This window comes from Erinaceus europaeus, chromosome 3, assembly GCF_950295315.1.
Source record: "Erinaceus europaeus chromosome 3, mEriEur2.1, whole genome shotgun sequence".
NCBI classification, from domain to species: Eukaryota; Metazoa; Chordata; class Mammalia; order Eulipotyphla; family Erinaceidae; genus Erinaceus; species Erinaceus europaeus.
In genome coordinates this window covers 64,867,706-64,999,030 of record NC_080164.1, presented here as the reverse complement: position 1 = coordinate 64,999,030, position 131,325 = coordinate 64,867,706, and the positions used below count along the sequence as shown (strand labels likewise).

The 131,325-nt window shown below is 42.6% G+C and overlaps 3 protein-coding genes across 4 annotated transcripts; all 3 read left to right on the top strand.

Moving 5' to 3' along the window:
- Positions 1–19,086: 19,086 nt before the first annotated feature.
- On the top strand, positions 19,087–57,925 carry TTL (tubulin tyrosine ligase). The gene is made up of 7 exons (XM_007538347.3): positions 19,087–19,441; positions 22,891–22,969; positions 32,957–33,189; positions 41,534–41,669; positions 43,557–43,826; positions 52,504–52,647; positions 54,127–57,925. The coding sequence occupies exons 1-7, from the start codon at positions 19,285–19,287 to the stop codon at positions 54,239–54,241; spliced, it is 1,134 nt and encodes a 377-aa protein (XP_007538409.1). The 5' UTR covers positions 19,087–19,284; the 3' UTR covers positions 54,242–57,925.
- A 12,053-nt stretch (positions 57,926–69,978) lies between these two features.
- Positions 69,979–98,792, top strand: POLR1B (RNA polymerase I subunit B). 2 transcript variants are annotated; one of them, XM_007538348.3, is made up of 15 exons: positions 69,979–70,203; positions 74,424–74,591; positions 75,838–75,984; positions 76,575–76,707; positions 78,691–78,827; positions 80,437–80,660; positions 84,641–84,812; positions 84,970–85,141; positions 87,162–87,443; positions 88,097–88,230; positions 90,647–90,817; positions 93,016–93,172; positions 93,886–94,082; positions 94,508–94,761; positions 96,479–98,792. In XM_007538348.3, the coding sequence occupies exons 1-15, from the start codon at positions 70,027–70,029 to the stop codon at positions 97,359–97,361; spliced, it is 3,408 nt and encodes a 1,135-aa protein (XP_007538410.1). In that variant the 5' UTR covers positions 69,979–70,026; the 3' UTR covers positions 97,362–98,792. The 2 variants fall into 2 exon arrangements, with proteins under 2 accessions (XP_007538410.1, XP_060043317.1); XM_060187334.1 differs by lacking the exon at positions 90,647–90,817.
- An 8,283-nt stretch (positions 98,793–107,075) lies between these two features.
- Positions 107,076–114,885, top strand: CHCHD5 (coiled-coil-helix-coiled-coil-helix domain containing 5). The gene is made up of 3 exons (XM_007538353.3): positions 107,076–107,242; positions 107,324–107,486; positions 114,705–114,885. Exons 1-3 carry the CDS (start codon positions 107,091–107,093, stop codon positions 114,726–114,728), a joined length of 339 nt encoding a protein of 112 aa, XP_007538415.2. The 5' UTR covers positions 107,076–107,090; the 3' UTR covers positions 114,729–114,885.
- Positions 114,886–131,325: the final 16,440 nt, after the last annotated feature.

The following is a 131,325-nucleotide window of genomic DNA, read 5'->3' as shown; positions in this document are numbered from 1 at the left end:
CTCATGTCCATGAATTCAGCTCTCTGTCCACTACACTGCCCCCAGGCCACAGTGATTCAATTTTCAAGCTTTAGAGAGTTTATTTTGTAATCTTTTGATAGTCTAATTCTCTTTCTTTTTTCCTAATTCACTTATCCTTAGAACAGGAATATTTTCCAACTTTCTTCTTCTTCTAGCGTTTGCCCTTCTTCCGTAGCCAGTCAACAGCATCAGGTTGAGCCTGATGTAAAGTTTCAAGACCTCCTTTGAATCTGGAGAGGTGGCAGTCTTGACTATGAGGGTCATAGTCAACAATATTTCCAACAATATTTTATAACATTTTAGATGATTTATAACTTCAAAAATTTTGTAAAAACAATACAATAAACTTCAATATATCCTTCTATGAAATTAATCAATTGTTTTCATATGGCCACAAATGCAATGTCATTCTCTCTTTTTTTAAAAAAAATATTATTATCTTTATTTATTGGATAGAGACAGCCAGAAATCCAACAAGTAGGGGAGATAGAGAGGGAGAGATTAAGAGAGACACCTGCAGACCTGCTTCACCACTTGTGAAGCTTTCCCCCTGCAGGTGGGGACTGGGGGCTCGAACCTGGATCCTTGAGCACTGTTAACATGTGCGCTCAACTAGGTGCGCTGTCACCTGGCCCCTTCATTCTCTCTCTTTATGTGTGTATAAAAAGATTTGGATATGGAGTTGATGAGTTCTTTGAAATTATTACCTCTTGGCCACTTTCACAAATTCCTCATTAGCTTGAGCCAGTTCCTCTGCTATTTTCTCTAAGGAGGCAAAGACTTCGTTCTTCGTGTCTCTTCTCTCCACTGAGATGACCAGATGACAAAGTTGAATGGTCATTGGTGAGATGATTCTCTCAATGTCCTCATTCTGTATCATGGATCCAATGTCATTGAAGAGGAAAGACTCCATCTCTCTGTAAACAAAAGTATGACATGGTCATATCCCATCCTGACTGACATGTCAGAAGATTTTTCTTTGACTTGACTTTTCTCAAACTTTATTTCTTCTTTTTTACTTTTTTTCCAGCAAGGTTATCTCTGGGGCTCAGTGCCTACACCATGAATTCACTGCTCCTGGTGTCCATCCATTAATTCTTTTTTTTTTTTTTTTTGCTTCCAGGGTTATCACTGGGCTCAGTGCCTGCACTATGAATCCACTGCTCCCGAAGGTCATTTCCCCCATTTTGTTGCCCTTGTTGTTGTTATTGTTGCCATTGGTGTCATTGTTGGATAGGACAGAGAGAAATGGAGAGAGGAGGGGAAGACAAGAGAGGGGGAGAGAAAGGCAGACACCTGCAGACCTGCTTCATCACTTGTGAAGCTACTCCCCTGCAGGTGGGGAGCCAGGGGCTCGAACTGGGATCCTTATGCTAGTCGTTGCGCTTTGCCCCATGTGAACTTAACCTGGTGCACTACAACCCAGCCCCCTATTTCTTGGTTGGTTTTTTTGTTTGTTTGTTTGTTTTGTTTTCCTTCCTATTTTAACTACATAAGACAGAAAGAAACTGAGATGGAGAGAGAGAGAGAGAAAGAAAGAGAGACCCACAAACCAATTCCACCATTCATGAAGCATTTCCCTTGCAGGCAGGGAGCAGGGAGTTGAACTCAAATCCTTATACTGGGTAATGTGTGCATTTAACTGGGTGTGCCACCGGTATCCCCCTTTTTTAGTTTAAATTTATTTTATTTTATTTCTTAATTTTTTTGATAGAGACAGAGAGAAACTGAACCACAAGTTTAAACCTGGGGCCCTTGTGCACTGTAACACATACACTCTACCAGATGTGCCACCGCCTGACCACTAACTCTAACTCTTCTATGAGAAAGAAACCTAATGGGGTAAATGGGAACAATTTTTAGCATCTTACACATAAAAATAATACAATATAAAAGTAGATTATGGCAGGAATCAGTCAGTAGTGCAGCAGGTTAAGCGCACGTGGCACAAAGCGCAAGGACCGGCACAAGGATCCCGGTTCGAGCCCCGGGCTCACTACCTGCAGGGGAGTCGCTTCACAGGCGGTGAAGCAGGTCTGCAGGTGTCTGTCTTTCTCTCCTCCTCTCTGTCTTCCCCCTCCTCCATTTCTCTCTGTCCTATCCAACAACAACGACATCAATAACTATAACAATAAAAAAACAAGGGCAACAAAAAAAGGGAATAAATAAGTAAATATTTTTTTAAAGTAGATTATAGCTTAGCAGCAAGAGGTAAGAGAGTAGGATAGGGTAATGAGATTATGAAATGGAAAAATAGATGAACACAGAATGCGTACTCTCCAGATTCACCCTATGTGGGTATTTTAATCTATGTGCCTGGTAGAGATTTGTATTTCCTCTGTAATACAGGGACATATAGCCTAAATCTGTATTTCCTCAGTGCTGGATAGGCCTCACAGCAGTCAGTGACTGCAGCTAACCTACCTCCTCCCTCCACATTCCCAAGCAGGACAGCTAGGGAGGAAAACTGCCTAGTGGGAAGAGATAAGACCCCTGTATCTAACTAGCACCAGGGCCTAAGATCATGTGCCTGCCGTGTGCCAATGTCTGCATTCTCTTTGTAACCAAGATGTAAAACTCTATAAGGAGTGCTGTTCCTTTGTCCGGGGCAGAGAACTTCCTGGAGAGATCCAGATCTCTAGCCCACTGGTGTATTAAACTTCTCTCTATTCACCACATCCAGTTCTGGTCTAGTGTTTGGGGATAATTTCTGCAACAATAGTTTTAAAAGATGGTAAATAGAATGGTGAATGGATTCACATAGTGTAGGAAACAGTTAAGGAAATTTTTAATTACAGAAGGCGTGACTGAGATGAATTATTTGAAGTACATAATTATGTGCAGATACTGTATCTTATATGTAGTTACAGTAAAGGGAGCACACTTTGACTTAATTTATTTTTACTTTAATGGGATAGCACACACAGTGTATTTAGTATGAACTCCATTATTGAAACTTTGTTTTTTAACCAGAGCACTGTTCAGCTCTGGTTTATGGTGGTACTGGAAATTGAACCTGAGACCTTTGGTTCCTCAAGCATAAAAATCTTCTTGTATAACCATTATGCTATTTCCCCAGCACTACTGAAACATTTTAGCACACCAAAATAAACTATCCCAGATAAGAAAGACTCTGATACAAAAGGAAAATATGGTTATTACTGCTTCAGAATAAACTTAGAGATAAGCTAAAACCATCGTCTGTGAAAAGTATAACTTCTGAGGGGGACATCACCATGTGTAAGGACCTGGGTTCAAGCTCCTGCATCCCCATCTGCAGGGGGAATGCTTCATGAACTATGTAGCAAGTTTGCAGGTGTTTATCTTTTTCTCTTCCTCTGTATTACCCCACCCCCTCGCAATTGCTCTCTGTCCTACCAAATGAAGAAGAAGAGGAGGAAGAAAGAAAGAAAGGAAGGAAGGAAAGAAAGAAAAGAAAGAAATGGAGGGAGGGAAAGAGGGACTTAGGAAGGAAGGGGGAGGGGAAGAAAGAGAGGAAGGGAGTGTAACTTGTAAAAACTGGAGACCCATCTTTTATAATCATGAGAGTATAGCCACCCAAAAAGAACCAACAAAAGGAAAAATACGGACATTTTTCTTACCTTGATGGGAAGATATTTTCCACTCTGTTAAGTCAAAGAACAATTAACTGGATTCACCCTAAATTGTGAGATATCCAAGGTTGCTCTTTTTTTTTTCCCCCAGCAACACTAATTTATTTACATCCTCACTATAATTCAAGACCGTAGTATCTACAACTGTTAGCTGACTCTGCTACTGATGTCACAGGCTGTGCTACTGACAAGCAAACAGCATGATTTATGCATGGAGCTACTGAGAGTCTGTTTTTCAATATTAAAGTCCTGCTTACAGGAATAATAAAACTAGATTAGAATGTGAGAAAGAGGCTAAATATTTTCATCAATGCACTCATAAGAATGCAACTGATGAGGTCTCTAAAGAGTTTTGTTGTAAAATAAACTCTTAGGTTATGAGAAAAAAATTTTAATTATCAGAAAGGAAAGGGGGAGAGGAAGAGTAAAGGGAACCAGGTGTGTGGTGGTGGAGAGAAACTGAGCTTTATACTATAGATTATAGAGAAGTGTATTCAAATGGTGGGTTATCCTGTTATACACCTGAACATTATATAGTGTTTTAAACAAATGTCACTTAAATAACAAAGTCTTTTTTTTTTTTTTTTGCCTCCAGGGTTATCTTTGGAGCTTGGTGTCTGCACTACTAATCCACGGCTCTTGGAGGTCATTTTTTCCACTTTGTTGCCCTTGTTGTTGCTGTTGTTATTGTTGGAGATGACAGAGAGAAATTGAGAAAGGAGGGGAAGACAGAAAGAGGGAGAGAAAGATAGACATCTGCAGACCTGCCTCACTGCCTGTAAAGTGACACCCCCCGCCACCTCCTATAGATGGGGGAGCCAGGGCTCCAGCTGGGATCCTTACCAGTCCGTGTGCGCTTAACCCGCTGCACTACTGCCCAACCTCCTAATAAATTTTTAAATGTGTTAACTTCACATTATATAAAAGTTTTATTGTGGGGTACTGAGAGGAAAGTAGAACTAGAACTAATAAAAATCAGATGATGAATTACTGAGCAATTTAATTAATTTGGCATCTTTCCAGATGCACCCTGTGACTTTTCACAAAAATTTGGTGAGTAACCATTCAGGCCATAAATACAGCAGGAGCAAAAAAAGGAGTAGGATCTTGAAACAGAGGAAAATAAACTTAAAATACATTAGGTGTATACTATATTCCAGGTATCTTTTTTAAATTTTTTTATGTCTTCTCTCCTCTCCTCTCCCGGATCAACTAGGAATACCAAAGGAGACCACCCAGGACTGAAACAAGACAGGACTTGAATGACCATAGGAACCCAGTAAATCGCCGGTGAGTACAAACATGTCTGGCTGGTAACAGAAAGGAGAGAGGAGCCTAAGGAGAGATTAAGTGACTGCTAACAGTTCAGCAGTTTATCTGTTGAGACACCACCTCCAGTCTGCTCCACCAACAAGGGGACAGCTGAAGGGAGGAGAGGACTCCCCAGAGACTCACCAAGTGCAACTATGAGTCTCCATTGCTACTACCCTCAGAATCTGGAGCAGCAACAGGGAGGGACACCAGGGGACAGAGATCTAACCAGGAAACTCAGGAGAAGACCTATACTTCGGTGGCATAGCTGAAGGGCTGTGAAAGTCTCTTTGCATAACCACTGGATTATCTCTGCCACACCCTGCTTTATCTCTTGGTCAGGAGTCAGTGATTAAGCTAAGAAGCCTATTGATAGTTTAAAAGCCCTCAGGCTCCCATAGCCTACAGGGAAGAGAGAGAGAAAAAAAAAAAGAGGCTTTTAAACCACTGAGCTCCAACTCAGGGATTGAAACAACTGTTAACTTCCACCACTGTGAACCCTTTAATTAACTTACTAAGACACAAGTCAATATATGCAATAGTGATCAATAATTTGAAAAGTACTGATAAAGGGAACTCATAACATGATATATAAAATGGTTAAAACAACAAGAAAAAATATTGGAGAATCGAACCAGGACAAGAGTCCAGCTAAAAGTCCTCCAGAGGGTGAAGTACAAAATAACGAGTTCAATATCCAAACATTAGCTAAGGAAATAATAACAGGAGTGAGTAAAGAATTTGAAAAAATTTTAATCAGAAATACAGGAACAACAAATAAGAATATGGAAGAAAATACTAATTATCTCATGGTTATTAGAGAGCTGAAAACTGAAATCACTGAACTAAGAATGCAACTAGCTGAACAAGCTAAAACAGTATTAGAACAGGGCAACAAAATAGATGAACTCCAGAAAGCAGTAGAGGGCAGAGAGAATAGACTCTATGAGGCTGAAGACAGAATTAGCAAGATTGAGGATGAATGAGAGACAACTAAAAAAGAAGTAAGAGATCTCAAAAAGGGATTAAGAGATGCTGAAGACAACAACAGAGTCCTATGGGATGACTTCAAAAGAAACAATATACGCATTATTGGCATACCAGAGGAAGAAAGAGAAGGGGAGGAAGAAAGCATTTTCCAGGCCATAATGCTGAAAACTTCTCTAGTCTAGACAACATCAAAGACATAAAGATTCAAGAAGCCCAGAGGGTCCCAAACAGAATTAACCCAGACCTAAAGACACCAAGACATATCATACTTAGAATGGAAAGGAATAAGGATAAAGAAAGGATCCTGAAGGCTACAAGAGAAAAACAAAGAGTCACCTACAAAGGAAAACCCATAAGATTAGCAGCAGACTTCTCCATACAAACACTACAGGCCAGAAGAGAATGGCAAGATATCTATCGAGTGCTCAATGAGAAAGGCTTTCAGCCAAGAATACTATATCCTGCTAGACTGTCATTCAGACTAGATGGAGGCATCAAAACTTTCTCAGACAAGAAACAGTTGAAGGAATCAACCATCACCAAGCCTGCCCTGAAAGAAATTCTGAAAGGTCTCCTATAAACAATCAGACCACCACAAATAGGGCATATATCAAAACACTCTAAAACTCTACAGGAATGGCATTAAAATATCTTCAATCTTTGATATCAATAAATGTCAATGGCCTGAATTCACCTATTAAAAGACACAGAGTAGGAAGATGGATCAGAAGACACAACCCAACAATATGCTGTCTACAGGAAACCCACCTAACTCAACAAGACAAACACAGACTTAAAGTGAAAGGATGGAGAACTATCATACAAGCCAATGGCCCACAAAAAAGGGCAGGAACAGCTATTCTCATATCTGACATGATAGACTTTAAAATAGATAAGATTAGGGAGTTGGACTGTAGCACAGCAGGTTAAGCGCAGGTGGTGCAAAGCACAAGCACTGGCATAAGGATCCCGGTTCGAACCCCGGCTCCCCACCTGCAGGGGAATCGCTTCACAGGCGGTGAAGCAGGTCTGCAGGTGTCTATCTTTCTCTGCTCCTCTCTGTCTTGCCCTCCTCTCTCCATTACTCTCTGTCCTATGCAACAACAACAACAACAATAATAACTACAACAATAAAAAAAACAAGGGCAACAAAAGGGAATAAATAAATAAAATAAATATTTTTTAAAAATAGATAAGATTAAAAAAGATAGGAATGGACACTACTTAATGCTCAGAGGATCAGTCAATCAAGAGGACTTAACAATTATTAGCATCTATGCACCCAATGAGAAGCCATCTAAATACATCTAACTTCTACTGAAAGAGCTACAGCAATATATTAACAGCAACACAATCATAGTAGGGGACTTCAACACCCCACTATCTCAACTTGACAGATCATCAAGGCAGAAAAATCAATAAAGACATAAGGGAGCTAAATGAAGAGACAGATAAACTAGAACTATTGGACATTTTCAGAGTCATTCATCCCAAGAAACTGGAATACACATTTTACTCAAATCCACATGAGTCATTCTAAAGGATAGACCATATGTTAGGCCACAAAGACAGCATCAGCCAATTCAGGAGCATTGAAATCATCCCAAGCATCTTCTCAGACCACAGTGGAATTAAACTAACACTTAACAATCAACAGAAGATTAGCAACAGTCCCAAAATGTGGAAGCTCAACAGTACACTTCTTAACAACTTCTGGGTCAAAGAGGAAATCAAAGAAGAAATCAAAATGTTTTGAGAGTTCAATGAAAATGAAGACACAAGCTATCAAAATATTTGGGACACAGCTAAAGCAGTCCTAAGAGGGAAGTTCATAGCTATACAAGCACACATTAGGAAACAAGAAAAAGAACAAATAAACAGTCTGATTGCACATCCTAAGGACCTAGAAGAAGAACAACAAAGGAATCCTAAAGCAACCAGAAGGACAGACATCACTAAAGTTAGGGCAGAAATAAATAACATTGAGAATAGGAAAACCATACAAAAGATCAATGAAAGTAAATGTTGGTTCTTCAAAAGAGTAAACAAAATCGACAAGCCTTTAGCCAGACTCACAAAACAAAAAAGGGAGAAGACCCAAAGAAATCGGATAGTAAATGAAATAGGAGATATCACAACAGACACCGCAGAAATTCAACATATCATGCAAGGCTTCTATGAACAACTATATGCCACCAAGCTAGAGAACATGGAAGAAATGGACGATTTCCTAGATACCTACCAACTTCCAAAACTAAGTAAAGAGGAAGTGGATAACATGAACAGGCCCATCACAGCTAATGAAATTGAAGCAGTTATCAAAAATCTCCCCAAAAATAAAAGTCCTGGACCAGACAGTTTTACAAATGAATTCTACAAAACCTTCAAAACCTTCTACTTTTAAAAGTCTTCCAGAAGACTGAAGACACTGGAATACTCCCTGCCAGCTTCTATGAAGCCAACATCACCCTGATACCAAAAGCAGACAGGGACACAACCAAAAAAGAAAACTACAGACCAATATCTCTGATGAACATAGATGTGAAAATACTGAACAAAATTCTAGCCAAGCGGATACAGCAGTATATCAAAAAGATTGTTCATCATGACCAAGTGGGGTTTATCCCAGGCATGCAAGGTTGGTTTCATATACGTAAATCAATCAATGTGATCCACCACATCAACAAAAGCAAGACCAAAAACCACATGGTCATATCAATAGATGCAGAGAAAGCCTTTGACAAAATACAACATCCCTTTATGATCAAAACACTACAAAAAATGGGAATAGATGGAAAATTCCTGAAGATAGTGGAATCTATATATAGCAAACCTACAGCCAACATCATACTCAATGGTGAAAAACTGGAAGCATTTCCCCTCAGATCAGGTACTAGACAGGGCTGCCCACTATCACCATTATTATTCAACATAGTGTTGGAAGTTCTTGCCATAGCAATCAGGCAGGAGCAAGGAATTACAGGGATACAGATAGGAAGAGAAGAAGTCAAACTCTCCTTATTTGCAGATGACATGATAGTATACATGGAAAAACCTAAGGAATCCAGCAAGAAGCTTTTGGAAATCATCAGGCAATACAGTAAGGTGTCAGTGGCACCTTAACATTCAAAAGTCAGTGGCATTCCTCTATGCAAACACTAAGTTAGAAGAAATTGAAATCCAGAAATCAATTCCTTTTACTATAGCAACAAAAACAATAAAATATCTAGGAGTAAATCTAACCAAGGAAGTGAAAGATATTCCAAAGATATTCCATGTTCATGGATTGGAAGAATTAACATCATCAAAATGAATATATTACCCAGAGCCATCTACAAATTTAATGCTATCCCCATCAAGATCCCAAGCACATTTTTTAGGAGAATAGAAAAAATGCTACAAATGTTTATCTGGAGCCAGAAAAGACCTAGAATTGCCAAAACAATCTTGAGAAAAAAGAACAGAACTGGAAGCATCACACTCCCAGATCTCAAACTGTATTATAGGGCCATTGTCATCAAAATTGCTTGGTACTGGAACATGAATAGACACACTGACCAGTGGAATAGAATTGAGAGCCCAGAAATGAGGCCCCACACCTATGGACATCTAATCTTTGACAAAGGGGCCCAGACTATTACATGGGGAAAGCAGAGTCTCTTCAACAAATGGTGTTGGAAACAATGGGTTGAAACATGCAGAAGGATGAAACTGAATCACTGTATTTCACCAAATACAAAAGTAAATTCCAAGTGGATCAAGGACTTGGATGTTAGACCACAAACTATCAAATACTTAGAGGAAAATATTTGCAGAACTCTTTTCCACATAAATTTTAAAGACATTTTCAATGAAACGAATCCAATTACAAAGAAGACTAAGGCAAGTATAAACCTATGGGACTACATCAAATTAAAAAGCTTCTTCACAGCAAAAGAAACAACTACCCAAACCAAGAGACCCCTCACAGAATGGGAGAAGATCTTTACATGCCATACATCAGAGTTTAATAACCAACATATATAAAGAGCTTGCCAGACTCAACAACAAGACAACAAATAATCCCCATCCACAAAATGGGGGGAGGACATGGACAGAATATTCACCACAGAAGAGATCCAAAAGGCTGAGAAACACATGAAAAATGCTCCAAGTCTCTGATTGTTAGAGAAATGCAAATCAAGACAACAATGAGATACAACTTCACTCCTGTGAGAATGTCATACATCAGAAAAGGTAACAGCAGCAAATTCTGGAGAGGGTGTGGGGTCAAAGGAACCCTCTTGCACTGCTGGTGGGAATGTCAATTGGTCCAACGTCTGTGGAGAACAGTCTGGAGAACTCTCCGAAGGCTAGAAATGGACCTACCCTATGACCCTGCAATTCCTCTCCTGGGGATATATCCTAAGGAACCCAACACATCCATCCAAAAAGATCTGTGTACACATATGTTCTTGGCAGCACAATTTGTAATAGCCAAAACCTGGAAGCAACCCAGATGTCCAACAACAGATGAGTGGCTGAGCAAGTTGTGGTCTATATACACAATGGAATACTACTCAGCTGTAAAAAATGGTGACTTCACCGTTTTCAGCTGATCTTGGATGGACCTTGAAAAAATTATGTTGAGTGAAATAAGTCAGAAACAGAAGGATGAATATGGGATGATCTCACTCTCAGGCAGAAGTTGAAAAACAAGATCAGAAAAGAAAACACAAGTAGAACCTGAAATGGAATTGGCATATTGCACCCAAGTAAAAGACTCTGGGGTGAGTGGGTGGGGAGCATACAGGTCCATGACGGATGATAAATGACATAGTGGGGGTTGTATTGTTAAATGGGAAACTGGGGAATGTTATGCATGTACAAACTATTGTATTTACTGTTGAATGTAAATCATTAATTCCCCAATAAAGAAATAAATTAAAATAAAATTTTATATTTATTTTCCCTTTTGTTGTCCTTTTTTGTTGTTGTTGTTATTGATGTCGTTGTTGTTAGATAGGACAGAGAAATGGAGAGATGAGGGGAAGACAGAGGCAGGAGAGAAAGATGGACACGTGCAGACCTGCTTCACCACCTGTGAAGCAACTTCCCTGCAGGTGGGGAGGGGAGGGGAGGCGGGGGGTGGTGGTGGTTGTGGTGGTGGTGGTCGAACCAGGATCTTTATTCTGGTCCACGTGGCGCTTAACCCGCTGTGCTATGCCTGACTCCCTCCAGGCATCTTTTTAAAGAGTCTTATTTTATTTTAATGAGAGAGACAGAGAGAAAGACCAGATGACTGCTCAGTTCTGGTTTATGTGGTGCTGGGGATTGAAGCTGGGACCCTGGAGCCTCCAGAGATGAAAGTCTTTTTGTATAACCATTATGCTGTTTCCCCAGCTTTGTTCCAGAAATTTTCTATGTATTGTCTCACTTATTCCTCAGAACAATTTAATTAGGTAAGCATTAACTCTACAAGAGAGCAAATCAAAGGTTGAGATCATATAAATAATACCAATCCTTTAGGAAGTATTGTCCTCTTCAAAGTATTAACCGTTCTTTGACTTGCAATAAATTCCTAGAGGTTAGAATGTTTGGGTTGTGGCTGTTCAGGAAAGCAACAACCACTCTAGATACTTAAAATGGGATTGAGAGTAGGAGGCGGGTCAGGCAGAGCAGCCAGGGAGCATCAACCAGATGAACAACTGGTCTCTCAAGAAACTAACTTTACATCCCAACCAGCAATTTGTTGATGTATATGGAACAGATAATGAATTCATTACCATGATACTAAGACCACTATACATAATGTTACTTCCCTTCCAGTATATAGAAAAGTTTTAACTATTCATCAGAGGAAGAGGAGAAAATTTAATCTCTGGGACAAGATGTTCGATCACCAGTATAAAATTCATGAAGCCAACAGTCAGCACTCCTGTGGAACAACTGGATTGATCCATGCTATTAACATAAAGACAAGGTGAGGGACAGGCTGTAGTACAGTGGGTTAAGCACACATGATGCAAAGTGCAAGGACCTGCATAAAGATCCCAGTTCAAGCCCCTGGCTCCCAGCCTGCAGGGGTGGTCACTTCACAGGTGATGAAGCCGGTATGCAAGTGTCTATCTTTCTCTCCCCCCTGTCTTTCCCTCCTCTCTAGATTTCTCTCTGTCCTGTTCAACAATAACAACAAGAGCAACAAAATGGGGAAAATGGCCTCTAGGAGCAGTGGATTCGTGTGCAGGCACTGAGGCAAAAAGAAAAAAAAGACAAGATGCACTTTGAGGGGCTGGGTGATGGTGCACCTTCCCAGCATGCCTTTTGCCTTTCTCCACCCCCTTTCCTAGCCACTTCTGTTTCCTACTTGCCACTTCTGGCTTTATCCTATAAAAGCCACTTTTGTTTCTGGTTTCTCTCTCTTCCTATCCCAACCTAGAGGAGGTCAGGCAAGCAGACCAGGAGGCGGATGCTGCCACAACTGCAGTATTGGCTCCATGTGGCTTAACCCATTGCACTCACGCCAGACTCTGGGGCTCCCACATGAATAAAGATTTGTATTGCTACCTCCACGAGCTTGGTTCCTGGGTCAACTCTCCCACCCGTGATGCAAGCCTGGCATATATATTCCCCTTTTGTAGTCACTTCTATAGCCTTGCCTTCACTTCCTATCTTTTTTTCAAAACATATTTTATTTATTTATTTGTAATGATAGGGAGAAAGATATACACAAAGAGCTACCAAAGCACTGCTCAGCTCTGGCTTATGGTAGTGTGGGGGATTGAACCTGGGACTTTGGAGCCTCAGGCATGAAAGTCTTTTCCATAATCATTATGCTGTCTCCCCAATCCTCACTTCATTCTAAGCCACATCTACACCTATTACTATTTTGGGTGGCCTTCCTTTTTTCCTCTTCCCATTCAGATAAGAGAAACAGCACCTAACTTCCTCTGATGTTTTCCAGATTCTCTTCCTTCTCAGTGATGAGGCAATAACAAAAATTCCCAGACACAAACATTCTGAATCCCAGTGGAATTGGGGTTCGGAGCAGTCTGGTAATCTTCCCCTAACATTTCACCCCTCTAGGAATATGGATCAAAATTCTTTCTGGTGTGTAGAAGGAAGAAATTCTGGCTTCTAGAATTGCTTCTCTGCTGGACATGGACTTCGGCTGGTCGATCCATACCCCCCAGCCTGTATCTATATTTCCCTAGTAGGGTAGGAGACATTTGTTTTAATTTCTAAAATTTATTTATTTATTTTAGAGACAAAAGGTAGAGAGGCAGAGGGAGGGAGGAAGAGGAGGAGAGAGAGAAACAGAGAGGGGGGCAGGGAGAGAAACCATAGCACTGAAGCTTCCTTCAATGCTAGGTTCAACCCTTCCCCTGCAAGGAGTGGGGGAACTTCATAAGTAGCAAAGCAGTGCTACAGCTCCTTCCCTCCCTCTCTTTGTACCTCTTTATTCCTATGAGAAAAAAAAAATTTAAAAGAAAGAAAGAAAAAGCCACTGGAGTGATGAAATCATGCAGGCATCAAGCCCCAATGACAATTCTAAGGGCATAACAATAATATCAAGGTAATGTTGCTTATAAAACTGTATTTCGTTTCCTTATTGTTGAGTGTGTGTGTGTGTGTGTGTGTGTGTGTATGTGTGTGTGTGTGTGTGTCTCCAGGGCCTCCTATGTGTAATTCTACTGCTCCAGGGCCAACTTGACCATTCTCTTTGTATTGGGGGTGGGGGGGACATAGAGAGAGAGAAGAGACTGACAGAGAGAGACCACAACACTACAATGCTTCCCTGGTGCCATGGCAGTCCCACATAGTGTAGGGCCCTAGGTTATGTAAGAGTAAAGGCTGAGCACTGGGACTGGGGTGAGAGAAATTGAAAAGATATTGATGTTGAACTTCACCAACTTAACTACCTGGAGATTTCTCATCTTAAACAAAAAATGAGACTACTTGTGTTCACCCAAGGGATCTCCCAATTTATAGTCTCAATACTCTTCACAGAAATGTGTCATAAAGTGTTAGCCTTTATTTTATTTTATTTTATTTCATTATTATTATTATTATTATTATTATTATTATTATTTAATCAGAGCATTACTTAACTCTGGTTTATGGTAATGCAGGGGATTGAAGCTGGGACTTTGGAGCCTCAGGCATGAGAGTCTCTTTGCATAGTTATTATGCTATTTCCTCCAACCCCACTGTTGTCCTTTATACATATGCTGTTGAGTTATATTTGCCTTAGACTTTTTTTTTTTCCTCCAGGGTTATTGCTGGGCTCGGTGCCTGCACCATGAATCCACCGCTCCTGGAGGCCATTTTTTCCCCTTTTTGTTGCCCTAGTTGTTGCAGCCTCCTTGCGGTTATTATTGCCATTGTTGACGTTGCTTTGTTGTTGGATAGGACAGAGAGAAATGGAGAGAGGAGGGGAAGACAGAGAGAGAGGGGAGAGAAAGATAGACACCTGCAGACCTGCTTCACCGCCCATGAAGCGACTCCCCTGCAGGTGGGGAGCCGGGGGCTCGAACCGGGATCCTTATGCCGGTCCCTGCGCTTTGCGCCACGTGCGCTTAACCCACTGCGCCACCGCCGGACTCCCCTAGACTTTTTTTTTTTTAAGATTTAATTTATTTACTCCCTTTTATTGCCCTTGTTGTTTAATTGTTGTAGTTGTTATTGTTGTTATTGGTTGTTATTGATGTCATCATTGTTGGATAGGACAGAAAGAAATAGAGAGAGGAGGGGAAGACAGAGAGGGGGAAAGAAAGACACCTGCAGACCTGCTTCCCTGCCTGTGAAGCAACTCCCCTGCAGATATGGGGGGGGCTCAAACCAGGATCCTTATGCGGGTCCTTGTGCTTTGTGCCATGTGTGCTTAACCTGCTGAGCTACCACCCGACTCCCTTGCCTTAGACTTTTTATATCTATCTAGAATTTTATACTCACATTCATAAAAAGATTGGTCTAGAATTTCTCTCCCTTGAAATGTTCTTATCAGGCTTTTTAAAAAATACATTTTGGGAGCCAGGCTGTAACGCAGCGGGTTAAGCACACATGGTGCAAAGCGCAAGGACCAGAGTAAGGATCCCGGTTCAAGCCCCTGGCTCCCCACCTGCAGGGGAGTCACTTCCCAGGCGGTGAAGCAGGTCTGCAGGTGTCTGTCTTTCTCTCTCCCTCTCTGTCTTCCCCTCCTCTCTCCATTTCTCTCTGTCCTGTCCAACAACGACGACATCAATAATAACTACAACAATAAAGCAACAAAGACAACAAAAGGGAATTAATTAATTAATTAATTTAAAAAATACATGTTAGGGGGTCAGGTGGTGGCACACCCAGTTAAGCACACATAGCACCATGCACAAAGACCCAAGCAAGAACCTGGGTTGAGCCACCCATTCCCCACCTACAGCCAGGACACTTCATTAGCAGAAAGCAGGTCTACAGGTGTCTATCTCTCTCCCTCTTTGTCTCCCCCTCCCCTCTCAATTTCCCTCTGTCCTATTGAATAAATAAAATAGAAGGAAAAAAAAAGGAAAAAATGGCCATCAGGAGTGGTGTATCCGCAGTGCTAGCACTGAGCCCCAGCAACTGGAAGCAAAAAAAAAAAAAGTTTTATTTATTGGATAGAGACAGAGAGAAATCAAGAGGGGAGCGGAGAATAGAGGGAGAGAAACAGAGAGATATCTGCTCGAGAAGTTTTCCCCCTGCAGGTAGGAACTGGGGGCTTGAACCTAGGTCCTTGCACAACTGTAATGTGTGTGTTTAATCAAGTCTTCTTAGGCTTTAAAACCAAGGTTATTCTGTTCTCATAAAATAAATGGGTCATGTCCTCTTTTCTATCTGGAAGAGTTTCTATATAACTTTTCTAATTTACTTTCTTGAGGAAATGTGGATTTATAGGACTATTGCTGTCAGAGAGATAAATCTTCACATTTCCCCCAAATAGGTGTCAGCACACCTTAGCCTCCACCAAACCACCCTCCTCCTCCACCTTAGGGCACTGAATCCCTACCTCTTCCCGTAGTCCCCTCCCAGAATTCCTCCCTTTTGAATACCCCAATCTGCTGCAACAGACTCAATTCATTAAAATATTTCACCTGGGTCCAGCAGTGGCGCACCAGGTTAAGTGCACACAGTGCTTAAGTGCAAGGACCTGCGCAAGGATCCCAGTTTGAGCGTGGGGGGTGTGTGTGTGTGGGGGGTGACTTTGCAAGTGGCAAGGCAGGTCTGCAGGTGTCTGTCTTTCTCTCCCCCCTCTCTTTCTTCCCCTCCTTTCTCAATTTTTCTTTGTCCTATCCAACAACAACAATGGAAAAAAAAAAAAAAGATGGCTTCCAGGAGCAATGGATTCATAGTGAGGGCACTGAGCCCAGCAATAACCCTGGAGCCTAAAAAATGGGAGGCAGGTGATGGCGCACCTGGTTAAGTGCACACATTACAATGCACAAGGGCTCAGGTTCAAGCCCCTGCCACCCCCCTGCAGGGGGAAAGCTTCACAAGAGGTGATTCAGGGCTGCAGGTCTCTCTCTCTCTCTTTTTCTCTCCAATAATAAGTAAATAAAGATTAAAAATAGGGAGCAGGGCTGTAGCGCAGCGGGTTAAGCGCATGTGGCGCAAAGCACAAGGACCAGCATAAGGATCCTGGTTCGAGCCCCTGGCTCCCCACCTGCAGCGGAGTTGCTTCACAGGTGGTGAAGCAGGTCTGCAGGTGTCTGTCTTTCTTTCCCCCTCTCTGTCTTCCTCTCCTCTCTCCATTTCTCTTTGTCCTATCCAACAACTACAACTATAATAATAACTACAACAACAAGGGCAACTAAAGGGAATAAATAAATAAATATTAAAGAAAGTTAGAGTGGGATATCAGAATTGAAGGGACTTTTAAACCACCCTGTTCCATTCAAAGAGGGAGACAGAGGTAGGGAGTAGGGGGAGATTGCATTGCAGGGAGGTGGAGCCAGGGGCCTATATGAGTTCCAAACAGTGGTGACTAAAGTGCATCACCCAGGAGTTCTCAGGTGAAGGAATTACTGGGCCAAAAGAAGACCAACAGCCACAGTATGCAAAGCTCCTTCCTTTCCTCCTTCCCTCCCAGGAAAAGAGAGAATATAGGTAGGTAGGTAGGTAGGTAGGTAGATAGATAGATAGATCGATCGATTGAACCAGATATCACTCTGCTACATAGACTGCTGGGGATGGAATTTGGGACCTCACACTTGAGAGTCCAACAATTTATCCACTTGCCACCTCCCAGACCACACAAAAGACTTTCATGTGTGATGCTCAGAAGTCACAGGTTCAATCCCCTGCACCACCATAGGCCAGAGCTAAGCAGAGATGACAACCCCCTCCCCCAGTTCCACCCTTCACCCCAAGGGCTACAAAATAAAATAGATAAGCTGAACTCCTTTTTTATATTATTTTTTAATATTTATTTGTTTGTTCCCTTTTATTGTCCTTGTTGCTTTATTGATGTCATCATTGTTGGATAGGACAGAAAGAAATGGAGAGAGGAGGGGAAGACAGAGAGAGGGAGAGAAAGACACCTGCAGACCTGCTTCACCACCTGTGAATCGACTCCCCTACAGGTGGGGAACCAGGGGCTTGAACCCAGAGCCTTATGTCGGTCCTTACGCTTTTCGCCACGTGTGCTTAACCCGCTGTGCTACCACCCGACTTCCTGAACTCTTTTTAAAATTTTTTTAATTTTAAACAATAGCATATAGGTGGTCTGGGAGGTGGTGCAGTGGCTAAGGCACTAAACTTTCAAGCATGACATTCTGAGTTCAATCCCCAGCAGCACATGTAGCAGAGTGATGTCTGGTTCTTTCTCTCTCTCCTATCTTTCTCATTAATAAATAAATAAAATATTTTTTAAATGGCATATATGTGGCCTGGGAGGTTGGCACAGTGGAGAAAGCATTAGACTCTCAAGCATGAGGTCTTGAGTTCAATCCCTGGCAGCACATGTACCAGAGTGATGTCTGGTTTTTTCTCTCTCCTCCTATCTTTCTCATTGAAAAATAAATAAAATCTTTAAAAAAAAAAAGCATATATAAGCTTTTGCACCTAAGCCACTCATTTTTTTGTTGTTGTTAATTTTTTTTTTCTGAATTAAAGCACTTGGTCCTGATCCGCATTGCTCTGAACATCTATAGAACTACTTTTACAAAATTATATTCAACTGTGGGCAGGCAGGCATCAGTAGAAACCAGCTAAGTTGAGCTTTCTGCCATATATCACAGAACTGACTCACTTTAAAGGACTGAGAGCAGGGTCTACAAAAGATGGTTCCCAGGAAGCTAGTTTGATTTGATTTCATGGATAATGTAATTACTATAAACAGACATTTCCTCCTTAGTGCTTGACGGGGACCATGAAGAGTAGTCCACCTTTGTTTCTCATAATGTAATTTTTTTCTTCCCATTATATGTGTTCCTGAAGCCAATTGTGTTATTTTCACGTTTGGACTTCTTTCCGTTGTATTCTGGGTCAAGGAGATTGTGTAGCGCTAGCACATAATACTTGTATCACAGGCACTATCAATTGCCAAAGATAAGAAGTGCTTTGGTGTTAAATGGGAAACTGGGGGATGTTATGCATGAACAAACTATTATATTTACTGTTGAATGTAAAACATTAATTCCCCAATAAATAAATAAGTGCTCTGGTTTAAAAAAATCTGTAGATTTATGTTTTTTTTTTCTGTATAGTTTCTATTCACCATTTAAGTCTATAGGTCATATAAGTCCAATTTTTAATGAGGTTACATTTAAATTAGCCTCCCTTTGGGCAAATTATTAAAAAAAATAATTTTGGTGGTGGGTACGGTGTGTACTTCTAAAATAAATGAATAAATACATACTTTTTTGAAAAGTATCAATTCTCCACCCACCCACTTTAAAAAATAAAGCATAATGTATACATTAAAGCAAAAAAAAAAAAAAAAGGAAGAAGAAAGTGGAAATAGTTGGTGGAAGACCCAGAACCAGTCCCACAAAAAAGACTTTCCGCGGGCACAACCCCAGTGGCAGCGACCCCGCGCTCGGGAGGCAGCACCGCAGCAGGGCCCGAAGGGCTGCGCAGCTTCTTCCAGGCTGGGGCGGGCGGCCGCGCGGAATCACGGGGCAGAGGCGGGGCCGCCGGGGTGGGCGCGGCCTCTCTGCGCTCCGGCCGAGTGCAGGCGCGCGCGGCTCGGCGGCGCGGGACCCAGGGGCGGGGCGAGCCGGCGGGCTGGCGGGCGGGCGCGGCTAGAGCCCGGCGGGACGGCGGGCGGCGGGCGGGCACCTGGTGCTGGGCGGACGCCGGGCTCGGTCCCGGCTGCGCCGCTCGGCGGTGTCTCTCGCTGCGGCGGCCCTGCGCCATGTACACCTTCGTGGTGCGCGACGAGAACAGCAGCGTGTACGCCGAGGTCTCCCGGCTGCTCCTCGCCACCGGCCACTGGAGGAGACTGAAGAAGGACAACCCCAGGTTCAACCTGATGCTGGGGGAGAGGAACCGGCTGCCGTTCGGGAGGCTGGGTGAGCGCGCCCCCGCCCCTCGGGCGCTTTTGTCTCAGGCTCGCACCCTTTCCTCTCCGCGGCTGAAAATGGAGCCAGCGGTGGCTGAGCCCGTGGTTTGGGGGGCTCAGGCGCCCCCGGAATCGGATTCGGAGGAGCTGCCGTCTCCTGACAATGACTCGTCCTTGCAGTCCGGGGGGCGTGGGCCGCGGCGGGGTGGGGAGCGGGGCGCGGCCCCCCCAGCCGCACAGGTGCGCGGGACTCCGGGCCGGCGGCGGACCCCCGGTTTGGAGGGTCGTCCTGCATGTTTCTGCTTTCCATCCTGAGGGTCTCACTCTGCCCGGGGTTCGCGAGAGGGGGCTCGTGCGTGCGTAAGATTCCCCGGGGCCCACCCGGGTAAACTGTAGGGGGGCGTTTGGAGCCGATCTTTGGATTCCAAAAGCAGGAATTTGCGCACTGTGGCGATTCCAGGGAAGGCACGAAGGTGTGGATTTTAGACTCTTCCTTAGCTTCCCCAAAGAGTGCATCTTCACCACTGAGTGCACGTTGACTGGGTTCACCCTCTGTGCTCCATCCCAGTCTTTCCCTCTCCCCAGGGAGCAGGGCGGGAGGTCCTTCATTCACGTGGTGGAAGCTATCTTGGCACCCCGGTATCTGCTTGCCAGCCCTTACAAGGGCCAGGTGGGCACGCAGAGGGAGCAGTGGGTGGTGTCAGGTGGTGACGTAATCCACAATTATATGTGATATTAAATCACATGGACCTGAACACTGTCTTAGGGCCTCATCTCCCTGCCCTGTCATCCGAGGAAATAGAGCTTCTGGCTTGGGGACCTAATTGCACTGCCTAAAACAGAATGGGAGAATCAGTAATAAAGCGAAAGTCATCTCTGCCTCGGAGTACAAACCAGAGAGTGGTGTTCTATGTCTAGGAAGAAGACAGTGGTCAGAAGTTGGAAAAATTGAATGGAGGGGCTGGGTGGTGGAGCACCTGGTTGAGAACACACGTTACAGTGCACAAGAACCCAGGTTCAAGCCCCCGGTACCCACCTGCAGGGGGAAAGTTTTGCAAGTGGTGATGCAGTGCTGCAGGTGTCTCTGTCTCTTCTTCTCCCTTCCAAATATTAACTAGGCCCCACCCTTCTTAGCTTCTGAGATCAGATGAGATCTGGCATGTTCAGGGTGGTAGGGCAGTATATTCTCTTCCTCTCTGTTTCCCCCTTCCCTCTCAACTTCTGACTATCTCTATCAAATAAATAAAGATAATAAAAATTGAGGAGAGAGAGAAGGAAAAGTTGAATGGACAAGCTTTGAAAATGGGCCATTGACACTGACAATTGATGAGCTTATGTGGAGCTTTTGAGTGGGGCCATGTACAATTGTAATAGTTTGAGAAGTGAAGGATGTAATATGTATTTATTTGATTAATGAGAGAGAGAAAAGCAGAAGGGGGGATGGGATAGATAGCATAATGGTTATGCAAAGAGACTCATGCCTGAGACTCCCAGGATCAGTTCCCAAACCACCATAAGCCAGAGCTGACCAGTGCTCTGATTAAATAATAATTTTTTAAAAACTCAGAGAAAAGCAGAAAGAATCAGAGCATCACTCTGGCATGCACAATGCTAGGACTGAACTTGGGACTTCATACCTTCAAGTCTACAGCTCAAGTCCTTGTACAAACTCCTAGATGGCAATTTTTTTTTTTATTCTTATACACATTTATTATCTAGGATGGGGACTCCATGGGAAGACTAATTCCAACCCTTGTGAGTCTTGTATTCAGTGAATATGCTTAGCGATTCCCCTTTGTTAAACTCTCTCCTCAGGAAACCCTCAGCAAATAGCAACAAATAGCAGTAGACTACCTTCCCTCAAACAAGTAAAGCTGCTTATAGTTATGACATTTATTTCTTCTTTGCTCAGCTAGGTCTTCTGATTTATTATTTTCCTCCTTGGACTAGGCAGTCAGTGCCTAGCTGTAAGAGCTCAAATGGAGTCCTAATATTAAAAATGAACAAAAATGGTTCTACTGAAACTGGGGTAACTGACATTGCTGTGGTGCCCAGAAAGGGAGGAGCAGAATCTATAAGGGCCACAAAGCCAGCCGATAGATGATCAATAGACATTTTGTTTTATAGGAAAGAAAATAGCATCCAAATGGCTGTGTATCTTCATTGCTAGGGAAATTTATTTTTTGTTTAAAGTGTGCTGTGTGAAATCCAGGAAGAAAGCTTACATTGAGCCAGATCGGAGTTTCAGGCATGCCAGTGCCATGGAGGTGAGTGAAGAGCTAGGCAGTTCAGCCATGAGCCAGATCCATATGCCCTAGGGAGAAAGTAAGCCAACTAGTTCCTAAAGCTTTTTATTTTAGCGTATTCTGTTCTCTGCTCAATAAATGAGTTCTAGGGCTTCTTCAAGTGAAACTCTCTGTGATATCCAGTGTATTTTGTTAAGAATTTAAGCAAAAATTAAGGCTTTTTTTAAAAAAAGATTTTATTTATTCATGAGAAAGATAGGAGAAAGAACCAGACATCACTCTGGTACATGTGCTGGTGGGGATGGAACTCAGGACCTCATGCTTGAGAGTCCAGTGCTTTAACCACTGCACCACCTCCTGCGCCACAGGCTTTTGCTTTTGTCTCTTTTTCTCTTACTTTTGCAAAGGAGGGGACATGTATTAAGATTTATTGAGGGGCCAGGCAATGGTACACCTGGTTGAGTGCACATGTTATCAGGAGAAAAGTCCCAGGTTGAAGTCCCTGATCCCCACTTACAGGGGGAAACTTCAGAAGTTATGAAGCAGTGCTACAGGTCTCTCTCTCTCTTTCCTTCTCTGTCTCTCTTCCCCTCTCAATTCCTCTCTGTTTCTATTAAAAAAATACCTTGGAAATTAGTTTTCCTATGGTATTATTATGTGTAAAGAAACCTCTCAGGAATTATGATTTTACAAATAGCCTCTGTTGCCATCCTTCACTTTCCAGTAACTCTCCTAGAAACTTGCAGAGGTAGACATGCTTGAGAACAGCAGTGTCATTGTTCTGCACCCTCCCTACCTGTGTGGTGGTAGAAAGCAGGACTAAGGGCATCAAAGACAAGAGCATTAAAGCCCTACTGGACAAAAATAACTAAATCCAGATGTGTTAAACCAAGATAGGGTTTAGCAGGGATCCCGAGAGGTAAAAAAAAGAAGGTACTTGTCCACTCAAAGAAGAAAGGACAAAGGCAGCAGTGGTCTTTGGCAGACATGCATTGTTGATGTTGCAATCTCCATTCTGGGGAGAATGAATTTGTTACAGAAAAGAAAACCACAGGTACAGGACAATAGAACCAGTCCTTTCTTAACAACCTATTCTAAAAGTGGAGAAAGGATAGCTGGTCTGAAACATCTGTTCTCTTTTGCATGCTCAGGCTGACTGTTGTTATTTTCCACCTGTCCTTTTTCTCTTCTGAGCCTCCTGTTTCCTTCCTAGGTCACGAGCCCGGGCTAATGCAGTTGGTGAATTACTACAGGGGGGCTGACAAACTGTGTCGGAAAGCTTCTCTAGTGAAGTAAGTGCTCGCTAATTTCTGTGATTTAATTATTTACATAAACTTTTCCTAGTTCTCATTATGAAACAAGCAAGATGTGGGATTATTTTTTAGGGCAAAAAAAAACTTTTTAAAAAGCCAACAAGAGGGTTAACAAAATAGCTCCCCTGCATAGTGTGCTGCTTTGCTGTGTACATGACCCAGGTTGAGCCTCGCTCCCACCACTGGAAGAAACTTCAGTGCTGCATATTTTCTCTCTCTCTCTCTCTCTCTCTTTCTCTCCATCTTTGTCTCTTGCTGGGAAATTGTGCAGATGCAGTCACAGCCGCCATGTTGTCCCCTCAGGTTATTGCCAGTTCCCACGAGAATTAGACGATATTCTCGGAGTGCCTTTCCCAACCAATCCTGTCCTGACGTGTCACTCCTGGTTTTTGCCCTATAAAGCCCTCCTACTTCCGCCTCTCTCTTGACCGTTTTTCACATCGGTGATTAGACGCAGGTAAGGGTGCTGCGCGAGGCTGCCATTTTCACTAGCTCCACGTGGCCCAAACCACTGCACTCTCACCCAACTCTGAGGTGCCAGTGTGAATAAAGATTTGTGTTCCCTGGGCGGAGGATAGATAGCATAATGGTAATGCAAACAGACTCTCATGCCTGAGCCTCCAAAGTCCCAGGTTCAATCTCCCGCACCACCGTAAGCCAGAGCTGAACAGTGCTCTGGTAAAGAAAAAAAGAAAGAAAAGAAAAAGAAAAATTAAAAAAAAAAAAAAAAAGATTTGTGTTCCCTCTTCACTCCGGATCTCCTCTATCTCTCCTCCGTGGCGCAGCCCAACATCTGGCGCCTGAACAGGGACCTGACCCGCCCAGACGCAGGTAAGTATATGGCCACTTGACTCTCTGCAGCCTCATGTTCCTCTCCACCATGGGAGACTTACCTTTTTACGAACAGGCTTCCTAAACCCTCTACTCTTTTCTCATGAGACAGGTTTTCTATCTCGGAGACATTTTACTCGGGGCCGCACCGTGGATCCTCTTGACCATGTTTGCAGCTTTCAGGGTATATATAGGGCGCCCTCCCAAAAAGTTAAGGGACCTTGAGGCTGAGATACAAGAGTTAAGGGATATTGTCTTGGTGCTTACCCACCCTAAGCCCTCTACATTTTGCCCCAAGAATTCTGTTTTGGCAGACACGTATTCGGCTTCTCTGGCTGTTGCTGCCGCTCCTTGGGCGGCTTCCACTTCCATGACTCCTCCCCCCACTGCTACCCCGCTATCAAAGTAAGTCCACACCTTTCCAGTAAATGTGGCCCCCAATAGACAAAACCCTCAGGTGTGGCATCCGTACTCCCCCAAAGATCTTAAGGAACTTCACCAGGCTATTAAGGATGATAGAATTCATGCTCCATGGACCAAGTCCATTTTACAAGGCTTTCTCCAGCACCTTAATACCCCCCAATATTGGAGGGATGTAGCTCATGCTATGCTCCCAGGCCCTCTCTTCCTGCAGTGGGAGGCATTTTTTCGTGATGAATGCTTACAGCAATCCCGGAGAAATAGTCAGAATCAGCTGGAGTGGAATTTTGATGCACTGTTTGGAATGGGTGATTTTGAAACCGGAATTCAGCAGGCAGAGGCCAAGTTTTCAGCTGGTTATTTTGAACAGGTACGCATCTGCACATCTCAAGATGGGAGAGGTTAACACCACCCAAGGGAGCGGCCTCAGCCCCCATTCTCTCCCTTCGCCAAGAACACAATGAATCCCTAGCTAACTTCATTGCCAGGGTCCAGTCAAGCTTAGAGAGAAAGATTTATAATCCTGACGCCCGCTTTCTCCTTCTGCGTTCTATTGTCTGGGATGGCATACTTCCAGAATTCCGTCAGGCATGCCTCAGTCTTAAACACAAACCCCAGATGCCTGGATCTTAGCTACACAGGAACTTAGGCCAGGATCTTATGAGGCACCCACTATGACACAGGCCTATACAGCTACCCCACATAAGCAAAAGGGGGCTTGCTTTCAGTGTGGTCGCCAAGGGCATTGGCATAACCAATGTCCAGAAAATAAGCCGCAACCCCGCCTCCAGTCAGGGAGCCAGAGACCACGAACACCTTGCCCTAGATGCCAGAAAGGTTTTCATGAAGAAGAGATCGTTGGTCCAAGTTTCATAAAAATGGCACACCCCTGAATGGCACGAATTCAGAGCCTGAGATTTTGTGGACCACTCCTGTTTTAGAATGAGGTCTCCCTACTGTGACAGTAAGGATTGGTAATATTCCTTTTAAGTGTTTGATTGACATGGGGGCAGAAAAGACGATTCTAAGGCAAGCAGAGGTTCCCCAGAGTTGGGAACTCCTCCCAGGACCCCATTTACATGGTGTTGGAGGGTTGACCCAAGCCTTTCTCACACGAGATTCGCTTATGTGGGAAGACCCGGAAGGGACTAACCGACACTTTCGTCCTCTGGTAGCTGATATTAGCACCAACTTACTGGGCAGAGATCTCCTGGGATCTCTTGATGTAATAATATCTACAGATGCCTCTGCAGGGCGCAGCACCCTTCCCTGCGTCTAATCACCGATGTGAAAAGCAGGCAAGAGAGAGGCGGAAGTAGGAGGGCTTTATAGGGCAAAAACCAGGAGTGACGAGTCAGGACAGGATTGGTTGGGAAAGGCACTCCAAGAATATCGTATTAACTCTTGTGGGAACTGGCAATAACCTGAGGGGACAACATGGCGGAACAGGCACTCTGAGAATATCGTCTAACTCTGGTGGGAACTGGCAATAACCTGAGGGGACAACGTGGCGGCTGTGACTGCATCTGCACAATTTTCCAGCAGTCTCTGTCTGAAAAAGTCAGCTCAGAAGAGTGATGCCCAGGTGACAACCATAAATAAACAAATAGATAAGACCCTGGAAATAGATCACCTGATAGAGCCCATGCCTTTTACCATGTGAGGGGACTTGGGTTTGAACCCCTGGCACAAGATGGGAGTCCCATAAACTTCTCCAGGGGGGCTCCACGGATGGTAGAGGGCTGCTATGGTGTCTCTTCTCTTTCTGTCTCTATCATTTTCCCTCTTTATATCTAAAAATAAAAAGAATGAAACATTTAACAGCAGTAGAATGGTATATGTATATGGCCCTGTCAACAACAAAATACAAAAGCAGACAACCAATAAATATTAGTGCTAGACATTTTTCAAAGCTGCTTTGTAAACCAAAGATGTACTATTTTGTGCTTGATAGATCCTGCCTGTTTCCTAGGTGTGGTTTTCTAAAAGCAAAGTTGGAGGCAGTATCTTGTGTAATTGACTTTAAGTTTTGTAGGGCTTTGGGCGGAGACAGGAGAAGAAGCCAAGCAGAGGTGACTAGAGCTTGTTTCACCTTAACTTGACCCCACTGGACTCAGGAGTGAATAGCATCTTGATAGATGTGAATTAACTTTCATCTATAATTTCTTTACAAATGAACTTATGAGGAAATGAAACAAGTATGAAGGACTTCCTGTAGAAATTGGTCTTGGTTCTGTACAGGAAATGAAGGCTTCCAGACATAACCTACAGATCAGCATTCTACAATGAAATAGAATGCTGGCCACACAGATTTTAGATTCCCTAGTAACCTCATGCACATAAGTACAAAGAAAAAGGTGCAATTTGTTTTGATACAGCAGTATGACAAATAAGCAAAAAAATACCCGTGAGTACCCATTCATTGGGGAAACTGACGATCCTTCCTAGCCGACTGAATCCACATGGATCCCAGTCACTTTCAAAGCCAGCAACAAGCAGCTCCTGACAGCTTTCAACCCGACGCTATTGACTGGCTACGGAAGAAGGGCAAACGCTAGAAGAAGTATAAAAACAATGAAATATATTTCTTTTTTTTTTTTTTTGCCTCCAGGGTTACCTCTGGGGTTCAGTGCCAGCACTATGAATCCACTGATCCTGGTGGCCATCTTTTTCCATTTTATTGGATAGGACAGAGAAAAATTGAGACAGGAAGGGAAGATAAAGAGGGGGAAACACCTGCAGACCTGCTTCACCACTTGTGAAGCAACCGCCTAGCACATGGGGAGTGGGTTCAAACCGGGATCCTTGAGCAGGTCCTTGCACTTTGTACTACGTGCACTACTGTCCAGCCCCCCCCCAAATATTTTTATTCTTCAAGATCATATACGTTGTACACTTATAGCACATCTTAATTCAAACACTACATTTTCATTTAATACCTTTGATAACTTTAGATTTTTTTTTTTAAAGATTTTATTTATTTATTAATGAGAAACGTAGGAGGAGAGAGAAAGAGCCAGACATCACTCTGGTACATGTGCTGCTGGGGATTGAACTCAGGACCTCATGCTTGAGAGTTTAATACTTTCTTTACCCACTGCGCCACCTCCCGGACCACACCTGTTTAGATTTCTAAATAGTAATAATAATATGGGGCTGGAAGAGATAACTCACCCTGCAGGGCCTTATCATGTGTGTGACCCTGGGTTCAAGCCCTGACACCACATAGGAGCACCATGGATTGCACTAGGGGAGCATCATCTCTAGTGAAGCAGCGCTGGGCTATCTCTCTTCTCTCTGCATCTGTTGCTCTTTCATCTGTCTCTCTAACTTTTAAAAAATACTTTATTTATTTTTAATGACAGAGATACATAGAAAAGGGGAGAGACCAACTTGATCAAAGCACTGCTCAGCTCTGGCTTATGGTGGTGCTAGAGATTGAATCTGGGACCAAAGAGCCTCAGGCATGAGAGTCTTTTGCATAACTATTATGCTGTCTCCCCGACCCCTCAACTTTGATTTTTGCCTCCAGGGTTATCGCTGGTGCTCAGTGCCTGCACCTTGAATCCACTGCTCCTGGAGGCCATTTTTCTCCCTTTTGTTGTCCTTGTAGCCTTGTTGTGGTTATTATTGTTGTTGTTGACGTCATTTGTTGTTGGATAGGACAGAGAGAAATGGAGAGAAGACGGGGAGAGAAAGATAAGACATCTTCAGACCTGCTTCACCACCTGTGAAGCAACCCCCCTGCAGGTGGGGAGCCAGGGGCTCGAACCAGGATCCTTAGGCCGGTTCTCATGCTTTGTGCCACGTGTACTTAACCCACTGTGCTACCGTCCACCCCCCTCAACATTTTTTTTTATATAGATTTGTGGTTCAGGAGCAGGCTCAGGAGCAGGCTTTAGGGTCCTGGTTCATAATGGTGGAAAAGGACGTAAGTGGGGGGTGAAGGTGTTCTGTGGACAGCTGTCATGGTGAGATGAGAATTTTTTTTATTTATCCCCTTTGGTTGCCCTTGTTTTATTGTTGTAGTTATTGATGTCATCGTTGTTGGATAGGACAGAGAGAAATGGAGAGAGGAAGGGAAGACGGGGAGAGAAAGATAGATACCTGCAGACCTCCTTCACCGCCTGTGAAGCAACCCCCCTGCAGGTGGGGGGGAGCCGGGGGCTTGAACTAGGATCCTCAGGCTGGTCCTTGCACTTTGCGCCATGTGCGCTTAACCTGCTGCACTCCCGTCTGACTCCTGATTTTTTTTTTTAAGATTTTATTTATTTATGAGAAAGATAGGAGGGGAGAGAAATAACCAGACGTCACTGGCACATGTGCTACCGGGGATCAAACTCGGAACCTCATGCTTGAGAGTCCAAAGCTTTATCACTGTGCCACCTCCCAGACCACGAGATGAGAAATTTTACCTGTGTGTCAACAACTGTAAATCACTAACCCCCGCCACATACACACACACAATAAAATTATTTTAAAATTTTGTGGTTAGGACCAGGCACACATCTGGTTAAGTGCTCTCATTACAGTGCCCCAGGATGAAGTTTAAGCCCCCAATCCCCACTTGCAGTGGGAAAGCCTCACAAATGGTGAAGCAGGTGTGCGGGTATCTTTCTGTAACCCCCTCCCCTCCCAGTATCACCCCTCTCCCCTCCCAATTTCTCTCTTGTTTTTATTTATTATTTTTATTTATTATCCAATAATAAATAAAAATATTTTTAAAAATTTGTGGTTGAAGAAATAGATTTACATACTCAGGTTGTTTCCATGTACATAAAAGTTTTTCAGTAATTAAATTGAATAGTAGGTTGAATATAAAATATATTACTTTAATATTCACATCCTTGTTCAATGAGCTGGTTCATTTATTTCCAAGATACTGCTCAGCTCTGGCTTGTAGTGGTGCAGGGGACTGAACCTGGGACTCTGGAACCACAGGCATGAGAGTCTCTTAGCATAATCATTAGGCTAGATACCCCACTATACTGGCTTAGTAAAAAAAAAAAAAATTATTTGACTTTGAAGCAAACTAAATTGAATAAATTTCCAGACTCATGTGTCAGCCACTATTAATATTGAATTCAAAGGCGATATTGACTTTGTTGAAATGAAACTCTAGAGGTGGTGAGATAGCTCACCTAGAAACTTGGGTGAGTGGCACACCCGGTTAAGTATATATAGTATTATGCACAAGGACCTGGGTTCGAACCCCAGTGATGCTTCACAAACAGTGAAGCAGTTCTGCGGGTATCTGTCACCCTCTCCCCCTCTTTATCTCTCTTGAATAAAATAGAGGAAAAAAAGGAAAAAATGGCCATTGGGAGCAGTGGATTCATAGTGCCGGCACCCCACTATGACCCTGAAGGCGAAGAAAGGAAGGCAGGTAGGCAAGTCATTTACTTTGCTATGTTGCTGTGCCAGGCTCCAGCCTGGTCCCCGCCCCAGTGGGTCCGTGGGGCAAGGTTTTATGCTGTGGTGGCTTTCCTTTTTTCTCTGTTGCTCTGTCTGCAGTTGGTCTGGAGAAAAGGAAAGGAAGGAAGGAAGGTGGGGGCGAGGGAGCAGAGAGCGAGAGGGAAGGAAGGGGAGGAAGGTTAGGAAACCCTAAATTTATCATTATCAGCAAAGTGTTCTTCAAATTTTCTTTATTTTTTGTAACTAAATTGCATAATGATGTCTGTCACAGTTTAAATCTGCATGTTGAGTCATGTTACAAAAATAGATAAAACTATTGTTGCTAAGACATTGAAACATAAATTCCATTACTTCTCTGACTAGGTCATAAATAAAGTCTTTTCCCCTTTTCTTAGAACTTTAAATTTAGTTTGTCCATATGCAGTATGAATGTTGGTGAGAAAATAAAATTCACACTGTGAAATCTTTGATTATTAAATGGAGTAATGAGCCACTGAGTCAGAATTTGGCAGTTTTTTTTTTTTTTTTTTTTTTTAGACAGTCTGAATTGGAATAAATCTTTGTAAAACTCTTTTATCCCTCAGTCAGTCAGCAATGACAAAGAGCACAGTCTTTAAATTTATTGTCTTCTGTTTCAGCAGTTTGGTGAACTGGCAAATCATTGTAGCATTTTGCAAGTGTATAGTGAACCATTTTAACAACTATATCCATGATAATTTTAGAGTAGGCTTCAAAAAAAGAACACAAGTGTTTTCAGTATGTATCAGGAGGTACAGACAGTGGAAAGAAACAGTAATAGAACTATCAGTCTGTTAAAATCCCAGGTTTCAATAAAACCGAGCTGGATTCCTGTGGTAATAAAAGCTAAATTTTCTACAGTGGCAAAAAAAGCTCAGTTGGATAGTATTCTGCCTCACCATGAATGTAGCCCAAGTTCAAACCTAGCCCACACTGCATTGATGGATGCTTCCACTCACCCACCCAGCCACTCTCTCTCTATTTTTTTCTCCTCCCCCCTTCTCTCCATCTTAAAAACTCAGCCTGGAGCAGTGAAGCTCCAGTAGTGAAAAACCTTAAGTTTTCAGGGGCCAGGGGGAAATAACATGGCAGTATGCAAAAGATTTTTCATGCCTGAGGCCCTCAGGCTCCACACATAGCTGAAATTCTTCTCTAGCAGCTGTTGTTCTTTTATTATTATTATTTGCAGCTGTTGTTCTTAACCCACTGCACCTTCCGACTCCCTGCAGCTGTTGTTCTTTACACTTCAAAATATCTACACCACAAAGTTGATTTTTATATTTATTTATTGCCTCCAGGGTTATTGCTGGGGCTCAGTGTCTGCACCATGAATCCACTGCTCCTGGAGGCCATTTTTTCCATTTTGTTGCCTTTGTTGTTATTGGGTAGGCCAGAGGGAAATCGAGAGAGGAGAGGAAGACAGAGATAGATACCTGCACACCTACTTTACCACTTGTGAAGCGACCTCCTCGCAGAGGTGAAGGATCCTCATGCTGGTGTTTGCACTCTGTGTCATGTTGCTTGATCTGCTGCGCTAGCGCCCCCCACACACACACAAAGTTGATTTTTTAAGTTACAAATCAGCAATATTTTTACATATATTTGGAAATGCTTTACAATAAAGCATATCCATGGTATTCATTGAGTAATACCTATTCTGTTATACAACTTTTTAAAAAGAATTTATTTATGAGAAAGATAGGAGGAGAGAAAGAACCAGCCATCACTCTGGTACATGTGCTGCCGGGGATCAAACTTGGGACCTTATGCTTGAGTCTAGTGCCTTAGCCACTGTGCCACCTCCCGGACCACTCTGTTACACAATTTAACTAAATCTAAAGAAAAATAGCTAACATTTTTCATATTTTGAATCAATTTATGGCATTATTAGGATGGTTTTCTACTCCATTGTTTGTGACTTAACTGAAAACTGTTCACTTTTCACCCCATATCACCTCAGCCCAGGCACCTTGCCTGGTCTGCCTTGTGAATGGGGGGGGGACACATGTAAAAAAAACAAAGTAAAAAAAATTCACTTTTTGTGAAATTTTTCCTTTTCTGAAAATATTTTCCTTTATCATATTTTCATCTAAATGATTTTCTTTATTTTCCCTTTTTGTTGTTTTTCATTGTTGTAGTTATTATTGTTATTGATGTCATCATTGTTAGATAGGACAGAAAAATGGAGAGAGGAGGGGAAGACAGATGGGGAGAGAAAGATGGACACCTGCAGACCTGCTTCACCGCCTGTGAAGTGACCCCCCCTACAGATGGGGAGCCGGGGGCTCGAACTGGGGTCCTTAAGCTGGTCCTTGCACTTTGCGCCACGTGCGCTTAACCCGCTGTGCTACAGCCCAACCCCCAGCAACTTTATTTTAAATACACCAAAAACTGAAAACCAGTTTCCCAGTTTGAGCCCCCAGCTCCGCACCTACAGGGGAATTGCTTCACAAGCTGTGAAGCAGATCTGCAGGTGTCTGTCTTTCTCTCCCCTCTCTGTCTTCCCTTCCTCTCTCCATTTCTCTTTGTCCTATCCAACAGTGACATCAATAATAACAACAATGACGATAAACAACAAGGGCAACAAAAGGGAAAGAGTACCCTCCATGAACAGTGGATTCATAGTGCAGGTGCCGAGTACCAGCAGTAACCCTGGAGGCAAAAAAAAAAAAAAAAATGCATTTTTTGTGGACCAGGTGGTAGTGCTGCAGGTAAAGCGCACATGGTGCAAAGCACAAGGACCAGTGTAAAGATCCCTGTTTGAGCCCCCAGCTCCCCACCTGCAGGGGGGTCACTTCACAAGTGGTGAAGCAGGTCTACAGGTGTCTTTCTCTCCCCTCTCTGTCTTCCCCTCGTCTGTTGATTTCTCTCTGTCCTATCCAACAGCAACAACAACAAAATGGGAAAAATGGCCTCCAGGAGCAGTGGATTTGTAGTACAGGCAACCAAACCCCAGTGATAACCCTGGAGGCAAAATAAAAAGTGCATTTTTTCTACTTGATTGGAGGGTTGGTGGTAGATAGTTTATAGTATAGTTTTTGTCCCAAGAATTGTATTTTTAAAGGTGCTAACATTCTGAATATCAAGCCTCTTTTGAATTATGTATAGCTTGCCTTTTGGGTTTCATCTACTAGCTAGTACTACTCGAGAATTTATTAGATGTCAGTGCAGAAAGACCAAGAACAAATGTGGTAAAAATAAGATCAGCTCCTGGCCCAGATCATGCACAGTGATTTTTTCCAAATGTACTAAGAAGGGGATTCACTCTTTGTTGTCTGTCAGGCTAATCAAGACAAGCCCAGAACTGGCTGAGTCCTACACGTGGTTCCCTGAGTCCTATATGATTTATCCAACTAATCTCAAGACTCCAGTTGCTCCAGCACAGAATGGAATCCACCCACCAATCAATAACTCAAGGACAGATGAAAGGGAATTCTTCTTGGCTTCTTACAACAAAAAGAAAGAAGATGGAGAAGGAAATGTTTGGATTGCAAAATCATCAGCTGGTGCCAAAGGTGAGTTGGCATTACTGTCTCTCCCTTCCCCGTAGATCCCCGTCATGCTTTGTTCAACCAGAGGTTGGATTTAATGGTGCTGTTAGATGATTCTAACTCAAATCCTTGTGGTGAGAGATGTTTACTTGTAAAGGTCTGTGTTCTAATGAGTTCTAAGGTTTTTTAAATTTTTATTTATTTACTTATTTATTCATTTATTAGATAGTGACAGAGAGAAATTGAGAAGGGAGGGAGAAATAGAGAGGGAGAGAGACAGAGAAACACCTGCAACCCTGCTTCACCACTTGTGAAGCTTTCCCACTTGCAGGTGGGAGCCAGAGGCTTGAACTCAGGTCTCTTTACACGGTAACCTGAGTGCATAACCAGGTGCGCTACCACCTGGCTCCAAGTTCTGAGTTTTAATTGTCTGTGTTCTTAGAAGTTCTAAGTCTGTATTGCCACAGCCTCTATAAATTCCAGATTCAACAGCAGGTACTTCAAACTTAACATCACTGGTAGAGAACTCTCCATTTCCTTCCCATTTTTGCCTGCCCCAATTACCCATCTCTTAGCCTTACCACTTAGTACATGACTACATTCTTCAACAAGTTTCTAAAACCCCGAAACTGGAATTCATCCTTGGTTAATTTTAATTTAATTTAATTTAATTTTTTATTTTACCAGAGCACTGATGGGGGACTGAACCTGGGACATCAGAGCCCCAAGCATGAAAGTCTCTTTGCATAGCCATTATGCTATCTACTCCAACCCTGACCTTTTCTTTACAATTTATACCTAACACATCAGCAAATCTTGCTAGCTCCACCTTCAAAATATATTTTGAATTTGACTTTTCTTGTCATTTTTGCTACTGTCACTTGAAGTCAAAGATTGTTCTCTCCAATCCTTGTAACTTGTGCCTGTTTACAGCCAGTTTTCCTCCTCAGACAGAGTGACGTTTTTTAAAAATATAAATCTGTGTTATTCTCTGCCTCAGACACACCAGCTGGCTTCTCATGCAATTAGAAATAGCTCAGATTCCTCACAGTAGCCTACACCATTTGACATTTGCACGTTTATCTGAACTCATTTCCTATTCTTGACCATGCCAGATCTGTCTCCTGCCCCACAAATACTCTGTCTGCCTCTATACATGGAATGTGCTTACATGTATTGCTCTCTCTTCCTCTCAGCTCAGATTTGTCTTATCAGAGAAAGCTTTGCTAATCTATATAGGTCTCTGTGCCCATTGTGTTTGTGCTTTTTTTTTTTTTTTTGCTTTTTTTTTTTTTTTTTCTTTGCCTCCAGGGTTATTGCTGGGGTTTGGTGCCTGCACTCGAATCCACTGCTCCTAGAGGCCATTTTTCCCTTTTTTTGCCCTTGTTATCATTCTTGTTGTTATTATTATTATTGCTGTCATTGTTGTTGGATAGGACAGTGAGAAATCAAAAGAGAAAGACAGAGAGAGGGAGAGAAGGATAGACACCTGCAGACCTGCTTCACCACTTGTGAAGTGACCCCCCTGCATGTGGGGAGCTAGGGGCTTGAACCAGGATCCTTGAGCTGGTCATTGTGCTTTGTGCCATGTGTGCTTAACCTGATGTGCTACCACCCAACCCCCCAGGCTTAGTTCTAATGGTAAACTAGAAGTTGAAAGAAGTAGACATCATATTCCAGCTTCTGCCTGTGAATTTAGGCTACAGTCAGAATAGTCATTGTAATGACACCTGTATCATGGAGCCTGGACTAGAGTAAGAACTAGGAGTGAGCCAGTGCCCTTGGCAGGAGGACAAGTCATATTATAGTTTGTGACAACACAGAGTGATGCTCCCCAGTAGAGACAGGTAAGTAGAAAAACAAAATGCCAAAGGCAGAAGAAGTTTTTATGGTCCAGAAGATGGCGCCATGGATAAAGTACTGGACTCCCAAGCACGAGGTCCCAAATTAGTTAGCATTTGTCAGAGTGATGCACTGGCATTCTCATTCTCCCTCCTCCCTCCCCCTTTCTCTCTCTCTCTTTAATAAAGTCTTATTATTTTTTAAACATTTTGTTTATTTATTCATGAAGTAGATAAGCAAAGAGAGATAAAGAGCCAGACATCACTCTGGTGCATGTGCTGCTGTGGATTAAACTTGGGAACTTCATGATTGAAAGCCCAATGCTTTATCCACTGTGCCACCTCCTGGACCACAAGCTTTATTATTTTTTTAAGGAAAAAATTTTGCTTCAAGACTGGGTAAATGATATGTATTTGTTTGATTTGGGAACTATAAAATGAGATCAGTATGCTAAAGGAATAGGGTTTTTTGTTTGTTTGTTTGTTTTAATGAGAAAGATAAAAGAGGAGAGAGGGAGAACCAGACATCGCTCTGGTATATGTACTGCCGGGCCTTGAACTTGGGACCACATGCCTGAGAGTCCAATGCTTTATTCACAGTGCCACCTGCTGGACCACAAGGAATAGTTTTTCATTTTATTTATTAATTTATTTATTCCCTTTTGTTGTCCTTGTTTTATTGTTGTAGTTATTATTGTTGCTGTTATTGATGTCGTTGTTTTGGATAGAACAGAGAGAAATGGAGAGAGGAGGGGAAGACAGAGGGGGAGAGAAAGACACCTGCAGACCTGCTTCACCACCTGTGGAGCGACTCCCCTGTAGGTGGGGAGCCGGGGGCTCGAACCAGGATCCTTCAGCTGGTCCTTGCACTTTGCGCCACCAGCACTTAACCCACTGCACTACCACCCGACTCCCTGTTTTTCATTTTATTAAATACCTAGTACCTGCTATGTGGTGGGTATAGTTGACGCAACCAAACAATATCCAGTATGGAGCCTTTGTTCACCACCTCTACCACCCATCTTATATCAGAGTCACCTTCAGCCCACACCCTCTCCCCCCACCTCTTTCTCTCTCTCTCTCTCTCGATTGTATTTATTTATTCATTTCATTTTGGATAGAGACAGAAATTGAGAGGGAAAGTATAGATAAATGAGAGAGAGAGACCTGTAATACTGTTACACCTCTCGTGAAGCATTTCCTCTATAGGTGGAGACCAGGAACTTGAACCCAGGTCCTTGTGCACTATAGCGTGTGACTCAACCAGGTGTGCCACCACCCATCCCCTTGGAATACTCCTCTCCATCCTCCTGTTCTCACTCATTCTCTGGAATCTATGTACGGTACAATAGAAATCCGGAAAAAGACAGTCAAGCCTTGTTATTCCTGTGTTTAGTGCTGTTCCCAAGGAGTAATGAACAGCATGTGGCATCCTACAGAGGTTCAGTATTTGCATGGAGGGAGGGGAAAAAATAATACTTGGAGGTACAAGAATAAATGAGGCAGACATGTTATCTTGCCCTCGTGGGCCCTCAGGCTAGTCAGAAGGCTAAGTAAAATTTATCTATTTCCAGATTAGCTAAAAGTTAGGATAGGATGAAAACAAATAACCAGAAAAGGCTGTGTCTTTGAAGCTTCTTGAAGAACTCCAAAGTTCCTTCATAATTTCTCTTTTACTTAATCAACAGATAGACAAATGGGTCAAAAAGTAGAGTTTATATATATGGGAACTATACTTCTATCCAAAACTTGCAAAAATGAATGTGAATTTTATATGGTTAAAATAAGAAACTGGGAGTCGGGCGGTGGCGCAGTGTGTTAAGTGCACGTGGTGCAAAGCGCTAGGACTAGCATAAGGATCCCGGTTCGAGCCCCCGGCTCCCCACCTGCAGGGGAGTCCCTTCACAGGTAGTGAAGCAGGTCTGCAGGTGTCTGTCTTTCTCTCCCCCTCTCTGTCTTCCCCTCCTCTCTCCATTTCTCTCTGTCCTATCCAACAACGATGACATCAATAACCACAACAATGTTAAACAACAACAACAAAAGGGAAAATAAATATTTTTAAAAAATTTAAAAAATAAATAAGAAACCAAGTGGTTTTAGTGATACTGTTGCTGGAAATTGTTGTGAACTCTTCCCTCTTAGTGGCGATACATAAGCATCAGGATGACACAGATCAAGTGCTATTAAAAAAAATTAAAATTATGGGAGTCAGGCAGTAGTGCAGCGGGTTAAGTGCATGTGGCGCAAAGCACAAGGACTGGCCTAAGGATCCTGGTTCGAGCCCCCGGCTCCCAACCTGCAGGGGGGTCGCTTCACAGGTGGTGAAGCAGGTCTGCAAGTGTCTATCTTTCTCTCCCCTCTGTCTTCCCCTCCTCTCTCCATTTCTCTCTGTCCTATACAACAATTATGACATCAGTAACAACAATAATAACTACAACAATAAAACAACAAGGGCAACAAAAGGGAATAAATAAATATTTAAAATTTTAAATAAATAAATAAATAAAAATTATATGCTCTGGCCCTCCACTAATCTCACTCCTGAAATCATACCCCAGGAAGATATTTTAAAAGAAACAAGAGCAGATCGGTTGCTGCCCTGTTTTCTGAGCTGATGTCTCCCTCCCAGCACCTCCAGGATGGCCTCCCAGAATAACAAGCCAGCTGCCCACTTTGTTACAGCCCACAAAAGAGCCCAGCCCAGCTGGGGTGCTGCCCAGGGCCCTGTGGCCAGGACACCCCAGTAGGAGCTGAGAAACTTGATGATGGCTGAAGACAAAGGCATTTCTGCTTTCCCTGAAGCAGTCAACCTTCTCAAGTGGGTGGGCACCATTCATGGAGCAGCTGACACCCCCTATGAAGGCCTGAGGTACAAGCTGTCCCTGGAGTTCCCCAGTGGCTACCCGTACCAGGCCCCCACAGTCAAGTTCCTCATAGCCTGCTACCCCAGTATGGACACCCAGGGCCACATTTGCTTGGACATCTTAACACTGGTCTGCCCTGGGTTCAAGTTCCTGGTCTCCACCTGTAGAGGAAATGCTTCACGAGAGGTGTAACAGTATTATAGGTCTCTCATTTATCTATACTTTCCCTCTCAATTTCTGTCTCTATCCAAAATGAAATGAATAAATAAATACAATCGAGAGAGAGAGAGAAAGAGGTGGGGGGAGAGGGTGTGGGCTGAAGGTGACTCTGATATAAGATGGGTGGTAGAGGTGGTGAACAAAGGCTCCATACTGGATATTGTTTGGTTGCGTCAACTATACCCACCACATAGCAGGTACTAGGTATTTAATAAAATGAAAAACAGGGAGTCGGGTGGTAGTGCAGTGGGTTAAGTGCTGATCTACAGCAATGTTATGTACTACTATGTTACCTGTGACAGCAAAATAATATTTAGAAACAACCCCATTGTCCAGCACAAAGTTCAGTGTTCAGGCAACAAGACACAGAAAAACACTTTATTCAAAGAAGATAAAAACCCTTCCACCTGACAGCAAACCACAGTTACAAGAGATCCATTGGTACAGGACTCTAAACTGGTGAACAGGGGCAGGCTATACCGAAATCCCAGCATCTCAGTCCTATTCCTAATCTCCACAGCAAAATGAACTGAGAAATTAAAAGCATTAGAGAGGGAAAGAAGGCGTCTCTGTTGCAGCCCTCCCCATCTACCCACAGCAAAAGCCATGACACTCTGGCCAAGATGCTTATAAACTAGAAGTTCCAACTGAGAACTTATCTTTCTTACTGTCTTTTCCAGACTACTACTGAATAAGAGTGATCTTTAAGGCTTTGGCTTTCTATCTACCTAAAATAATAACGAGTGTCAGCACAGATGTAAAGAAGAAATGTGTAACTCTTGTAATGCTTTACTTGTAGGAACATAAAATCGCATAGCCATTTTTAAAGCAGCTTGGTAGTTCTTTCAAAGATAAACGTACATTTGCCATATTACCCAACTCAACTATTCCCAAAAGAAATGGAAGCATATCTATACACGGAAACTTCTGCATAACTCCTTATAGCATGTTATTTATAATAACCTAAATGTCCATCAGTTAATAAATGGATGGACAAAACTTTTATGTCCATAGAATGGAATATTTAGTCATGAAAGTGTTTAATTGATTGATACATGATATAACATGGGTGACCCTTGAAAACATGCTTATGGGCTGGTGAACTAGCTTGCTTGGATAGTGTGTTGCTTTGCCATGTGCATGACCCAGGTTCAAGCCCAGCCTCCACTGCACTGAAGGAAGCTTTGGTTGTGTGGTCTACTTCACTGTCTGCCTCTTTCTAAAACGTTTAAAAGAAAAGAAAACATGATGCTAAATGAAAGAAGACCAACAAATACATTTTATGGTTCCAATTATATGAAACACAGAATAGGCAAATCCATAGAATAGAAAGTAAAACGGGAGGTCAGGTGGTAGCACAGCGGGTTAAGTGCACATGGTGCAAAGCACAAGGACTGGTGTAAGGATACCGGTTCGACCCCCCAGATCCCACCTGCAGGTGAAGCAGGTCTGCAGGTGTCTGTCTTTCTCTCCTCTCTGTCTCCCCATCTCTCTCAATTTCTCTCTGTCCTATCCAACAACAGCAATGACAACAATAATAATTATGACAACAACAAGGGCAACAAAATGGGAAAAAAATGGCTTCTAGGAGCAGTGGATTTGTAGTGCAGGCACCGAGCCCCAGCAATAATCTTGGAGGCAAAAAGAACTGGGGTAAAGAGGGGTTGGAGAGTGACTGCTAGTAGTGGGTTTGGACTTGGGGTGTTGGAGAATGGGCCCACTGTCCTGGAAAGTCCAGGCCATTATTTCCATGAGGTCCAAGCGGGTTGACACCCAACTCTCTCTTCAGCTTGAGACAAGGGCAGGTTCCCCCAGTCTCTGGGATTTATGACAGCTGGACCTCCGGACATGGGTGCCCTTCTACACATGCCACCTCCCCCCCCTCCTTTAATTCAAAGCCATGGATTACTGTGCTAACCTTAAAACCGCCAGCAAACAGCCTGATTGCTCAGTTGTCTCCCCTGCTTCTCTAAAGTACCTGCAATTTACCTCTGGAAAAATGTACATTGTGAAGCTTGTGACCAAACTTTGTATGGTAATATTTTACTTGTGATCAAATAATCTGTGACTGTGCATTGTGTTGCTCTATGTTTGGGTTAATGGATACCCCAAACCTTCCCTCCGAGTTATGACCTATAATTTACTTGCTTTTCCTTTCAATAAGTGAATTGTCCCACTGAGGCTTTCCCAGAGCTGACTGCCCTGTCTCTCTGTGCACTTTGCTACTCCAGACTCCCTGGAGAGCCGCTCTGACCCTCATCCCTTGTGGCCAGGGAGGTGGGAAATCCAAAGTGGACCATTGGGGGTGGTGAAGCAAAATGTTCTACAGGGAGTCAGGCAGTAGCACAGAGGGTTAAATGCACATGGTGTGAAGTGCAAGAACCAGCACAAGGATCCCGGTTCAATCCCCCGGCTCCCCACCTGCAGGGGAGTCATTTCACAGAAGGTGACGCAGGTCTGTAGGTGTCTATCTTTCTCTCCCCTTCTCTGTCTTCTCCTCCTCTCTCCATTTCTCTCTGTCCTATCCAACAATGATGACATCAGTAATAACTACAGCAATAAAACAAGGACAACAAAAGGGAATAAATAAATATTAAAAAATGAAAAAAAAAGTTCTACAATTAAGTTGCAGTGATGATTGCAAAACTTGAAGTTACAAAAAGTAATTTTATGTTATGAAAATATGTCAGCAAAGCTATTTAAAAGAATATTGTATTATTGCATATATCTAATTTTGAATATTACAGTGCTTCAGAGAATGTACTTCTCACTGGGCTTTATAGTCAAACCTTCCTGATATTTCCATAAGATACAGTGTTAGAAGTACATAAGCTGTATGTAGTCTTTATTGTGGGACCAGTGACCAGTGATAGAGTGACATTTATTCTTGGTGCTTAATCACTCTGAATGATTATAAAAATGAAATTTCATAGAGTTTACAAAGATAGTATTTATAGTTTTATATGGAGAAAGAATTAGGTAGTGCTAGATCTCCTTGTGGGGGAAAAGGGAGAATGAGTGAGGGAGGGGATGAAGGAAAAGAGTAATAAACAAGCCAATATAAGAGCCTCCTGTCATCCCCCCTGCCCCACTGCTGCTGTTAGTGTTTTCTTTCTTACTTTACAGAAGCTTCTTTTCCTCTTGGGTACAAGACTAACTTTTTTTTTCCCTTTTGTTGCCCTTGTTTTATTGTTGTAGTTGTTGATGCCATCATTGTTGGATAGGACAGAGAGAAATGGAGAGAGGATGGGATGACAGAGGGGGAGAGAAAGATAGACACCTGCAGACCTGTTTCACCACTTATGAAATGACTCCCCTGCAGGTGGGGAGCCAGGGGGTCGAACTGGGATCCTTATGCCGGTGCTTGTGCTTTGCGCCACCTTCACTTAACCCACTCAGCTATTCCCCAGCCCCCGAGACTAACTTTCTGTTTTGCCCTGTTAGGTGAAGGCATCCTCATCTCCTCGGAAGCTACAGAGCTTCTGGATTTCATAGACAACCAGGGCCAGGTGCATGTGATCCAAAAATACCTTGAGCACCCTTTGCTTCTGGAACCAGGCCATCGCAAATTCGACATTCGGTAACATATCAGTATCTGGAGTTTTTTGTTTTCATAATCTTGAAAACAGTAAGTAGCATGTGATGAGAAGCATGAGATGGGACATGAAGAGGCATTAGTGTTTGACATGGTCCTGAAATTGAGTGCAACTGAATGAAACTATGCTTTCTGTACCTCGTTTTCTATTTTAATATTTCTTCTTGTGTTCTAAAAATAGTAACCACATGAATTTATGTTCTCTTTCTTGAAAATAACACATGGGTTGAAAGAGAAGAGTTTAAATGCATAGGCCTGGCTTATGAAGGTAGCTGAGGAGATACACATGATTCAAACACAATAGATACACAGCATGTGATAGATACCGTTTCACTCCTCACTTTATAATTTGTATCCTACTGTTTTAAAGTATTGGACACATGTTTACATGTTCAGATTTTAGCCTTCTGAGCAAAGGGTCTGGCATGGAGAGAGAAACTGTGCAGTGCTCCTTGAAGCCAACCCGCCTTCTCCCCTGCTTGCTCTAGACCTGCGGAGGGGACTTGTGCTCTTCCTGCTCTCGTGTTGGCTTGTTGTTTCTTGAAAACCACTCCTAAGTCCCATCAGCTTCAGGAGGAATCATTTTCTTTTTCTCTCCTCCTTCTCCCTCTCTCTCTCTCTCTCTCTCTCTTTCCCTCTGTTTCTCCCTCTCTCTTACTGAGGCAGAGGGAAAGTGAGAGACCGTAGCAGCAAAACTTCCTTCAATGTGGTGGGGAGTTAGGCTCAAACCTGGGTTGCTCACACTGCCTGAATGACCTAAGGAATTGTTTCCTTTCCTTTTTCTTTTTCTTTTCTTCAATTCCCTTTCCTTTATTTTTCTATTTTATCTTTCTTTCATTTTCTTTTTTTTTTTTTCTTTTTTAAGATCTTATGTATTAATGAGAGAGCTAGGAGGAGAGAAAGAACTAGAGCATCATTCTAGTACGTGTACTGCCAGAGATTGAATTTAGGAATATGTGCTTGAGAATTCAGTGCTTTATCTACTGTACTACCCCCTGGACTGCTGAGGAATAATTTTCTTACTTTCTTTTTTTTTTTAACTATGATTTATTTTCTTTTTTAATAATTATTTATTCATTAATTATTGGATAGAGACAAAGATAAATTGAGAGGGGAGGGGAGATAGAAAGGGAGAGAGACACCTGCAAACCTGCTTCACCACTTGTGAAACTTTCCCCTGTAGGTGGGAACCTGGGGCTTGAACCTGGATCCTTGTGCACTGTAATGTGAGTGCTTAGCCAGTTGTACCACCACCTGGCCCCGGGAATAATTTTCTTGAGATGGCTAAAGGATCAGTGTGGCAAACAAGTTCCATAGGCTAATCTTAAGAACCACTCCATCCAGATCTCTTGAAAATGCTTTTTACCATTTGAGTGGATCAGAGTCTTCTTTTATTTTTGGTGAAATGTCTTGTGTTTTGCAGTAATAACTCACTGTCTTACTGTTGAATGTGAAACATTAATCCCCCAGTAAAGGAAAAAAACAAAATTAAATTAAAAAAAAAACTCACTATCTGACTTGTTACGATTGTCCTCTTCTCACTGTGCAACTTAACCTTCTGCCTCTACTTCCTCCATAAAAGCTCTACTTTCTCATGGTCTGGGAGGTGGTCCAGTGCATTAAGCATTGGATTCTCAAGCATGAGGTCCTGAGTTCAATCCCTGGCAGCACATGTACCAGAGTGATATCTAGTTCTTTCACTCCTCCTATCTTTCTCATTAATAAGTGAATAAAATACATACATATATATCTTTTCTTTAAAAAAAAACAAACTCTACTTTCTCCCCAAAAACACCAGAGTATGAGGGTGATATATGTAGTATGGAGATACTTTGGATGACTTGAGTAAAATAATATTTTATTGATTTGCAGAAGCTGGGTTTTGGTGGATCATCAGTATAATATCTACCTTTATAGAGAAGGTGTGCTTCGGACTGCTTCAGAACCATATCATGTCGATAATTTCCAAGACAAAACCTGCCACTTGACCAATCACTGCATACAGAAAGAGTACTCAAAAAACTATGGGAAGTATGAAGAAGGGAACGAAATGTTTTTTGGGGAGTTCAATCAGTACCTTACAAGTGCTTTGAATATTACCCTGGAAAACAGTATCTTACAACAAATCAAGCATATAATAAGGTGACTTAATCATCTATTTTTTTATAATACATTTTTAATAGAGCATACCTCTTTAAAAAAGGTTCATTTGTTTTATGAAAGAATCCAGATGAAACCAGAGCACTGCTCAGCCCTACGTGTGCCTCATGCTTACAAAACGTGCACTGTATCTGCTAGGTCTCCTTCCTGGCTGTGGTTATTCACATCTTGAAGGAGACTGGGATGTTTCTACCTTCTTAGCTCTTCCACCTAAGCTGTCTAATGTTAGAGTAAAAAAAAATAGATGTGAAAACCCTTTATTTTCCTTTTCATATCTATAGGATATGTGATTTTTCATTCTTTGTTAATTTATATTTTTTAATTAAAAAAAATTAATTGGGGCTGGGTGGTGGCACACCTGATTGAGTGCCCATGTTACAATGCACAAGGATCCACAGTGCACAGTGCACAAGGGGCTGAGTGGTAATGTAGTGGGGTAAGTGCACTTGGCACGAAGCGCAAGGACCTGGCCTGTTTGAGCCCCTGGCTCCCCATCTGCAGGGGGTTGATTCACAAGTGGTGAAGCAGGTCTGCAGGTGTTTCTCTTCCTCTCCCCCTCTCAGTCTTCCCCTCCTCTCTTGATTTCTCTCTATACTACCCAATGACAATAATAACAAGGGCAACAAAAATGGTAAAAAATGGCCTCCAGGAGCAGTGGATTCATAGTGCAGGCACTGAGCCCCAGCTATAACCCTGGAGGCAAAAAAACTACAACAACAACTTAACAACATAAGAGAGAGAATGAACCAGAACATCACTTTTGACATATGAGATACTGGAGCTTGTACTCGCAACTTGGAATTTCATGCTTTTTTTTTAATATTTTATTTATTTATCTTATTTTTGAGAGAGATGCAGAGAAAGACACAGAGAGAAACACCAGAGCACTGCTCAGCTCTGATTTATGGTGGTGTGGGGGATTGAACCTGGGACTTAGGTGCCTCAGGCATGAGAGTCTGTTTGCATAACTGTTATGATATCTCCCCCGCCTGGAATTTCATGCTTTTAAGACCAATGCTTTTGATACTGCACCATTTTTGTGCCACTATATTTCTTTTGTGTTCTGTTTGCCTGATATTAATGGAACAAGTCTGGCTTTCCTTTCTCTCTCTCTTTCTTTCTCTTTTACAGTGGGGGGCACTGGACACAAAGCATAATAGTTCTGCTATTTTTTATTTCTTTATTGTCTTTATGTATTTATATAAAGACAGCCAGAAATTGAGAGAAAAGGAGAGATAGAGAGGGAGAGAGACAGACATCTGCAGTACTGCTTCACCACTTGTGAAGCTTTCCCCCTGTAGGTGGGGACTGAGAGCTTGAACCTGGGTCCTTGTGCATTGTAACATGTGCTTGACCAGGTGCACCACCACCCAACCCCATCTAACTATCCATCTTTCCTTTCTTCCTTTCTTCCTTCCTTCCTTCCACAGAGCACCACTCCGCTCTGACCTATGGTGATAAGGGGAATTGAACGGGACCTCAGAGTCTCAAGCATGAGAGTCTGTCTGCATAACCTTTACACTCTCTCCCCAACCTGACTCTGGCTTTCTTTTCATTTGTGTTTCCATGGTGTGTTCTTTTTCATCCCTTCATTCTACTTTATTTTCTATTTAAGGTGAGTTCTTTCCTGGGCCCACACTCAACTAATCTTATATTTACTTGTTTATTTTTAATAAAGATAGAGAAATTGAGAGGGAAGTGGGAGAGAGAGAAAGAGAAACTCCTGGAGCACTGCTTCACTGCCCATGAAGGTACTCACCTAATCCTAATGCACACCAGGATATAAAACATTCACAGTAGTGGTCTGGGAGGTGGTGCAGTGGATAAAGGATTGGATTCTCAAGCATAAGGTCCTAAATTCAATCCACAGCAGCACAAGTACCAGAGTGATATCTGGGTTTTTTCCTCTCTCCTCCTATCTTTTTCATTAATAAATAAATAGGAAGTCAGGCGGTAGCTCAGCAGGTTAAGCGCATGTGGCGCAAAGCACAAGGACTGGTGTAAGGATCCCGGTTCGAGCCCCTGGCTCCCCACCTTCAGGGGAATCGCTTTACAAGCGGTGAAGCAGGTTTGCAGGTGTCTGTCTTTCTCTCCTCCTCTCTGTCTTACCCTCCTCTCTCCATTTCTCTCTGTCCTATCCAATAATGATGACATCAATAACTACAACAATAAAACAAGAGCAACAAAAGAGAATAAATATTTAAATAAATAAAATCCTTTTTAAAAAATTTATTTAAAAAAATAAAACATTCACAGCATCCCAAAATCTCCCTTGAAATATACAGACTTCCTGTAAAAGAACTGCCACTCTTTGGATTTTTGTTATCACAGATTTCTTGTGTTTGCTCTTAAACTTAATATAAGTGGAATTGCAGTGTATTTCCTGCTTTTATACTGAACTTTTTTCAATATAGCACCTGTGGGCTCCTTTTAATATTGTTGTACATAGTAATTTATCCTTTATGTTCTACTATGTGAGTATTCTGTGGTTTATGTCACAGATAGTTGATATTTATGTTTTATATGTATAATCTAGATTGCTCTTGGTCACATTTTTTTTTAATTTATTTCTTTATTGGGGAATTAATGTAAATTAATTCAACAGTAAATACAATAGTTTGTACATGCATAACATTCCCCAGTTTCCCATTTAACAATACAAGCCCCACTATGTCATTTATCATCCTTCATGGACCTGTATTCTCACCACCCACCCACCCCAGAGTCTTTTACTTTGGTGCAATACGCCAATTCCATTTCAGGTTTTACTTGTGTTTTCTTTTCTGATCTTGTTTTTCAACTTCTGCCTGAGAGTGAGATCATCCCATATTCATCCTTCTGTTTCTGGCTTATTTCACTCAACATGATTTTTTTAAGGTCCTCTTGGTCACATTTTATGTTATTCCACATAGCTATTACATTGACCTTTGTGAATAAGATTATCCTTTTTGGTGGCTGAGCGGTAGCGCACAGGGTTAAGTGCAGAAACCAGTGTAAGGATGCTGGTTCAAGCCCCTGGCTCCCAAACCTGCAGGGGGGTCACTTCACAAGTGGTGAAGCGGGTCTGCAGCAGTCTATCTTTCTCTCCCCCTCTCTGTCTTCCCCTCATCTCTCAATTTCTCTCTATCCTGTACAGCAACAAAATGGAAAAAATGTGTGGTCTGGGAGACGGCACAGTGATAAAGCTTTGGACTCTCAAGCATGAGGTCTTGAGTTCAATCTCCGGCAGCACATGTGCCAGAGTGATGTCTGGTTCTTTCTCTCTCCTCCTTTTTTTCTCATAAATAAATAAGATCTTTAAAAAAAAAAAAAGGCCGCCAGGAGCAGTGGATTCGTAGTGCAGGCACCAAGCCCCAGCGATTGCCCTGGAGGCAAAAAAAAAAAATTATCCTTTCCTCACTGCATTTTTCCATGCCTTTGTTTTAAATCAGTTAACTATTATAAGGACTACTGGGGGCGAGGGAGATGGTGGCACACCTGGTTAAACACACACATTACAGTGGATAAGGACCCAAGTTTAAGCCCCTGGTCTCCACCTCCAAGGGGAAAGATTCACAAATGGTGAAGCAGAGCTGCATGTGTCTCTCTGTCTCTTTCCTTCTCAATTTCTCTCGAGGGGAAAGCGTCACGATTGGTGAAGCAGAGCTGCAGGTGTCTGTCTTTTCTGAATTTATCTCTGCCTCTATCCAATTAAAAAGAAAAGGATTACTCCAGGCATGTTCCTTCCTCTTTTTTGTTTGTTTGTTTGTTTCTTTTTAAAATTTTATTTATTCCCTTTTGTTGTTCTTGGGTTTTTTGTTGTTGTTGTTGTTATTGATGTTGGATAGGACAGAGAGAAATGGAGAGAGGAGGGGAAGACAGAGGGGGAGAGAAAGATAGACACCTGCAGACCTGCTTCACTGCCTGTGAAGTGACTCTCCTGCAGGCAGGAGCCGGGGGCTTGAACCAGGATCCTTACACCAGTCCTTGCACTTTGCACCACCTGTGCTTAGCCCGCTGTGCTACCAGCTGTTTGTTTGTTTGTTTTTACCAGAGTACTGTTTGTTTTTTTTTTTAATCTTCATTTATTGGATAGAGACAGCCAGAAATTGAGAGGAGGGGAGATAGACAGGGAGAGAGAGAGAGAGATGGAGAGACACCTGAAGCACTGCTTCACCACTTGTGAAACTTTCCCCCTGCTGGTGGGGACCGGGGGCTCGAACCAGGGTCCTTGTACACTGTAATGTGTGTGCTCAACCAGGTACACCACCACCCAGCCCCTCAGAGCACTGTTAAGCTCTGGCTTATTGTGGTGATGGTGGTGGTGGGTGTGTTTGGAGCCTCAGACATGAGAGTCTGTTTGCATAATGCTATCTACCCTCCGCCCTCCCTTCTGTTTTTATTGATCTGTTTGTCTACCTCGTCATTACCACTATGACATCCTTTTTTTTTTTTTTAATCTTTTAATATATTTATTTTCCCTTTTGTTGCCCTTGTTTTTATGTTTTTATGGTTGTTGTTATTGCTGTTGTTGGATAGGACAGAGAGTAATGGAGAGGGGAGGGGAAGACAGAGGGCGAGAGAAAAATAGACACCTGCAGACCTGCTTCACCGCTTGTGAAGTGACTCCCCTGCAGGTGGGGAGCAGGGGGCTCAAACTGGGATCCTTACACTGGTCCTTGTGCTGCTTCGAGCCATGTATGCTTAACCCACTGTGCTACCCATGACATTTTTCTTGATGTATTCTTACATAGAACCTGGCAGAATAGTTAAAGGGTTCAACATCCTATTTCCTCGGGGATTATATAGGTAGTTAGAACTGTGAGATGAGGTAAATCAAATTTGGTGAAGAAAGAGTTCCTATTTTAGGCAAAAGATGTTTTGGACAGTTGCTGCACCCCCTCCTCCTCCTCCTTATGTTTGAAGTTCAGAAACTTGCTACTTTGATGCTATAAATTACTCCTCACAGCCTCTGTCCCTTATACACCTCAGCTAGCCTCCCCCTAACTTCCCACTCAAACCTTAAAAAAGATGTACTTTTCAGAGTCTCTGATGAAAATAAGTCCTTTAAGGTAAATTATCAATCCTGAGCTTCCAACAGATTAAAAAAAAAAAAATTACAGTAATAACATTTAGGCTCTGGCTCTTGGTGTTCTCTTTATAATCTGAAGTGTGTTCTTTTTTATTTTTTCACCAGAGCAGCACTGCTCAGCTCTGGTTTATGGTGGTGTGGGGAATAAAACCTGGGACTTTGGAGCCTCAGGCATGAGAGTCTATTTGCATAACCATTATGCTATCTACCCTCTGCCCCAAGTGTGCTATTTCTTTCTCTCCCCCCCCTCTTTTTAATGAGATCATTGTTCAGCTCTGATTTATGGTGGTGTGGGGGATTGAACCTGGGATATTGGAGCCTCAAGCATGAGCATCTCTTTGTATAACCATTATGTTATTTACCCCTGACCGAAGTGTGGTGTTTCTTTCTAGTACTGCTGGGTTGCCTTTTTTTCTTTCTTCATGATGGCCAGGGAAATATCTTAATTGGTTGAACATGGGACTTACATGCCTGAGGCTCTGGGTTCAATTCCTAGTGCCACATGTCTGGCTTCTCTCACTATCTCATATATAATAAATAAATAATAAATATTTTGGGGGGCTGGGTGGTGACGCAGTGAGCTAAGCACACATGGCACAAAGCTTGAGGACTGGTGTAAGAGTCCTAGTTCGAGCCCTTGGCTTCCCACCTGCAGGGGAGTCGCTTCACAAGCGGTGAAGCAGGTCTGCAGGTGTTTATCCTTTTCACCCCCCCTCTGTCTTCCCCATCTTTCTCCATTTCTCTCTGTCCTATCCAGCAACAACAACAGCAAGGGCAACAAAATGGGGAAAATGGCCTCCAGGAGCAGTGGATTCGTAGTGCAGGCACCGAGCCCCAGCGATCACCCTGGAGGCTAAATAAATAAATAATTTTTTGTTGTTGTTTTTAACTTCTTTCTCTCTCTCTCTCTCTCTTTTTTTTTGGAGGGGGGTTTTGTTTTAAGAGTACTTTAAAAGGAGATTCTCTAAGAGTATTTTAGGGGGGGCAGGTGGGGCGCACCTGGTTGAGTGCACATGCTACAATGCACAAAGACCCAGGTTCGAGCCCCTGGTCCCCACCTGCATGGAGAAAGCTTTGCCAGTGGTGAAACATTGTTGCAGGTGTCTGTCTCTCTTTTTCTATCCACCCCCAACAGGTTCCCTCTTGATTTCTGGCTATCTCTATCTAATTAATAAATAAAGATAATAAAGAATTTTTTTTAAAAATCTGACATTTAAAGAGTACCTTAAAAGAAAATACGGACATGGCTTACTAACACAGGTTAAAGATGAAAGAAAGAAGAAATTCTTTTTATTTATTTATTGGAAGAGACAGAGAAATCTACAGGAAAGAGGAAGAGAGAGAGAGAGAGTTGGGTGATAGCACAGCGGGTTAAGTGCATGTGTCGCAAAGTGCAAGAACCGGCATAAGGATCCCTGTTCCAGCCACCAGCTCCCCACCTGCAGGGGAGTCGCTTCACAGACGGTGAAGCAGGTCTGCAGGTGTCTATCTTTCTCTCCCCCTCTCTGTCTTCCCCATCTCTCTCCATTTCTCTCTGTGCTATCCAACAACAACGACATCAATAATAACAATGATAATAACTACAACAACGAGGGCAACAAAAGGGAATAAATAAATACTAAAAAAAAAAAAAAAAGGAAGAGAGAAAGAGAGAGTCACCTGTTGCACTGCTTTACTGCTCATGAAGCTTTCCTTCTGCAGGTGGGGACTTGGGGCTTGAAACTGGCCCTTTGAGCATTGTAATATGTACGCTCTTATCAGGTGTACCACCACCCAGCCTCACAGGGGGAAAATTTCTTATTCAGGAGACTGGGCTGTGAGTGGTACATCTGGTTAAGCACACACGTTGCCATGCTCAGTAATACAGGTTTGAGCCTTAGCTCCTCATCATAGGGAAGCTTTATGAGTAGTAAAGCAAATACTTCAGGTGTCTCTCTGTTTCTCTCTCTTATCACTCCCCCCCCTCCATTTCTCTCTGTTCTATCAAAAAAAAGCCAACTGGAGTAGTGGATTCGCCATGCAGTGATAACCCTGATGGCAAAAATCAGAAAAGGAAATTCTTATTCAAGTTAGTTCATAGAGTATTGTTGTTTATTTCCAGGAGGCTACTCAGTTCTGGCTTATAGTGGTGTGGGGCGGGGTGAATCTGGGACTCATCCTCACCTGGTTGAGTTCACATGTTACAATGATCAAGGACCTGGGTTCAAGCTCCCAGTCCCCACCTGCAGGTGGAAAGCTTTGCAAGTGGTCAAGCAGTGCTGTAGGAGTCACTCTTTCTCTCTCCCTCTGGTATCTTCCCTTCCCCTCTCAATTTCTGTCTGTTGGTATCAAATAAATAAAATAAAATAGAAAATCTTTTACAGAGTTGGTGGCATAGCTCATTTGGATAATATGCTCCTTTACTATATACACAATCCAAGTTCGAGCCCAGCCCTCACAGCATTGAAGGAAGTTTGAGCACTGTGGTGTCTCTCTGTTTTCCCCTCCGCCTTTCTGTCTCTATCTTTAAAATACAACAACAGTGGGCCAGGCAGTGGCACACCTAGTTAAGCGCACACATTACAGTGTGCAAGGAGCCAGGTTCAAGTGCTCAGTCCCCACTTGCAGGGGGAAAGCTTCACAAGTGGTGAAGCAGTGATGCAGATGTCTGTCTCTCTCCTTTGATATCTTCCCCACTCCTCTCAATTTCTCTCTGTCTCTATCTAATAGAGACAAACAAAATATATATAATAATAACAACAAATGCAAACAGACTCTCATGCCTGAGGTTCCAAAGTCCCAGGTTCAGTCCCCCGCACCACCATAAGCCAGAGCTGAACAGTGCTCTGGTTAAAAAAAAAAAAAAAAACAGGGCGTCGGGCGATAATGCAGCAGGTTAATCGCACGTTGTGCAAAGCACAAGGACTGGTTAGGATCCCAGTTCGAGCCCCTGGCTCCCCACCTGTAGGGGAGTTGCCTTCACAGGCGGTGAAGCAGGTCTACAGGTGTCTTTCTATCTCTCTTCCTCTCTGTCTCCCCCTTCTCTCTCAATTTCTCTGTCTCTATCCAATAAAAAATTTAAAAAATAAAAAACAAATAACAAGTCTTTTGCATAGCCATTATACTATCTCTGCTGCCCACTCTCATAGAGATTTAAACATGTCAACTTGGAATAAATATAAAAGAAAGAATTCAGGTGGGGATGATAATGGCTATGCAATAAGACTCATGCCATCCTGGGACAGAGTGGCAGATGACCTAGTGGGGGTTGTATTGTTGTGTGGAGAAATACGAAATGTTATGAATGTACAAACTATTGTATTTACTGTTGACTGTAAAACAATAAATTTAAAAAAAAAAAAAGACTCTCGTGCCTGAGGCCCCAAAGTCTTAGGTTTAATCCCCACCACCACCATTAGCTAGAGTCGAGCTGTGCTCAGGATAAAGGAGAAAAGAAAGGAAGGAAGCAGAGGGAAGGATAGAGGAAGAATTCATCTGAAGCCAGTTTTCATTGGCATGTTTGGTGTAAAATCATCCCAGCATGTCTCTGAGGGTTTCCTGTTTCCAGACCATGTAGTTCTCAGTGAGCTCTCCCGCTCTGTCCCACAGAAGCTGCCTCATGAGTGTGGAGCCCGCCATCAGCACCAAGCACCTGCCTTACCACAGCTTCCAGCTTTTCGGGTTTGACTTCATGGTGGATGAGGAGCTTAAAGTCTGGCTCATCGAGGTCAACGGTGCCCCTGCTTGTGCGCAGTAAGCCTGAATGATGTTGTGTTGGCTTTTTTGTTGTTGTTGTTGTTGTTCTTTAATTTTTTTTCTTTCTTTTCTTTTATTGTCTATTTATTTATTGGATAGAGGCAGCCAGAAATTGAGAGGGAATAAGGAGATAGAGATAAAGAGAGGATGGGGCCAGGCAGTGGCGCACCTGGTTGAGCGCAAATGCTACAGTGCGCTAGGACCCAGGTTCGAGTCCCCGGTCCCCACCTGCAGGGGGAAAGCTTCACAAGTGGTGAAGCAGGGCTGTAGGTGTCTCTCTGTCTCTCTCCCCATCTATCACCCTCTTCCCTCTCCATTTCTGGCTGTCTCTATCAAATAAATTAAAAAAAAAGAGCAATTACAGAAGCCAGACCTTCTACCTTCTGCAACCCTCAATGACCCTGGGTCCATGCTCCCAGAGGGATAGAGAATGGGAAAGCTATCAGGGGAGGGGGTGGGATATGGAGATTGGGCGGTGGGAATTGTGTGGAGTTGTACCCTCCTACCCTATGGTTTTGTTAATTAATCCTTTCTTAAATAAAAAAAAAAAATTTAAAAAAAAAGAGAGAGAGAGATAAAGAGAGGCAGAGAGACACCTGCAGCCCTGTTTCACCACTCGTGAAGCTTTTCCCTGGCTGGGGGCATGAGCCTGGGCCCTTGTGCGTTGTAACACATGCACTCAACCAGGTGTGCCACCACCTAACCCCCCCTATTTTTTTTTTCATGTTTTAATTTTTTAACATGTTTTTTAACATTTTTTCATGTTTTTAATTTTTTATTTTCTTAATTTAATAGGAAATAGAGAAATTGTGAGGGAGGGGGAATAGAGAGGGAGAGAGAGACACCGCAGCACTGCGGCACTGCACTGCGGCACTGCTTGTGAAGTTTACCCTCTGCAGGTGGGGACTGGGGGCTTGTTTGAACCCGGGTCCTTAAGCATGACAACATATGCACATAAATAGGTGCCCCACCACCTGGCCCCATGTTGTGTTTTAATAAGTGGGCAGTTGATTTCCCTGCTTGTCCTGGCATGGGGGTGAGCCCATGTGCTTCAGCACCCTGCTTGATTGCTGTCCAGGAGAATGGGACAGTGATAGAAGACCTTTGGGAGTGGAGACTAGTGGCAGGGGGGCTTTGCCGAAACCCTTCCTTTGTCATCTCTCCCATTGTGTGTGCATCAGAGAGTTTGTGCTTGCTCAGGTGGGTGGCAGATGCCATGAGGAGACTCTTACATCACAGGTTGAGTGAGCAGTGTTTTGTGGTGGGTAGGGAAGATAGTGCTGACCAAAGTATTTAAGGGCTCCCCAGGGGATGTTTCCTCTCCAGGTAGCACATCCTGTGGTGTTGGCATTGAGAAGGCAAACCAGATTCTAAACTGTGCTCCACAAATGGGCTCCGTCCTAGTGGGAAAAGACTTGGTTTTTCACTTGCACTTTGAACAATATCCCCAGTGATCTGTTTCCAAACACATTTCAGGAAACTCTATGCAGAACTGTGCCAAGGCATCGTGGACATAGCCATATCCAGTGTCTTCCTGCCCCCCGACACAGAGCAGCCGCCGCCCCAGCCAGCTGCATTCATCAAGCTGTGACCCAGGGAGGTGCGCTAAGCTGCCTCAGAAGAAGCGTGGGGCCCAGCTCCTGGGAAAGGAGAAGTGTCCTGATTGCTCATGATGAAGCTGAAGATAAAAGGAGATAAAAAGAGGAAACTTGCAACAACAAGAACAAAAAATTACAATGGAAGAGAGAGCATGAGATGACAAAGGCGACTTCCCCGAAGAGTTGGTTGCTCAGAGGGTCCTATGTGGAGCTGCTATTGAGATTCCTGAACTGACATGAGCTTTTTCTGAGGGGAAAGCAAAATGGTCTAAGCCAGGAATTTGATAATTTTATGCTTTCATCCTTTGAAAAAAATCTGATTTTTATCCGTAGCAGTGTGGTGGGCAGCAGCTTTCCACCAGGAGGCTGCAGCCCACTGGACCTTTGGTTGGTGTCTTCCCACCTGCTGCAGCCTTAGTGCCTTACCTCTCCTTCCAGCTGCAAGACTTCTCCTTTAGGGTGTGACTGGGATGATAGAGCATTCTGGAGGTTGCCAGTGTGTTGTGTTCCCTGCTTATCCCTTTCCACAACACTGCACCCTCAAAATCTGGGCAAGCATGCACCAACGGCCCTGGGTTTCATGCTGTGTGGCGCCTTGGGGTGAAGGGGGTTCCATCATATTCCTGACAGTGTCCACTCAGTCACCTGTCTGTCAGGGATAGTCTGGGCTGTACACCAAAACTGCAAATGCTGCTCTCTGATCTGCTCTCTGCATGTTTTAGAAATCAAGTGGCAAGTTTACCATAAACACATAAGCATCAGATAAGCATGAGAGAAATAATAATAATAATGTCTTGCTTTACAAAAGAATTGAGTGGGGGTCTTTGAAATAGGAAGATTCTCAGTTATCTTTCTCTTAATCAGAATTCTGCATGCACTTATGCAGAGTCTCTTTTTCTTCTGTTATTGTTTGTTCATTTCACTTTTACAAAAGTCCTTCTGGGGGTCTGAAGAAGGTTGAATTCCACTTCTCCCCCTGGGTAGCATGGCCCCAGATATAGATAGCTTCTCTCATTCTGTCCTCTTTGCTCTCTGGACACCTTTTATAGGATGGAACTGGAGGGGCAGGTTTCATCCCAGGGAGATTTCCAGTTTTCTTGTGCCTCTTGATATCAGGGAGGGGTCCTGGATAAGTACACGTCTCGTTGAAATGATGTCTTCTAAAGTGATGAAGAAGTGGTCTCAGAGCTCCATGTGGCATCTTGTAAGTTGGCATCTGTGTCCTGTTAGGTGTAGTTACCGAATACTGGATTGACGAATGTTCTGTAGACGTTTCAGGAGACCACATCTCTAGCAGTGGAAAAGAACAAGATGCCATTCATGTTCAACATGAGCCGAATGAACAGGCCCTTCCTTAGATTGAATTGGGCATCACAGCAGACCCCTGGGAAAGGTCCCCTTCTCAGCAGAATGTGGTATGTTCTCCCTGCATTTCTGTGATCCATCATATGTTTCTCCTTGCCATAAGAAACAGTTCTGGGGGTCGGGCGATAGCACAGTGGGTTAAGCGCAACATGGCGCAAAGTGCAAGGACTGGCGAAAGGATCCCGGTTGGAGGCCCTGCCTCCCCACCTGCAGGGGAGTCACTTTACAGGCAGTGAAGCAGGTCTGCAGGTGTCTGTCTTTCTCTCCCCGTCTTCCCCTCCTCTCTCGATTCCTCTGTCCTATCCAACAACGAATGACATCAACAACAACAATAACCACAACAAGTCTACAACAACAAGGGCAACAAAAGGGGATAAAAAAAGGCCTCCAGGAGCAGTGGATTCATGGTGCAGGCACTGATCCCCAGCAATAACCCTGGAAGCAAAAAAAAAAAAACAGTTCTGCAGTCAGGAGAGGCTTTAAAAAAAATGAAAAGAAAAAAAAAAACGTGCTATAGAAGCTTACACAGGAGGATGGAGTCATGATAAAAGATATTTAAGGATACAGAATGGATGTTGAATGTGAAAGCACTGTGTCCCACATGGTGAAGTAGAGGAAAAGCCTGTCTGGGTTGGACTACATGAGAGTTTACTTTTTTAAAATAAAAGTCTTGACTACTCAAAATGTGGATAGTGAAATTTGCATCCAGAGCAAATAAAACAGTCATTGGTAAAAGTCAGTCCTCAAGACCCAGCACAAGTGATGGGCTGGTATCTGGGGGCTCCTGAGTAGGTCATAGACATGCATTGTTTAAAAAGTATAAGGTACTGAGTTCTCCTTGGCAAGTCTGTGTGGGCTAATGATAAGGAAAGAATGGAAGTTTCTATAGTGCTGTCACATGTAAATGCACATATTTTTGGACCTCATTTACAGAGGGACATTCAAGATCTTTCCAGTTCTTAACTATGACAGAGCTAAGACTTTAGATGCAAGTTTATGCATCTTGATGAATTTTCTAAAAAACCTTTACCAGTAACATATGTGAGGTCAGTAGGGTATATATTTTTTAATTATGCTTTATTCCACACTTGATTGCAAGCTAGTGTCTATCATGCATTTATTTACAGTCGGGTCAGATTGTTAGCTCAGAGCTGTTCTACCCTTCCATGATGTCCTTGACACATATCTCCGGCTGGGGAGGAGGAGGTACTACCGACTTGGGGATGTCTGTTCCAATCTTGACTCTAACATTTGGCCACACAGTTTCAGAAGAGCCTGTTAATGTATGCCTTAGATTCTTGTCTCATGTAAAAGGTCCTGGCATGACTCAAGGACTACCTCAAGGGCTTTTAGTGAGGACAGATGAGATTAGGAATATTCAAGGATCTTTAGTGCCAAGGTTCTCAAGGCTGACTATATGTTGGAATCATTTGGGAAGTTTTTGAAAAGTATTGGTGTCCACACTTTCTCCTTCTGCTCCAGAAAATGAAATCAGAATGTCAGGCCTCAGCATACTTCAAGATGCTTTGAGCATTGCTTGAGAAGAAGAGACAATAGTAACATCTTGGAAAAAGTCAAATAAAACCTAGAGTTTTTCTTTTTAATGTAAAGGGCAGGTACTTTGAGGATGTTCAGCATTAAAACTGAAGATGTCTAACTGTGCTTGTATGAGGCCCTATATTTAACCTCTGGCACCAAAAAAAAAAAAAAAAAAAAAGCTTAAAGCTTATTGTTTGGAAATTAAAATGCGCTTTATCTCCTTAGTTTATGAAACCTTGACAGCAAATGTAAACCGACAAGAATTTATAAATCTGCTAGGTTACTGATTATTAAGAGAAGAAGCTCCTTCCTTCACACTTAATTCCTGTGATAATTATAAAGTCTGTTTTACTCCTAACAGTGAAGTGCCTCAGTATATGATACAGAGAAGCAGGGGCTGATGGGACATTTTGCTAGTGCCTCGAGTGGTCATCACAGACATAGAATTTCTGCAAGTGCTGGAAATGTACAGGAGCCACAGAACCCACAAATCACAGTGAAGCTACTATGTGTGTATTTTCATTAACATCTAAGGTTGTGTTTGCTAGGGTGGATCCTGCCCTGTTGTGGGTGTGGTGGGGGCCTCTGCTAGAGAAAACGGCACCAGTGGGTCCCCTGTAGCCTGTGGTTGCTGTGGAAAGGCTTCAGTAATATACTTGTCTCTGATTCTAGACTCAGAATCTGTACCTAAGAGGAAATAACTTCTGAAATAAGGTGATCTTATGAATGTCAAATATGCCTGGAGCATTAAAGTAAAATAATGATATTTCAAATGCCTTTGTCCATTTTGATTCTGTCATTTTATTGTGGTTGTTGAATATCATAGAATTTCCCTGGTTATTTGAGTCTGAGATACCATTAAGCAGAGGAAACTAGACTTCCTGTAAATAGACAAAAGATAGTAAATACTCTATTTAGAAGCCATATGGGGTGTCTGCTAGTTATGCTTATTTTTCCTCAACTTAAAAAAAAAATTTAGCACAAGGACCGGCATAAGGATCCCGGTTCGAACCCCGGCTCCCCACCTGCAGGGGAGTCACTTCACAGGCGGTGAAGCAGGTCTGCAGGTGTCTGTCTTTCTCTCCTCCTCTCTGTCTTCCCCTCCTCTGTCCATTTCTCTCTGTCCTATCCAACAATGACAACAACAAGGGCAACAAAAAGGGAATAAATAAAATAAATATTAAAAAAAAAATTTAGATGGCCCAGGAGGTAGCTCAGTGGATAAAGCATCAGACTGTCAAGCATGAGGTCCTGAGTTCAATCCCTGGCAGCACATGTACCAGAGTGATGTCTAGCTCTTTCTCTCTCCTCCTATGTTTCTCATTAATAAATGAATAAAATCTTTAAAAAAAAATAGTACATTTGGGAGTCAGCGGTAGCATAGCGGGTTCAGCGCACATGGAGCTAAGCGCAAGGACCGGCATAAGGATCCTGGTTCAAGCCCCCGGCTCCCCACCTGCAGGGGAGTCGCTTCACAGGCGGTGAAGCAGGTCTGCAGGTGTCATATCTTTCTCTCCCCCCTCTGTCTTCCCCTCCTCTCTCCACTTCTCTCTGTCCTAGCTAACAATGACAACAACAGTAACAACAACAAAAATAACTGCAACAAAAGGGAAAATAAATATAAAAAAAAATTTTTTAAATAAACATTTAGGTTGGGGGTAGATAGCATAATGGTTATGCAGAGAGACTCTCATGCCTGAGGCTCCAAAGTCCCAGGCTGAATTCCCTCACACTACCATAAGCCAGAACTGAGCAGTGCTCTGGTAAAAATAAAATGAAAATGAAAATTCTTAGCCGGGCCAGGCATGACACATCTGATTGAACACACATCTCACAGTACTCAATGACCTTGATTTAAGCCCATGATCCAAACATACAGAGTGAGGCTTCATAAGTGGTGAAGTAGTGCTGCTGGTATCTATTTCTCTTCCCCTCTATCACCCCTCCCCCTTAAATTTCTCTGTGTCCTATCAAATAAATAATTTTTAAGGGGGCCAGGAAGTGGCATATCCATGTAAGTACACTCAGTACTAAGTGCAGGGACCCATGCAAAGATTGGGTTTGAGCCCCTAGCTCCCCCACCTGCCAGGAGGAGTGGGGGACGCTACACAAGTGATGAAGCAGGTCTGTAGGTATCTATTTCTCTTTCTCTCAGTCTTCTCCTCTCTCAATTTCTCTCTGTTCTATCCAACAAAATGGAAAGAATGGCCACCAAGCCCCAGTGATAAACCTGGAGGCAAAATAATGATAAAAATCATTCAAGGGCAGAGGGTAGATAGTATAATGTTTATGCAAACAGACTCTCATGCCTGAGGCTCCAAAGTCCCAGGTTCAATCCCCTGCACCACCATAAGCCAGAGCTCTGGTAAAAAATAATAATAATAATAATTCAAAAAAATTTTTTAGCTCAGAGACCATACAAAAGTAGAAGTGTTTGCTGAATCCAGCATGTTGTTTAATACAGAAAGTACAAGATGACTCTTTGAAACTACTGCACTGATCCAGGAATAAGCACTGAAATAATCTCAGCTGTCAGAATCCAGTCTGTTGTTCCTTCTCTCTTTTTTTTTTTTGTAAATCATTATTTTTTAAATTATTTTTATTTTTTTAATTGGGGAATTAATGTTTTACATTCAACAGTAAGTACAATAGTTTGTACATGCATAACATTCCCCAGTTTCCCATATAACAATACAACCCCCACTAGGTCCTCTGAATCCTTCTTGGACCTGTATTCTTCCCACCTACCCACCCAGCGTCTTTTACTTTGGTGTGATACGCCAATTCCATTTCAAGTTCTACCTCTGTTTTCTTTTCTGATCTTGTTTTTCACCTTCTCTATCTTAATGTGTTATCAGAACCATGAGGCAAAGTGTGAGGTGATGCCCATAGTTGTGCAGGAGAGTGATGTGCTCATCAAACATGAAGTGGAGGTGGGAGAGACTTCTGAAATGCAGGACCTAGGACTTCATTCACCAAAGCCAGCTATATAAATTACCTGCTTATCTCACCTCAGGCACTTAGTCTTAGAAAGGATTTCATTTCTGTAAACTGATTAATTTGTAACTTCTTGTGAAAGGAAAATAAATCTTATGAATGGCCTGCCTTCCATGCCTGCTTTCCCTCCATAAATGTATTTGTGGAATGGAGAAAGGGCCTTCACATACCAGAAGCTATGGCCTAAGTAACCCACTCCAAACAAGTTTCTGATGTGCCATGACAACTGCCCACAGGAATTCAGTGGAGTTTTCATGTGCAGGGTAATGAAGTGAACAGACATGGGCCCAAATAGGCAATTACTGAATATCTTGACCTTGGACAGGTTCAGAGATCTTGGAGGACTTCTTTTTTTTTATTTTATTTTATATTTATTTATTCCCTTTTGTTGCCATTGTTGTTTTATTGTTGTAGATATTATTGTTGTTGTTATTGATGTCGTTGTTGTTGGATAGGACAGAGAAATGGAGAGAGGAGGGGAAGACAGAGGGGGAGAGAAAGATAGACACCTGCAGACTTGCTTCACCACCTGTGAAGTGACTCCCCTGCAGGTGGGGAGCCAGGGGCTCGAACTGGGATCCTTACTCTGGTCCTTGTGCTTTGCACCACCTGCCTTTTGCTGGGCTAGCGTGGGGGTGCCTCTTCCCGGGTGTGTACTCTCTGGGTTGGAGAGAACATGACCGGAGCCAGCCTGGGCTGCTACTCACTCAGCGATGTGAGAGAGATGACTTGGGAACAGACACGTGGTGGCGAGGCCCTCCTTGCCTGCAGGATATTATTATTTTCCTACCAGTTAAAACCCTTGCAACAGTTGCTAAGGAAGTTCCTACCTTTCCAGCTCCTTTTGCCTTTCTCTGCCCCTTTCCTAGCCATTTCCTTTTCCGACTTGCCACTTCTGGGTCTGCCCTTTAAAAGCCTTGGGTCTCTGATCAATAAAGAATAAAATTGCCTTGCCACCACGTGTCTGTTCCCAAAGAAGATAGATCAAAGTAATAGAATGGGTGGGGATCTTTCAGGCAAAACACTGATTATGTAGATAATAAGTCTGATAAGACGAGAGGATGGATGTCACCTCAAGTCAAGTCCTGCCAAGCTCAACCACATCCTCACAATTGCCCGACATCTCCCCCTTTCTTTTTTTAATTTAATTTAATTTAATTTTTATTTAAGAAAGGATTAATTAACAAAACCATAAGGTAGGAGGGGTACAACTCCACACAATTCCCACCACCCAATCTCCATATCCCACCCCCTCCCCTGATAGTTTTCCCATTCTCCATCCCTCTGGGAGCATGGACCCAGGGTCATTGAGGGTTGCAGAAGGTAGAAGGTCTGGCTTCTGTAATTGCTTCCCCGCTGAACATGGGCATTGACTGGTCGGTCCATACTCCCAGTCTGCCTCTCTCTTTCCCTAGTAGGGTGTGTCTCTGGGGAAGCTGAGCTCCAGGACACATTGGTGGGGTCTTCAATCTAGGGAAGCCTGGCCAGCATCCTGATGGCATCTGGAACCTGGTGATTGAAAAGAGAGTTAACATACGAAGCCAAACAAATTGTTGAGCAATCATGGACCCAAAGCTTGGAATAGTGGATAGGAAGTGTTAGAGAGGCACTCACTGCAAACTCTAGTGTACTTCTGCTTTCAGGTATATATTTTGCAGTAGTTTATAGATACGTGTGAACATATGCTCTCTCTCACAGAAACTGGTGTATATCTAGGTTTTGGGACTTTGTTAGAAAGTGAACCACCTGAGATGAAATTAGAGTATACTATGAAAGGAAAGGTCTCACATGAGTAATGAAGCTGAAGGGTTGTCATTCCACTTGTGAAGTCTGGACACAGTCTGAAGTGAAACATGTTGAGGTGGCAATTGTTGCGTTGGTTAGGTTGTGATCAGCGGATGCAATATTATTTGATATGGATTGGGAGAGGCATACGGGAAAGTGGGCCCTATCCAATGGTTCCAGGACTGGGGGGAGTAGGGACTCTATAGTGGAGATGTGAGGTTCCTGCTGTCTTAGGGTTCAAAAAGACAATCGATAGTTAATGTTATCATCACATTATTTGGTAATTGGGTTAACTTTGAAAAGTCCTTTTGTTAGGGTTTGCTGTACAGTACCCAGTATCTTGTATATAGCTGTGCTATTGGATGCTTCTGATCTACTTGGTCTAGGCTTTTGAGAGAGTCCGCATATCAAATACACAGCCTATATATTAAAAAGATTCAGTTTGTGTTTTGAAAAACTTTGAGACATACAATTGATTTTCCCCCTCTCAAATTAATTAACTAGTGATTTATATGTCTACATTTTGCTGGGAGTGTACATAAACACCATTCCCACCACCAAAAGACTGTGACCCATCTCTCCCACTCACTCCCACACCCCACTGGCCCAGGAAGCTGCATGTCTACCCCTCACCACAGGGTTTTTACTTTGGTGCCCTACTTCCCCCTTTCTTTCTATCTAATGGCTATAGTATCAGGAATGCAGGGTGCTTTGTGAGGCAGGGAGTCTGATAAGACAGGGCAAACCTTTGGGGTTACACTTGTCCCTCCTTGCTCAACCTCTCAATAGAGAGAAAGACTGACAGGATAGACGCACCCCTCAGGTCAAGTCCTGCTAGGCTCTACCACATCCTCACAATTTCCCAAAAGTGGTTAACTCCCTGCGCTACCACCTGACTCCCGGAGAACTTCTTTCAGATGTTGAAAAAAAAAAAAAAAAAAAACTGGGAGTCTGGTGGTAGCACAGCAGATTAAGTGCACATGGCACAAAGCACAAGGACCAACCTAAAGATCCCGGTTTGAGCCCCCAGCTCCCCACCTGCAAGGGAGTCGCATCACAAGAGGTGAAGCAGGTCTGCAGATGTCTATCTTTCTCTCCCCCCTCTGTCTTCCCCATCTCTCTTCATTTCTCTGTCCTATCCAACAAAAACGGCATCAATAATAACAATAATAACTGGGAGTCGGGCTGTAGTGCAGCGGGCTAAGCACAGGTGGCGCAAAGCACAAGGACCAGCATAAGGATCCCGGTTCGAACCCTGGCTCCCCACCTGCAGGGGAGTCGCTTCACAGGCGGTGAAGCATGTCTGCAGGTGTCTATCTTTCTCTCCTCCTCTCTGTCCTCCCCTCCCTCTTTCCATTTCTCTCTGTCCTATCCAACAACGACAACAACAATAATAACTACAACAATAAAACAACAAGGGCAACAAAAGAATAAATAAATAAAATAAATAAAAAAATAAAATAACAATAATAACTACAAAAATAAAAAACAAGGGGGGGGAACTGCTGAGGTGGGCCTGCCATCATGTGAGTAAAGGGGCTCTCAGGCTTTCTGTCCTTCTTTCTTTCTCTCTTGGCCCCTATGCAGTCCAACATGTGAGTGTTCTCAATTTTCCTGAATAAAATTTTAAATTGGAGGGGGAAGTTGGCCCATTTGTTGTTAGTAGCTACTTTTTTTTTTTTTTTTTTTTTTTTACCAGAGCACTGCTCAGCTCAGGTTTGTGGTGGTGCAGGGTATTGAACCTGGGACTTTAGAGCCTCAGGCATGAGAGTCTCTTTGCATAGCCACTATGCTATCTACCCCTGCCCTGTAGCTACTTTTTTAAAAAAATAATTTTTTTTTCATGAGAAAGATAGGAGAGAAAGAACCAGCCATCACTCTGGTACATGTGCTGCCGGGGATCAAACTCAGGACCTCATGCTTGAGAGTCTAGTCCCTTAGCCACTGCGCCACCTCCCGGACCACCGACCACCGTAGCTACTTTTTTTTTCTTTGCCTCCAGAGTTATCTCACGATCAGTACCTACACTAGAATCCACCTTTTTTTTTCCTCCTTAGATAGGACAGAGAGAAAGCAAAGATAGAGGTAGAGCACAACCTGCAGACCTGCTTCCCCACTCATGAAGTGTCCCCGCTGCAGATGGGGAACGGGGGTTTGAACCCAGGTCTGTGTGCCTGGTAATATGGTAATATGTGTGCCACCGCTCGACCTAGCTGCCCTTTTTAAAGAATCCAGGGGGTCGAGTTCAGGGGGTCCCGGCGGTAGCGCACCGGGCTAAGCGCACACTGCGCAAACATCAAAGACTGGCAGTAAGGATCCTGGTTCTAGCCCCCTCCCCCCTCCGCCCCCCAACCTGCAGGGGTAGGTTGCTTCATAAACGGGAAGCAGGTTTGCAGGTGTCTTATCTTTCTCCCTCTCTGTCTTCCCCTCCTCTCTCCATTTCTCTCTGTCCTATCCAACAACAAAGACATCAATGACAACAACAATAATAATCACAACAACGAGTTGTATATGGAGTTGGTGTATTGCACCAAAGTAAAATACTGCGGGGTGGGGAGAGTACAGGTCCAAAAAGGATGACAGAGGACCTAGTGGGGGTTCTGTTGTTACGTGGAAAACTGAGGAATGTTATGTACAAACTATTGTATTTACTGTCGAATGTAAAATATTAATCCCCCAATAAAGAAATTTTTTAAAAATGAGCTGAGACTGGTGAAAATATTTAGGACAATATCAAATGCCTTTCTAGCATCTCTTTTTTATGTAAGTCTTTTTATTGATAATTATTTTTAAAATATTTCATTTATTTATTAATATGAGGGGGTCAGAGCATTACTCAGGTATATGTGATGCCAGGGATAGAACTCAGGACCTCATGCTTGAGAATTTACCTCCTGGACCATTATTATTTTTAGTATTTATTCTTATTTATGTATGAGAGAGAGGAGGAGGAGAAGGAGGAAGAGGAGGAAGGGGAGGGCAGGGGAGGAGAGATAGAAAAATAGAGAATCAGAGCATCACTCTGGCACATGTGGTGCCAGGGACTGAATTTACTACATGCTCGAGAGCCCAGTGGCTTATCCACTGTGCCACCCACTGCGCCACAATGAGAGACTGCAGCTCTCTTCATTAAAGAGCCCCCTACCCCCCTGCCCGTACTTGAAGAATCAGGAACATCTTCAGTCACTTGGTCTACAGCCAGATGTGCTGGGGGTTTCTGCTTCCTTGGTATTTGTGACAAATAGAGGAAGTCAACCCAGTTCATCCTTCTGTCCTTTCACCAGAGCACTGCTCAGCTGTGGCTTCTGGTGGTGTGGGAGATTCAACCTGGGTCCTTTGGAGCCTCAGGCATGAGATTTTGCAGAGCCATTATGCTGTCTCTCCAGCTCTATTCTTTACTTTAGAGTGAAATACAGAGAGCATGAGAAAGGGAGAGAGGAGACAGACAGAAAGGAGTTGCACCACGGCACCATTCCACCTTCCATCGAGTTCCCCTGGGCTACCCGGCTGCTCTTTAAGGCTCAGCTCAGCTGTCCTCTCTTGCAAGAAGCCCTTCCTGACTGCCAGTCCAGGTCAGGTACCTCTCGAGCAAGGAGGCCAGCTGAGACACCCCAAATGTCTGGAGGGCTCTTAGGTGGATGCAGGCATCCTTCATTCTTTACTTCTTCACCTGTATGGTTATTGGATATTTGGAGCACTAGTTAGTTAGGCCAATTCTCTACTACTTAGGAGATGACTCCTTTTGGCTTCTGACCACAGGCTTTACTGCTAATTCCAATGGAGGACCCCCAGAACAGTGAGGACCCCCAGAACCGCAAGGGCCCCTGGGACTGCAACAGGCATGGGCGTGGGGCCAGGTAGATAGACATCATAATGGTTATGTAAAAAAACTTTCCTGTCTGAGGTTCCAAAGTCCCAAATTCAATCCCTACCTACCACCAGAGCTGAGTAAAAATAAATAAATAAAAATTGCTAGCTGTGGTTTATGATGTTGCTGGGGGTTGAATCTCAGGTTTTGGAGCCTCAGGCATGAAAGTTTTTTCTTTTTTTTTTTTTTTCCTCCAGGGTTATGGCTGGGGCTTGGTACTTGCACTATGAATCCACTGCTCCTGGTAGCCATTTTTTTATTTTTATTTTTTTGATAGGACAGAGGGAAATTGAGAGGGGAGGGGAAGATGGGGAGAGAGCAAGATAAACAGCTGAAGACCAGCTTCACCACTAGTGAAGCGACCTCCCTGCAGGTGAGGAGCTGGGGGCCTCTTATCATCTCTTCAGCCATAAGGAGTACAAAAGCATAAAGGGAGGACCAGGCAGGGGTAGATAGCATACTGGTTATGCTAAGAGCTCTCATGCCTGAGGCTCTGAAGCCCTGGGTTTAATCCTCCCACTCCTACCCCTGCACCACAAGCCAGAGCTGAGCAGTGCTCTAGTAAATAAATAAATAAATAAATAAAACCTATTTGGAAAAGACAGATTTGCTAACAGACAATGAATTAATTTTTCTCCAACAAGGTAACTGCTCTTTAAGTTCAAAACACAGAATAGAATTGCTGGGATAGCCTGAGGGTGCTTCTTCCCGAGCTAGTGCTCTCTGGGTTGGAGAGAACTCAACTGGAGCTGATCTAGGCTGCTGCGTGGGAGAGGGATCAGGAACTCGTGCCGCACTAACTTCGCAGGAGATACACTCTGGAACTTTCGGAGCCGGAAAGCAATTTCCAAGTGTCTTTAATCAGAAGAGCAGCTGTTTTTATACTCTCCAAGTAGGGTGGAAACAGGATGTGACATAGAGAGGGTGGAGCGAAAAGTGACTGGTGGAAGATCAGGGTGTGACAAGGAGAGGGGGTGGAGCAGGTGAGAATTCTACCACTAAACCACCACTAAACCACCAATGCCCTGGAGGGAGTGTGGTGCTTTATGTAAATGTAAAAGTGATTTATGTAAATAGACCAAAGCTTTGAATGGGAACAAATCAATCCCTATATAGGCATATGGTTAAGCAGAAGCCAGGGGGAGCTGGCATACTACCCAACATAGAATATAATTAAAATGGGATGATCTCACTCTCAGGCCGAAGTTGAAAAACAAGATTAGAAAAGGGTTTGCATTGGATCGACCTTCTCGTGGTGCATCCCGTGAGTACCCATTCATTGGGGAAACTGACGATCCTTCCTAGCCAACTGAATCCACATGGATCCCAGTCACTTTCAAAGCCAGCAACAAGCAGCTCCTGACAGCTTTCAGCCTGACCTGTTGACTGGCTACGGAAGAAGGGCAAACACTAGAAGAAGAAGAAGAAAAGAAAACACAAGTCGAACCTGAAATGGAATTGGAGTATTACACCAAAGTAAAAGACTCTGGGGTGGGTGGGGAGAATACAGGTCCATGAAAGATGATGAATGACATAGTGGGGTTGTATTGTTAAATGGGAATCTGGGGAATGTTATGCATGTACAAACTATTGTATTTACTGTTGAATGTAAAACATTAATTCCCCAATAAAGAAATAATTTATTTTAAAAAATTATTTTAAAAAATTATTTAAAAAAAATGAAGACACTAAAAAAAAAAAGAAAGAAAGAATAAAAAAAAAGAATATAATTAAAATCTATAACTTTCAAGGGCCAAGTGGTAGTGCGTTAAGTGCATAGGGCGCAAAGCACTAGGACCAGCGTAGGGATCCCAGTTCGAGCCCCTGGCTCCCCACCTGGAGGGGTTAGGTAAAGTAGGTCTGCAGGTCTCTCTCTCTCTCTCTCTCTGTCTACCCCTCTCTATTTCTCTCTGTCCTATCCAAAGACAGCAATAATAACAAGGGCAACAAAAGGGAAAAAAATAGCCTCTAGGAGCAGTGTATTCATAGTGTTGGCACTTCTTCTAGCGTTTGCCCTTCTTCCGTAGCCAGTCAACAGCGTCAGGTTGAGCCTGATGTAAAGTTTCAAGACCTTCTTTGAATCTGGAGAGGTGGCAGTCGTTGACTATGTGGGTCATAGTCTGTCTGGAGCCGCAGGGGCAGTTCGGGTCGTCTCTGGCTCCCCAGCGATGGAACATAGCGGTGCACCGGCCATGGCCTGTTCGATAGCGATTGAGGAGGGCCCAATCATAACGTGCTAGGTCAAAGCCAGCACTGAGCCCCAGCAATAACCTCAGAGGCAAAAAAAAAAAAAAAAATCATAACAATGATTAAAACAAGGGAAACAAAAGGGGGGGGGAAATAGCCTCCAGGAGTAGTAGATTCCTGGGAGCCCCAGCAATAACCCTGGAGGCAAAAATAAAAAAATGTTTACAAGGGGCCAGGTGGTGGTGTGCCTGGTTGAGTGCACATTGGCAAGGACCCAGGTTCAAGCCCCTGGCCCCCACCTGCAGGGGGAAAGCTTCACAAGTGGTCAAACAGTGCTGCAGATGTCTCTCTATATGTATCTCCCAACTCCCCTCTCAATTTCCGTCTCTACCCAAATAAATAAATAAATAAATTTAAAAATATTTATTTTCCCTTTTGTTGCCCTTGTTGTTTATCAGTTGTTGTTATTGCTGTCATTGCTGTTGGATAGGACAGAGAGAAATGGAGACAGGAGGGGAAGACAGAGAGGGATAGAGAAAGAGAGACACCTGCAGACCTGCTTCACCACTTGTGAAGCGATTCCCCTGCATGTGGGGAGCCAGGGGGTCAAACTGGGATCCTTATGCCAGTGCTTGTGCTTTGCACCACCAGCGCTTAACCCACTGCACTACCGCCAGACCCCCTCTTCTCCTTTTCTATCTTTTCTTTCTCCTAATAAATTCTTATCTTCTCCCTGAAAAAAAAAGTGATAGAGAGGGCTGGGGAGATAGCATAATGTTTATGCAAAAAGATTACATGCCTGAGGTATCAGAGGTTTCAGGTTCAGTCCCTAGCACCACTATAAGCCAGAGCTGAGCAGTGGTCTGGAAAAAATATATCTATATATCGAGATTTTATATATAATATATATGTGTATGAATATATGATATATCATATATATGTGTGTATACATGTGTTTATCTACCTATTTGCCAATTCACCTTACTAAAATTGCAGAGATGAATCAAAAAAGAACAAAAAGGGTGGAGGATAGATAGCATAATGGTTATGCAAATAGACTTTCATGCCTGAGGCTCCAAAGTCCTAGGTTCAATCCCCTGGCACCACCATAAACCAGAGTTTAACTGTGCTTTGGTAACAACAACAAAAGAACAAACAAGAGGACATTTTGGAGGAGTGGAGGATTAATTATCTGGATGGTGGTGGTGTCTCTGTGGATGTACATACAGGTGTGTGGTGTATTGTTTACCAATTTACCACAATAAACACAAACATACGCGCAAAGGATGTTGAAAGACATCTTTGGCACTTCTTGATGCATCCGTATACTGGGGAGATAAGGTGATTCACAGGACTCCAGGTACCTGGAGCAGTAGGCTCGCGATGCCGGGAAGGCAGTAAAGGAGAACTGAAAGGTGTATCTGAAGACCTTTTTTTGCGCGGGCGAAAAGAGTTGAACCCTAATTCAACAGACACACCTTGAATTGGGTGTGGATTCGGTCTGAATCTATTTAAATCAGAAACGATGTATTGGATCGACCTTCTCGTGGTGCATCCCGTGAGTACCTATTCATTGGGGAAACTGACGATCCTTCCTAGCCGACTGAATCCACATGGATCCCAGTCACTTTCAAAGCCAGCAACAAGCAGCTCCTGACAGCTTTCATCCTGACGCTGTTGACTGGCTACGGAAGAAGGGCAAACGCTAGAAGAAGAAGAAGAAGAAGAAACGATTTGGGCGTGACGGGTGATGGAAGTCACAGATTTCTGCGCATCTGAAGGTTGAACCTAGGGCCTTTTGCTTGCATAGACCTGTTTAGCCTCGTCGTGGGGCGTGTCCTGTATAGTTTTACATAGGGCGGTTTATTTCCTGGTTTTAATTCCAAGTCGACCCCATAAAATCGAAAATCCACGTGTCCCGGGAACCAGAGGAACTACATTTCCCAGAAGGCCGCGGACTCCGATCCGCCTGCCTCCCGCTTGCCTTTCTTCCGGCCGGTTTGGAGCCATTGCAGACAACCTGGGGAAGGCGGACGAATGGATCCCGGAGGCCGGTGGCTGAACCTGCCCAGCGGGCCTAGCCTGAAGCACTTAACCGAGCCCTCTTACGGGATCCCGCGGGAGCAGCAGAAGCCGGCCCTGCAGGAGCTGACGAGCGCGCACGTGGAATCCTTCAACTACGCAGTGCGCGAGGGGCTCAGCCACGCGGTGCAGGTGAGTGCGGGTCCCCGGTCTCCGCCGCGGCTCTGCTGCTGCTGCTGCTGCTGCTGCTGCTGCTGCTGCTGGCGGCGTGACCTGCTCCAGCTGAGCTCGACGCAGGTGGAGGAGAGGAGGCTGGAGATGGGTGGCCGTGGGGTGCTTGTGAGGAGGAGGGAGAGGAGGTAATGAGTCTAGGGACCTGGGCGGGGAACGGGTGATTGATTGGGTTCTGAGTGACGTGCGGCTTTTTGGGAGGAGGCTGCCACTCAAGACAGATGGCTGGGAAGTCACAGTAGGTAATGATTAAAGCAATGAAAACAGTTCATGATTGAGATTATAAAGGAAACCTAGCTGCGAACTTTAAAAAAAAAAAAAGAAAGAACATGTACATAAAGTTTTTGTTCTTTTTTTAAAAATTATTTCTTTATTGGGGAATTAATGTTTTACATTCAACAGTAAATACAATAGTTTGTACATGCATAACATTCCCCAGTTTCTCATTTAACAATACAACCCCCACTATGTCATTTATCATCCTTCATGGACCTGTATTCTCCCCACCCACCCACCCCAGAGTCTTTTACTTGGGTGCAGTATGCCAATTCCATTTCAGGTTCTACTTGTGTTTTCTGATCTTGTTTTTCAACTTCTGCCTGAGAGTGAGATCATCCCATATTCATCCTTCTGTTTCTAACTTATTTCACTTAACATGATTTTTTTAAGGTCCATCCAAGATCGGCTGAAAATGGTGAAGTCACCATTTTTTACAGCTGAGTAGTATTCCATTGTGTATATATACCACAACTTGCTCAGCCACTCATCTGTTGTTGGACACCTGGGTTGCTTCCAGGTTTTGGCTATTACAAATTGTGCTGCCAAGAACATATGTGTACACAGATCTTTTTGGATGGATGTGTTGGGTTCCTTAGGATATATCCCCAGGAGAGGAATTGCAGGGTCATAGGGTAGGTCCATTTCTAGCCTTCGGAGAGTTCTCCAGACTGTTCTCCACAGAGGTTGGACCAATTGACATTCCCACCAGCAGTGCAGGAAGGTTCCTTTGACCCCACACCCTCTCCAGCATTTGCTGCTGTTACCTTTTCTGATGTATGACATTCTCACAGGAGTGAAGTGATATCTCATTGTTGTCTTGATTTGCATTTCTCTGACAATCAGAGACTCGGAGCATTTTTTCATGTGTTTCTCAGCCTTTTGGATCTCTTCTGTGGTGACTATTCTGTCCAAGTCCTCCCCCCGTTTTTGGATGGGGTTATTTGTTGTCTTGTTGTTGAGTCTGGCAAGCTCTTTATATATATGTTGGTTATTAAACTCTTATCTGATATATGACATGTAAAGATCTTCTCCCATTCTGTGAGGAGTCTCTTGGTTTGGGTAGTGATTTCTTTTGCTGTGAAGAAGCTTTTTAATTTGATGTAGTCCCATAGGTTTATACTTGCCTTAGTCTTCTTTGTAATTGGATTCGTTTCATTGAAAATGTCTTTAAAATTTATGCGGAAAAGAGTTCTGCCAATATTTTCCTCTAAGTATTTGATAGTTTGTGGTCTAACATACAAGTCCTTGATCCACTTGGAATTTACTTTTGTATTCGGTGAAATACAATGATTCAGTTTCATTCTTCTGCATGTTTCAACCCATTGTTTCCAACACCATTTGTTGAAGAGACTCTGCTTTCCCCATGTAATAGTCTGGGCCCCTTTGTCAAAGATTAGATGTCCATAGGTGTGGGGCAAGTTTTTGTTCTGTTAAGAACCAGTACACCGCTCAGCTCTGGCTATTGTACTGGGGGTTGAAGCTGGAGCTTCCTGCATGCATGAAGGAGTATTGTACAGACTAAGTTTCTCAGGCTTTTCATTTCAGAACCCTTTCCACCAGCTTGTATGCCAGACACCTCAGACACTGCAGGTTCAATTCCCAGCGCTGCCCTGAGCCAGAGCTGAGCACTGTTTTCGGTCTATTTTCTCGTCTCTCCTCTCTCATTTTATCTTTAAAAAGTAGATAAATCTTTTAAATTATGTGTATATTAGTGAGCAAGAGAAAATTAGAGAGGCAGGGTTAGATAGCATAATGGTTATGCAACAGACTCTCATGCCTGAGGCTCCAAAGTCCCAGGTTCAATCCCCTGCACCACCATAAGCCAGAGCTGAGCAGTGCTCTGGTGTTAAAAAAAAAAAAAGAAAAAAAAAGAAAATTAGAATATTATTCTGGCGGCAGTCGGGCTGTAGCTGCGGGTTAAGCGCAGGTGGTGCAAAGCACAAGGACCGGCATAAGGATCCCGGTTCGAACCCCGGCTCCCCACCTGCAGGGGAGTCGCTTCACAGGCGGTGAAGCAGGTCTGCAGGTGTCTATCTTTCTCTCCTCCTCTCTGTCTTCCCCTCCTCTCTCCATTTCTCTCTGTCCTATCCAACAACGACAACAACAATAATAGCTACAACAATAAAACAACAAGGGCAACAAAAGGGAATAAATAAATAAAATAAAATAAAATAAAAAAGAATATTATTCTGGCTGGAGGCCAAACCCAGAACGAGTTCTGTGCTCTCCCATGGAGCCACTTCAACAGAATGTTCCTCTCTTAAAACTCTCAAAGAATCCCAAAGAACTTCTGTTTTTGATATTAATACTTTGCAAGAGATTAAAGTTGAAATAAATTAGCCACTTAAAAATAAGGTAGTTATGTATTAACATTTAGATTTAGTTTACAAGATGGGGATGAGGTGGGAACAGCACCACTAAAACAGCTCACTTGAATAGTGTGCTGCTTGACCATGGCCACCAGGTTTTTAGCCTGGTCTGTGCTGTGCTGCTCAGTTCTGGCAGGTAACTGTGCCAAGGATCAAACTTGAGTCCTCTAGCACCTTAGGCATGCAAATCCTGTGCTCTGTTTTTTTCTTTAATCTTTTTATTTTCCCTCTTCCTGTATTATTGGATAGGACAGAGAGAAATTGAGAGCGAAGGGAGAGATAGATAGAGAGACCTGTAGATCTGCTTCACTATTCATGAAGCATCCTCCCCTGCAGGAGGGGAGTGGGGCCTTGAACCTGGATCCTTGCCCATGGTAAAATGTGTGCTTAATCTGGTGTGTCACTGCCAGGCCCCTTGTATTTACTTTATAAAGTGTAATGTTACAGATAGAGCCCAGAGTTGCATGTCCCCTTTACTGTTGAACTTCTTTTTTAAAAAATATTTATTTATTTATTCCCTTTTGTTGCCCTTGTTGTTTTATTGTTGTAGTTATTATCGATGCTGTCGCTGTTGGATAGGACAGAGAGAAATGGAGAAGGGGGAGAGAAAGACAGACACCTGCAGACCTGCTTCACTGCCTGTGAAGCGACTTCCCTGCAGGTGGGGAGCCGGAGGCTTGAACCAGGATGTTTATGCTTTGTGCCACCTGCGCTTAATCCGCTGTTCTACCGTCGGACTCCCCATTGAACCTCTTTTCTGACTTGATTTTTGTTTTTTTAACCAGAGCTCTGCTCAGCTCTGGCTTATGGTGGTTTACAGGAATCAGCCTGAGACCTCAGAGCCTTGGGCATGAGAGGGTCTGTTTGCATAACTATTGTGCTATTTCCTTGGCCTCATTTTTTTTTTTTTCATTTTATTTTTCTTCATGAGAGAGGACAGCGCAAAGCATCCTTCCATCATCTAATGGTTCAGTCTGATTTTTTTATCTTTATTGCTCTCATGCTGGGGTTTGAACCTGGTGCCTCATGCATTTAAGGCATGCACTATACCACTGAACTACCTTTCTGACCTCAGTTAGATGATTGGTTTATTAGAAAACAACTGGATTCTTTTTTTTTTTTTTTCAAATTTCTTTATTTGGGAATTAATGTTTTATAGTCGACAGTAAATACAATAGTTTGTGTATGCATAACATTTCTCACATTTTCCACATAACAATACAACCCCACTAGGTCCTCTGTCATCCTTTTCCAGGACCTGTACTGTGGTGCAATACACCAACTCCAGTTCAGGTTCTACTTGTGTTAACAACTGGATCCTATTATCGAATCTAACTTGACACACAAACACACACAACTGAGTTAATACAGCTAGTGTTTGTTTTAGGGACTAAGCTAGTATTATAGACTGGCAGTTTTAACTACCATTGTAGATGTTTCATGTTGGTATAATAGAAGGCATGGGATTTTGAAGAGTCATAGAAAAAAGCACCTTGGAAATGCCGGCAATTAACAGTGTGAATTGTATTTCAGGCTATACCTCCCTTTGAATTTGCTTTTAAAGATGAACGTATCTCTCTTACTATTGTGGATGCTGTTATCAGTCCACCCACAGTTCCAAAAGGGAGCATTTGCAAAGAGCTCAACGTCTACCCAGCAGAATGCCGAGGCCGAAGGAGTACCTACCGGGGAAAGCTGACAGTGAGTACAAGTGACAGTGTTTGGCTCTTACACTATATGTTCTTGGGAATAAAACTTGGTAAACCAAAATTCTGCTTTACTAGTACTGTTGTCCAAAAGATCCCATCTTTCAACCTATAGTATAAAATCCTTTCACTTACGGTCTTTTTCTTTTCTTTTTTTTTTTTTAATTTTTATTTATTCCCTTTTGTTGCCCTTGTTTTATTGTTGTAGTGGTCTTTTTCTTTTTATGATTTATTTATGAAAGAGTAGTAAGGAGAGTAGAGTACCAGTGTATCAGTCTGGTACATGCAATGCCTGGAATCAAACTTGGGACCTGATGCTTGAGAATGCAATGTTTTGTCTTCTGTGCTACCTCCCAGTCTGCTAATTTGTGGTCTTCATCTTTGAAATATTCATTTGATGGCTTGGCAGATAGTACAGTGCATGAAGCACTGGATTTGGAAGCATGAGGTCGCAAATTCTGTCCCCAGCATCACGTGCTCTGGGGCCTGCACTCCCCACCCCCATTCTCATAAATAATTTCTTTCTTTCTTTCTTTCTTTCTTTCTTTCTTTCTTTCTTTCTTTCTTTCTTTCTTTCTTTTTTTCTTCTATTTTTATTTGATAGGACAGAGAAATTGAGAAGGGAGGGGAGATAGAGAAGGAGAAAGATAGACACCTGCAGACCTGTTTCATAGCTTGTGAACTGCAGGTAGAGAGCAGGTCCTTGAGCCTGGGTCCTTATGCATGATAACATGGGTGCTTAACTCAGTGTACCACTGCCCAGCCCCTGATAAATCCTTTTTTTTTTTTTTTTTTTTGCCTCCAGTGTTATTGCTGGGGCTCAGTGCCTACACACACCATGAATCCACTGCTCCTGGAGACTATATTTTCCCCTTTTATTGCCCTTGTTGTTTTATCATTGTTGTGGTTATTATTATTGTTGTTATTAATGTCGTTGTTGCATAGGACAGAGAGAAATGGAGAGAGGGGGAGAGAAAGACACCTGTAGACCTACTTCACCGCCTATGAAGCGACCCCCCCCCAGCAGGTGGGGAGCTGGGGACTGGAATTGGGATCCTTACTCCAGTTCTTATGCTTTGCACCATGTGTGCTTAACCCACCATGCCACCGCCCTTGCCCCCTTCCACCCATAAATTCTTAACAGAAAGAAAATATTTGTCTTTTTCTTTTAAATACTTATTTGTTCTTGCAAATCTTGATGTTTTCTTATTTAAGTAATTCTTTCCCTAATTTGCATTTAGGCTGATATCAGCTGGGCAGTGAATGGAGTTTCAAAAGGAATCATTAAACAATTTCTTGGTTATGTTCCCATCATGGTGAAGTCGAAGCTTTGCAACTTATACAACCTTCCTCCAAAAGCTCTTATTGAGCACCATGAAGAAGCAGAGGTAATTGCAGGGGTATGCTGTGTGTTAAGAGTCTCCTTGTTGATGGAAATCAGTTTCTTTCTGCTTCAGTTTCTGCATGACTGGTGTTCTCGCTGCTCCCAGTTGGTACCTGGGATTGAAGCCAGAGCCTCACGTGTGTGACATGTGTTCTTTCATTGAGCATTGAGCCACCTTTTCAGTTCCCCAGCAGCTTTGTTTAACGTACCAGAGAAGATTTCATCCATACACTGCATGTTTCCTTTTTTTTTTTTTTTTTTTATTTGTAAGATGGAAATGGTGACAAGGCCATAGGATAAGAGGGGTACAATTCTATACAATTCCCACCAGCAGAACTCCATATCCAATCTCCTCCCTTGAAAGAAAGCTTTCCTATTCTTTATCCCTTTGGGAGTATGGACCTAGGGTTACTGTGGGACACTGCATGTTTCTGAATGCAGTTTTTGGGGGATCCATCATCCCTGCGGCCTGTAAGCTCTTCTGCGCTCTGCATTTTGCTTGGCTAGTCATGGAGTTGATGGTTTCATTTAGTCAGCTTCATGTTTACAATTGTAGATCTTTGTTTAACAAGTGATCATTTTTCTATTTGGCAGGAAATGGGAGGTTATTTTATCATCAATGGCATCGAAAAGGTCATCCGAATGTTAATTATGCCTCGAAGAAATTTTCCCATTGCAATGATAAGACCAAAATGGAAAAACAGAGGCCCTGGCTATACACAGTATGGTGAGTTATAGTGATTTTTGTTTGTATAGCCTGGGCCTTACACATGCATCGTTTTGCTACTCCCAGGCCACTTTCTCATTTTAATAGAGGCATGAGATAGAGGGAAACACACTAGCACTAGGGTTTTCCTGATGCCATAACACTCCTCTTGTGTTGCTGGGGCTTGAACCTAGGCTGTTGCCTTTGGCCGGGAACATGTCCTGCCCAGTAAGCTATCTCATCTTAGTCTTACTGAAGCTGAGTTCACTTAAAATTTGAAAGTTTACTTTCTTCACTTGAACTCTTAGATGTTGCTGGCTCTTAAAAGATCTTCACAGGGTGGTGAGACTGAAAGTGATATATGGGGCCTGGTGGTGATGCATCTGGTTAAGCCCACACATAACAGTGCACAAGGACCCAGGTTCAAATCCCTGGTCCCCACCTGCAGGGGGAAAGCTATGTGAGTGGTGAAGTAGTACCGCAGGTGGCTCTCTGTCTCTCTCCCTCTCAATTTCTGTCTGTCTCTATCCAATAAATAAAGATAATAAAGATAAAAGGAAGTGATATATAACTGGGCTGTAGCGGAGTGCTATAAGACAAGTTCACTTCCTGCTCTGGAAGTGAACTTTGACATTTTACTAAATTCACTGCTCTCGTACTTTGAGTAGTTTTATTTATTTAATTTTACTGCCACCAAGGTTATGGCTGGGGCTTAATGCTGGTACACTGCTCCTGGCAGCCATTTTTTTCCCCCCTTTTCATTATACTTGATAGGACAGAGAAAAATTAAAAGAAGGCAGATAGAGAGGGAGAGAGACACTGCGGTCCAGGAGATGGTGTTGTGGATAAGGCACTAGACTTTCAAAGCATGAGGTCCCGAGTTCAGTCTCCAGCAGCAGAGTGATGTCTGGTTCTTTCTCTTCTCCTGTCCTTCTCATCAATGAATAAATAAAATCTTGAGAGAGAGATAAGAGAGGTACCTGAAGACCTACTTTATTATTCATGAAACCTCCCCCCCCACTCCCCACCGCAGTTGGAGACCAAGGGCTCAAACCTGGGTTTTTGCGCTCGATACCATGTGTGCTTAACCAATGCACCACCACCCAGCCCCCTTTAGTGGTTTTTAATCTGGGGAAATTTTATATCTTTAGGAGACATTTGGCAAGGTCTAGAGATAGTTTTGATTGCTAACAATGGCTAAATTTAGTAACTTGGTTATTAGTTATTTCTAAATGTGTAAGCATAATTTAGAAAAAAATTATTGACCTGAAATGGAATTGGCGTATTACACCAAAGTAAAAGACTCTGGGGTGGGTGGGTGGGGAGAATACAGGTCCATGAAAGATGATGAATGACATAGTGGGGGTTGTATTGTTAAATGGGAATCTGGGGAATGTTATGCATGTACAAACTATTGTATTTACTGTTGAATGTAAAACATTAATTCCCCAATAGAAGTTAAAAAAAAAAGGAAACATTGACAAAGCCATAGGATAAGAGGGGTACAACTTCGCAAAATTGCCACCACCAGAACTTTGTATCCCATTCCCTCCCCTGATAACTTTCCTATTCTTCAACCCTCTGGGAGTATGTGCTCCCTCCCATGTGTAAAGACTTGAGATTCAAGCTTAGGATCTCCTGCATTGGAGTGTGTGCTCTCTCCTAGGTGAGCTATCTTACCTGTTCATCCACCTTCTCCACCTCCTCTTCCTCCTTTTTTTGTTTAGCTAGTACCATGCCTTTCAGTTATCATGATTTACGACTATCTCTTATGGGGCTAGTATATAACATTACAGTTTTCAATAACTTTCTTGGCTATTCATCCTCTCCTACAGATTTATTTTAAAGATTTTTTAAACTTCTTTTGTTAAATTTCTCTATTGGGTGATTAATGTTTTACATTTGACAGTAAATACAATAGTTTGTACATAACAAAAAAAAAGAAAAAAATTATTGAAGCAGTTATGGTATTGTTTTTATTTTTTATTTGTTTTGTTTCAATAGGAGTTTCAATGCACTGTGTGAGGGAAGAACATTCCGCCATCAATATGAACCTTCACTACCTGGAAAATGGCACTGTCATGTTGAACTTTATTTACCGAAAGGAATTGTTTTTTCTTCCTTTGGGATTTGCACTTAAGGTGTGACTTGCTTGCTTAATATATCTTTTTTTTTAATTACCTTTATTTATTTATTGGCTAGAGACAGCCAGAAATTGAGAGGGAATGGGGTGAAAGAGAGGGAGACAGACACCTATAGTACTGCTTCACTTGTGAAGCTTTTCTCCTGCAGGTGGGGATGGGGCTTGAACATGTGTCCTTGCACACTTGTAACGTGCACTCAAGCAGGTGTGCCACCACCCGGCCCCTCTTAATATATCTTTTGTCTTGAAGGGATTCATTGGAGGTTGCAGAGTGAATAGGTTTATTTGCTAGACTCCATGCTTACTAGTTACCAACTTACACAACAGGTTAGGTGGATTATAACATCACTTGGTCCTGAGAGAGCTGACTGATTAGTCAGCATCAGCAAGGCTCATTCCCCCCCCCCCCACACACACACACACACATACATTGAAGGAGGTGCCATGGCAATGGAGGAAGCTGTAGTGCTTTTAGTCTGTCTCTCTCTCTCTCTCTCTCTTTTTTTTTTAACCAGAGTACTGCTTAGCTCTGGTTTATGGTGGTGTAGAGGATTGAACCTGGGACATTGGAGCCTTAGTCATGAGAACCTCTTTGCATAAGTCTCTTCCTTTTTTCTTTTTTTTTTTTTTTTTTTAGTTTTTCTTTAATATTTATTCCCTTTTGTTGCCCTTTTTGTTTTATTGTAGTTATTGTTATCAATGTCGTTGTTGTTGGATAGGACAGAGAGAAACCAAGAGAGGAGGGGAATAAAGAGGGGGAGAGAAAGATAGACACCTGCAGACCTGTTTCACCGCTTGTGAAGTGACTCCTCTGCAGGTGGGGAACTGGGGACTCAAAATGGGATCTTTACGCTGGTCCTTGTGCTTTGTGCCACGTGCACTTAATCCACTGCGCTACCACCTGACTCCCCAGTCTCTCTTCCTTTCTATTTGAATGAAAAGGTGACCCAGAGTAGTGAAATCACAGATATGTGAAACAGTGATTCCACCAAAAAAATTTAAAAGTCACTGAATGAGGGCAAGGGAGATAGTATGGTTATGCAAAAAGGCTTTTTTTTTTTTGGTGTCTATCATAACAAGTAGTGCCCCTGATTTGGATTGTTTGCCCTGACTCAGCAATAGGGGAGTGCTAATTTTTCTTGGGTATTTAGAAAAGATAGGAAGGTCTGGTAAAATAGCTCACTTCGTGTGCTGCTTTGCCATGTACTTGACCCAGATTCCAGTCTGGCCCTCACCTTGTTGGAGGTAGCTTTGATGCTGTGGTCTGTCTCTTTTGTCTTTGTGTCTTTCTAAAAAAAAGTCATCCTGGAGTGGGGAAGCCCAGATGACAACAATAAAGAAAGCTATAGGCTCCAAATAAAGATATCACTTTTTTTAAGAGTCTAACCAGGGAACTAGCCCAACTGGTAGAATGTGGGACTCTCATAAGTTTGAATCTTGCCATTACATTTATCAGAGTGAAGCTTTTGGTCTCTTGTTGGGAAAACCTCTCTGATTATCTAATATAAATCTTTAGTTTAAAAAGAAAATAGAGAAATTTGTTGGTGGGTGTATTAGATGGTTTATTATTGATGACTGAAAGAAACTTTTCCCTCCCACTGTTCTAGGCACTTGTCAACTTCTCCGATTACCAGATTTTTCAGGAGCTGATCAAAGGAAAAGAGGATGACTCTTTCTTCAGGAATTCTGTTTCTCAGATGTTAAGGATTGTAATGGAAGAAGGGTGTTCTACACAAAAGCAGGTCCTTAACTATCTAGGCGAACGTTTCAGAGTAAAACTCAGTCTTCCTGACTGGTATCCAAACGAACAGGCTGCAGAGTTTCTATTTAAGTATGTGTGCTTTTGCCTAAACTGTTTAGGAGGGTGGAGGGTATCAGATTTGCCGTGTTGATATAGAGTTGGGGATGATGTGATCTGGCAATCAGAATGAACCTGGGGGTTAGAATTCTGGTCTAGAAGAATAGGAACAGCCTTTTTTATTATTTTTTTTTATTCCCTTTTGTTGCCCTTGTTTTATTGTTGTAGTTATTGCTGATGTTGTTGTTGGATAGGACAGAGAGAAATGGATAGAGGCGGGGGAGAGAAAAGTTGACACCTACAGACCTGCTTCACCACCTGTGAAGCGATTCCCTTGCAGGTGCGGCACCGGCACCGGAGGTTCGTACCGGGATCCTTATCCTTGCGCTTTGTGCCACTTGCACGTAATTCACTGCGCTACCGCCTGACTCCCTGTTTATTTTTATTTATTTATTTATTTATTTATTTATTTATTTATTTATTTTTTACCAAAGCACTGCTTAGCTCTGCTTTATGGTGGTAGAGTGGGGGGATTGAACCTGGGATTTTAGAGCCTCAGGCATGAAAGTTTTTTTTTTTTTTAATTTATTTCTTTATTGGGGAATTACTGTTTTACATTCAACAGTAAATACAATAGTTTGTACATGCATAACATTCCCCAGTTTCCCATTTAACAATACAACCCCCACTATGTCATTTATCATCCTTCATGGACCTGTATTCTCCCCACCCACCCATCCCAGAGTCTTTAACTTTGTTGCAATATGCCAATTCCATTTCAGGTTCTACTTGTGTTTTCTTTTCTGATCGCATGAAAGTTTCTTTGCATAACTATTATGTTATCTACCCCCCCCCCCCCTTTTTCTTTTACTAGTGGTAGGAGAAAAGCCAATCTGGTGGGTCAAGCACTTTGTTTGTTTGTTTATTACCAGAGCATTTCTCAGCTCTGGCTTATGGTGGTGCTCAGGATTAAGCCTGGGGACTCACAGCTTCAGGCATGAAAATATTTTTACATAACCACTATGCTACCTCCCCAGCCCCTCAAACATTGTATTAAACAAAATAAGCAAAAACCAGGCTAAATATTCCTTGCGTAAATTCTGTTTCCAGAGTACATTTCTGTAATATGGGAAATATACAATTGAGATGTGTATCTTACTGCAGTTAGGAGTAGAAGCATTTGGTGGTCCGGGAGGTGGTGCAGTGGCTAAAGCACTGGGCTCTCAAACATGAGTTTCCGAGTTCAGTCCCTGGCAGCACATGCACCAGAGAAATGTCTGGTTCTTTCTCTTGTCCTATCTTTCTCATTAATAAATAAAATCTTAAATTAAAAAAAGAGTAGAAGCATTTGAAAGTGACTATAACACCCTCTAGACCTGCAAAAGGGAGAGGCCTAGTTGCTTTTCCTTCTGAGGAAGTCAATCTTGGAAACCTACTCAAGCACCCAGGCCAAACAAGGTGCAAAGTTACACACACACACCATTGTTTTTCCCTTTCTTTCTTTCTTTCTTTCTTTCTTTCTTTCTTTCTTTCTTTCTTTTTTTCTGTATTTTTGGTTGCCTCCAGGGTTATTGCTGGGGCTCGGTGCCTGCGCTAAGAATCTACTACTCTTGGAAGCCATTTTTCCCACTTTATTGCCCTTGTTGTTGCTGTTATTGTTATTGTTGTTGGATAGGACAGAGAGAAATTGAAAGAGATGGGGAAGACAGAGGGAAAGAAAAATATAGACACCTGCAGACCTGTTTCACTGCCCATGAAGCGCCCCCCGCCCCCAACAGGTGGGGATCAGGGCTTGAACTAGGATCCTTATGCCGGTCTTTGCACTTAACATCATGTGCGTTTAACCTGTTGCCCTACCACCTGGCCCCCAGGGTTTTTATTTTTTAAGTGATTTAATAATGATTTATTTACTTATTTTATTTTTTATTTATTTTCCCCTTTTTTATTGCCCTTAATAATGATTTAGAAGATAAGATTATAGGTAAATAGTTCTATGCTGGTTATCCTTTTTTTAATATATATATATATTTATTTTCCCTTTTGTTGCCCTTGTTTTTTGTTTTTGTTGTAGTTATAATTGTTGTTATTTATGTTGTTAGATAGGACAGAGAGAAATGGAGAGAGGAGGAGAGAAAGATAGATACCTGCAGACCTGCTTCACCACCTGTGAAGCTATTCCCCTGCAGGTGAGGAGCCAGGGGCTGGAACTGGGATCCTTACTCCAGTCCTTGTGCTTTGCGCCACCTGTACTTAACCTGCTGTGCTACCACCTAACTCTCCAAGTTATCCTTTTTAATGGCATTAAACTTTAATTCATATTGCATTTTTACACTTATTTTGAAATAAGTTTGATGGGTGAGAGAAAGAATCAGAGCATCACTCTGGCACATGCAGTGCCAAGAGTTAAACTCAAGACCTGATGGTTATGAGACTAACACTTAGTATTGCACCTCCTGGACTGAAGTTAATATTTTTTACTACATGTACCTGGGCGCTTTTTCTGCATGTTTCATTCTCCTTATTCTCCTCCTCCCTCCTTCCTCTGTGCCACTTGAAAGTTGAAAGTTTCAACTTTTTTATTTGTCCAAGGCAGACTTTGTCTCCTGTAACCCACTGTGTAATTATTAAAAGTGCCCTGCTGTAGACCTGTACTATTAAGCAAAGTGGCTGTGAGCCACATGTCAAACACTTAAATGGCTAGTATAACTGAGAAGCTGAATACCATTTTTTTTAATCTTTGCAGAGTACTGCTCAGCTCTGGTTTATGGTGATGCAGCAGATATAGAACCTGGGCCTTTGGGGAGTTGGGTGGTAGCGCAGCAGGTTAAGCGCAGGTGGTGCAAAGCGCAAGGAGCGGCTTAAGGATCCCCGTTCGAGCCCTTGGCTCCCCACCTGCAGGGGAGTTGCTTCACAGGCGGTGAAGCAGGTCTGCAGGTGTCTGTCTATCTCTCCCCCTCTCTGTCTTCCCCTCCTCTCTCCATTTCTCTCTGTCCTATCCAACAGCGCCAACGCCAATAGCAACAATAACTACAACAATAAAACAACAAAGGCAACAAAAGGGAATAAATAAATAAATATAAAAAAAGAACCTGGGTGGTCCTGGAGGTGGCACAATGGCTAAGGCTCTAGACTCTCAAGCATGAGGTCCCAAGTTCCATCCCCGGCAGCACATGTATGGGAGTGATGGCTGGTTCTTTCTCTCCTCCTATCTTTCTCATGAGTAAATAAATAAATTCTTGAAAAAAAAAAAAAAAGAACCTGGGCCCTTTGGAGCCTCAGGAATGAGAGTCTCTTTGTATAACTACTATGCCTTCCCCCTCCCCCACTATTATTAATTTTAGTTGATTGACATTTAGGTTGTCACATGTGACTTTTTTTTTTTTTTCCTCTCCCTTCAGCTAAGCTAGCAGAAGAGGTTATTTATTGTACACGGGTTACATTCAGCCACAAGGAGAGCAGAACTAGTCCGGAATGACAAGTCTAAGGCAAAGGAGCAAAAGGGACTGTGTCTTGGTATGAGCAATGAAGGTCACTCAAGATGATCGCGTAGGATCAAATAGTGATGAGGTTCTAGATCCGCTGAAAACACGTTCTAGGCTGCAGCACAGAAGTCCAATTTGTACCAGCGCCTCTGGCCTCCGGCATCCCTTATTTCTGCTCTCGTGGCTTCCATGGGTGCACAAGTCTACTTGGACCTCTGCCTCATCTTTCTTCTTTTGCGCTTCAGCCTGCGCATTCGCTTCTTCCTCCACTTGGCTCTCATCGTGGAAAGGGTTCTAGAAGATGGCGCTAAGGCCGAGAGCACATGTGACTTCTTAGTACTTGGTTGGGCAGCATAGCTCTAGGCCTTTTGACTCTGTTACGCTCTTTTGTGAATAGTACTAGTAAAGACAGAAAATAGTTTCTCAAAAAACAAAGAACTTTGGGTAAACTTTGTGGACCTTGGCTAGTCAGTTATCAAGTGGTATTAGTTGCTGAATTAAATTAAGATTCTCCATCCCTTGATTTGACAGCCAGTGCGTCTGTATTCACTTGACATCCAATACAGAGAAGTTTTATATTCTTTGCCTCATGACTCGGAAGCTCTTTGCATTAGCCAAAGGGGAGTGCATGGAGGACAATCCTGACAGTTTGGTGAATCAAGAAGTTCTTACACCTGGTCAACTCTTCCTCATGTTTCTGAAGGTAAATGATGCTGTTTTAACCTGGACTAGCTTTTGGTAAAATGTGACATCTGACAGTGTTGCTTTGGAGAATTTTTTTTTAACAGTCTACAATTTCCCTGGGGAAAAAAATTGCAGCAATTAAGGTGCATACATTTTTTTTTTTTTTTTAATTTCAGGAAAGAATGGAAGCTTGGTTAGTATCTATTAAAATAGCTATAGACAAGAAGGCTCAGAAGACCGATGTGTCTATGAACAGTGAACATTTGATGAAGTTTTTTAATCTGGGAACAGACCTTACAAAACCATTTGAATATCTTCTTGCTACTGGGAATCTACGTTCTAAAACAGGTAAAATTAAATAAACCATACTAGTAATGTTTTTAAAATCACTTGCTTACTGTAGATTTATATGTTACTAAGAGGTTCTATTTAAGTGTGAACTCACTCTCATTAAAAACAGATTTCATACTGTACATTTTGACAAGGGTATACCAGTCTGAATGACTTTGGACTGTCCATAGAGGTTAATTTTATTGTAGTAAGTAATTAAATACATTTAAAAATATTGTCATTTATTTATTTATAAAGAAAGAGATGCAGTGAGAGGGAACAGAGCACTGTTCGGCTCTGGCTGATGGTGGTGTTGGGGATTGAACCTGGGACCTCAGAGCTTCTGGCAGATACATCTCTCTTTTTTTTTCTTTAATATTTATTTTTTTGTAGTCTGGGAGATGCCGCAGTGGATAAAGCATTGAATTCTCAACCATGGGGTTTTGAGTTCAATCCCTGGCAGCACATGTGCCACAGTGGTGTCTGGTTCTTTCTCTGCCTTTCTCATGAATAAGTAAATAAATTGCTTAACCTGCTGCGCTATCGCCCAACTCCCGATACATCTTTTTTTAAAAAAGTTATTTACTTATTTTTGTACAGAGTCAGAAATTGTAAGGGGAGGGGGAAGTAGAGAGGGAAAGAGAAAGAGAAGAGACAATTGCGCCCTGCTTCACCACTTGTGAAGCTTTCCCCCTGCAGGTGGGGACCAGGGGCTTGAACCCAGGCCCTTGAACACCATAATGTGTGCATTTAACCAGGTGCACCACCACCTGGCCTGATACATCTTTTTATAAAACTAAAAAGTAATAACTGATAGCTCAGCATATTCATATATATTTGTAGATAATACTGATGCATCTTCCTTTTTTTTTTTTTTGCCTTCAGGGTTATTGCTTGGGCTCAGTGCCTGCACTACAAATCCACTGCTCTTGGAGGCTATTGTTTTCCCTTTTGTTGCCCTTGTTGTTTTATCATTGTTGTGGTTATTATTATTATTGTCGTCATTGTTGGATAGAACAGAGAAATGGAGAGAGGAGGGGAAGACAGAGAGTGGAAAAGAAAGACACCTGCAGACTTGCTTCACTGCTTGTGAAGCGACCCCCTTGCAGGTTGGGAGCCGGGGGCTCAAACCAGGATCCTTACGCTGGTCCTCTTGCTTTGTGCCACGTGCGCTTAATCCACTGTGTTACCACCTGACTCCCACTGATTCATCTATGGCTAACAAATAAATTGTGTTATTATCCAGCCCTCTTGGATTCCCATTTAATTACTTGCTATTTTATTACTCATTAAATGTTTTTCCCCCAATGAAAGTAGTGGTACAGAAGCTAGGGTCTGGTAAAAATTTGTGAAATCTGGGCCTTTTTACTTTTATAAACTCTACCCACTCATCAGAGCTGGGTTAGGTTTGTAATACCCTCAGTAAAATCTGTATATGTGATGTATTTGTATGATCTCATCAACTAGTCCAGTAAAAATAGACTTTTTTTTCCAGAGCACTAGTCATCTCTGGTTTATGGTGATGCTGGTTTTAATTTTTTTAATTAATTAATTCTTGGATAGTGACAAAATTTGAGAGGGAAAGGGAAGATAGAGAGGGAGAGAGACAGAGACACCTTCAGCCCTGTTTCACCACTCAAGAAAACATTTAAATATGAGTGCTTAACCAGGTGTATCACTGCCTGCCGCCTAAAATACAGACTTTTTTTTTTTATTCCCTTTTGTTGCCCTTGTTTTTTTTTTTTTTATTGTTTTAGTTATTGTTGTCATTGTTGTTGGATAGGACAGAGAGAAATGGAGAGGGAGAGGGGGAAGACAGAGAGAGGGAGAGAAAGATAGACACCTGCAGACCCGTTTCACCGCTTGTGAAGCAACACCCCTGCAGGTGGGGAGCCAGGGCTTGAGAACCAGGATCCTTATGCGGGTCCTTGTGCTTAGCGCCACCTGCGCTTAACCCGCTGCGCTACAGCCCGACTCCCTAAAATACAGACTTTTATTGTTGGTTAGCTCATTTCTGAAAGACTTTTATTTTGTTAAGGTCTTGGTTTCCTGCAAGATTCTGGACTCTGTGTGGTGGCTGACAAGTTGAACTTCATCCGCTATCTCTCCCATTTCCGCTGCGTGCACAGAGGGGCTGACTTTGCCAAGATGAGGACCACCACAGTACGCAAGCTTCTCCCAGAGTCCTGGGGCTTCCTTTGTCCTGTGCACACTCCAGATGGGGAGCCCTGTGGTCTGATGAACCACTTAACTGCCATATGTGAGGTCGTTACACAGTTTGTGTATACAGCATCCATTCCAGCTTTGCTCTGCAACTTGGGTATGTATTATACAGCAGTCCATTTTTGTTTGGTTGTGTGATGATTAATAGGTACAGATGATTGAGTTATGCTTTCAGGACTGAACAGAATTTCTTTAAGAACTCTTGCTGTTTGTTACAAAAACTGGAGAGTTTTCTTCATTTCTCTATAGATAGATGCATGCCCTGGAAAAATGTAAGAAAAAAATAAGTGAGGGGTGGGGGCCAGGAGATAGCTTAGCTGGTAGAGCTCACAATTTACCAATATGCAAAGTCCTAGATTTGGGGTCCTGGCTACTGCATAGAAGCACTGTTCAAAGGGGAAGCTTCCTGACTGGAGGAATAGCACTGTGCTATCTCTCCTGTCTTGTCTCTCTCTCTCTAACATAAATAAAAGTCGATTGGGAATGGTGGAATAAGTGAGATTGAAGCCCAATGGGGGAAGATAAAGGAAGGAGAACAAGAAAATGTCTTAGTGGTAGATGCCCAGCAAAAGGTGAAGCATTGAGTTTGATCTCATAATCCAATGTTAGCTTAATAAAAAGTAATGGAAACATACTGTCTTAAGACATTAACCCTTTTTAAATTATGAGACACTTGTTGAACTTCTCTGGAGGAACATTCTAAGGTTGGAAAAGCATTCCAGTGTGATGATTCTGTTTGTTCTTTTCCAGGGGTCACTCCAGTTGATGGTACCCCACACAAGCCGTACAGCGAGTGCTACCCTGTCCTGCTGGATGGTGTCATGGTGGGCTGGGTGGATAAGGAACTTGCTCCTAGCATTGCAGATTCTCTCCGACATTTTAAGGTAACCTTGTGTCTTTGAATTGTTCTATCCTATGTGGCCTTCATACATAAGTAACGCTAATACTTTCTTAAATGTTAATATTTATTTATTAAGATGAGATAAACTTTTAAAAAATTGCTTATTTTTTTAAATAATTTTTATCTTTATTTATTAGATAGATATAGCCAGAAATTGTGAGGAAGGGGAGATTAAGAGGGAGAGAGACAGGGAGTCGGACGGTAGCGCAGCAGGTTAAGCACACGTGAGAGAGGGGGGAGAGAAAGATAGACACATGCAGACCTGCTTCACCACTTGTAAAGCGACTCCCCTGCAGGTGAGGAGCCGGTGGCTCGAACCAGGATCATCAGACCGGGATCCTTACACTGGTCCTTGTGCCACATGCGCTTAACCCACTGCGCCACCGTCCGACTCCCATTGACCTAAGATTCTATTCCCATTACTGTGTTTAGCTATGAATCTTCATAAGTTCTGATATATAAGCCTTAATGTTTTTTCAATATTAAATTTTTAAAAAATATTTATTCCCTTTTGTTGTCCTTTTTATTGTTGTAGTTATTGTTGTTATTGGTGTCATCATTGTTAGATAGGATGGAGAGAAATGGAGAGAGGAGGGGAAGACAGAGAGGGAGAGAGAGAGATAGATACCTGCAGACCTGCTTCACCGCCTGTGACGTGACTCCCCTGCAGGTGGGGAGCTGAGGACTCAAATGGGGATCCTTCAGCTGGTCCTTGTGCTTTGCACCACATATGCTTAACCTGCTGTGCTACCGTCCAACTCCCTAAATTTTTTTTTTTAATTATCTTTATTTATTGGGTAGAGACGATCAGAAATCAAGTGGGAAGGGGGCTCAAACCTGGGTCCTTGCATTTTATTTTTAATACATTTTATTAGTGATTTATAAGATAAGTATATAATTATTTTTTTAATATTTATTCCCTTTTGTTGTCCTTTTTATTGTTGTAGTTATTGTTGCCATTGATGTTGCTGTTGTATTGTACAGAGAGAAATGGAGAGAGGAGGGGAAGACAGAGAGGGGAAGAGAAAGATAGACACCTGCAGGCCTGCTTCACCGATTCTGAAGCAACTCTCCTGCAGATGGAGAGCCGAGGGCTCTAACCGGGATCCTTATCCTGGCCCTTGGGCTTTGTGCCACGTGCGCTTAACCCGCTGAACTACTGCCCAACTCCCGGTCCTTGCACTTTATAACAAGTGTACTCAACTAGGCACACCACCACCCGGCTCTTTAAAATTTTTTTTTATTTATATTTCTCTTTATACCCAGGAGTTAATATTTTGTTTGCTTTATTTCCCAAGTGGAAGTACTTTTTCCTTGAATATATTTAAAAACAAGCCTAGTAATCTGTACTTTAGATATCAAAGACAATCTCATTTCCTTTACTATGTCTACCAGCACCTTCTTGGTTTACCTTTCTTTTTTTTTTTTTTAATTTTTCCTCCTCCAGGGTTATTGCTGGGCTCGGTGCCTGCACCATGAATCCACCGCTCCTGGAGGCCATTTTTTCCCCCTTTTTTTGCCCTTGCTGTAGCTTCCTTGTGGTTATTATTATTGCCCTTGTTGATGCAATTCGTTGTTGGATAGGACAGAGAGAAATCGAGAGAGGAGGGGAAGACAGAGAAGGGGAGAGAAAGATAGACACCTGCAGACAAGCTTCACTGCCTGTGAAGTGACTCCCCTGCAGGTGGGGAGCCGGGGGCTCGAACCGGGATCCTTAGGCCGGTCCCTGCGCTTTGCGCCACATGCGCTTAACCCACTGCGCCACCGCCCGACCCCCTTGGTTTACCTTTCTGTCTTAACAGTTTGCCTGACAGTGGAACTAAGCCTAAGAAAGTAATATCTTTCTTAGTTCAAGTGATGGAATGAGTAACATTCTATGTGAAGAAGAAAGTAGAAGGGCACTAGATTAGTTACCCTGTAACGGATTCAATTTCATAGTGTTGTTAAAATTCGGAGGCTCTAGCTGCCCGGGCTAGCTTCACGGGCGGGTAACAGAGATGACCAGAGACATACGGCTGGGCAGGGAAGCTGCATTTCTTTATTCAGGAACAACAATTCATAAACCAAACCAAACTAATCACCAAACAGAACTGTGCTGCCTCCCCGCCACCCCCCCACCCCCGCCGCCGTCGTGGTGCAAGCACTCTCTCTTTCTCTGGAACTCAGGAACTCTCCCCGGGTTCCTTGGGGCGGGGCCAAGCGGCCCGCAAAATTAGCAGGACTGATCCAATTTTCTTGGCGGGGGAGATCTAGAACAACCCAATGTAAAGCATACAACATCATAGGATAATACTTTTCTTATTGGATCTCCTTCCCCATTCTGCTTGCTTCCTGGGTGGTAGGGAGTGATAAGTGTGAAATATATTGCTTATTCTTTGCATTCTCTATGTTGAAAACAGGTATTGAGAGAAAAAAGAATTCCTCCTTGGATGGAGGTGGTTCTTGTTCCCATGACAGGAAAACCAAGCCTGTACCCAGGATTGCTCCTTTTTACCACTCCGTGTAGACTGGTGCGGCCTGTGCAGAACCTAGAAGTAGGCAAAGAAGAGCTGATTGGAACTATGGAACAGGTACATGAGTGAGTGGTGGTCATGTGTGCTTGCTTATGTAGTAAATAGTTTTTAGAGACTTGATAACTGTTGCTTTTTAAAGTACTATTGTTGCACAGACAATATGTCAGTAACAGAAAAAGTGTTACAGTTACAGCACAGCATTTGAAAGAAAGTCAAACTTTCCATTTCTATTGTGAACATCTTGAAGCTGTAATTTTCTCTGGTGCACTTGGCCACTGGACTGAGGGAGAGTTTGACTACTACACCTGTCTTTCCCAACCTCCCCAGCATCCGACAGTCTTGAGTGGTTCATTTCTCCATTATACTCACTCACCCAGTCTTTGTCTACTCCTTGTAGTTGCACAGCTGGGCTTTGTGATACTTGAAAAAATGTATTTTACTTCTTTGTTTTACAGTTGGATCAGGGTGTATTAAGAGTGAATTTTGGCTCCTCAAAAACAACCTTGGTCTATATTCCTGGGGAGGGGGAGGGTTCAGGGGGAAGAAGTGGTAGGGTGAAGATAAGAGTGCTTTGAACTCCAGCTCCATCAGCACCCGGAGAGAGAAAAAGAAAAGGAGAGGACATGTGGAAGTAGTTATGTTGTCATGATTGGCTTGGGGGGGGGGGGATTGAATCAGAAAAAAAGGGGGCAACTATGTATAAATGTGGACAGATAGTTGTAGAGAAGATGGTTGGCCCATGTCTACAACCTTAGAGGAACTGGTGGGTTGCAGTGGGGAGAGTGAAGATTCAGAACTCTGGTGGTGGGAATGGTGTGGATTCAAACCCCTGTTGACATGTAATTGTGTAATATAAAAATAAATTATTTAAGTTTTAAAAGTATACCCCTAAAAAACGTGAATTATGAACAATTCTGATTCATACGCCCATTGGGGGAGAAATAATAGGAGGAAGAGGATAAGAGGGCTCTGAACTCTAGCTCCATCAGGGCCTGGAGAGAGAGGAGGAAAAAGGGAGGGACACTTGGATGTAATAATAGGGTTATGTGTGGCTTGGAGGGGAAGAGAGGGCTGGACCTGGAAGAAATGGGGCAATTGTGTACAAATGGAGAAAGACAATTGTAGAGATGATAGAGAACTTTAAGAGAACTGTGGTGGCTTCCAGTGGAGGGATTGGGGATTGAGAACTCTGGTGCTCCGATGGTGGGAATTCAACCCCTGTGACATGTAATTTTGTAAATCAAAATTAAATCACTAAAATTTTGTTTAAAAAGTAAATTATGTAAACAAGGTTTTTTTTTCCTTCATCATTGGTGCCTCATTGCTCTCAGCCAACTTTTAAAAATAGAGACAGGGAGAGAGGGAAAGACCACAGCACGAAAGCTTCACCCACTGTGGTGGGGGCTGTATTCCTATTTGAGTCCTTCACATGGCAAAGTGGACACCCTCCCAGTTGAGCTATCTTGATGGTCCTCAAGTGCTGTCCTTTTTTTTTTTAACTTCTTGTTTACTTTTCCCTTTTTTTTTTTTTTGATTTTATTTATTTATTTATTAATGAGAAACATAGGAGAGAGAAAGAGCCAGACATCACTCTGGTACATGTGCTGCCAGGGATTGAACTCAGGACCTCATGCTTGAGAGTCCGATGCTTTATCCACTGCGCCACCTCCCGGACCACTACTTTTCCCTTTTCTTATTTATTTATTTTTGCCTTCAGCATTATTGCTGGGGCATAGTGTCTGCACCATGAATCCACTGCTCCTGGAGGCCATTTTTGTTGCCCTTGTTATTATTGCTGCTGTTATTGTTGTTAGATAGGACAGAGAGAAATGGAGAGAGGAGGGGAAGACAGAGAGGGAAAGATAAGACACCTGCAGACCTGCTTCACCACTTGTGAAGCTTAACCCGCTATGCTACCTCCATTCTTTTATTTGATAGGACAGGGAGAAATTGAGGGGTGTGAGGGAGAGAGACCTGCAGTCCTGTTTCACCACTCATGAAGTATCCTGTCTGCTGGTGGGCACCAGTGGCTTGAACCTGGGACCTTGCACATGGTGATGTTTATACTCAACCTGTCTTTCACTGCCCAGACTTTTAAGTGGTCTTTTTAAATCATTGGGTCCCTTCTGTGTCAATGATACTGAGTGGGAAGGTTTTCTCTAAAGTACTTTGAATCCTAACCTCTGTGAGATAGAAAGAGTTAACATGTTAGCAGTTATTTTGTGCCTTGAATGTCTTCATTCTTTCTTTTTTAGCTCTTCATGAACATTGCTATCTTTGAGAATGAGATATTGGCTGGAATTTCCACCCACCAGGAACTTTTCCCTCATAGCATGCTGAGTGTTATTGCCAACTTCATCCCTTTCTCTGATCATAATCAGAGTCCAAGAAACATGTACCAGTGCCAGATGGGTAAGATGGAGAGGATTAGAACCGGCGAGATAGCACAATGGTTATGTTAAAAAAAAAATTAGGGAGTCAGGTGGTAGCACAGTGGGTTAAGTGCACATGGCGCAAAGCACAAGGACCAGCTGAAGGATCCCAGTTCGAGCCCCCAGCTCCCCACCTGCAGGGAAGGTCTCAAGTTTAATCTCTTTTAAATTTTTAATTATTTTTATTTATTTGATAGAGATAGCCAGAAATCGTGAGGAAGAGGGAAAGACACCTGCAGACCTGTTTCACCACTTGTGAAGCTTTCCCCCTGCAGGTGGGGACTGGGGCTTGAACCCAGGTCCTTGTGCATTGTAATATGTGCACTCAATTAGGTGTGTCACCGTCCACTCCTCAGGTTCAATCTCCAGCACCATAAAATTACCAGCCCCATAATAACTTTTTAATATTTATTTGATAGAGACAGAAATTGAGATGAAAGGATAGAGAGGGAAGAAGATACTTGCATCCCTCTATGATTAATATTCATTTGTTTTTATTTATTTACCAGAGTGCTGCTCAGCTCTGGTTGATGGTGGTACAAAGGGTTGAACCTGGGACTTTGGAGCCTCAAGCTTAAGAGTCTCTTTGCATAACCATTATGTTCTCTACTCCTGCCCTATTTGTCTTTAATAACACCATTATACTCAAGGGAGTGAAACTAAAATGCTAAGGACTTTTTTTTCCTTCTGTAGGTAAACAGACTATGGGCTTTCCACTTCTCACTTATCAAGACAGATCAGATAATAAGCTGTATCGTCTTCAAACTCCACAAAGCCCTTTAGTGAGACCATGTATGTATGATTATTATGACATGGATAATTATCCAATTGGGACAAATGCGATTGTTGCTGTGATTTCTTATACTGGCTATGATATGGAAGATGCCATGGTAAGTTTTACCAAGAAATGGGGTTCCAGTCTTTCTTTAATTTTTATTTATTAATTTTGTTTATTGTGAGATCAATAAAGGAATACTTCTGTGTTGAGTGCCCTGTATTTGGCCCATGAGTAATTTGTTGAATAGTTAATTCTTGGTCTAAATTAATAGTGCAAGCTTTGAGGGAATTTCACTATTCAAAAAAACATATTTGAGTACATTTTGTGAGTGGCAGTTGGATTAATGTGTTTACCTTTTATTTATGTATGATTAGAAAGCAATTTATCTGTGTCTGGGTTCTAGTAGTACAGGTGTTTTGGAAAGCATAGGGTTACTACCAAATGACAGTTGTCCTAAATCACTTGTTATAGTTCAAACAGTCTTAAAGTCCTAGTTTAACTTATGTCTCTTAAATCCATAACTCTGTGATCTTATAGATCTTGAATAAGGCCTCTTGGGAACGAGGCTTTGCCCATGGAAGTGTTTACAAGTCTGAGTTCATAGATCTCTCTGAAAAAATCAAGCAAGGTGATGATAGTCTGGTGTTTGGAGTCAAACCTGGAGACCCAAGAATCTTGCAGACATTGGATAATGATGGTTTACCATTTATTGGAACACAACTACAGTATGGAGATCCATATTATAGCTACCTAAACCTCAACACAGGGGAAAGTTTTGTGACATACTATAAGTAAGTTTGCATATCCAGTACTATTTTTTCAAATTGTTTTAAGACCTGATACTGCTGATGGGAAGGGGAAAAAAAAAAAAAACTAAGTATAACTTAGTCACAATTGACATCTTCAATGTGATCCATTTGTATTGCTGCCTTTGTTTCTCTGCTTCTGTGTTATAGTTGGTAAGACTGTAACTTATTTTAACTATACTATTCAAACTTGGTCATCTCTTGTGTTAGGAGTATTTTCTTTTCTTTTTTATTACTATCTTTATTGGATAAAGACAACCAGAAATTGAGAGTGAAAGGGGAGATAGAGCGGGAGAGAGACAGACACCTGCAGCCCTACTTCACCTCTCATAAAGCTTTCTCCCCTGCAGATAAGGACCAGGGTCTTAAACCCAGGTTCTTGTGCATTGTAATAGGTGATTCAACCAGGTGCACCACCACCTGGTCCCAGGAATACTTTCTAGCTAGTAAGTTGAGCTTATTTTGTCTCACTAAAATTAAAAAAAAAAAAAAAAAACTCTTACTTTACAACTTTATAAAATTGGATTTAGCAGGTCTTGGGTTTTTTTTTTTTTTTTAATTGCTTCTGTTAATATTCTTTCAAGTGAGCATAGTTTTGTAATGGACATAATTTTAGTCCTGTTAGCATTACCAACTGTATTAGATAATAGAGATGAGAAAAAGGTTTTCCGTGAGTCGGGCAGTAGTGCAGTGGGTTAAGCGCATGTGGTGCGAAGCACAAGGACTAGCTAAGGATCCCAGTTCGAGCCCCCCGCTCCTCACCTTCGGGGTAGTCGCTTCACAGGTGGTGAAGCAGATCTGCAGTTGTCTAACTTTCTCTTCCCCTCTCTGTCTTCCCCCCCCTTCTCCATTTCTCTTTGTCTTATCCAAGAATGATGACATCAATAACAACAGTAATAACTACAGTAAAAACAACAAGGGCAACAAAAGGGAAAATAAATAAATATTTAAAAATTTTAAAAAAGAAAGGGGTTTTCCCTGTTTTGTCAGCGTTTCCTTTTTATAAATAAAAATTAAATAAGAAAAAATGTTTTTTCTGTTTTTGTTTTGCCACCAGAGTTATAGATGGGATTTGGTGTCTGCATGATGTCCTTTTTTTCCCCATTCTTTTTCTTTTTCTAATAGAGATTGGAAAAAATAGACAGGGAGGGAGGAAGAAAGAGAGACACCTGGGAGTCAGGCTGTATTGCAGTGGGTTAAGTGCAGGTGGCGCAAAGAGCAAGGACCAGTGTAAGGATCCCAGTTCAAGCCCCTGGCTCCCCACCTGCTGGGGAGTCGCTTCACAAGCGGTGAAGCCAGGTCTGCAGGTGTCTATCTTTCTCTCTCCCTCTCTGTCTTCCCCTCCTCTCTCCATTTCTCTCTGTCCTATCCAACAACGACATCAATGATGACTACAACAATAAAACAGCAAGGGCAACAAAAGGGAATAAATAAATAATAAAAAATATCTAAAAAAAAAAAAAAAGAGAGAGAGAGACACCTGCAGCACTGTCCCCCCCCCCCCCACTTGTGAAATTTCCTGCAGATAGGCACCAAGAGTTTAAACATGGGTCCTGGTACATGGTAACATTTGCACTCTATTAGGTATACCACCTGGAAGAGTAAGTTTTGCAGATATACATTATGAATAACAGTGTAACTTAGTTAGCTCTATATGTTTAAACAAATAATTTTGACTACTTATATTGTTTTTTTTTCTTAGGAGTAAAGAAAATTGCATTGTGGATAATATCAAAGTATGCAGTAATGACTCTGGAAGTGGAAAATTTAAGTGTGTTTGTATTACAATGAGAGTCCCTCGAAACCCAACTATCGGAGATAAATTTGCCAGTCGTCATGGGCAAAAGGGCATCTTGAGCAGACTGTGGCCAGCTGAGGACATGCCATTTAGTGAGAGTGGAATGGTCCCAGACATTCTGTTCAATCCTCATGGTTTTCCATCTCGTATGACCATCGGTATGTTAATTGAGAGTATGGCAGGAAAGTCTGCAGCTTTGCATGGCCTCTGCCATGATGCCACACCCTTCATCTTTTCAGAGGAGAACTCAGCCTTAGAATATTTTGGTGAGATGTTAAAAGCTGGTGGCTACAACTTTTATGGAACCGAGAGATTGTACAGTGGCATCAGTGGGATAGAACTGGAGGCAGACATTTTCATAGGTGTGGTTTATTATCAGCGTTTGCGCCACATGGTCTCAGACAAATTCCAAGTTAGAACAACAGGAGCCAGAGACAAGGTCACAAACCAGCCTATTGGTGGAAGGAACGTCCAGGGTGGAATCCGTTTTGGCGAAATGGAACGGGATGCTCTTCTAGCTCATGGCACATCTTTTCTCCTTCATGACCGACTCTTCAACTGCTCTGATCGATCGGTAGCACATGTGTGTGTCGAATGTGGTAGTTTACTTTCTCCGCTGTTAGAGAAGCCACCTCCTTCTTGGTCTGCTATGCGTAACAGAAAATACAACTGTACTGTATGTAACCGCAGTGACACTATCGACACTGTTTCTGTGCCTTATGTTTTCCGGTATTTTGTAGCCGAACTGGCAGCTATGAACATCAAAGTGAAACTGGATGTTGTTTAACTTGTTACGACCTTTGGATTAAAAGATCTTTCAGATTACAGCAAAATGTAACTCCAATGAAGCAGTTGTTTGGAGTTTTTCAATATTTATAGGATTTCCAGACTAACTATGATATAACTGAAGTTGATTTTTTTTTTTTTTTAAACCAGAGGATTGTTCAGCTCTGGCTTATGGTAGTGTGGGGGATTGAACCTGGGACTCTGGAGCCCCAGGCATGAGAGTCTACATAACCATTATGCTATCTACCCTCCGCCCACTATTTTAGATTTTAAAAATTTGCATTAGTAAATGAATATATAGGGAAGTTTCTTTTCCAATTCCAGGTTTTCTGTTATCCTGCCTTCAAACGTTTGTGTAGAAGAGTATCTCAGTGCAAGTGTAATACAAGTCTATATTTTCTTATTCCTTCATTAAAATACAAAAGGCTTTATAAATATTTTTACAGATTTATTGAGGTATATGCTTGTTAAACAAAAAAAACTTCCTATTAAGTTTGTATAACTTGATAGGTTTGAACCATATACTCCTGAAAGTCAGGGTCTGTCCATTACCTCCAAAAGCTTCCTCATGCCTTTTTTTTTTTTTTTTTTGCCTCCAGGGTTATCACTGGGGCTTGGTGCCTGCACTGTGAATCCACTGCTTCTGGATGCCATTTTCCCCCCATTATTGTTGCCCTTGTTATTGTTATTGCTGCTGCTATTGTTGGATAAGACAGATAGAAATCGAGAGAGGAAGGGAAGAAAAAGACACCTGCAGACCTTTTTCACCACTTGTGTGAAGTGACCCCCGTACAGGTGGGGAGCCAGGGCTTGAACTGGGATCCCTACACTCGTCCGTGTGCTTCACACCATCTGCGTTTAACCCACTGTGCTACCACAAGCCCCCTTTGTTTTTGTTTTTATAGTACAAACAGTGAACATGAATTATACTGTCTTAACAAAATATGAAGTGTACAACAAATACAGTGTTGTTAACTATGGGCCAGTATTATACCAAAACTTAGACTTTGTTCATCTTCTATAACTGGAGCTTTATTGACTGAAGAACAATTCCCATTTCCCTCTCTACCAGCCCCATATGATTATCATTCTACTCTCTTTGAGTTTGACTATTTTATATTCTAGATACTTGATGAGAGTTCATGTTGTATTTGTCCATCTGTGATGTGAATTTCACTGAGTATATACTGTCTTCCAGGCTAATCCACTATTGCAAATGTCAGATTGTGCTTCTGTTTAAAAGACTTAATATGCTATATTATATGTAGACCACATTTTCTTTGTTTATTCATTTGCTGATGAACAATGAAGGTGTTTCTATGTCAGAAATGTTTAACATCAAAATTTCATTTCAACACATAATATGAGATCTGAGATAGTTTCTATTTTTATATTAAATCTATAAAAATAAATTTTTGTCTTCTATATAATATCCATCATATGGATGTACTATATCTTGTTTGAATATTTAGACTGTTCTAGTCTTTGGCTATTCAGTTGTTGGTAAAAGATACTTTCTATACACTGCAAATATAAGGTGCTTTTTGAGTGGGGAGGGGAGAGGAAAGACAGCAGCTGAGCACCTGTCCATAGAGCTTCCTGTTGGTGTCATGGCTCAAAGTCTGGGCCTTGTAGCTTGTGATCCCTGTGATCTTTTCTGATAATAAAACTTTTCTAAGATATTTCCTCCTGGAGTCTGGCTTCAGGTAGCCTGACACTAGTTATAAGATAGGTTTGACTAAGAAAAACTTAACCATTCAAGGTATGTCATAGCTTTGTTTGCGTCATGAAACTGTTGAAAATACTGACAGATTCTTCTCTTACTGATAGTAGAATCCCAACTGTTGACTGTCCCACAGTACTCCAATCTATTTAACAATCCCTAGCTGAGGTGTGTTCAAGGCTTCACTTTTGTGGGACAGCATTAAATTAAAAATAGTGAAGATAGGGGGCTGGGCAGTAGCATTGTGAAATAAGCCACATGGTGCAAAGCGCAAGGACCGGCCTTAGGATCCCAGTTTGAGCCTCCAGCTCCCCACCTGTTGCGGGGGGGCGGGTCGCTTCACAAGTGGTGAAGCAGGTCTGTAGGTGTCTTTCTCTCGCAGTGGATTCATACTGCAGGCACAAAGCCCCAGTGATAATCCTGGAGGCAAAAAAGTGGAAATAATAGTAATACATATTTTTTAATTCCAATATAATCAAGACAACTATTTGAAATGACTCTTCTGTGGTAATCCTTTATAGCTACCCCAAATTTTAATCTTGTAACCTAACCACTAATGTGTTCTCCATCTCTACAATTTTCTTATTTCAAAATATGTTAAGAGGGACTGCACACACCCAGTGGAGCTAACACATTATTCTTTTTTTTTTTTTTTACCAGAGCACATCTCAGCTCTGGCTTATAGCAGTGCAGGGGATTGAACCTGGGACTTCAGAGCCTCAGGCATGAGAGTGTGTTTACATAACCATTATGCTATCTACCCCTACCTGAGTTAACACATTATTATGCGCAATGGCCCTGGTTCAAGCCTCTGCCTCCACCTGCAGTGGGGAAGATTAATAAGCAGTGGAGCACTTCTGCAAGTCTCATTCATGTTCATATTCTCTAACACCAGGAGTTCACTACTCCAGGATGACTTCCAGAGAGAGAGAGACCACAGCACCAAATCTTCCAAAATTGTGAGGGCTGGGCTTGAATCTGGTGCGCCATCTAAGTGAGCTACATTGCTGGCCCTCTTTCCCTCCCTGTTTCAGTCTCTATAGGAAAAAAGAAAAATAATAATAGATGCAAGGAGTTGCAGAAATGATCCCCAGCAATAATCCTGGTGGCAAAAAAAAAAGGGGGGGGGATCAGTAACAGTTAACCTGTATAAGGTCCTGGATTTAATCCATATATATATATATATATTTCATGTTGGTCTGGGAGATAGCTCAGTGGACAAAATACTAGACTTCCAAGCATGAGGTCCACAACAATCTCAGCAGTACGTATACTAGAGTGGTGTCCAGTTGTTCTGTCTTCATGAATGAATGGATAAATAGGTCATGTGTGTGACCTTTTGAGATTGACCTTTTCTAGTCAATGAAATTTCCTGGGTATCCAGGCTGTTCATTCCATTTTAGTGATACACAGTACTGTGATATAGATGTGGCACTTCGTTTAACCTGCTAAAGGGAACTGGTTTTCAGTTTTTGGTGTATTTAAAATAAAGCTGCTGGGTCGGGCAGTAGCGCAGCAGGTTAAGCACATGTAGCACAAAGCACAAGGACCAGCTTTAAGGATCCTGGTTTGAACCCTGGCTCCCCACCTGCAGGGGAGTCGCTTCATAGGCAGTGAAATAGGTCTGCAGATGTCTGTCTTTCTCTCCCTCCTCTCTTTCTTCCCATCCTCTCCATTTCTCTCTGTCCTGTCCAACAATGAGGATATCAACAACAATAACTACAACAACAAGGGCAACAAAAGGGAAAATAAATAAGTAAAGCTGCTCTAAGCCACCATGGTGTGTGTGTGTAGAACCTATGCTTTAATTATAATAAATTCATTATAATAAATGAATTTAAATATAAATATATATTATATAATGTATTTATATAATATTTATATTATAATAAATATATCTAAATAAAGCTGCTCTAAGCCACCATGGTGTGCGTGTGTAGAACCTACGCTTTAATTATAATAAATTTATTATAATAAATGAATTTAATTATAAATATATATACTATATTATAATATATTTCTATAAATATAACATTTATGTTATAATAAATATTATAATAAATTTAATTATAATAAAGCTGCTCTAAGCCACCATGGTGTGTGTGTGTAGAACCTATGCTTTAATTTTCTGGAACAGGTGTCCAGGAATGAGAATGCATAGTTCTGTGCTTAGTTTTATATGAAACTGCCTTGACAGGGGTAGAAAATAGCATAATGGTTATGCAAACAAACTCATGCATGAGGCTTCAAAGTCCTAGGTCCAACCCCTGCACCACTGTAAACCAGAGCTGATCCAGTGCCCTGGTAAAAAAAAAAAGAAAAAAGAAACTGCCAAACTTTTCCAAAGTGACTGTAACATGTTACACTGCCATGTATGGTTGAACCCCTTTAGTACATTACCTAGCCTTTAGGTAAGACACAAAATGTCATGGGACAGGAGAGGAAAATGAGAATTTAAATCATATTTTAAGTCAGAAGAATCCTTTGTCTTTTTTAATTTTTTTTTATTATCTTTATTTATTGGATAGAGACAGCCAGAAATTAAGAGGGAAGAGGGAGGGATAGAGAGGAAAAGAAACAGAGAGACACCTGCAGCACTGCTCCACCACTTGTGAAGCTTTCCCCCTGCAGGTGGGGACCTGGAACTGGAACCTGGGTCCTTGCACAAGGAAACATGTGCACTCAACCAGGTGTGCCACCACCTGGCCCCGAATCCTTTGTCTTTAATGGCCTTTTTTCAATTCTAATCATGAAATTGCAAAGTTACTCTCCAGAACCAGCAGGAAGACTGTTTATTATTATATTATTAATTACTTTTTTTTTTTTTACCAGAGAACTACTCTGGCTTTTTTTAATTTCTTTATTGGGGAATTAATGTTTTATATTCAACAGTAAATATACAATAGTTTGTACATGCATAACATTTCCCAGTTTTCCATATAACAATACAACCCCCACTAGGTCCTCTGTCATCCTTCTTGGATCTGTATTCTCCCCACCCACCCACCCCAGAGTCTTTTACTTTGGTGCAATACACCAATTCCAGTTCAGGTTCTACTTGTGTTTTCTCTTCTGATCTTGTTTTTCAACTTCTGCCTGAGAGTGAGATCATCCCATATTCATCCTTCTGTTTCTGACTTATTTCACTTAACATGAATTTTTCAAGGTCCATCCAAGATCGGCTGAAAACGGTGAAGTCACCATTTTTTTATAGCTGAGTAGTATTCCATTGTATATATATACATACCACAACTTGCTCAGCCACTCATCTGTTGTTGGACACCTGGGTTACTTCCAGGTTTTGGCTATTACAAATTGTGCTGCTAAGGACATATGTGTACACAGATCTTTTTGGGTGTGCTGGGTTCCTTAGGATATATCCCCAGGAGAGAAATTGCAAGATCATAGGGTAGGTCCAGTTCTAGCCTTCTGAGAGTTCTCCAGACTGTTCTCCACAAAGGTTGGACCAATTGACATTCCCATACTCTGGTTTTTAACTTATTATGGTGCTGAGGATTGAATCCAGGACCTTTATTGCCTCAGGCATGAGACTTTCTTGTATAACCTTTATGCTATTTCCTCAGTTAACTTGGAAGTCTTTTTTTTTTTTTTTTTTAAATAACAGAGCACTGCTCAGCTCTGGTTTACGGTGGTGCAGGGGACTGACCCTGGGACTTCAGAACCTCAGGTGTCTCTGCATAACCATAATGCTATCTACCCCTGCCCCGGCTTTTTTTTTTCCTTCCTCAAGAGAAAACACTAGGGCTTTAGCGGTAAAATCTTCCCTACAGTAACCCTGGCTCCAAGTCACTTTTGTTACTTGCAGCAGATTTGATGGTCAGTGGCTCCAACAGATGTCAGTTGCCAACTACGGCAGTTCATTTTCAGACTTCTATTACTCTCACTTGTCCAAAACTCCTAGGTGAGTGTGTGTGAGGGGTGGGTGTTCAGTCTCCTAAACTGTAACGACCGTTGTCATGTGAATTCCTGTCACTTAAGTTTTACAAATGAGCCGCGTCTGAGTAAAACCTGACTGAGAAGCTGGACAATAAACCGTATCTCTAGGGAACTGACAGCAAATGTCAGTGCTGCGTCGGTCAGGATGAACAGACAGCCACAGCGGAGCCTAATCAAGTCTCGTCAGACCGCAGCCCTGCGACAGGGACATTGCAATGGCAGCCAGCCACTCGCCACTAGGGGCAGTCGCGTGGCCGGAAGAACACGTGGCTGTGACCGGTCACCTCCTCCGCTTTAGGACCCAGGCACCGCCGTACAGCCGCATTGCCACTTCCGATGGCCCCTAGACAACCCCCCCCTCCCTCAGTCAGCTGGCAAAAGAAAGCCAAGCTGGGTCCGGAAGTGCCTTACAAGGGCGCAGCCATGATGTCTGTGACCTAAACGGAATGGGGTTGTTTTGGATGCCACAACCGGAAGAAGCGAGGTTGGAGGGCTCTGCTGGGCGCCGCCATGACGGTCTGATTCCGGAAGGGGCTGGACGCCTTGCCCAGGAGATTTTCGTGAGACACCAAATACCAGCTGGAGATGTGAGTATCTGCCACCGCACCTCTTCTCTTCCCCAGTAACCTGTATCAACCCAAGACACGAGGAGGGGAAAAAAGGATTAGTTTCCTTGCTCCTTGGAGACTCAACCCTTTGAACTCCTCTCCGTCCCTCTCAAGCCCCACCCCCGCTTATCCATTTCCCGGCTTCCGAGCTGTAGGCTGCGTCCCGTTTCTTTCTGCTAACTGAAGACCTGAAGGGTCAAATTCTCAACAGTCAAGCCCTGCCCCCGACCTCAAAGTCCAGTCTCTCACCCTGCAATTCTACACCTCCAGACTTTTTTCTCAGAACCTTCAGAACTACTAGACCCATGCGTGGAGCCCATAGTTTCTTCTCCGACACACCATGACCTTTCTGAACCCTCCAGATCTCTCCAGAGGACCCCAGATCTCACTGCAGACTTATCTCTAGACCTGAAAGGACAACTATTATAGATGCAAACATTCTCGCTCTGCTCCAGCTTGCCTCTTTCTTCAAAATAATTCTTAAAAGCCGGGGAGATAGTGCACAAAACTTGGGATACAGGAGATCCCACGGTTGGATTCTTCGCACCACCAGTAGACAGAACTGATCAGTGCTCAAAATAGACAAAATAATAAAGGATGATTGGTACCCATTATAGATTTCGTTCGTAGGCTTTTCCTTTTCCTTTTTGGAGCCTCAGGCATGAGAGTCTATTTGCATAACCATTATGCTATCTACCCTCCACCCTCCTTTCTTCTTTTTTTTCTTTCCCTTTCTTCCATTGCTTTCTTACCACTCCAGGTAGACTTTTTAAGATAAGAGATAGAGGGAGGGAGTCAGGCGGTAGCGCAGTGGGCTAAGCGCACGTGGCATAAAGCGCTAGGACCGACGAGAGGATCCCAGTTCAAGCCCCCACACTCCCCACCTGCAGGGGAGTCGCTTCACAGGTGGTGAAGTAGGTCTGCAGGTGTCTGTCTTTCTCTCCCCTCTCTGTCTTCCCCTCCTCTCTCCATTTCTCTCTGTCCTATCCAACAACAATGACATCAACAAGAACAACAATAACTACAAGAAGAAAACAAAAAGGGCAACAAAAGGGAATAAATAAATAAATATTTAAAAAAAAGAGAGATAAAGGGAAAGAAGGGGCCTGGTGGTGACGTACCTGGTTACGCGCTCAGTGCACAGGAACCCAGGCCTGGTTCCCACCTGCAGGGAGGAAACTTCGCAAGTGAAGAAGCAAGGTTGCAGGTGTCTCACTGTCTCTGTCTTTTGCTCCCTTCTCTCTGTTTATGTCTGTCTCTATCTAACATATATTTTTGCCTCCAGGGTTATCGCTGGGGCTTGGTGCCTGTATTACGAATCCACTGCTCCTGGAAGCTTTTTTTTTTTTTTTACACCTTTTGTTGCCCTTGTTATTTGTTGTTATTATTGTTGTTGTTATTGCTGTCATTATTGTTGGATAGGACAGAATGAAATCTAGAGAAGAGGGGAAGACAGAAAGGGGGAGAGAAGATAGACACCTGCAGACTTGCTTCACTACTTGTGAAGCGACTCCCCCCAACCGCAGGTGGGGGACAAGGGCTCAAATCAGGATCCTAAGGTGGTCCTCGCATTTCAGGCCATGTGTACTTAACCCCCTACGCTACCACCTGGCTCCCTAATAAATATTTTTTAAAAAGAGAGAAACATAAGGGAAGATACCACAGCATCAAAATTTTCTCTAGTACAGTGAGTACACTTGTTACAATGCACAAGGTCCTGGGTTCAAGCCTCTGGTCCCCACCTGCAAGAGGGGATGTTTCATAAGTGGTGAAGCAGTGCAGTAGATACTTCCCTACCTTCCCTTCCATCTCAATTTCTCTGTCTCTAACTAAAATAAATAATAAAATATGAAGCTTTTGGAGTTCTTGCTCGTCCCCAGTTCCTGGTGTTCAGCTCTCCCCCACTCCAATCTCCATTATGGGTTCTAACAACAATAAGAGGTTTTTTTTTTTCTTTGCAAAAGTTGGTATACAGGTTTTCTATGGGGAGCTGGGTAGTGGCATAGCCGGTTAAGCACACATGGTGGAAAGTACACAGACCAGCATCAGGATCCTGTTTCTAGCCCCCAGCTCCCCATCTGCAGGGGGATCACTTCACAAGCAGTCTGCAGGTGTCTATCTGTCTCTCCCCCCTCTCAATTTCTCGCTGTCCTATCCAACAACAACAGTAATAACAACGATGATAAACAACAAAGGCAACAAAAGGGAAATAAATAAATAAAATTTGATTTAAAAAAAGTTTTCTATGGCACTGGGCCATGAACCCTCCTTTATAGTTAAGATGCCTCTGGATTGCCAGACCTTGCTACCTTCAAGAACTTTAGGAGCTAAAAGGTAATTCACCTGCTAGGACATCCACATGTTATTGTTGAAGAAGCCTGGAATTCAATTCCCCATGCCATATGGGAGCATCACAGCACCAGTAGAAGCTCCACAGGTGGTCAACAGAGCTACGATGTCTTTCCCTCTCTGCCTCTCTCTCTTTTTAAAATTTTTATGTATGTATGTATTATTTTATCAGCATTGATAAGCTCTGGTTTATGGTGGTTTAGGGGATTGTACCTGGGACTTTGGAGCCTCAGGCAAGAGAGTTTTTTTGCATAATAATCATACTATTTACCCCCACCTCTCTGAAGAAAAACAAAATTACTTGTAGCAACTTTTTAAAACTATCCTAGTGTTCCGTCCTTACCTAGGACATCCAGGTCATATCCCTGATATCTCCAGATCGACTGAAGGCTTCTCTTAAAATTTTGTTAAGAGACTTTTCCATAGGACCATAACCTCTTAAATTTCAAAACCTCATTTTTAGTACCTCCAGACATACTTAGGGGTACCAGATTCTCTAGAACTCTTGATCTTACTACCAAGGTTCTAAGACACCTCTGCATGATTCCCAGGCTTGCTGGGGAATATCAGGACTCCAAGAAGCGTTTTCTAGTACCCTCAAGACCTGTCTTAGAATAATCCCCAACTCACCCCCTCTTTTTTTATTTAGGACCTCCAGTATCTCTTTAGACATTCCTACTTAGCTGTATAATCCCCAGGACTTATCTCTAGACCTAGACCTCACTTCCCTATTTATTTCCTTTTGTTTCCCTTGTTTTATTGTAGTTATTCATGTCATTGTTGTTGGATACGACAGAGAGAAATGGAGAGAGGAGGGGAAGACAGAGAGAGGGAGAGAAAGATAGACACCTGCAGACCTGCTTCACTGCCTGTGAAGTGACTCCCATGCAGGTGAGGAGCTGGGGCTCGAACTGGGATTCTTACATGCAGTCCTTGCGCTTTGCACCACCTGTGCTTAACCCACTACACTAGCGCCCAACTCCCTGTCCCAGAGTTTTTTAGACTAGATCTACCTCATAACCTCTCCTCCCACTCCATACTCAGATCAGAACTCCCTTTCCTGCCTGTTACTTAGAATTTTCTTTATCCTTCAATGTCCTGTAGGCAAGCAGCCCTGGAGATCACCGCTCGCTATTGCAGCCGGGAGCTGGAGCAGTATGGTCAGTGTGTGGCAGCCAAGCCTGAGTCATGGCAGCGGGATTGTCACCATCTCAAGATGAGCATTGCTCGATGTACATCTTCCCAGTGAGTGTTGGGCAGATAATGGGGAGTGGGCAACGATGTGGAAGTCTCTCCAGGCCTGAATGAAATCCCTTGCCTCCACAGCCCAATCGTCCGTCAGATTCGCCAAGCCTGTGCTGAACCTTTTGAGGCCTTTGAGGAATGTCTTCGACAGAATGAGGCAGCAGTGGGCAACTGTGCAGAGCATGTGCGCCGCTTCCTGCAGTGTGCTGAACAAGTGCAGCCATCACCTTCACCAGCTCTGGATGTAAGTGTGTAGCTCTCCAGTTCATCAGTGAAGATTCTGGAGTTCTCAGCCCAACTCCACTCAGCTCACACAGATCTTTACCATCCATCCAGAATCCAGAACCGGATCACCTCTTGCCCTCGTTTAGTCCAGCAATCTTTTCCACCTCCACATTACCTGCCCCTGCCTTTTCCCTAGCCTTTCTGAATCTCCTCTTATCTTGCCTTCATAGAGTGGCCAAAGAGAAAATTCTAGAGGCGGGGGGAATATATATATTTGATGGGGCTTGGTGCCTGCACTATACATCTGCTGCTTTTTCCTTTTCAGAAAAATTTTAAAAAATTATTTAGTTATTCACTTTGTTTTTGCCATATATAGGTAATAAAAAAGAAAAGAAATTTGTGAAAATGCAAAAGAAAGCTATTAATAAAAACTTTTTTGGGTGGTCCAGGAGGTGGTGCAGTAGATAAAGCTTTGGACTCTCAAGCATGAGGTTCAATCCCCAGCAGCACATGTACCAGAGTGATGTCTGGTCCTTTCTCTCTCTCTCTCCTCCTGTCCTTCTTTTTAATAAATAAAATCTTTTTAAAAAATTTATTTATTTATTTATTTTAAAGATTTTATTTATTAATGAAAAAGATAGAAGGAGAGAGAGAGGGAGTCGGGCTGTAGCGCAGCGGGTTAAGCGCAGGTGGCGCAAAGCACAAGGACCGGCATAAGGATCCCGGTTCGAACCCCGGCTCCCCACCTGCAGGGGAGTCGCTTCACAGGTGGTGAAGCAGGTCTGCAGGTGTCTATCTTTCTCTCCTCCTCTCTGTCTTCCCCTCCTCTCTCCATTTCTCTCTGTCCTATCCAACAACAATAATAACTACAACAATAAAAAACAACAAGGGCAACAAAAGGGAATAAATAAATAAATAAAATAAATATTAAAAAAAAAAAAAAAGAAGGCGAGAGAGAAAGAGCCAGACATCACTCTGGTACATGTGCTGCCGGGGACTGAACTCAGGACCTCAGGCTTGAGCGTCTGTCTGATGCTTTATCCACTGCGCCACCTCCCAGACCACAATTTATTTATTTTCCCTTTTGTTGCCCTAGTTGTTTTTTTTATTGTTATAGTTATTACTATTGTTGTTGTTATTGATGTCATTGTTAGATAGGACAGAGAAATGGAGAGAGGAGGGGAAGACAGAGAAGGGGAGAGAAAGATAAGACACCTGCAGACCTGCTTCACTGCCTGTGAAGTGACTCTCCTGCAGGTGGAGAGCTGGGGGCTGGAACCAGGATCCTTATGCCTGTCCTTGGGCTTGGTGCCAAGTGCGCTTTACCCTCAGCACTATCGCCCGACTCCCAAATACAATCTTTAAAAATTTTTTTGGAGAGGAATTAGTGGTTTACAGTAAATGTAGCTATTGATACAATTTAACTTTTTTACTATGATAGAAATAGGGTGAGAGAGGGAGAGAGACTCCTACAGGCTGCTCCACTTATGACGCTTCCTCCCCACCAGGTGGTGACTGCAGACTCAAACCCAAGTCCTTGTACATAGTGACTTGTGTGCTCAACTATGTGTACCCCCATTTTTATTTTACTTTATTTTTGTGATTTATTTGTTCATGAGAGAGAACACCAGCGCATCACCCTGGCACATGCAATGCCAGAGATTGAACTTAGAACTCCATCCTTGTAGGTTCAACAGTCTAGCCACTGGGCCTGTGCTGCTGAAGACTAGTTCTTTTTTTTTTTTTTTAATATTTTATTTATTAATGAGAAACATAGAAGGACTCCCTCTCTCTCTCCTTCTATCTTTTTCATTAATAAATAAAATCTTTAAAATAAATAAATAAATAAATAAAATCTTTTTAAAAAATTTAACAGAGGGGGTTGAAAATAGGATAAGAAGATCTTACTCTTTAATTTACACAGTGTATAACAGTTTGTGGTAGTAAAATGTCATAGATAGGTACAGTTTTTCAAATGTCTACTATGGATCAGTGGAATAGCTCACTTGGAAGGGTGCCTGCTTTGCCATGTGCACAACTCAAATTTGAGCCTAGGACATACATAATATACCTCTTGCTATTGTATCTTTATCTCTATCTGAAATAGCTTGAAGTCATGAAGCCCCCCCAAAAACCAGTAAATTAATTAATTAATTAAATGTCTACTGCCTTGGGCACAGTAATGGAAAAAAAATCACTGAAGGACACTGATCTCAAAGTTTATTGTCCCCCACTTATACTAAAATTCTCAAGGCGAGTTACAGTGATAGCATAATGGTTATGCAAAGACTTTTGTGTCCATGTCTCCCAGGTCCCAGGTTCAATCCCCAGTACCACCATGATTAGAGCAATGCTCTGATTTAAATTTTTCTTTTTTTTTATTGAGATACTACCCCTTCTAAACACCTTCAAATTTGCCCCCGCTCTACTCTTGGGGCCCCATCTTTTCTTACACCAAGAGTAGATGCCTCCTGTTGAATCTCCATTTTCAGTTTTACCCCTTCACACAGTAATCTCAGGGATCTGACCATGTTTCTAATTGAAACTTTTGCCATGGTTCTCAGCTTTCCACCAGGCCAGTTTAAACTCCAACATATCCTATGGGATCATGAAAGATATGACTCTCCCTATTTTCTTTTTTTTTAATTTCTTTATTGGGGAATTAATGTTTTACATTCAATAGTAAATACAATAGTTTGTTCATGCATAATATTCCCCAGTTTCCCATATAACAATACAACCCCCACCAGGTCCTGTGTCATCCTTCTTGGACCTGTATTGTCCCCACCCACCCACCCCAGAGTCTCCCTATTTTCTAATTCAGGTTCTATGCTGTTACTTGAGTGTCTCTTCTACCAGCTTTTTATCCAACTATTTCTGCCTAGATTGCCCTTACAAAATCCATCTAAATAATTCCTGTTCCAGTTTATTTATTTATTTTTTAAAACTTTCTATTTGACTTTGATAGGGAATGAGGCAAAGAGAAGGAGAGAAAGAGATCTGCAGGCTGAGGAGACAGCATAATGGTTTTTTTTTTTTTTTTAATTTTTATTATCTTTATTTATTTAGTGGATAGACAACCAGAAACTGAGAAGAGGAGGAAAGCTAGAAAGGGAGAGAGACAGAGAGATACCTGCAGACCTGCTTTACCACTCAAAAAGCTTTCCCTTGCAGGTGGGGACTGGGGGCTCGAACCCAAGTCCTTGTGCACTGTAGCATGTGTGCTCAACCAGGTGCGCTACCACCCGGCCCCTCCTGTTCCAGTTGAAATGTCACTTCTAGAAAACTGACCCTGCTGGTCCATCCCTATGCCCAGGTCCCCCAAGGTCCCACAGCTCCCTCACTAGTGGTTCAAATATTACCTTTTAAGTATTTCCCTCACCTGCTTTAGGAACATCCTTGGCAAAAGATTGGGCAGATACCTTCTAGCACGCCCTGTAATTATTATTAGTTTTTTTTCCTTCTTGTAATTTTATTGGGGATCAATAATAGTTTACAGTACAGTTGTTGACATATGGTTTCTCATCTCCCTTCCATAAGTGTCTGGCAACACTCACCATCATGCACCAGGACCCTAAAATTCTACCAGCTTTATTCCTCTCCTCCCCCAGAGTCCTTTTGCCTTGGTCCAATACACCAAACCTAGTCCAGGTTTAACGTAGTAAAACAAAGTTTTCCCTTTCTGTCCTTGTTTCATATGACTACTATTTTTTAGATTCTTTTTTTTTTCTTGCCCCCAGGGTTATTGCCGGAGCTTGGTGCCTGCGACACGAATCCACTGCTCCTGGCAATCATTTTTTCCCCTTTTGTTGCCCTTGTTGTTGTGGTTATCACTACTGTTGTTGTCGTTGGATAGGACAGAGTGAAATGGAGAGAGATGGGGAAGACATAGCGGGGGAGAGAAAGATAGACACCTACAGACCTGCTTCACCGCCTGTGAAGGGATTCCCCTGCAGGTGGAGAGCTGGGGGCTCAAACCGGGATCCTTACACCAGTCCTTACACTTCGTGCCACATGCCACGTGCGCTTAACCCTCTGCACTACCGCCCAACTCCCAGATTCTTTTTAATTTTTTTATTTTTATTTCTTTATTGGGGAATTAATGTTTTATATTCAACAGTAAATATACAATAGTTTGTACATGCATAACATTCCCCAGTTTTCCATATAATAATACAACCCCCACTAGGTCCTCTGTCATCCTTCTTGGACCTGTATTCTCTCCACCCACCCACCCCAGAGTTTTTTACTTTGGTGCAATAACATTCTTTTTTTTTTTTTAACATTTATTTATTTATTTCCTTTTGTTGCTCTTGTTTTATTGTTGTAGTTATTGTTGTTGTTGAATAGGACAGAGAGAAATGGAGAGAGATGGAGAAGACAGAGGGGGAGAGAAAGATAAGACACTTACAGACCTGCTTCAACGCTTGTGAAGCAACCCCATGCAGGTGGGGAGCCAGGGGCTCGAACCGGCGTCCTTAAGCTGGTCCCTGTGCTTTGTGCCATGTGCACTTAACCTGCTCGGCTACCTCCCAACTCCTGTGACTACTATTTTCAATAAGAAAAAGTAGGTAGGGGAATGGCTGAACGGAAAGGTCCAGGAGGTGGTGCAGTGGATAAAGAAAGCATTGGTTTCTCAGTCATGAGGTTCTGAGTTCAATCCCTGGCAATACATGTACCAGAGTGACCTCTGGTTCTTTCTCTCCTATCTTTCTCATGAATAAATAAATTATTTAAAAGAGAGAGAGAGAGGGAGTTGGACGGTAACTCAGCGGGTTAAGCGCAGGTGGCGCAAAATGCAAGGACCTGTTTAAGGATCCTGGTTTGAACCCTGGCTTCCCACCTACAGGGGGTCACTTCACAGGTGGTGAAGCAGGTCTGCAGGTGTCTGTCTTTTTCTCCCCCTGTGTCTTCCCCTCCTCTCTGTTTCTGTCCTATCCAACAATGACGACGTCATTAACAACAACAATAGTAACTACAACAATAAAAAAACGGGCAACAAAAGGGAATAAATAAATATTACAAAGAAAAGAGAGAGAGAGAGAACACTAGACTTGAGTGCCTGAGCCTCTTGATTCAGTCCTCAGCACAGCAAGTAGCAGAGAGGTGCTCTGGCTTCTCTCTGTCACTCATTCACTGTCTCGTGAAACTCCTTTGTACATAGTAAGTGAAAAGTCTTAAAGAAAAAAAAAAGGCAGAGGTAAGTGAAAGAAAGGTTTGGGCTCTATGAACAGACACTATCAGTAAAGACATAAATTTTCTCAGAAAATGCTCAGGAATGATTGCATACTCTTCATGCTAGTTTCTTAGTCATATGCTGATGACATTTTTTTCTTTATTAATGGTTTACAGTCAACAGTAAAATAAAGTACTTTGTACATGTGTAACATTTCTCAGTTTTCCACATAACAATTCAGTCCCCTCTAGGTCTCCTGCCATCATGTTCCAGGACCTGAGCCCTCTCCCTACCCCCATCCCAGATGTAATACACCAATTCCAGTCCAAGTTCTGTTTAGTGTTTTCCCTTCTGATCTTATTTTTCAATTTCTGTCTGTGAGTGGGATCATCCCATATTCATCCTTCTCTTTCTGGCTTATCTCACTTCACATGATTGCTTCAAGCTGATGGCATTTCTTTCTTTTTTTCTTTTTAATTTTTTAAAAAAATTTTATTTTACCTTTTGTTGTCCTTTTTTTTTTATTGTTGTAGTTATTATTGTTGTTATTGATATCCTCATTGTTGGATAGGACAGAGAGAAATGGAGAGAGGAGGGGGAGAGAAAGATAGACCTGTGAAGCAATTCCCCTGAAAGTGGGGAGCCGGGGGCTTAAACCATGATCCTTAGGTGATCCTCCGCTAACGCCCGACTCCCGCTGATGACATTTCTTTCAAGTGTTTTTGGCCCTGAGCAATAAAATGCCACCTTTCCATATGTTCCTTCCCTTCCTAGACAAGCAACTTGCTTCTTTCTGGTCTTTTGATGGCCACTTCTACTGTCAAAATATACTTTCTCCTCTGTCCGCCAAGTAAGCTTTTAGAAAATGAATATTAGGTCACATCTCTCCCCTTTGCAACCTTGTTGTGGTTTCTCTTTGTACTCAGAGTAATTAACACCATACCCAGCTCCTCTCTATTCTCCTTCTTGGCCCTGTCATCCTAGTTACAGCTTGGTTTCCTGGGTCCGGAGCAGTGAGATTTGGGTGGTCTCCCCTCTACAAAATAAATGCACAGCCTCATCTCATCAAACATGATCTAAAGACTATGGGGACTGGGGTGAGAGCATGATGGTTAAGCAAAAACATTTTATGCCTGAGGCTCCAAATCCCCTAGGTTCAGTCCCCAGCACCACCATAAGCCAGAGCTAAACAGAGCTCTGGTATTTAAAAAAAAAAGTGGGGCAAGATAACATAATTATGCAAAAAACTACATGTCTGAGGCTCTGAGTCTCAGGTTCAGCCCCCCACACCATCATAAGATGAGCTAATCAATGCTCTGGTTAAGAAAAACAAACAAACAAAGACTATGGAACAGCTGATGTTAATCTATCTGTCAACTAAAGTGCTTGTATGGACTCTTGCACACACACTATGATTCTTGCCCCCATTTAATTTTCTTCATAAAAGTTATTAGCAGGGAGTCGGGCTGTAGCGCAGCAGGTTAAGCGCAGGTGGCGCAAAGCACAAGGACCGGCATAAGGATCCCTGTTCGAACCCCGGCTCCCCACCTGCAGGGAAGTCGCTTCACAGGTGGTGAAGCGGGTCTGCAGGTGTCTATCTTTCTCTCCTCCTCTCTGTATTCCCCTCCTCTCTCCATTTCTCTCTGTCCTATCCAACAACGACAACAACAATAACAACTACAACAATAAAACAACAAGGGCAACAAAAGGGAATAAATAAAATAAATATAAAAAAAAAGTTATTAGCAGTTGTTATATTTTTTGTTCATTTGTTGTCAGTCACTCCCTAGAGGCAAGGATTTGTACCTGCTTCATCCTCTGCTGGATGCCCCAGAACCTCTTAACAGTGCCAAGGACACAATGGGTGCTCTGTAAAAATACAACAGATAATCCTTCCCAATTCCCAGTGTCAGCTCACTACATCCAACAAGTTCACCTTCACCTTCAGACTATGGCCTCTGCCAGGCCAGCCTCTGCTGTGTCTACATAATCTCCCCAGCATTGGTCCCAGGACCAGGCATAAAGCAGGTGTGTATAGATGTTGCTTTGTTTTCTCCATAGGCACATCCACTTCCTGCTTCCTGAGGACACTCTGTATCATAGGAAAACTACATGAGTGACTGGCCACTTGATGCTTCCACCCTAAGAATGGCTTGATGGGACACGAAGGGGTATGGACATGGGCCAGGTTTTTCCCTGGACATCAAGACACTGTAAATAAAGACTCTTATTTTAGGTTTGATTCCTGCCTTCACCTGAGGGACACTGGGGCATCGAGAAGAGCCAGTTGGGCAGAAACCCTGGTCTTGTGTTTCCTAACTTCACCATGTATGCTGAGTGAGGAAGAGTCTAGGAGGGATTGGGACAAGGTGCTGCCTCTGTTTACTCTGGTTAAGATGGCCCGCCTTGCATTGTTAACTCTACCAATAGTCATTTCCTATCTCCTTCTGTGTGGATATGGGGAAAGACTTTCTCCCTTTCACTGTAGCCTGTGCTAATAATTTAATGATTACTTGAGGCTTAGGAGAACAACAAAGAACTCATAGTTTTCCCTCTTGGTCTCAGAAACAGTTTTGTGATAGACATGGATATTAGGTAGTGGAGATAAAAAAGGTGAGGTGTTTTTTTTTTTTAAATTTAATTTTATTTATTCCCTTTTGTTGCCTTTGTTGTTTTATTGTGTAGTTATTATTGATGTCGTTGTTGTTGGATAGGACAGAGAGAAATGGAGAGAGGAGGGGAAGACAGAGGGGGAGAGAAAGACAGACACCTGCAGACCTGCTTCACCGCCTGTGAAGGGACCTGCCTGCAGGTGGGGAGCCAGGGGCTCGAACCGGGATCCTGACGCCGGTCCTTGAGCTTAGCGCCACCTGCGTTTAACCCGCTGTGCTACAGCCCGACTCCCTTTTTTTAAAAAAAAATTTTAAATTATATTTATTTATTGGATAGAGGCAGCCAGAAATTGAGAGGGAAAGGGGAGATAGAGGAGAGAGACACTTGCAGCCCTGCTTCACCACTCGTGAAGCTTTCCCCGTGCAGGTGGGGAGCAGGGGCTCGAACCTGGGTCCTTGCGCACTGTAACGTGTGCCCAACCAGGTGCGCCACTACCTGCTCCCATTAATTTTACTTATTGATTAATGAGAAAGAAAGAGAGAAAGAACCAGACATCACTGGTACATGTGTTTCTGGGGGTTGAACTTGGGACCTCATGCCGCTGCGTCACCTCCTGGACCACGAGGGTTTTTGTTTTTGTTATTCTGGAAAACGGCTGCATTAAAAGGTATGGTTTAGGGAGTCGGGCAGTAGTGCAGTGGGTTAAGCACAGGTGGCACAAAACACAAGTACCGGCACAAGGATCTCGGTTTGAGCCCTCGGCTCCCCACCTGCAGGGGGCTCGCTTCACAAGCAGTGAAGCAGGTCTGCAGGTGTCTGTCTTTCTCTTCCCCATCTCTCTCCATTTCTCTCTTGTCTTAGCCAACAATGACGACATCAGTAACTACAACAGTAAAAAACAACAAGGGCAACAAAAGGAAATAAATAAATATTTTTTAAAAAGTTATGGCTTAGAGCCTACTGCACATCTGTTTCTAATTTGCATTTTGGAGAGAGAGAGAAGGGGAGATAGAGAGAGAGAGAGACAGACAGACAGACAGACAGACAAGTGTAACAGTGCTTTACCACCTGTAAAGCTTCCCCTCTGTAGATGGGGACTGAACCTGGGTCCTTATACACTATAATGTGTATACTCAGATCAGATGTGCCACTACCCAGCCCCTCTAGTTTATATTTCTAGAAGCCAGTGCTGAGAATCTGAGCAATAAGTATATTTGAGTGTTTTTTTAATTGTTAAATTTTATTTATTTATTTATTATTGGGTAGAGATAGAGAAATTAAGAGGAGAAAGGGCAAGAAAGATGCCTGCAGCACTGCTTCACTGCTAGCGAAGCTTTCCCCCTGCAAGTGGGGATTGGGGGTCTAAATCTAGGTTCTTTTTTTTTTTTTAATATTTATTTATTCCCTTTTGTTGCCCTTGTTGTTTTATTGTTGTTATTGATGTCCTCGTTGTGTTGGATAGGACAGAGAGAGATGGGGGAGGAGGGGAAGGTAGAGAGGGACAGAGAAAGATAAACACCTGCAGACCTGCTTCACCACCTGTGAAATGACTCCCCTGCAGGTGGGGAGCCGGGGGCTAGAACCAGGATCCTTATGCTGGTCCTTGCACTTCGCACCATGTGCGCTTAACCCGCTGTGCTACCGCTGGACTCCCTAAACCTAGGTTCTTACACATTGTAATATATGCACTCAACCCAGTGTGCTACCACCTGGCCTGCAAGTATTGGGTTATTGGAAAAAACATGACACATTTTTACATTAAAAAATATGTCATGACTTTTCCGACAACCCAGTACTAGTATATTTGGATTACGATCCTCGAAACACCTGGAGAAAAGTGGAGAGGTGAAATAAAAGCAGCCAATGAAAAGGGTGTTATCTAACCAGTTACCACTGTAGACAGCTGGGGGTTCAGTTCCACAGGGAACTCTAGGAGACTGCAGAGAACATACTTTTGTTACCCAGTCCAAAAGGCAAAGAAGTTGGGGAGTATATCCAACAAGTCTTCACTTGTTGAGGGCTGTTTTCATGGCCATTGGGTAGTATGTGATAATAAGAATGCTTTTTAAATGCTTGACATAATTCACAAATGATGCATTTGGCTGGGTGGTGGGCACACCTCATTGTGTGCACATGTTACCATTATCAAAGACCTGGGTTCAAGCCCCTGCACCCCACGTGCAGGGTGAAGCTTCATAATGGGTGAAACAGGTTTGCAGGTGTCTCTCTCTTTCCCTCTCTGTCTCCCTGTCCCCTCTCAATTTCTCTCAGCTCTATCAAAAAGAGGGAAAATAGCCTCTAGGAGCTCTTTATTCATAGGGCAGGCACCGAGCCTCTGATAATTCTGGTCGCAATTAAAAAAAAAAAAAAGGAATGACTGCATTCAATCAAGTAGACCAGCTATAAGAATGGAGAAGTTATTAGGGAGTTGGGTGGTAGTGCAGCAGGTTAAGCGCACGTGGCGCAAAGCTCAAGGACCGGCGTAAGGATTCCGGATTGAGCCCCCGGCTCCCCACTTGCAGGGGAGTCGTTTCACAAGCGGTGAAGCAGGTCTGCAGGTGTCTTTCCTTTTCCCTCCATGTGTTCCCCTCCTCTCTCCATTTCTCTCTGTCCTATCCAACAACGAAGACAGACAACAACAATAACTACAACAATAAAACAACAAGGGCAACAAAAAGAGAATAAAAAAAAGAATGGAGAAGTATTGGAAATTATTTGGGAAAGGACAGTTGGGTGGGTGTGTGCAATATTGATCTGACAACACCTAGATTCTGAGGAGACCACAGTATTCAGGTCAATGGACTAGACATGAGGGGATGGCAGTTGACCAGAAATTGTTTTTGAGGGTCTCCTTCTCACCTTTAGCAACTAAATTGAGAATTGCATTCTTGTCGTACTATAATAGTGATATTTTGGTCAGCACTCAAATTCTGTGAGTGAGAACTTAGTTTATACCATCAAAAAGTTTCAAATAAATAGAAAACAAAATCTCTAAGAATTAATCTTGGGGGGAAAAAAGTAAACTGACTTCTACTATTGAGTATGCTTGATTATTATTATTAAATTATTAATTAATTAATTAATTAATTTTCCCTTTTGTTGCCCTTGTTGTTTTATTGTTGTAGTTATTATAGTTGTTATTGATGTCGTCATAGTTGGATAGGACAGAGAGAAATGGAGAGAGGAGGGGAAGACAGAGAGGGGGAGAGAAAGACAGACACCTGCAGACCTGCTTCACTGCCTGTGAAGCGACTTCCCTGCAGGTGGAGAGCCGGGGGCTTGAACTGGGATCTTTACGCAGGTCCTTGCGCTTAGTGTCACCTGCGCTTAACCCACTGTGCTACCGCCTGACTACCTATTTTATTTATTTTTATTAATGAGAGAGAGGATGAGAACCAGAGCATCACTCTTGTACATTATGCTGCTGGGATTGAACTCAGAGCATCACACTTGAGAGTCCAATGCTTTATCTCTTTGCTACCTCCTGGATCTGTGTGTTGTGCTGATTTGTTTATTTAATTTTGACAGAACAGAGAAGTTGAAAAAGAGTGAGGGGTAGACACACACACACACACAGACACACACACTCACGCAGCACTGCTTCACTGTTTGTTCTGAAAGTTGGGATCAAGACTTGAACTTGGATCCTTGTGCATGGTAATGTGTGCACTTAACCAGGTGTGTTACCACCTGGCCCATTTATTTATTTATTTATTTATTTACCACGGCAGTACTCAGCTCTGGTTTATGGTGGTATTGGAGATTGAACCTGAGATCTTTTTGCTACCTCCCCAGCCCAGTGTGCTGCTTAAAAAAAAAAAAAAAAAAAAGTTTTGATGCCAAAGGCCAGGTGGTGCCACCTGGCAAAACACACATGACTATGCCTGTGTTCTAGCCTCCTGTCCACACCTGCAGAGGAAAAGCTTCATGAGCTGTGGAGCAGTGTTGAAGGTATCTGTCCTCATTGTCTTACCCTGTATCAGAAGGGGGTGGGGTGGGGGGGGGTGGATGGCTCCTGGGAGCAGTGGCACTGAGCCCTAGCCAATATATATTGCTATGTTGTTCTCCCTCCCTCTCTCCTTTTTTGAAAAAATATGCTTAATTTTATTGAGAGAGAGAGTGATACAGAGATACTATTATGTTGTCCCCCCCCCCCCCTTCTTTTCCCAACCAGAGCACTACTAGGATTGAATCTGGGACTTCAGAACCTCTGGCAAAAACATGTTTTGCATAACCAAGACTCTTATTTTTTCCAAGTCATCTTATTGGAGAAACAGTTTACAGACAGTTGTTGACACATGGTACAATTTCTCATCTATGGGTGGGGGTGAGACAGCATAATGGTTATGCAAGGAGACTCTCATGCCTGAGGCTCCAAATAATAACAACAATAAAAAAAAAAACAGGGGCAACAAAAGGGAAAATTAATAAATATAGAAATATTTTTTTTTAATTATAAAAAATTAAAACATTTTAAAAATGGAACTTACATAGAAATTAAAATGGATATTATCTATACATATGATACTTTTATCTAATTACACAGTAAAATAATTTTGACTTTTCTGTTTCCTTTTCCAATAATTCTCTAAATTGTCCACAGCGTTTAGGCATCATTCTTTTCTTTCATGTAGTGATAAAGCAGAAAATCCTAATTATTCCATGTTAAATTCTTGTTGGGAGGATGTTATCACATTGGACCAGCACCAGGAATCCATCGTGTTTGGGATTGCTGAATGTAGAGCTGTGAGTCAAAGTGAATTTTATATAATAAAGTAAAAAAAAAAAAAAACTAAAATCCTTCTGTACATTTTGAGAAAATGGAAGAAATGGCCAAAGTGGACAGTGTGAAAGCTGTAGTATCACAGGTTAGTGAATTAGATTCTTTTCATCAGTGTTAGACACAAAATGTCCGGGACTCTTAACAATATCTTTTCATTTGCATTGGCAAAAGCTTTTAGACTGTATTAGGTTTGCCAGAATTTACATTTGCACTGTCTGCCAAATATGGAGATAAATAAGCAAAGTGTAATTTACATTTGCATAAGATCAATATTTTTTTTCAATATTTTTGAAGTTATATGGTAATAGTTATTGAGAAGGTGATTTCATTTAATTTTTTTTATATTTATTTATTTTCCCTTTTGTTGCCCTTGTTGTTTTTCATTGTTGTTGTAATTATTAGTATTGTTGTTATTGATGTCATTGTAAGATAGGACAGAGAGAAATGGAGAGAGGAGAGGAAGACAGAGGGGGAGAGAAAAATAGACACCTGCAGACTTGCTTCACCGCCTGTGAAGTGACTCCCCTGAAAGTGGGGAGCCAGGGGCTCGAACCAGTATCCTTACTCTGTTCCTTGCACTTCAGGCCACCTGCGCTTAACCCGCTGCACTACCGCCTGTCTCCCGAAATTCCTTTTTTCAAATCAAAGTATCTTGGAGCTAGTGAGACAGTGTCTGTTGCTGCCATGCTACAGTTGAATAACTATAGAAAATGCCACCACTAGACCTGATAGAATCAACTTTGTACCATAAGGGCCAACTTATTTTTTGTCAGAACTTATTTTTTGTCATTGTTAGAATTTCCCCCTTTTCTTAGCTCCCAAAATACATTACTGATGTGAGCTGAACCAGAAAATGCCATTTTACTCAGCTTCATAGAGCAGCTAAGGAAATTATACATTTTGTGCTTATTTGTGTGGTCTGCCCACTCTAATTCAGGGCCTGCTATTTTCAAGGGAATGTTGGTGACTTTGGGGGGAAAAAAAATCTTCTGTAACACTGACTAAGACCCTAGCCACTATAGCATTGGACTCTCAAGCATGAGGTACTAAGTCCAATCCCCAGCATAAGTCCAGAGTAATGCTCTAGTTCTCTCCTCTATTATCAGTAACTTTTTTTTCTTTTTCTTTCTTTTTTTTTTTTTTTTTGTTGGTTTTGTTTTTTACCAGAGCACTGATCAGCTCTGGCTTATGGCGGTGTGGGGGATTGAACCCGGGACTTGAGAGCCTCAGGCATGAAAGTCTTTGCATAACCATTATGCTATACCCCCACCCACCTTTTTTTCTTTTTTCCATCAGGGTTATTGATGGGGCTTGGTGCCAGCATTACAAATCTCCCACTTCTGTGAACCTTTTTTTTTTTTTTCTTCCTTTTTTCTTCCTATTTTATTTGATAGGACAGAAAGTAGGGGGAGATAGAGAAGAGACAGAAAGACACCTGAGACATGTTTCATTGATTGTGAAGTGCCTCCCCTGAAGGTATGATGTTTCCTAGCCCAGTTACATGTGTCCTCCCATATGTCATTAAAGTAATCATATTTGGGGTTTGGGCAGTGGCACACCAGTTAAGCACATATATTACCATGTGCAAGGATTCGAATTTGAGCCCTCACTTCTCAACTGTAGGAGGCCTGCTTCTCTCCCTTTCCATCTCTCCCTCCTCTCTCAATTTCTCTCTGTCCTACAAATAAAATAGAAAAAAAAAAAAAGTGAAAATGGCTGCTGGGAGCAGTAGATTCATAATGCCTGTGGCAATAAAAATAAAGAAAAGAAGGGGCTGGGCGGTAGCACAGTGGGTTAAGCGCACATGGTGCAAAGCGCAAGGACCGGTGTAAAGATCCTGGTTTGAGCCCCCAGCTCCCCACCTGCAGGGGGTCGCTTCACAGGCGATGAAGCAGGTCTGCAGGTGTCTATCTTTCTCTCCCCCTCTCTGTCCTCCCCTCCTCTCTCCATTTCTCTCTGTCCTATCCAACAACGACGACGACATCAATACAACGATAAAACAAGGGCAACAAAAGGAAATGAATAAGTAAATAAAAACACAGGTTTTTTTTGTTTTGTTTTGTTTAGCCTCCAGGGTTGTTGCTGGGGCTTGGTGCCTGCACCACAAATCCACTGCTCCTGGGAGCCATGTTTTCTCTTTTGTTGCCCTTGTTGTCACTGCTGTAGTAGTTGTTGGATAGGACAGAGAGTAGTTGAGAGAGGAGGGGAAGACAAAAGAAGGGGAGAGAAAGATAGACACCTGCAGACCTGCTTCACCGCCCATCAAGTGACCCCCCTGCAGGTGGGGAGTCGGGGGCTGGAACTAGGATCCTTATGCTGGTCCTTGTGCTTTGCCATGTGTGTTTAATCCACTGTGTCCCCCAAAACACTGTTCTAATGCAAAGCATAATGATTAATTCACAAAGGCAAACTTAACTACAGATCCAGAAAAATTAACTATAACTACTATGATTAATAAATTAGTAAACTTCTGAAACTTATTATTTTTATTGCTACCAGGGTTATTGCTGTGGCTCAGTGTGTACATGATGAATCCTCTGCTCCTTGCAGCCATTCCCCCCCCCCTTTTTTTAAATTTCTATTTTATTTGATAAGACAGAGAAATGGAATGGGTAGTGAGAGGTAGAGAGGAAGATAGAAAGACACCCGCGTTCGAGCCTCAGGCCCCCTCCTGCAGGGGGAAAGCTTTGCAAGTGGTGAAGCAGGGCTGCAGGTGTCTCTCTGTCTCTCTACCTCTCTATCTCCCCCTTCCCTCTCGATTTCTGGCTGCTCTATTCAATAAATAAATAGATAATAAAAATAATTTTAAAAAAAGAAAGAAAGACACCTGCAGACCTGCTGCACCTGACATGAAGTGTTCTCCCTGCAGGTGGGGAGCAGGGACTCAAGCCTGGGTCCTTGCACATGTTAATATGTATGCTCAACTGTGTGTGCCACTGCCAGCCCCAATTTCTGAACTATAATATCCACTCTGGTTTCTCTCCTGAACTCTAGACTGTGTATCAATTGCTTACCCAACACTTTTTAAAAATATTTATTTATTCCCTTTTGCTGCCCTTGTTTTTTTATTGTTGTAGTTATTATTGCTGTTGGATAGGACAGAGAAAAATGGAGAGAGGAGGGGAAGACAGAGGGGGAGAGAAAGATAAAACACCTGCAGACCAGCTTCACCGTTTGTGAAGTGACTCCCATGCAGGTGGGGAACCGAGGACTCCAACCGGGATCCTTACACCGGTCCTTGCACTTTGCACCATGTGCGCTTAACCCGCTGCGCTACCACCCAACTCCCATCTTGAAACATCTTAACTAAAGTTCTTAACACTGGTCCTAACACCTTCTCTAATCCACACTTCTATTTTCCCAGCTGCTCAGGTCAAAGATCTGGAAGTGTCCTTGACCCTGTTTTCTCCCACACTCAGTATATATTTATTAGGAAACCCTATTGATTCCATCTATAATATATATCCATAGTGGCTGGCAAAATAGCTCAACTGTATAGTGTGCTGCTTTGTCATCTTTGTGATATAGGTTTGAGCTGGCCCCTACCACACTGGAGAAAGCTTCAGTGCTATGGACCATCTCTCTTTTTAAAAAATAGTTTTATTCATTTATTTTTGGATAGAGACAAGGAAGCCAGGGGCTTGAACCCGGATCCTTGAGCACTATAATGTGTGCGCTTAACCAGGTGCGCCACCTCCTGCCCCCCCCCCCCACCAGGTCTCTATCTGAACAATAACTAAAATAAAATATATTCATAGTCCAACCATCTCCCACCAACTCATTCTTACAAATGTAGCACAAACAACCATCATTCAATCCTGGGTTTCTACTGCAGCCTCCTCCCCGCTCTTCCAGCTTCTGCTTTACTCTTCCCGTGATGTTTTGTCAGCAAGTCAGACTATGTCAAGACTCTGCCTAGAACTGTGCAGAGGCACATATTTAAGAGAAAAACCCAAATCATACAGTAACCTCCAAAGCCCTGTGCAATCTGGGCACCCTTACTGCTTCTTTAACTTCACCCCCACCTAAATTTCCAGCTAGGTGGCTACCTTCCCACTGAACATTCCAGGCTTGGCATGACCTTGGAGCCTTCTCTTAGATAATAAGTGACTAAAACTTAACTCAATACACACACACACACACACACACACACACACACACACTCACTCACCTAGGAAAGCACTGTTCTCCTCAGTTCTGGACTTGTAGCCTAGAAGTGAACCTGGGACCTTCTGAGCTTCACACAAAAGTCTGTTGGGCTATTTCTCAACTTACTTACATAACCACCTTAGGCACTTATTTCCTAGCTTCACTGGTTGTCTCTCCCACCAGAACAGGCACTCCAAGATGGCCGGAATATATTTATATTTCTTAAAATACCTATATCCCAGGAGTCAGGCGGTGGCGCAGTGGATTAAGCACACGTGGCACAAAGTGCAAGGACCGGCATAAGGATCCCGGTTTGAGCCCCCAGCTTCCCACCTGCAGGGGAGTCACTTCACAAGTGGTGAAGCAGGTCTGCAGGTGTCTGTCTTTCTCTCCCCTTCTCTGTCTTTCCCTCCTCTCTTGATTTCTCTCTGTCCTATCCAATAATGACATCAATAACAACAACAATAATAATTACAACAATAAAACAAGGGCAACAAAAGGGAATAAATATTTTTTAAAATACCTATATCCCTCCCTTCTCTAATTGACCAGAACTTTTGTATGTTTGACATGTCAGATCAAAAGAAAGAAATGCTTGAGTACTATGGTGTGTTTCTGTTTTCTCTCTTTTTAAATTATCTTTATTTGTAGTTTTTTTAAATTTATTTATTATTGGATAGAGACAGAGAGAAATTGAAAGGGTGGGGGAGATAGAGAGGGAGAGAGACAGAGAGACACCTGCAGCCCTGCTTCACCACTTGTGAAGCTTTCCCCTGCAGATGGGGGTGGGGGACTTGAACCTGGGTCCTTGTGCACTGTAATGTGTGCACTTAACCAGATACACCACTACCTGGCCCCTCTTTCTGTTATCTCTATCTAAAAGGAAAAAAAAAAGTTGATCTGGAGTGGTGAGGACTCAGTGATGAAATAAACTAAGGGTCCTGTGGTGTTGCACCCAGTTAAGCACACATGTAACCATGAATAAAGACCTAGGTTCAAGCCCCCATCTGCAGGGGGAAAGCTTCATGAGCAGCAAAGCAGGGCTGCAGGTGTCACTTTCTCTCTCCCTTTCTATCTCCCCTTCTTAATTTCTCTCTGTCCAATCAAAAATAAGTATATAGATAAAAATTAAGAAAATAAGTAATAAAATTAAATTAAGTTTTTTTTCTTCTTTATAGAAGGATTAATAGTTTATAGTCAACAGTAAAATACAGTAGTTGGTATCATTTCTCAGCTTTCTGCATAACACTCTACTCCCCTACACACTCCTAGGTCCTCCTCCACCATCACGTTCCAGGACCTGAACACTCCCCCTAACCCCAGAGTCTTCTACTTCAGTGCAATACAACAACCCCAGTCCAAGTTCTGCTTTGCGTTTCCCTTCCTGTTATTATTTCTAAACTTCTGCCCTTGAGTGAGATCACCCCATATTCATTTTCCGATTTCTTGCTTATCTCACTTGACATGATTCCTTCAAGTTCCAAGATGAATTGAAGAAGGTGAATTCACCATTTTTAATAACTGAGTAGTATTCCATGATATATATACCACAGTTTACTCAGCCACTCACTCATCTGTTGTTAGACACCTAGGTTGTTTCCAGGTTTTGGCTATTACTAATTGTGCTGCTATGAATGTATACACAGGTCTTTTTGAATGGGTATGTAAATTAAGTTTTGTCAGTCTCTGTGTGGAATTCGGAAAATATTCCCAAATTTTTCATTCCCAAATTTTTCACAAGGCTACAGGGGCCTCTGTGTTGCTGTTTTGATTTCTCCTGTTTATGGCTCTGGAAGGATTGACCCCTGACAAAGACTCTCTTGTTGCCCAAACTTTAGTCAGAATCTTTTTTTCTGACTACTCTGGTTTGGCCCAGATATGTGTTTGGACTCCCCAGCCCAGTCTTGGCCCAGATACTATAGTAAATATTAAGTCAGCTTAGGTATAATCCCCTTGGCCTTAATATAATCAAGTGGCTAATCCCCCACCTTTGATGTTTAAGTCCTTAAGCTGCCTTTAGCAAGGATCTTGTTAGGTCAGGTCATCAGGCAGATCTACCTTTGATGTCTCCCTTAATGGTTTTCCATTCTTTGGCCCCCTCAAGTTGCATATTGACTGACTATAAGTTCCCACTTATCCTTTAAATGTTTTTTTTTTTAATTCACTTTATTTTATTTGATAGGACAGAGAAATTTAGCGGGAAGGGAGAGACAGGGGTGGGGGAGATAGAATAATGGTTATGCAAACAGACTCTGATGCCTGAGGTTCCAAAGTCCCAGGTTCAATCCCCCACACCACCATAAGCCAGAGAGGAGCAGTGCTCTGGTTAAAAAAACAAAAAGAGAGAAAGAGAGACACTGAAGTCCTGCTTCACTGCTTATGAAGCTTTCCCTTTGCTAGTGGGAATAGGGGCTTGGACCTGGGTCCTTGTGAACTGTAATGTGTGCGCTTAACCATGTGTGCCACCTCCTGGCCCCCCACTTATCCTTATATTCAGAGCTGAGTCAGATCTCTTCTGTTACAATATCTCTATTGTACCAGGCTTGAATAAAGTCTTGCTTACTGTTCTGATCAGTGTCATTATGTTTCTTTTCTTTTTCTTTTTAATTTTTATTTATCATTGGATAGAGGTAGAGAAATTGAGAAGGGAGAGGGAGAGAGAGAGAGACACTTGCAGCCCTGCTTCACTTCACTACTCTCGAAGCTTTCCCCCTGCAGGTGGGGATTTTTTTTTTTTTCTTTAACTCCCCTTTTCATTTCTTGAACTGCTTCTTCCTTTGTCTTTCTTTACACACGCTCTGCAGGTTTCCTCCTACCTCTCTGGTTATTTTTCTATTGGCTCTTGCAGGTATTTCTTGGTGGTGTTCCTCAAGGCTTATAACAAGTCGCCTCTTATTCTCTCCTCTCTGCAGTGATTTCATTCATTGTGGAGAGTATCAAACAGATGACTGCTTCACAGATTGTTATCTTCAGCCCAGGCCTGACTAGATAGATCTTTACTTAGCTTTCTCAGCACGAACACTCAGCCCCAAGAGTCCAGATGGAATATATCATCTTCCCTTGTTTGTCATTTCTTTTGGCTGCCTTGCTTTTTTCACCTCTATGTCATTGCATTCTGGGCGTGGAGTGCTCCTACTCACAATGATCCAGTGTACTTAGTCAAGACCTACTTATCATTCAGGCCAGAGGTCAGTCTTGAACCCCCTGGAATCCTCTCTGTCCCTATCCTCAGATAGATGGACTCCTCTTCTGTCTGTTTCAATAACAGCATCACAAACTTCTTTTTTTTTTAAATAGTATTTAATTAATTAATTAATCTTTTTTTTTTTGCCACCAGGGTTATCCCTTGGGCTCAGTACCTGCACTATGAATCTACCACTCCCGGCAGCCATTTTTTTTCCAGTTTTTTTTTTTTTCTTTCTATTTTTATTTGACAGGACAGAGAGAAATTGAGACAGGAGGGGAAGGGTGGGGGGGGGAGAAAAAGATAGATACCAGCAGACCCCCTGCAGGTGGGGAGTGGGGGTTTGAACCCGGGTCCTTGAGGAGGTCCTTGTGTATAGTACTGTGTGCACTCAACTAGGTTTGCCACTGCCTGACCCCTTATTTTATTTATTTATTCTTTAAATATTTATTTGTTGTCCTTGTTGTTGTAGTTATTATTGTTGTTGTTGATGTCTTCGTTGTTGGATAGGACAGAGAGAAATGGAGAGAAGAGGGGAAGACAGAGAGGTGGAGAGAAAGATAGACACCTGCAGACCTGCTTCACCGCCTGTGAAGCGACGCCCCTGCAGGTGAGGAGCTGGGGGCTCGAACTGGCATCCTTCCTCCAGTCCTTGCGCTTTATGCCATGTGTGCTTAACCCACTGCGCTACCACCAGACTCCCTTATTTTATTTATTTATTGGATAGAGACAGAGAGAAATTAAGAGGGGAGGGAGAAGATACAGAGGGAGAGAGAGAGAGAAAGCGAGACAGACACCTGCTGCACTGCTTCATCACTTGTGGGGCTTTCCCCCTGCAGGGGGGAACCAGGGGCTTGAATTCAGGTCCTTGCATATTGCAACATGTGCACTCAATGGAGTGTACCACTTCCTGGCCCCCACCATAGACTCTCTCTTTTTATTTTATTTATTTATTTATTTAATTTATTTTTGATAGAGATATAAATTGTGCGGAAAGGGGGAGATAGAGAGAGAATGAGACAGAGATACCTACAGCATTTTTTTTTTTAATTTCTTTATTGGGGAATTAATGTTTTACATTCAACAGTAAATACAATAGTTTGTACATGCATAACATTCCCCAGTTTCCCATTTAACAATACAAGCCCCACTATGTCATTTATCATCCTTCATGGACCTGTATTCTCCCCACCCACCCACCCCAGAGTCTTTTACTTTGGTGTGATATGCCAATTCCATTTCAGGTTCTACTTGTGTTTTCATTTCTGATCTTGTTTTTCAATTTCTGCCTGAGAGTGAGATCATCCCATATTCATCCTTCTGTTTCTGACTTATTTCACATAACATGATTTTTTCTTTTTTTAAAATGATTTTTTCAAGGTCCATCCAAGATCGGATGAAAATGGTGAAGTCACCATTTTTTACAGCTGAGTAGTATTCCATTGTGTATATAGACCACAACTTGCTCTGCCACTCATCTGTTGTTGGACACCTGGGTTGCTTCCAGGTTTTGGCTATTACAAATTGTGCTGCCAAGAACATATGTGTACACAGATCTTTTTGGATGGATGTGTTGGGTTCCTTAGGATATATCCCCAGGAGAGGAATTGCAGGGTCATAGGGTAGGTCCATTTCTAGCCTTCGGAGAGTTCTCCAGACTGTTCTCCACAGAGGTTGGACCAATAGGCATTCCCACCAGCAGTGTAGGAGGGTTCCTTTGACCCCACACCCTCTCCAGCATTTGCTGCTGTTCCCTTTTCTGATGTATGGCTTTCTCATAGGAGTGAAGTGATATCTCATTGTTGTCTTTATTTGCATTTCTCTGACAATCAGAGGCTTGGAGCATTTTTTCATGTGTTTCTCGGCCTTTTGGATCTCTTCTGTGGTGAATATTCTGTCCATGTCCTCCCCCCATTTTTGGATGGGGTTATTTGTTGTCTTGTTGTTGAGTCTGGCAAGGTCTTTATATATGTTGGTTATTAAACTCTTATCTGATGTATGGCATGTAAAGATCTTTTCCCATTCTGTGAGGGGTCTCTTGGTTTGGGAAGTGGTTTCTTTTGCTGTGAAGAAGCTTTTTAGTTTGATGCAGTCCTATAGGTTTATACTTGCCTTAGTCTTCTTTGTAATTGGATTCATTTCATTGAAGATGCCTTTAAAATGTATGCGGAAAAGAGTTCTGCCAATATTTTCCTCTAAGTATCTGATAGTTTCTGGTCTAACATCCAAGTCCTTGATCCACTTGGAATTTACTTTTGTCTTTGGTGAAATAAAGTGGTTTAGTTTCATTCTTCTGCATATTTCAACCCATTTTTTCCAACACCATTTGTTGAAGAGACTGCTTTCCTCATTTAATAGTCTGGGCCCCTTTGTCAAAGATTAGATGTCCATGGGTGTGTGGGCTGCAGTATTGTTTGACCACTTGTGAAGTTTCACTCCTGCAGGTGGAGACCACGGGTTTGAACCCAGGTCATTGTGCACTGTAACACGTACACTCAACCTAGTGTGCCACCACCCAGCTCCTCCACCATAGAGTTCTCTCTCACTCATAGCCTGTCTCTGAGATACTGGAGTTATTTGTTATAGTGGCACTACCTCAGTGATAGGAATATACAATTTGGTCAGGGAAGATAGTATAATGGTTATGCACAGAGACTCTTATGTCTGAGGCTCCAAAGTTCCAGGTTCAATCTCTAGTACCACTACCATAACCCAGAGCTGAGCAGTACTCTGGCAAAGAAAAAGAAGGAGGAGGGTTTTTTTTTCCTGGGACTACCATGTGACCATCAGGTATGTAAGTCCCCTTTTCTTTCTCATTTGCTCTCTCTCTCTCTCTCTCTTTCCTTAACATGTTTTGTTTTCAATACAAGTTTAATTTACCTGAAAAAAAAAAAAAAGAAAAGAAAAAGGAGGAGGGTGAGGAGAAATTGAGAGGAGAAGGGAAGATATAGAGAGGGGGAGAGAGAGAGAGAGAAAGAGAGAGAGAGAGACCTGCACCACTGCTTCGTCATTTGTGAGGCTTTCCTCCTGCAGGTCCCAGGTCCTTGCACATGGTGACGTGTGTGCTCAACTGGGTGCACCACCACTCGGCCCCCTTAAATGCTATCATAAGAGAGAAGTAGACAAGGGGTGCTGGGAGGTGGCACACCTGGTTAAGTGCACATAGTACTAAGTGCAAGGACCCACACAAGGACGAGGGTTTGAGTCCTTGGCTCCCCACCTGCAGTAGGGACACTTCACAAGTGGTGAAGCAGGTCTGCAGGTGTCTATCTTTCTCCCTCCCTCTCTGTCTTCCCCTCCTCTCTTCATTTCTCTGTGTTTTGTCCAACGACAACAATAACAACAATAATAATAACCACAACAATGATAAAACAACAAGGGCAACCAAAGGGAGGGGGAAGGGAATAGCCTCCAGGAGCAGTGGATTTGTGGTGCAGGCACCAAGCCCCAGTGATAACCCTGGAGGAAAAAAAAAATGAAAAAAATGGCCCCAGGAGCAGTGGATTTTAGTGTAGGCACCAAGCCACAGCAATAACCTTGAAAGGAATGAATGAATGAAAGAAAGAAAGAAAAGAAAGAAAGAAAGAAAGACACTTAGGACATCATTCCCCACATATGCTGTGCCAGGCCCAAACACTGGACTTCACACATGCAAACAGTGCACTCTACCACAGAGCCACCTCTTTGGTTGCAATTATTTAGAGCCATGTCCAGTTCATGTGCTTTTTGAAACATCCCTCCTTTATTTACATGTTATTCTTGGGTTAACTCATATTTTAATATTAATTCTTCCTCTTGTCGCTATCACTTTCCTTTTTTAAATATATTTTTTATTTATTATTTATTCCCTTTTGTTGCCCTTGTTGTTTTATTGTTGTAGTTATGATTGATGTCATTGTTGTTGGATAGGACAGAGAGAAATGGAGAGACGATGGGAAAACTGAGGGGGAGAG

What these genes read in the sequence shown, in the direction of transcription:
- POLR1B (XM_007538348.3), top strand. Translation starts at nt 70,027, where the DNA reads ATGGATCCCGGAGGCCGGTGGCTGAACCTGCCCAGCGGGCCTAGCCTG. An exon ending in GGCTCAGCCACGCGGTGCAG is followed by an intron (nt 70,204 to 74,423) that starts GTGAGTGCGGGT and finishes ATTGTATTTCAG; the next exon opens with GCTATACCTCCCTTTGAATT. An exon ending in GCTGCAGAGTTTCTATTTAA is followed by an intron (nt 80,661 to 84,640) that starts GTATGTGTGCTT and finishes TTGATTTGACAG; the next exon opens with CCAGTGCGTCTGTATTCACT.
- TTL (XM_007538347.3), top strand. Translation starts at nt 19,285, where the DNA reads ATGTACACCTTCGTGGTGCGCGACGAGAACAGCAGCGTGTACGCCGAG. An exon ending in GCTGCCGTTCGGGAGGCTGG is followed by an intron (nt 19,442 to 22,890) that starts GTGAGCGCGCCC and finishes TTTCCTTCCTAG; the next exon opens with GTCACGAGCCCGGGCTAATG. An exon ending in CATCGCAAATTCGACATTCG is followed by an intron (nt 41,670 to 43,556) that starts GTAACATATCAG and finishes ATTGATTTGCAG; the next exon opens with AAGCTGGGTTTTGGTGGATC.
- CHCHD5 (XM_007538353.3), top strand. Translation starts at nt 107,091, where the DNA reads ATGTCCTGTAGGCAAGCAGCCCTGGAGATCACCGCTCGCTATTGCAGC. An exon ending in GCTCGATGTACATCTTCCCA is followed by an intron (nt 107,243 to 107,323) that starts GTGAGTGTTGGG and finishes TTGCCTCCACAG; the next exon opens with CCCAATCGTCCGTCAGATTC. An exon ending in CACCTTCACCAGCTCTGGAT is followed by an intron (nt 107,487 to 114,704) that starts GTAAGTGTGTAG and finishes TTTTCTCCATAG; the next exon opens with GCACATCCACTTCCTGCTTC.